Genomic DNA, 144,179 nt, shown 5'->3' with positions numbered 1-144,179 from the left:
AACCACTTCTCCCAGCGCCTCTTGGCACAGTTGGGCACGGTGAAGAACAGGAGCAGGCACAGCGGCCACATGGACAGCCACTTCAGCTTGTTACACACCCCCGCTGGAGGGATAGCAGTCATTAGAATGGTTTTGATAGCAGCACTAACAATTAACAAGAATTGTAAAAATGTGTTAAATAATGATCATTATCACTGCACCGTTCTTAATTAACAAAAGGATCAAAAGACATAAATTAGCAAGCAATCAGCAATGATAAAGGTAAAAGTTGCACTGTTGGCTCCATTAAAGTAAAAAACTAAACAACAAAATGGACCCAGAAATAGACTGTAATATTGATCAGTGATTCAAATATAGATCAAAACTGGGAAATCATCACACAAAAACATTCAAGTCAAATATCACAGTCAAACATGCGATGCTATTTTTGTCCGAATCAAATACCTGGAACTCTGAAAGGCACCAGAGGGCCGTCGTTGTCATCCTCCCCCTCTCCTTCCTCGTCGTTCTCGTTGTTCTCGTTATCCTCGTTCTCGTTCTCCGTCTCGTTCCCGGACTCCATCCCCTGAAGCCTGCACCTCCCGTTCAGCCCTCTCTCTCGGCCCCGCCCATCCCGTTTTCTAAGCCCCGCCTCTCCTGCACCCTGGCCGCAGAGTCGGAGTCGCCGTTGGTGATGCGGTTGACTCGAGTCTCAGTGGTGTTGATCAGTCTTTGTCTCTGGAAACAATTATAGAGCATTAAGCAATCTGTATCACTTCCACTAACACATTGCAACATTATTGCATTTCTGTTGATAAAGGTTGTGTGTGTAGTAGCTTGGTGGGAGTTCAAATCAATTCAAATTTAGTTAGTGTGTGTTTGAGATGTTGACCAGGGTGTGTTTGTATGTGTGTGTGTGCATGCATGCATATACATACAAAATGTTGGGGAATAATATCAATACATGTAATTAAACTAGTAGCTCAACTAGATTTTGTGGTAGCTTGGTGGGAGTTCAAATCAATTCAAATTTAGTTAGTAAGTTTAGTAGTTTTTTTTTTTTTTTCTCATTTTGCAGCCTGGTTAAGTACTCACACATCAGATGTGAGTAAGGCCATTTTATTTAGTTGAGTTTACATACAGCAGAAAGTTAATTTGCCCTCCACTTTTTGCTGTGAAGAACCCAAATTGGGTTGTTTGGTTTGGATTTAGCTCCAGACTGCACACACTGGCAGACAGGTGCTGGAGTGAAAATATAGGAGTGATGGACTTTACATCCAAGAGAAAATTAACTTTCCTTTCACTTCTTCCTGTGACAAACCCAGATAGGGATATTTAGTTTGCATTTAGGCAAAGATTTTAGTTTCTGGCAGGCAGCTGTTGGGAGTGTGAACACAGTGAACATTCCTTGCATTTTAATCAAACAAAATACAATTATTGTTAACATCTCAACACATCCTAATGACATTGCAGATGTAGATATGATCATTTTTACAAAGTTGTTTTAACTACTTTTTCTTTTCTTTTTTTTCTAACTACTAATTTCTTTGCTGCAGCTCAACATCTTCCAATGTGAAGTAACTGGTGGCTTGTAAAACTAGACTTTCAGCATAGCTTCCCCAACATTGTACTGTGTGTATGCGTGTCTTTACCTCGTTGATGAGCATGCGTGAGGCCATGGTGAGGCGGGTTCTGGGGGAGAAGTGGCTGGTGATCATGATCCTCATGCCAGCCTCGGAGAAAGACAGCTGGTGGGGGTAGGCAGACAGCAGCTCATCCACCATCAGCACAGACGGCTTACAGTGGAAGTTAGCTGGGGAGAAATATCAGCCGATGTTTACCTGACTGGAGCCCCGACTGTTTACAGCGACCCTGCACATTTTCCATTTAAACCTTTTAAGCCTTTAATTTCCTGAATGGATTTGACGATTTTGGTCAGTGTGCAATACAACCTATACTGATAGTGGCCGCATGGGCAATAGCTGGTCAAATAGCTGAAGATGATAGAACTAAAAGACAATCCCTCATAAACACAAATATTATGATGCATGAAATTACAGTGGGTATACAACTATGTAACATAACATCTGTAGTCTTACGAGTATCAGGACTTACAGTATTTGTCAAGATTTTCTAGACATTTCTGTACAATTCACAAACTTTTCAAGGCTGGAAATGATCAAATGAATTTTCTGTACTTTTCTAGATTTTCCAGACCTCCATGGGAAGCCTGGGCTAAATGTTGAACATTTAATAATAGTCTACTATCTATTGTGTGTCTTGCACTGCCAAGCTGCAGTGCATGTGAGGTCCGCTTTTTTACTATGTGTAAGTGCAGTGTAATAATACAGTATGTAAGTAATATGTGAGTTGTTGATATGCCTCTGCACCAATGCCACCAAACCACAATCCCACACATTTATTGCACTTGGCAAATAAATTAATTTTGTTTCTGTATCTGAAAAGTCTAATAACCCTCAAGTAGCACACTCTGTTGATCACAGAGAGGACATTATGCTGCCACACAGCAGCACAGGATGATGGTAAGAGACATCATCCTGTAATTGGAACGTCACAAGTTTGATCCCCAAGAAGCTGATGTTTCCATCCCATTTCAAAGAGTCCTCTAATCTACCCTGCTAATGAACTAAAGACTATCCAATCCAATCCAATCCAACTGTGTACATGTACGTCTGTTACATAGAGATATGCGAAGAAACAATTTCCTAAACAGACAAAATATGCATTAAAATTCACACAAAAAACACATCCACCATGATGACAACCACAGCTTCTGTTACCTTTCTTGAGCAGGACAGCAGTAGCATCACATGACACATTATCCTCCAGGTCAGTGCTTCCTGTCAGCCCATTGGCCAGATTCACCGAACTCTTCTTCCGACGGTCAAAGTAGCGCTGTGCCCGACCGTTAAACCTGGAAACAACAGATGAACAAAACAAGTCTATTAAAGGAAACAGCACAGCGTTTTCGTTTTTTTTTTTCTACAAAGTGCAATCAGCCGGTTAGCTGAAGGTGTTGGAATTGCTGAGGCTGGCACTCACTTCATGATGAGGATGTAGACTGCATACATGAGAATCAGGACAAGAGACTCCCACCTGGACACAAAACAAGGTCAGTGAAAAATTGTGCAACGCTTGATATGTATTTTATACATCAGATATGCATGGAGGCTGCTGCAGAAATATCATTACGCACCATGACACCTTCTCATCGTAGATGAACTGTTGAGACAAGACAAAGAGAGGACAAAAAGGGACATTAGTTGGAGGTCAATAATTCAGAGAGTTCAATCAATTCTGCAATGTAACATCTTCTCCACTAGGGGGCATGACCGGTCCAGAGCTCAGAAAGCCAGAAAAGGGTCAAACCCTGACCTTTAGATTCATTACCATCTAATCCGAAGACAGGAAGTCACTGGAAAAACACCCAGTCTGGTTTTTTTTTGCAATCGCTTATAAGGTTTGTTTTGTGGCATGCTGAACGCTTAATATGTAAAATCCTAGATTATCCTATGACGTACAGTCATATCATACTAATGTGAGTGTGGGTGTGTGTTGTTTTGTGTGTTTGATGTAAAAGAACACTATGGCTGTTAGGCTAATTGGAATCAGTGATGTTGTCGACATCTGTGTCATATTAAAAAGAGGGGCCAGCTGACTCTCTCTCTCTCTCTCTCCCTCCCCCACTGTCTCTCGCTCCCGTGTAAATACAGTCATGATGATACTCCACACATACTGCATACATGTGTGTTCATAACCACACACACACAAGCACACACTCTCTCTCTCTCTCTGTCTCACACACGCACACACACACACACACACACATACACGCACGCACACACACTATTTGAAAACCTTAATGACACAATAATGACTGTCAAATAGAAGCAGCAGGAGCATTTTCATTTTCACAACAATTTGCAACAAGGAGCATTACCATGACTGCTAAAAATCCACTTTTTTATTTGTAAGCCAAATATGCAGCAACATGCCTGTGAATTTTACACATTCTAGGCATCTAGGCAATGCTACCCAGGCAGCGACTGCAACTAGGGAATGTATATGAAAGCACACCGCTGCATTTCCTAATTGGCTCAATGTGTTCTACAGTAAGAGCCATTGGTATTGCATGTTCCTGCAATCATATTTCACTTCTGTGTGTGCATGTGTGTGTGTTACGCACTACACTTGTGCTCATGTGTATCGTGCATTTGCGTGTGTGTGTGTGTGTGTGTGTGTGTGTGTGTGTATAAAGCCTTACCACGATGAGGGCCGTGATAGAAAACGTGTAATAAATGGAATCTCGGAGAAGCGTCCAATGAGAAAGTCTCACCGCCTGCACGCAGAGAGACAAACAGAAAGACGAGTACAAAATAAGTACACAGCATCAATTCACACATTCTCATAGTAACACTTAGCCTTGCTTGAGGTCATGCAGAAAACGAGGAACAAAAACGCCTCTGACTTCATTACCATACTGATGTAAACGTAGGAGCTCTTAAGTTGACCTCACGGGTCACAGTGACTGAAAAACACTACCATCCTACGTGGGAAAAGGTGCCGGTGTGTTTATCGACTTTACGTAATCAGATACAATGCAGGAGCCCACAACGCCATGACTAACGCTGTATAACGCTCAGCATCTCAGCCTTCCCACACAGCGAGCATACTGTATACACAAGTGGTGGGTCAGAAGTCACATCTTGAATGTGCCACTCCCAGCTGCAGAATCAATTGCTGCTGTGAGGGAGAGGGCAAAGTTAAACACTAACAAAGCTGGAAAATGTTTTAGAATTTGCCCACAATGAGGACAGTGTAAGCTCCGGTGGTGCCTGTTATACTAGCATTACATTGTACAATAGTGCTTTGTAGGAGAAACAGGCTATGGATAGCACCAGCCAAAGGTGATAAACAGTAGTGGGGTGGAAAGGCTGAACTTGAGAGTATAATCTTAATACCCCCTCCAAGCCCCGTTCTACCTCCTGTCTTTCTCCCTCACTATCTCACTATCATTACGTAATGCACAATCTGTGATTGCATCACTGTTTGGAGTCCAGTGCATATATTTTTCGGGGCAGAGAGCTTATCCTTGTGTTCTGCTCATTTCCATGCGAGGCCCTGTCCGGTCCCTGGCATGTCAGATAGCATCAGAGAGAGGCAGCAGTATATTATGTTAGCTCTGAGTCTCATGCAGCACACAGCACTAAGGATGCAGAGGGGGAAAAAAATAAATCTACTCTATTGTGTGCGCACTGATGTGATGCTGCACGTGTGGCTGGTTTCGTAAATTGATGACAGAGGAGAAAATAAAATAAACCATCATACTGACTCTTTAACAGGAAATATCAAAACAGAAACTTTCCAGTGTGCGACGGTGCAGAAATGTGCTACAAAACAAATACCTGCCTGAAAAGAATAAAATGTTTTACAGCATCATCACTGTGCAGCTTTATTGTGTTTCAGAACTGAGGATTGTGGCAATGTGAGAAAGAGTTTTAACCCTGTTATGTGCCGTATTACTCGTTATGTGAATAATCAAATAAAAGATAAGACAAGGTGAACATTATTGAAGCCCCAGGGAAAACTGATTCGTTACTGTGGCAACGAATAGACGTATAGAGGTGTAGGTTGGAGAGTAAAGAGTAAAGATTTAAAGGCTATAAATACAATAAAATTAAAGACAGAGTGTCTCTATTACGCTAATAAAATGTTCCCCATAATGGTTAGAAACAAATTTTCATCAAAATGTCTGTAGTTTACAGATGTACAAATGTCACCAAGAGCATATGTTCAGAATCTGTAACTGTGCATCACTAACAATACAGACATTTAAAGATTTACAGAGGGCTACTAGTCACAGAAAAAAAATAAAAATAAAATATATATATATATATATATATATAAATTTTAAATTATGCTCCTAAGACGCAGTATTTTTGGTGCATGAGTAATATACACGGACACAGTTCATGCATAAACATAATTTGCGAACTGCATATTTATATATAAGCACATGCATGTATGCATGAGTACATTTATGTCCTACCACCCTGTATTTATGTGGTTGAATATTTAAAGGTGACATTTGGTCGTCCGTTGCACCCTGTGGAAATGCCACCAGGTCATCGGCGGACTCGGCTGCGGCGGTGTAATGCCGCTATGACATCATACCTGGCCGGCGAAGAAGCCGCACACACCGATGATGCAGAGGATGTTGAAGACAGCTGAGCCCACAATGGTCCCTACACCCACGTCACCTTTCGTGATGAACACCCCTGGGGGAAGAATGAGCACACGCACACACACACACACACACACACACGTGCATTAAGACACATTATGACACAGCGCTCTCTGCTTTCCTATCAGCCATAAACGAGCGGTTGTAGTTGATATCCAGTGACAGCGCGGTGCAGCATTTACACTGCTGACAAACAGATGTCACGCAACTGTCACAACATATGTAAACAAGTCGGCCACGCTGGTCATGGATTACACACACGCACACATGCAAATGCAGATTCCGGCTCAAGTATGGAAATGCGTCTCTTTGCATGGAAATTATAATGTTCCATCTGACTTGTTGACTTGCGTGTTGTATTATGCAGTGTGTGATTTCAGTGTTGCTGATCTTGGAGTTCATAAAACAGTGTTATGTAACTGGGCTAAAAAGGTGGAATGAGAAGGTTAGTTTTGCTATAGAAAACAGAAGAACTTTGATGCTCAATGTCTTCAAAAAACTCCGGACTCCAAGATCACAATCTTCACCATGATGGATACAGTAGTGTAGCGTGACGGTCTGGCCTTTGAAGTGAATGCGCTTCATATTATAGGTACTCCTTTATGTTTAGTTCAGATAGATATACTACACTGAACATAGACCCATGATGAAAGCAAAGACAAAAGACAAAAAAAAAGTAGAAGAAGAAGAAAGAAAATATGCCCTTTGCTCCTCACCAGCTATTCTCCAGTGCTCCATTATGTAAGATGATTTTAATGCGATTCAATTCAAAGCCTATGTTTGTTTACTGCCAGTCTCTTGGGATAAAAGCATTAAAGCATCGACTAAAAGGCATGCATGATTCCTCCGCAACGCAGCTATTGTGCCATGTATTGCGGCTTGTATAGAGGAGGGGAAGAGAGGGAGGGGGGGAGAGAGGGAGGGAGGGATGGATGGACGAGGTGAGTGGGAAGGGAAGCGTGCGTTACCTATGACGGAAGTGAAGAGTTCAGGAGCAGAGCTGCCGGCGGCCATGAAGGTCGCACCCGCTACATCCTCACTGAGGTGGAGGCGCTGGGAGAGAGGGAAGGACAGAAAGAGACAGAGAGAGAGAGCGAGAGAGACAGAGAGAGAGAGATAGAGAGCATTTATCAGTCAGAACTATCCATGTCTATGTTAACTAACCACAAGGACAAAAACAGTCTCTCAACAGTGTCATATTTTGATGATTGTTCCAGCTTTAGCATGCACCTCCCTGTTTTTAGACTAGTATAAAAGAGTACTTTTAGACAAGTATAAAATAGAGATGTTTTAATTGAGGGATCACCAAACATAAGCTACTATTAAGAAGAGAAGAAGAGTGCTCCAGGGATAGACATAATAGCATAATAGCATAATATCTAAGTAGTGGTCGGAATTGGGTTTTCAATGGAACCATGAAATATTTAAAATGTCCCACCGAGCCATACCAGATTAATAAAGACATTTTATTTGAAAGTGAAGAGTGTCTGATTGCTGTTTCATTTGGAAAGCATACAGTTTAACACTTCACATACTGTACATACCTCACATATCTTCTCCAGGGAGGGGACAAAGTAGTCGTCACAGATGAGGGCAAGGGCACAGAACATGTATATGGTCTGTGAAGGGTGAGAGTGAGAAATATTATCAGTGAAGTATGATCATGTTGTCTTAACTTCCATTCATTTATACATGAGGTAGCTTCAGCCAAGCAATCTGATTTATTGAAGACATGTTCCAACTGTGCAGTGAACTCATTAGTCATCTTTCTTGTTTTCTCCTGGTTTCAATTCTTATGTATGTATACTACTTTGCAGAAAATGCAGCTACGCCTTGTAACTACTGCATCAGCATCATACCCAGAATTGCAGTAAACACCCTCTTGGCTGCTACAGCTACATTAAATTACATTAAATTTCTGTATCAACTGCCAAGAAAAATGAAGCAGTAAGTCCGGTAATTGAAGACATGGCTAGCAATTCAGAGATCTGATCCCAGGCAAATAAGGAGCACTCCAACCATGGATCAAAGATTGAACAAATTCAGTATATCATTGCTAATGGACCAGACACTTTCCATTTTTAGATCAGGAAGTGAGTTTTCACTTCCCTTGAAAACATGCCGGCATAAAAGTTTAGGAATGAAGGTTATTTCTATGGCTGTTGCTGGATTCCTATTAACTTTCTGAATGGATGGAATTGAGAAGGAACACGACCTCCGACCTCGAATGACACTACGGGACAAAGCTAAGTGATGTTATCCGACACGTGACGAATAATATGCTGAGTGCCAGCCAACATGTGGAGAAAATCCTTCCAAATCCTCTCCTCAATGGTCTTAACATGGCAGGATTGATAATAACTCTGAAATAATCTACTGTATGAAGTGCTTTCAATACTGTACATTACACTTGTGTGCCTGGTGCATCCGCCGCATGCAACCTTTTCGCTGGCATCACATCGTACATCCAACAGGGAACAGAACATAGAGAGAAACTGGTACAGGGTGCGAGAGGACAGACAGACACATGCATATTATCGAGAGAAAATGTCAGATAGCGTCAACAAAAGAGAGACAGACAACGAGTGTGAGAACAAAGGACTGAACAATGAATACTCTCACACTGGCAATAACGAAGTCTGACAAAGACCCGCTTTGGGTTGAAAGAGTCGGAGTGTGGGTATTCCTTTTTCTCTGCTCAGTATTGACTTACATTTTCCCGTGCACCAGAGGAAGATCTATTTGGAATGTGCACAAGTGATTTCCTGTATCTAAAATTGTGAACGAGAATGAGCGACTAAGTGAGAATGAGTCGAACTTCCAAACATCAGAGACGAGAGCTAAAGGTTGAGCTCACACACACACACACACTGGGTGTTTTATGTATGAAGAAGAAGCGTGCCATAAGCCCCAGGCCATCAGTCACTGAGGTGCAGATTTGTTAATTTACAGAAAGCAGGGGGTCAAAGGTCATATGTAATCCCGATAAGAGGTTTTAAGCTTGATGTGGATTTGGGGTTGAGATGGAGGATAGGGAAAACAACGAAACGACTTCATCACTTCATCTCAAGTCTAACTGTGTGAGTGTGTTTGTGAACAAGTGTGTAAATTATATATGTTATATGTGGTATGTATGGTAGTATATTGTTCTGTTAAACTCTGAATTGGGCCTCTATATGAATGCTCACCTTGGATTATGGCACAAGGGATAGTAAGATCATATCCTATTGATACATGTGTTTACGTCAGACATCAAAGTCTTCTGGAAATCTTGGGTTGAGAAACAGGTTTTGGGAGCAAAGGTTTTCTGAGAAGTGATGGCGCTAGCAGTAATGAGTTCTGCGGAGTCGGAGGGGGGTCAGGGATACAGCCGTCAAGAGAACTAAAATATCGGGATATTAAAAAGCAGCAATTAAGCTGCAAAACCCTCTGTTGTGGATGAATCCAACACCAGCAACACACACGATCAGTGGCGATTTTCTATTTACAGTGGGATCAATCCACAGTGGCTTCACTTGCAGCTGTGTCACGGAATAAAAGCAATAAAAAATAGACAGCGGGATCTAATCCAATGTTTAAATCAACATCCCAGAACATATGCTACTACAAATGCTGCATCACTCTGATAACATAAGCCACAGGGCAACACAACATCTATTTTGTCATTTCTTTTTCAGTTTTTATGTATTTGGGTTCGTAATGTGTTTTTACTTTTAGTCTTTTAACCCTTCAATTAGCAGGTAAATTAAGGCCTAGGGGGAGTGGCTTACATTTCTCAGTGCAACCTAAATCTTGAAGTTGGGGGTTTACTGCCTTGCTAAAAGGCACTTGGACCTGGACTTGGACTGCTAAATTAAGTAATGTAATGTAATGGATAAAATATATTGAGCATGAGTAGAGAACATCTCTTGTTCAGCTTCCTTATTCTCGTGTTAATTCCCTTCATGAGATTTTCCGAGCCATTTTTGAGAAATTTTCTCAAATATATAATAGTGGACAATCTTCAGAATCAGAATCAGAATCAGAAATACTTTATTGATACTTTATTGATCCCGAGGGGAAATTCTCCTCAATATTAGCTTGTTTGCATCTAAGTTCTGTTTGTAAATCAAGGTTGCGTATTTTCCAAAAATAGAAAAGCAGAAAAGCATTAGAAATATACTGTATACTCTGCAGGTATCAGCCCTCCATGGCACCATGATTGCCTTTGCTAAAAATACCTGGCATGCAGTTCTCTCCACAATGGAGGGCACAATAAAAACAGTTATGAAATGGCATAGACTTCACTATAGTGCATTATATTAAAGGTTAGAAATAGCAGGGAAGTGGCTGGTGATGATATATATTTTAGCAGTTTTTTTAATACCCCAGGATCCCAGAAAAGGTTACTTTCACTTGCCCTTCTGCAGCGGGAAAAGGCAGACTCAGAGGGTGGGAGCACTGTAAGTAGTGACATTGCCTATAGAGTCAGAAAAGTACATGTGACTGGCAAAACGGTCCATTCGGTAGTTCTTGGTGTTCTGTTTATGCACAGCAAAGTTCCCCAGAGACGCCGCACTGCTGGCATGGGCTTCCATTACAGTCAGCCCTCCAGAGACGCAGCACTAGTACAAAACAACATGGGTCCTCCTGTACCGGAACATTCTGCCGACTCTGAGGCCATGCCGGAGCGATGGGACCTCCACTTATGATCCACATATTGACCCCTGCTGGGCCACGCCAGAGGACCCAGTGTAGGTGGCCATGTACATGCCTGATCCATGAGATACTGACAGAAAGGCAAATGGAGGAAGGGTCTCATGGTGACTTACGAGAAGCCCACAGGTTGCTGATGTTTTGGGAGTGGGAGGTCTGTGGGACAGAGGAAAGAAAGCGAAGGCTATATGGTGCTTCTATATGGCTCTTGTCCTCCAATTTTGGTGATTTTCATTGTTTAAAGACCCCATGAAACGGCATCTTTATTTTCTGGATTTGATGCATTTCCTGTTGAAACAGGATGTTGGGGTAGGACATAATGCAGCGAGGGATCATTCAAAAGTCTAAACCAATGGAATATGAGAGAAAGGCAACTGTTTTTCTGAGTTCCTGAAAAGTTGACATCTTGGAGATACAAGGTTTTCACCCGACAGAGACAATATGGATTCTACACTACTGTGGTTACATGGTGCTGCAACACACTTCATCATAACGTAGTAATAACATCTTATGAGATTTAAATGAAACACCGATTTTCAACACTGATTTCTCCAAATTTAGGCTTTGTTTCACTTTCATCAGTCTATGCTTTCATCATCTTTATCCTGCCAACCTGTCCTCAAAGTCCACCTTTCCTTCAAAAGCACATGCATACCCACATGCACACACTTACACTCCTATTCCATCTCTCTCTCCTTTCATTCTCTCCCACCTGTCTCGATACGCTTCCCTCCACAATATACTACTTTGTCATTCTTCTTTTTCCCATCCTCCTCTCTCTTTCTCTATCCCCTTTATCTCTCCCTCCCTTCTTACTTGTTCATCTCTTTCGATTCACCTCTGTTGCTCTCTTCTGTCCTCTCTCTCTCTCTCTCTCCCTGTATCTGCAGCACCACACAGAAATGTGGTTGTAATTGTGGGGGTGTATTTCCAGCGGGCCATAAATAAAGTGATAACAGTGCTGACATGGGAAGGGAGGGGCGAAGAGAAGAGGAGGAAAGAGGAGGAAAGAGGAGGAGAGGAGAGCAGAGCAGAGGAGAGGTCAGGACAAGACAGGAGAGGAGAGGAGAGGAGAGGAGAGGAGAGGAGAGGTAGGACAGGAGAGGACAGGACAGAAGAGGAGAGGAGAGGAGAGGAGAGGAGAGGAGAGGAGAGGAGAGGAGCGGAGGAAAGAGGAGGAGAGGTCAGGACAGGACAGGACAGGACAGGACAAGACAGGACAGGATAGGACAGAAGAGGAGAGGAGAGGAGAGGAGAGGAGAGGAGAGGAGACTGGACAGGAGAGGACAGGAGAAGAGAGGAGAGGAGAGGAGAGGAGAGGAGAGGAGAGGAGAGGAGAGGAGAGGAGAGGAGAGGAGAGGAGAGGAGAGGAGACTGGCTTGGCTGGGCTGGGCTTGGCATCGAGCTGCAGACCCGGACAGTTTGGACTCTGGCACCATTTGTTTGGCCTTACACTGAATGCTAGCCTGCCAGCAACTATCCCACTACTGAAAACAAAACGAAACATGATAGCAACTGAGAGGGATTGTGTCATTTCCTCCATTTGGTCACAATGTAGTTTTGTGGGAATGTTTGAATTTTGATGCGGAGCTGTTGTGAGTTTAAAATGTGACGTAAGTGATGTGATGTTCCACAAAAAACTGTAAAAGAACACCGGGTGACACAGTTTCTCTCTTTCTCACTCTCAAACGCACACATGCACACACACATGAATACACACTCACACAGGTCAAGGTAAACTTACACACAGGACGTGTAGGGCCACCGCTCCCTCTGTCCTCTCTTTGTGTGTGAACAGGTCTGTTGGGAACTCATGCAGAGCTGGAAGAGAGAGAAACATCGGGTTATATAGGTGCACGTGTGTGTGCGTGTGTGTGCGTGTGTGTGTGTGTGTGTGTGTGTGCATACGTGTGTGTCAGTGTCTGTACTCATGTGTGTTTGTGTGTGCATGCATGTGTTTGTCAGCAGAGAGAGTGTCACACAGCGGACACATTTTCAATGCCCAGCAGAGAGGTCAACTCTGAGCACGAAAAAACTTTGAACTCATGTGAACTGACAAAGAGCCCCAGAGTACCCAAGTGTGTGTTTGTGTGTGTGTGTGTGTGTATCTGTGTGTGTCTGTGCACGAGTGTGACAGCCCAACTGTGCCCTGCCAAGGACTCTGTATGAGTGTGTACGCTTCCTCGGAGAGCGACAAGAGAATAGAGAAATGGAAAAAGTGAGCGCTAGGAGAGGACAAAGCGAGGGCAAAGAGGAGAGAGAGCATTGTAAAAATAGAGCGAGGGATATTTAGGGTACGGCAAGAGGGATGGAGAGCGAGGGAGAGAGGGAAGGGGGTGGGAGTTTAACCGCAATTTGCAAACTCCACTTTTCTGCATGAGAATGCGAGTGCAATTGAGCACGGGAGCGAGAGAGAGAGAGAGAGAGAGAGAGAGAGCCAGGGAGAGAGAGAGCAGTTGTAAGTGAGTGAGAGAAGGAGAGGGAGAGAGGAAGACAGATTGAGAGAAAACTGGAAAATTGGCAGGTGAAAAGAGTGTGAAAGAAAACAGAAAAAAGGTGAAAAAGAGAGAGTTTGGCTACCCCTCTGCATGGCTCACTGACTTATTCCCCCCCCCATCCTGTTCGCCAACACCAGTGACAGGCCCTTGGCTGTGGGAGAGTGTTGAGGAAGCCTTGTTTCTCACCCCTCGAGCAGCAAGTCACCCCCATCATCCTCTCCTCCTACACCAATCAACAGCCTATTCACGGGCCGCTGCTAACATCTGTTACATATTTCGCCACCTTTCCCCCTGGAAAGGCCAGCCAGGCAGCAGTGAGACAGCCAGGCTAATGCTAATGATTGCTAGCATCTGGTGCACCAAATGTCAGAATCGGAATGAGAAATATTTTATTCACCAAATAAGATAAATATGCAGGAATTTGTCTTGGTGATCTTGGTGAAGAAACAACTGATGACTTGCAGAGTTTCACAGTACATATGGACAAAGATAGTGCAAGACTGCCAGAAACAGATTCAGTATAAAGGAACGCTGAAAGACTATTGAGCTTTGTTGAGTGTAACTCGTTCTACTACTCAGATTACTATTTTGTGGTAATTAGCAATTTCACGTGTTCGTTTGTATGTTGGTAGAGAGATAGCATCAGCGATAGAAATAGTAATAGCAAGAGAACAAGACAAGAGAAGTTTTTCCAGTCAAGAAAAAGTTTTTCCAGTCAAGAAAAAGCAAGTGTCCCATGCCCCTTACTCAAAATGCAACATTTCTTGTGGCTGCATTGCATTATGGTCTATCAAGGCTACTGTCACTGACGAAATTGGTGTCTATTCTATGATACGTTGGTGCAAAATGGTGAACCCAGAGAGAAGCTCTCGCTCTTGGATTCTGAAGGACTGACACCAAAACCTGACGTTTACAGTCCATGTTTTAAATCGCTGAAAAATCTTCTGACATCAAACTCCATTGTAACTGTGCTGGAAATATCTCAGCGTGACGTCACATCATCTACGTTTGGCCAATTATACACCAGAATAAGAAAAATACACCACCACACAACAGAATGGGCCCCGAAATGCACCATGCATCACCAAGAGCTGTTTTTTTGTTAAAGTGTTTTAAAGTGGATTTATCCTTTAATGTAAACACCAGCTCTTATGGTTCACACAATGTACTAAAGTAAAAAATATTATTGAATACTTTAGAATATAAATTACAGTACAAACTTTTAAAACAACTACACAGCATTACTGTTCAAATCTCCTCAAATCCCCTCAGTAGTCTGAGAAGTTGTAACTAGTTATTTCCACTTCTGGCTGGAGGCGATGCCTAAGTTCAAAGTGTTCTCCTCACCTGTTCACATCATGCTGCAAGCAGGTTAGAGAGAAAATGAGAACATAAAGAATAGTTCACAACTTTCCCACTGCCCCCCCCCCCCCCTTCTCTCACTCTGGTGACCTATTTGCATCTATCTCCACGTGTGTGAGTGGATGCAGTCCCCCCCTCCTGCACTATGTTCCAGTGCTATAACGTCTCAAGTCTTAACACAACGCAGAGCAGCCTGTAAAAAGCCACAGAGGGAACAAAGCAGCAGAGCGGACGGCCATCTCACAGCTACAGCTGGATGTGTTTAATATTTACTGTTACAAGCCGGCGCTAGCTAGCAACAACCAAACCCAGCCAAAATGCCGGTCTAGTGTGTGAAGAGAAAGAACAAGCAGCTCCCATGACAGGAAATAGGACTATACATGGATGACAAAAAGAAGGTATTCAGCAGGCTAAGCCGCACACTATGTACTCCCATCGTTGTGGTTTCGATTCTGGCCCACGACCTTTTTTGCACGTCAGACCTCCTCTCTCTTGTCCTTCCTGCCACTCGCCACTTTAAAGTGTCTGAAGCAGAAAAAGCCAGAAAAATGACTAGGAACAACAGAGAAAAAGGTGGAGACAGTGAGGCACAGTGAGGGTGAAAGACAGAGAAGGACAAAAAAAAGAGAGAAAGAAATGAAAAATGTAACAAAATCAGCAGAATGCCCAAGACGACCGTCTCCTGAAGTCTTCAAAGAGCCTGCAGATAAAAACCCCCACTGCTAATTATTGTTCTAAGAAGCATGAAGTCTAATTCATATCATTTCCCCATGAGAGCCAAGTAAGTACAGCCAAGGAGATGCATATCAACACACAATACACCCACTGAACCTCCACACACGCACAAGGTGTTTAATACACATCAACATTCACAGGTTCCACTTCAGCAAATAGCTCTTTCTAAATCTGAATCAGAAACACTTCATGTAATCAGCGAGTACAAAATACGTACAGGAATTTGCCTTGGTGACACTAGTGGGAAGGTATGTTGACAACTCAGATTGGAGGAGACTTATGCCAATGGAATGAGGACAATAGTATCAATAAATGCAATAAATGCAAATAGGTGGAAAAAGGTGGGAGACAAAGCAGAAACTGCCAATATATAAAAAAAAACAAGTCTCTTGCTTTTTTGCCTATTTACAATGACCTATTTACAATGATGGAAAGACTAGTTTTTATATGTGTTTTCAGAATCTGCTCTGTACGCGTTTGTTTATGTGCTAGAAGTGTGATTTTCAGACCTGTTCCTCAATACAATGGCAGTGAATGGACAGAGAAAAAAAACGCAATTCTCCAATCTTCTCCAACAGATAACAGAGGAAGCTACACAACCCAAGGTACGAGCAAAGTTCAACATCACTTTAAAGAGCACAGACACAGATGTGATAAGGACAGGCGATTACCCATATCACTCTACACATACACATTCAATATTCTCGTGCTGTGTGCATCCAGCCAGCATGGCACACAAGACTGCTGCAGCTGTAGAGGGAAGTGCAGCGGTATCATAAAGTTTTAATAAACACAATAGCTGAGATCAAACTGAACCGGAAACAGCGAAGTGTGCCCGAAGCGTCGAACCAACGGGAGAAGTGGGCAGCGGGAAAGGGGCCAGATTACAGTGAATGGTGCTCTACATGAGCAGGTGAGGGAAAGGGTTCAACAGCTGAGCCCTGTCAAGTGGGCATGGTGATGGAGATGAGAGGCAGAGCGCTGGCAGAGCACACAGCGCTCACTGTGCCCAGACTGATGCCCGCTGTGCCGGGGGGGGAGACACAGGCAGCAGATGCGCTCGGCGGCCGCAGCCTTCTCTAGTTTACGCCAAGGCGAACGCACAGGCTCGCTCCAAACACCTGCCTCGCTGCCACAATCTACACTCCGCATAGCTCCATATGCTGCCATATATACCCGAGGGCTGGGGTCTAATTGACTTTCACTTCGCTCAATTCAAAATGCAGGACTGAATTGAAACTGCAGTTCACAAAATATTGACTATCACTGAGCCTGCATTCTCGATAATTTCGTTATAGATTGGGTGTGTGTATGTTTTTATGAGATTTCCAGTAAAAAAAAAAAAAAACTTAATTGACTGAATTATAAGTGGACCGACCCCCACGCTGCCACACACACATACATACACATACACACACCCACACACACAATACACACTCGCTCCTCCCCTCTAGCATTTCTTTTAACCTTCATTCAACCAGGGACAGTTGATTGAGTACACATGCTCTTGTCCTCGCTTTATCTTTACACAATTACACACAGCGACACTGGGGAGCTGCCCATTACATTCACAGTCTTCCACTGCTGGCCACCGACCGGCTACGCTGCAGTGGTTAGAGGTTAAGCAGCTCAGGTTAGGTTATTGAGGAAGAGTAGAGCCTTTCTCATTCAGTTTCCTGCCCAGATTTCCCTACAAACTGATGATGTATGACTAACTAATGAGCTGTGCTTGATAACTGTTAAAGATGACCCAACCAGTATCCGTGACCATGAACCACCCTCTCCCAAAGCCAGTGACCAAACTTTGCCGACATGTACTGCACAATGTTTCTCTGAATCCTTATATCCGAGTGAGCTTCATGTTAAAACGCTTGGCATCGCTAACAGTTTCAAGCCACTAAATCTACCCTAATCCCTAGAAAAATCATCCCAGATACAGTCACAGTCATCTTTTCCATCTTTTCTTCTTCTAAGAAGTTGTACATAATTCTCCCAGTGCAGAAATGTGACATTTCAGTGGTGACATTCATTGGTATTTCCACTGGCATTACAGAAGTGGACCTATCACTTTCAAGATGAGATTAAATCAAGTATTCTTTTTTATTTTAAGTTATTCAAAATGTATTCAATTCTATTATACGTTTTTGTCCAAATGTGATGCAGGGAGCCACAACCTTAGCACAGCATCCTGACTGTTCCCCAACAACAAACCCATTTGCCAACGCAGGGACACGGACACCAACTTTATACTGTATAATCTTTTTCTCCAAATTGTCCATCAAAAAGCACAAAAGGCCACCACCAAGATGCCCATTCATTTCACCTCCATCACAGTTCACTTCTTATTATGCCACTGCTGCATTTGAGGAGTGACTCACCCTCGCCCTATTCAGTACATGACAACCAGGCAAGGGAGGGCGGGTTTCATGCTCTAACAAAAGAGGCCAACTTTACACACACACACACACACACACACACACACACACACACACACAATCATCTTTACAGAGCTGCCAAATGGTACACTGCATCAATTGAAACCTGTCAAGGTCAAATAACTGTATGTACGTATGCTACTGATAACAGTAAATATAACACTTACCGATACTTACCTTGAGATATTGCAGATGATTACGTATACAGTGTAAATGCAGTAAGAGTTGTTGCTTCTTATTCAGTTAGTGAACTATTTGACAATGGAGTTGATTGATTGATTAGGTGGTTTATACTTTTTAGACAAAGCCAGTTAAAGCCAGTTTGGGGGTGGGATAATGTGGCAATTTTACAGATTTAGGGATAAAATCCAATGACTGCTAGTCAAATTAGAATTCCTTTAGTCCGGGTATACGATGATTTCATGAAGCGATGAGCAGATAACTCCAAAAACACATTCATTCATACATGCACACACACACATCCACACACCAATACCCTCCCACCTACACACAAACACCCACATACACATTTACATTGTGCAGACACCAACCTATAGGCTCAGACCAACACGCACACACACAAATACCCCCCCCACACACACACACACACACACCTACACACACCCGCCCACTTTGTTCAGTTTCATCAATACCTCCGCTCCTTGCCTGGGCGCATGTAAGCGTGCCCGAGTGTATCCGCCTTAGCCGGAGAGGGAGCCAGCCACGTAGTCAAGGAAGCTCGGCCCACTCCATAGCAACGGAGTGTGTGTCTCCTTGAGGCTGAGTGGGTTTAAGTGGCAGAAGGGAGAGGTGGGCACAAATAATAGACTGCTAGCCCTAACCTGAAGAGAGTCACTCCACTGCTGCTCCGCGGTACACTCGCCATTAGCGCTGACGTCTGATGTACAGAGCCATTTCACTACATGCAGAGCGCAGGCCCCGATGCCGTGCATTATGTATGATGTTTGCGGATTGAAAAATAAGGCATGTGCCTCGGTATATGATGGGAATTGCTTTGGTGTGTTGGGGATAATGGGCAGAGGGGAGGAGGGAGGGAGAGATGGAAGGAAGAATGGGAGGGTGGGAGGTGGTGGAAGGGCGGGGTGAGTGAATATTTATAGTGTAAAAGACGTTACCTGAACTTGAAAGCTTTGTCGATATTGTTTCTTCGACAGTCATGCTGATAAAGCATAATGCAGGGAAAGTGAATTGAGTACTGGGTACAGATGAGAGAGAAAGAATGAGAGAGGGAGAGAGAGAGAAAGAATGAGAGAGAGGGAGAGAGAGAGAAAGAGAGAGAAAGAGAGAGAAAGAGAGAGAGAGAGAGAGAGAGAGAGAGAGAGGCTGACTCAAATTGATGTAGTTGGTGTGGTAATTAGTACAGTTGTAAGTGAGGTCACTGGGATGAACCCTTAACAGCTGCTGATGATGCTCTGGTCCTAACCACCCCTGCTGGCTGTAGCGCGCACACACACACACACACACACACACACACACACACACACACTGGACACACAGATGGAGGGAGACACAAAATCACATGCAAACAGACATACACACGCGCTCACACACACACAAGGCCAGTCAGTCTCCTCTTGTTGCCCTTTCTGCAATCATCCCAGCCTCCCTGTTCCTCCTCACTATGCCCAATCAGAGGCAGTCAATGTATCAATCAGCAATCAGGCTTCAGCTTGCTGGGGGACACACTCTGCCTGACTCTGCTTCATTCTCCCTTTGGAGCTGCCTGCCTGCCTGCCTGCCTGCATCATGCCATGCCAGTCTAATTTACCAGGCAATTTGGAAAGAGTAACTGTGCGCCACCGAGGGGCTTTGAATTGAGATGTAGCATGACTTCTGTTTGGCTTGTTTCTCCCAGTGCCTGAGCACTGCGGCACCTCAGCTTTTCCTTTACGCTCGGTTGACGTGTTCGAATGTACAAGCGTATCACGCTACTGCCGTGTTGTAGCATTTTTGCCGAATCTCTCTCTCTCTCTCTCTCTCTGTTTCTCTACCTTCCTCCTCCTCAGAGTCTTGTTCATTCTCCCTGGATGTTTACACACTCTGCTTCCTTTTCTGTGAACAAAACTGACAGTATCGTGCGCTGTCTAGACTGTCTTTGAACTAAGACTATATTTCACTGCTTCATTCAATTCTCCTCCCTCTCAAACAAGTGTAGTGTGTCCTTTGATTTCTACGTCTCGCCATGGAGTAGAATGGCATTTTCTGGTGGGTCGGAAGTTACAAGAGGTGGTAAGGTCAGGAGATAGTTGAGGTTATAGTTCATCATGTCATCACATCTAGTAACGTACTATGAAATGCGTGTGGGCACGTGTGTGCATTTATATGAGAGAGAGAGAAAGAGAGAAAGGGACAGAGAGAGAAAGAGAAAGGGACAGAGAGAGAGAAAGAGAGAAATAATGCATTTGCTTGTGTAAAGTCTGGGCTTGACCTGGAACTCTCCCTCACATGTCTATATGTCCCACTGGATCACCATTCTCTATATCTTTACCTCCTTCTCTCTCTCGCACTCCCTCCATCTTTCACATTTATTTATAACCACCACGGAGCTGGGGATGAAAAGGTAGGGAGTAAGGAGAGCAATGCCTTCAGTCTTTGGGGATTTCCATCCATCCTGCAATCTCTGCTATTTAAATATAAAATATAGAGCGTCCTCTCCATCATACCCCCACTTCTTCTCCCCCTCCTTCCCCATCAGCAACCCCCCCCCCCTCCCCCCTCCGCCCCTCCAAGCCCCTTCTGCCGCGTTGATCTCTCGCTATGCAGAGCTGGCTGCTGCATATTTCATTTGTTCATCACAAATAATCACAAATAGTATCTGGACGCGCACATCAAGCCCCGGCTAACGAGAGCGAACACCTTGTCACCAGCAGGGCCGCGGCGCTGGCCCACTCGCTCACTAAAATGAAGCTGTCAAAACAAGTGAACAGCAAAGAAACCATCAGAAACCTGGAGTGGGCTATCGCTCTCTCACGGGTCATGCGGATAACCGGCTACATGGTTGTTAATGGTTTCATTAAGTGGCGAAATGTGTTGATGAGCTAATATATTCACAGTGAATTATTCAAAGTGCCGTAAGTGGGTTGCCATGTCGGCAGAAACTGCTAATGCGAGCTGCCTATGTTAATTTTCGCTTTGTGGTTAATCACGCAGGTAATTTCAAAGTGACAAACGCCTAATTGTGCATATAATATACCTTCAGGAGCGTGAACTGTGAGGTTTAACTTTACTGTACTTTGTTAGTAGCTGAGCGACAAGAACAACAAAACTGTCCGGTTCCGAGTCAGCTCCAAAATTTTGGCTCCTACACACCCCCTGTCTTACTGGTGATGATGTCACCTCAGAGTCAGAGCCTGGGAGCCTTACGTAACACGGGGCAAGGCTCCACTCCACTGTGCTCCGTATGCTCCAAAGGGGGTTGGGGAGAGGGCAGTTGTGTGTGTGTGTGTGTGTGTGTATGTGTGTAACAGAGAGAGAGAGAGAGAGAGAGGGAATGCGAGTGTGTGTGTGTGCATGCGTGCAAGATTCTGCCCTCCTCCCCTCTCGCTGATGATATAATACTTTTAGGCCGTTGTCATGGAAACGAACAGGCACCGCTGGCTGGATTTGGCATTGGGGGGTAAGATGACGAGGGGAGGGGGCTGTCTGACTGCATTTGGATATTTGGATAGCAGGCTCCTGTTTGGATAGGAGGCTCTCTAACTCTTTCTGTATGCGTGTGCGTGTGTGTGTGTGTGCGTGTGTGTCTGTGTGTGTCTGTGTGTGTGTGTGTGCGCAGATGCTGTTGCTGTTCTGATGACTAAGCATGTTATATTACAGTTTGGTACAGACCAGCCCAGACCTCTGGAGTAATGGGTAGAAAGATCACGAGACATGCAGTGTGTGTGTGTGTGTGTGTGTGTGTGTGTGTATGTGTGTATGTGAGAGAGAGAGAGAGAGAGAGAGAGAGAGAAAGAGAGAGAGAGAGAGCAGTGAAAACACACTACGAACTTTGTGACATTTGAAACCATTTGGGGAAAATGCTCTGTGCTGTTCTAGTGACTCCAGTGAGTGAGTTCCTTTACAAAGCCAGTCTGGCAAAAATCAATCAAATACAGTTAGACTTATTGCTTCACAGTTTAACTTATTAAATCATTCATCACACAAGGCTGAAAAACAACTCCAGAGAAATAAGCGTGGGACAAGCTGACATCAAAACGTTCTTGTTTTCCCAAATAAAAGCACATAATCTCAAGTCCTGAGGGGATGCCAAGTTGTCTGTAACATATAAATCATTCTCTGCCACCAGACTGACATACAAATGGTCTGAATCCCATAATAGGTTGATGGGGGTTAAGACGGGGGCGGCCATATTCATGCAGTAAAATCCCATAGTGGAGCTCCATTAGTGGATCTATGTGTGCCACGGCAGTGATGGACAACAGTTAAATACGCCGTTAATGAATTCCCTACTAACTCGTTCTACTCAGGGGCGCGAAGTACTATGGATTTGCAATACTTCTCCCTCTGTTCTCTTCCGTCAAGCTACCATCAACTGGAAGCTATCCAGCCAATTATGAATGCATGTGATTCTGCCTCTCAGACTGGCTAATTATGCACAGTGGGAAATGTTTTTTTTTTTTTCTTTTGTGTGTAGTTGTTGTGTGCTTTCCCCCCCCCCTGCTTTTTCCCTCCCCGCAAAACAACAAAGTACACAGAAAATATCTCCTGAATGACAAGATAGCCACTTCTCTAATAGGTTGTGATTGTAATTACTTGGCAGTGAAATTCTGTTGGTGGTGAGCATGAGTGTAAAAAAAACCCACAGTGGTGAATGTGTTTGAAGATTGTTTTGAAAGGTGGACTGAGTGAAGATATTTGCACTTAAAAGGATTAGGATTTGGACAGACGGTCTTCAAGGGAGTGATCAGAACGGAGGATGAACTCTATTCATCTCTACTGTTCTTTTGAAGGTTCAGAATCTATCTGGACACATTTAATTAGCATCTAAACGCAAATCTCTAGATAATGGGAAAAAAGATATGCCACAGCTGGCATATGCGCTTATTTTGTATCTGGTCAAAGGGAATAAGTTCACTGAAGCGCAGCGCAGTTGCCCTGGAAAATTCCTATTTTCCTCCCGATTTAGAAAACAGGAATAATATCGGTCTTTCTAAAGCTATGAGATGAACAGCCGCTCAGCTGTGGGGCAAACAAACTCCTGCTGTGAACATCCATCACATTTTGTACCTCTAAAATCCATACAACTCAGAACTCTGAAACACAGAGACCTTGGATCCGTTTGCATGCTCTGAGAGATTGAAAAGTCCCCAGAGCGCAGTGTACTGGAGGGTGTTTGGGATCAACCGTTTATCACTCCCACATGGCACTGCGTCTTAAATCTTTACGTCTTTTATTGTCAAGGAGGAAAAAAGAAAAACAAGGTAGAAGGGGGAAAAAAGAGCCAGAGGCACCACTAGCTGGTTAAAAATGACAAACATCACCGTGCCTAAAAATAGCTGCTGAACTTCAGCCCCTGTACCATATGGTTGGAAGCAAAGCATTCTGGGGGACTGACTCGACCGGGGTTGGGAAGTGGAGCAAAGAGAGCGATGAGAGCTTTCGTGTCTGAGCAAGGACTCAAAGTGTAACAACAATAGTGAGGTGCGCAGTGCCTCTCTCACACATACAGTGACGGGGTTTCACCTCAGCGATGATGTCAATGCAAGCAGTCACGGCCGCCCCTTGGAAGTGCGGCCATCAGCTGGGGTTGTCGACGCTTTAACGGAGCGGGGACAACAAAAAACAAACAGTAAGGACAATAACAAAAACAACCAGAGGGGTGGTTGGCGTTCTGCATCAAAAAAAGGTGATTAAACTTGCATTTCCCCCCCTCGGGGTTCTGTGCAAGCTCATCCACGTGTGCATCTCGTGCAGTTTCCGAGCGCACGTGGAGGGCTGGGGGGCCTCTTCTGCACATGCTCAGTGGGCGACGATGATGCGGGGTGACACATCGCATGTCGTGAGTGTGGTTACCGTGCTGAGTAATGTGACATTTACGGACTCCCGCTTTTTTTTCTCTCGCAGTTCGTAGCACGCACACACGCCGATGCCCGAACAAACACTCATGCACATGCACACAGACGCGCACACACGCACGCATACACACATGTATCATGAGTCTGGCTCCCTTCAAAGCGGGAAATCTGCTTGGTTCGAGTACGATACCTCACTCTCACTTGTTCATGACGCTGTATTTATACTATTAATGGTGATCTTGTCTGCTTTGTAATCCATGCTTTTCAGTGGGGAGTGCATTAAAAACACTAACTAGACCACTGGTGTCCAACAGCGCCAATCACTTTAATGAGGGAAAATTTCATCAGGTCCAATGCTAGCACTGTTCCACTGTTATGTCAGATGAAAGCTGGCATTAGGATTGAATCATTATTTATGCATGCGCTATGTAGCTGCTATGGAGCTTTTCCCATGAAGCTTTTCCCATGGATATAAGCCAGGATATAAACCAAAATTCATGTTACTGTGAGTTCCCCAGGAGGTGGTGGCCAAGAGGTTACAGAAGATGGATTGGGACTGAATGGTGGACTGGCTGAGAAAAATCTGTGCAGGAATAATGAATGGGAAATGCTTTGCCCTCCTTCGAAAACTGCTGCTGAGGTGCCTTTGAGCAAGGCACCTCAGCAGCAAGGGAAATTTCACCCTCGGATATACTGATACTGTTATATATGATCATTTACTTTTTTGTTTTCCCTCAACCTGCCTCATCTACTTCTACTTCAGTCATTGATTTCCTACGTTTTCCAGAATGACTTTTGACAACCTCCGAGAGAATGTGTCTGAACTTGTTGCATTGCAGCTGTGGGTTTTACGTGTAGATGGAGAGAGCCATAGTGATTGCATAGTAAGAGAGCAAGCTTTTCCGGCTGAATAAATTGAGAGTTGCTCCCCTTATACACAACATGTATTGTGGCTGCATTGCATTCTGGTCTATTTAGAGAAACTGGTCTCTCTGCCTCTTCTATGCTGTATTTCTCCCTGTATGTTTGTTGAATGTGCAAAATGGAGAGTCTAGAAAGAAGCCCTTACTCTTTGATTCTGAGAGTGATAACAAAACCGAACATTTACTGTTGATGGTTTAGATAGTTGAAAATTTTTCTGTGATTAAACTCCATTGTAGCTGCACTGGAAATATGTCGACATGCCGTCATGTCATCTGTGTTTGGCCAGTTATCCACGGGAATGCAAAGAAAAATACACAACCAAACAACAAAATAGACCCATAAATACAAGGTAGTACATCACCAATTGCGGTTTTTAACAATGTTAAAGTATTTTAAGGTGGATTTTAACTGCTCCACTTGAACTGCTCAGTGGCCAGCAGTAGCAGACTGTGGTAGTACTGGACAGCTCACAGGTTTGAATGTGTCACACTGTGTGAGTATGAAGCAGAGTATTGGTGAAAAATAATATGCATGTTCAGTCAACTTTCCCTGGATTAATAAAGGTTAAAAAAAAGGTAACACTTTACAATAAGGGTACATTAATTAAGGGTTAGTTAATGCTTAATAATGCTTAATAAGCATTAATTGACCCTAAATTAACAGTTAACTAATGTGTCTGGTAATCATTTACTAATGGTGTTCATGTTAACTAAGGTATTAATTTATACATTATTTAATAGTCATCTTTATAAACTATTAAATAATGTATAAATGAATACCTTAGTTAACATGAACACCATTAGTAAATTATTACCAGACACATTAGTTAACTGTTAATTAAGGGTTAGTTAATGCTTATTAAGCATTAACTAACCCTTATTAAGTATTAACTAACCCTTAATTAATGTACCCTTATTGTAAAGTGTCACCAAAAAAAAAGTCAAAATCAACCGTTGTCTTAATGGGTGGGGGGTGTCTGTTTGGAAAAAAAGACAGTTGATGTCTAATTAGTATAACCTTTTAAACAAAATAATGGCCAAAAATTCTGAATAAGGTATTTCTAGCTAGTGTGATCTTTAAAAATCTTTCCCCAGTGTGAAAATGCTCCCTCAAAGAAAGATGACTCACTAAATGCCGAGCACAATCTCTCCACCCGATAAAAGTGGATGAGGTCACAACGATACTGACGTCTGTTCGATAGCAGGCGGTGACAGCAGAAACCCTTCGCCTTCTGGTCAATAACAAGTTAGAAGAGGTTTCCGAAGTGACGTGCCCCATCCAGTGGCATATTGCCATTGTCACATCCAATAGCATATTAGCAAGGTCAATCAATGTGACAAGTCTCTTGGGAGCAGAAGAAGCTAACCTTGCAAAATTTGTTTGGGCAAAGGTGTGAGGGAAGACACTAATAAGACACATACAAGCCTTCCTCTGGCCTTCTCCCATCACATGACATTAAGAAAAGGAAAGAGACATTTGGAGAAAATACTGTGCCTTCAGCCTGTTACAGCCTGAATTCAAAATGGATTAAATAAGGATTTTTGTCACTAATCTACACACAATAACCCATATTGCAATTTACAAATTGTTACAAATGAATTAAACATGAAAAGCTGAAATGTTTTGAGTCAGTAAGTATTCAACCCCTGTCCAGTGACAGTAAAGGTGCATCCAAATTTCTTGGAATGTCCTTGAGATGTTTCTACAACTTGATTGTTTTTCACCTGTGGCCAATTCATTTGCCTGGGCATAATTTAGAAGGAAACATACAGTATAGTATGTCTACATAAGGTCCCACAGATGAACAAGGAACTGTCTGTACAATTCAGACAGAATTTTGAAAAGACATAAATCTGGAGAAGGGTATAAAATAGTTAATAAAGTGTTCCGCTGGTCCGGTCTAAACCCAATTTACATCTTTGCCCACCCCCAAATGTGTTTCACTGAAATCTAGCATCAGTGATTTTTTTTTAAGCTATAATATACAGTATATGATATTCAAATGCTAAGTTAAATCCAAAATTAAATATATTGCTAAAACAAAATCAAATATGAGTCATATAGCCTATTTGTGATTGACGTAATTTTAGACCTGTCACAAATCAGAATCGCATCACTTTCTAGTTTTGAATTAAGCTTTTGGATAGAGTACCAAGGAGCATGCTTCACCCGTGCAACACCCACCTCATTCAATTTTGAAAAGGACCTGCCTAAGAAATGCAGGGATGAGTGGAAGAACCATTTGCTGAGGAGATTCCATTCCTTGGGGAAACACCGTCTCCAGCTCTATTAGGATCAACAAGGAGCGGCACGGAGGGTGACTCGACTATTTTCATGTTCATGTTCGTCTGCTGCTCAGCTCTGTAGTTCATGGTGTTGTAGCTCTATATTTGTGCCGTCTTGCAGCAATGTGCATGCAGTGGTGCTGCACATGTTGCTTGTGTTTGTTATTTGTGCATCCGCCGTAGGCCCCAATGTAAATCAAATGCCCTCTCTATTGGTTTGCTCTGGCGCCGGAGGTTGGTCAGGGAGGTGACCACCAACCCAAGGACCGCTATGACAGAACTACGGAGCTCCTTGGCCATGTTGGGAGATCTTTCTGGAAGGACAACAGTCGGTACAGTGCTTCACAGATCTGGGCTGCATGGTAGAGAGGCCAGAGGGAAACCACTGCTGAGAGAAAGACACACAACAGCAGCCTGGGTTTTGTAAAAAGGCAATGAAAGACCATGAGGTACAGATTCTTTGGTCTGATGAAACCAAAATTGAAGTCTTCAGCTGTGATGCAAAGCACTAGGTCTAGTGGAAACCATCAAACACAATCCCTACCGTAAAGCATGGTGGCAGCATCATGTTGCGCGGTGCTTTTCAGTGGCAGGGACTGGGAATCTTGTAAGGATAGAGGGAATAACGAATGAAGCCAAATACAGGCAAATTCTAGAGGAGAACCTGCTTCAAGTTACCAAAAACCTTCGATTGGTCTGGCAATTTATATTCCAACAGAACAAAGACACTCAGCATACAATCAAATCAACACTGGAATGGCTTAAGAACAAGAAGGTGAAAGTCCTTGAGAGGCCCCAAGTCTCGCAAATCTGTGAGACTTTCAGTTAGCTGTTCACAGCTGCTCCCCATCCAACTTGACCAAGCTTGAACAAAGGAAGAATGGCAGAAAATCCCAAAATCCAGATGTGCCAACCTGATACACACAAATCCAGGAAGACCCAAAGCTGTAATCGCTGCCTAAGTTGCTTCTACAAAGTATTGATTCCTATTTAAATGACATAATTCTATATTTAATTTTCAATAAATTTGAAAAAAATAAAATAATAATAAGGTATGTTTTCACAAAATCTCAGTTGAATCCATTTTGAATTCAGGCTGTAACACCACAAAATATGTAAAAAATCAAGGGGGTCACTGCTGTCACCGCTCGGCTGTCAAAACTACTGGACCATGAGACAGTCTTTAACTATGTATAGTAACTATAACTATATGAAACATATAAGTACCAGTACAGTTAACACGTCATTTTGATTATTGAACTGTCTTTTACTGGCTTCTATATTTGGACTGTGCAGTTTGATCAGTGTTGACAGATTCTGTGTTGAACTGTGCATGTATAAATTTCACTATAAGCGCCTGGTGAACTGGAAGTAGATGCCTCTTTTGCAGCAACCTGTGCGTAAACTTCTGTTACTTTTACAGAGAGCTTTCAGTGTGGCTACTTGGAACGTTTTTCCACCTCAATTTTGTGTGTGATTTAAATTGACCATAGAAGTGTTTTTGGAGTTATACCAAGTTCACTGGTTTCTTGAGAACTACTGTTATAGGTACCGTTCCTCCTGCCAGGCTATCATCATGAAATGATGTTACAGCACATGTCCAAAAAATAAACGTGATTGGTTACGTTCAGTTTGTCATGATTTCTTTTCCCTATGGCTTTGCTTTCTGCTGGTGCAGCTTGTTAATAATCACAATATGCAAAGAATAAGTGGGTATATGCCTAAACTGTTCATTAGAAATCTATGTGGGGAAATATTCCGGAAGAAACAGCCACTTTAACACTCTGAGCACTCAGTAGTGAAAACCGTGAGTGCAGTTTAGTAATCCATGCTCTCAAAATAATTTTTCATATGCTGCGTCAAGCCAGCCAGTGATAGATTTCTATAATATATATATACAAACAGTATATATACTGTATATCTACTCAAGCATGTTTACTATCTCAGAAAAGAGCATTTTAACCTGAAGCAATGGCACAATAGTTTATAAGGGATGTGTTCCCTCAATTGTTTCCCCCTGAAACCCATTGGTCTACCACTTGGGAACTGTGGATCTGTCAGTCATCATCAAAGCCTCCCAGCCGCTGAGCTCCTTCGTGTGAATCCTCAGATAATGGCATGATGCAATCTGACAGAGTGAAATATTCTCATCCATAAAGCAACATCAAGCACCGTATCGCGCATTCCCTGCATCCTAACCTTTAATGCAGCACAGCACACTGCACTAAATACCTATGTGTTGGGTAGGCTGGCTTACTCATACAAAGGCAGTAATTGCCTTCAACAGAGTGCTGCTCTTCACAGAATGCATCATATCTGCCATCCTTACCACATGGTATCAAATTCTCCTTTAGGTGTTCAACCAAGGCTCCACCCATTGAAGTAATGAGTTTAAAAAACGTGAAGAAGACATGCTCTTACCATGAAATAAACCGACAGCGTGAATCCAGATAAAAGCTATAATCCCTTATTCATTTCTGCTATCAAACCCACTTCAGGGGGGTTTAATAGGGGAGGGTAGGGGAGAGATTTTGAATGTACAGTATTTTATTCAATCTTTATTTAACCAACTAGTCCCTTAATATTCCCTTGATTAAGAATCTCTCCTTTTCGAGTGAGATCTGGCAAACAAGAAGAAGAAGAGGCTGTACATAAAAGTTGCAGATAAACAATAGAGAACAATGTATATAGGCAATAATACAATCCAAATCACATAAAAGGTAAATGCAAAGTTGAAATTAGCCACAGATGGAGAGAAAGGAGAAGAAACAGGTCAACGAATGAGACAATTGAGGTATGGATGATATAAAAGGGGCTGCAACTCAGAAGGTGTTGCTTATAAACTCAGCATATGCCGTTCTGAAAAACACTCCATGTAGCGTGGGAGTCTTTACGTCGCCTCAACCTCTCGGGAGAGCAGCGGTAGAGGAAGATGTTCATGGCACTCAGCCGCGACATCGCTCACAGTCATACCAGCAGGATGAATCTTTAAAGGTGTGTGGAGCCACTTCTGCTGCTGGCAAACAACCTGGGCTCTATAATTCAGCAGGGGAACTGGGAGGCATTTCCTCCATATGGGAGATAGGGATAAGGGAGGACATATGGAGGGAGAGAGAGAGCGAGAGAGAGAGAGAGAGAGAGAGAGAGTGAATGAGCAAGGAAATAAGGGAAAACTAGAAAGAGATACCTAAAGAAATACAGCAACCAAAGAAAAAAAAAAAGATGGAAAAACAGCTAAGCAACAGGAGAGGGAGATAGACCAAAAGACAAATAAGAGTAGGGAGAAGCAGGCAGACAGTGAGCAGGAGGCAGAGAATCCGTGGGGCTGATATAGAGGGGAAACTTAGACTAGCTGAGCTAATTGCCGTGATGGATCGGTCTTATTCCCGCGAGGACGGGGCTCCTGCTCGTGCAATAACACAACAAGATGACTTCGGCAATCTGCACGCTAGGCAGTTATGAAAGAACTTTGCCACCATCTGCAACTGTTAATACTGTTGTTGTCATTGTGTTGGGAAGGCGGCGGCCCACTCAGAGCTAATATTGTAATATCACAGAATTGATTTCTCAGAGGAAATCATTCCGGGGGCGCCCCAGGTCAATTTTGCATTTGATTAGCGGAGGGCTATGGCCGAGGTATTAAGGGAGTGATCATTTATTCTGATTTGATTAATTCATCAGCTGTACCATGGCGACAGACCAGGCGTAATCTCCACTTGCTAACTTGCCTCCTCCACGTGGAGACAAGGTGCCAGGAATCCGCCCACATGAACTGGGACAAGCACACGCGCACAGACAAACACAAATACACACACACACACACACACACACACACACACACACACACACACACACACACAAGCAATCCTGCACACACACATGCACATACGCACACACTCCTACTTGCAGCAGAAACCTGGGCCAGCGGTCTCCCATTAATCAATACTATTCTTAACGAGGCTACCCTCCTAATGGTTTCACTTGCATACACACGCGCACACACATCCTTCACAGGGAAGCCCTGATTAAGTCATACCACCCTCCTTTCCTAAAATGGAGTGTTGCGTCGGAGCCGAGCCGAGCCGAGCAGAGAGGAGAGGAGAGGCTCTTTAATAACGGAGGAGGACAGCCTCTGGGGAGAGACCCCTGGAGGACGCAGTCACGTGTGCGGGGGTCCCCGGCCCGCTATCTGTCTAATCACACAGCCAGCCGCTACTGTACACAACGCTCCCCTGCAGGTTGCCTCATGCGTCTGTGCTCGCCAAATGTGTTTCAGAGAGAGGGGGGAAGAAGAGGATGCACTGGGACTGTGGGTGCATGTGTGAATATTTGTCGGAAAGGGAGAGAGGAGAGAGAAACAGTGTGTGGGTGCTGGGGTGTTGTATGCATGGATGTGTGTATTTCATCAGCAATACTGTATATCAAAACTACAGTATGACTAATCTCCCCGTTGCTCAAAAGTAATGGATTTTTCCTGTTTTTCCTCCACAGTTGTTGTGGGACACAGCGGCCATCGGCCCACCATGTGGCCTTGGACACTAGATTTGGACAACAAAGCCATCGTAATGAACAACGCTTGTTTTCCATTATGAAAGGAAGGTCAAGAGCAGGACTGAGAGGGCCCTTTTTGTATAAGATTGCAATGAACTACACACATCCAACCCCACCAACTACACACACACACACACACACACAGACAAGGTAACACACATAATTCGGCACTTGTACTCCCACACACACACACACATGTGCACTCACCACCTCTGTCTCTCCTCTTTCCCTGGCCAGTGAACACTTTCTTTGACATTTTCAGCCATTTGTAAGCCTCAGGCGGGCAGAGGCCAAGGAAATAATGACTGGAAGTGACAAAGTTAACCCAAGAGCCACTGACTGTCACGACTCTCAACCATTACTATTAGCTGCTGCCGGTGCCTTCTCTCCTTTCCCCTTCACTGGAAAATGACAGAACGATGGAGGAGGGGGGTGGGGGACTAGTGTCTGAAATCAACACAAGCAGCGGGGTCCTCACAATTAAAATCAGGGAGGGAGATGTAATGACGGGTATGATGGTTTATTTCATGTGTGGCTGGGAGGAGAAATTAGCTAAATGAGGGCCTTCTCTCTCTCTCTCTCTCTCTCTCTCTCTCTCTCTCTCTCTCGCTCTCTCTCTCTCTCTGTCTCTCTCTCTCATCTTTCTGGCGGTTGATCAGCAGGCCTCTAGTTTCAGGGAACAATCAGTGAGTGCCTCTGCAGCGCTGCATCCTCCCCGAACACAGAGCTCACATTGGGATGCTTCCTCATCAGCCAGCCTTGTGCTCACTGTACGGCTGTCAAGCTTTGGAGGCTGGCTTGCACACACACACACACACACACTTTGCTATGCACGAATGCATGCGCCTGCTCATATACAGTTGCACCACCTCTCCTCAAGCCACTACTCGATCACGTAGACACGCAGCAACACATGCAAATGCACCTGCTCTCACTCTATAGCACAGTCACACGCACTGCTTTGACATCCTCTCCGTCACACATCCACCACCTTGTTAAAGTACACAGCTTCTCTCCTCTCAAAGGTCAGATCAAGCATGATTCACTAACTCCCCACAAGGGCAGCTGTGTGCGTCTCATACCGGGGACAAGAAACAGAAATTACCAGAACAGGCCAAGGCTTTCCTAAAATAGAGGTTATTTAGCAAAAACCTAGCAATCCTCCAGAGGCTTCTGGGGGCCGAAGCCACCGGGGGTACGTGCTTTAAATTTAGCCGCTGCAGTGGAAGGAGAGGAGAGGAAAGAGCAGCTATAATAGGCAAGAGAGGAGAATAAGTTGAACTTTGACCTCGCCTCCCTTTATAGATGACAGCAGCGACCTTGGGAGGGTGAGCAAGGAGATTGATGACGGCCATTTTGCTTAATGAGCTCACGAGAGAACCAGCCCTCCCTCCATCAGGAGGCCAATCATCTCCTGCTCAAGGTAAAACGACAAATGTCAATGTGATCTGCAGCAGACAAGCTCCCCCTCTATTCTACCTTCCCTTCACCCCCCCACCCTCCCCTCTCTCCTCCGCCCCTCCCAGTCCCCTACACATCAATTATAACAGGATTGAACATCAAATTTCCTTCCATCTACCTCTAAAAATAGCAACAGTGCAGCGGAACATCAAAGATAGGCCAGACAAGGCCGGTGATGAGAGTCAATGCACGCGTAAGGATTGGTCCAATGAGAATCCGGCTGCGTTACACTGCTGGGCATGGCTTTATATGAATGGGAATGGATTTAAAATTTTAGGATCACTTAAATGTCACCTGTTCCAATCCCTTTGGCTGGTTTAGAGCCTCCTTGAGTGATTTTAAACGTCAGATTTACATATTATACAAATCCTGCACAAGAAGCCACACAAAGTAAGTCCTGTGCGTACAAAATGCCTTCAGCATCCTCACACAATATCCTTGAGCGCCTCAAACAGAAGTCCCTCGTTGATGATAAGATAAAAGGTCGCCATGGAAACAGGGATTTTTCAGAGATGTGGCCACCATGGGGAAAAAATGAGGGAAAAAATAGAGAGAAGGGAGAGATGGAGGAAGAGCTAGAGAAGAGGGAGAAAGACAGGTAGAGGGAGGGAGGAAGCGAGGGAGAAACCTGCAGGATCCTAAAAATGTGATGGAGACCAAGTGTGAAAATCGCTGAGGCAGCCAGAATGCCACCGCCTGCTGTAGCCTGTGCTCGTGGGAAACCATGTGACCCCCGCAATCTGGGTTACCCCACATTAGGAAGGGAAAACAGGGGGACCAGGAAGGGTAGAAAGACAGAGGATGTGGGGTGATCATTTGTTTCCCACTTTCTTCACTTCTTTTTTTCCCCCCATCTCTCTCTTTCTGGAAGGAGGGAGGGATGGGGAGAACACTTGGGTCCTCTTTGTCCTCTTTCTTTCATCTTGTCTCTGTCTTACCTGGAGTAGTGCAATTCTTGGGTCCCTCATCCTCCTCCTCCACCTCCTCCAGACTGCTGTTGTCCATCTCCTGCAGTAGCCTCCTCCCTCCCCATCTCTCCTGGTCCAGGGTGCTGTGGCTGGAGACGTCATAACCTAGAAGACGAGGGGGGACATTTTTAAAATAGCACTGAGAAAGTTCTGAACGTGTGAATGGGGCACTTTAATACACTTTTTATTGACTAATTAATACAGCTTAATCATATAGAAGCTCTCAAGTCTGGACCTGTGTTTTCCTGTCTTTAATTGCAGTGTGCAAAATCACTTTTTAACTACATGAGAGGAGTCATGAAGGCCAATCGACCATATCCAGGCCAACATAACAGGGTATTTATCATATCAATCTCTTTGGAGGAATTTGTCAAGGAATGACAAAGATGAGCACTGATGTTTAGCACATTTGCCACAAAGTCATAGCTATAACTTTGCATTTACCTTTTATGTGATTTTGACTGTATTACTGCTTATATTCATTGTTCTACATTGTATATCTAATCCTGTTCTTGCCTTCTTGGCCAGATCTCACTCACAAAAAGGCGATATTCTTAATCAAAAGATGAAGGGACGAGTGGGTTAAATAAAATACTGTAAATTCAAAAACTCTCTCCTATAACTTATATTATACGTTGTATTTTTGCTATAAGTTATACCTTTACCATGGCTGCGTCTGTATATTCTTTGTATAAGTTACAAATTGGCATCTCTGGAATGTTGCCGGTAGCAAGGTGTGTGCCAAACGATTTGTTTTCATTCCGAGGGCCAAGGCTGGCTTCTTATGTCACACTAAAATGTAATCCTTTCTGCAACAGTAGGGTAGAGGTCGGCCGGAGGAGTACACCATGTCAGTTTGATGTCAGCTACTGTATAAGTACCCCCCCATCATACACTGATGAGAAGGATTTTCCAGAGAATTCCTCTTGTGGGGGTGGAGCAACAGTGCGACGGCAGTGCCGCCCTCAAAGTGGGGCTTCTGCTGTGGCTACATCTGCACATTTTTCAAGAAAGCAGCAACACCAATGGATTCATTTGATACTTCAGAGAGCTCAGCAGGAGTACTCTTACCCTTTCCACTCTGCCAACCACAAGTCTGGCCTAAGAGAGGGCTTCAAACAGAATTAAAAGGCCCACTAGTCCTCAGGGCATGGCTGAACTTCTCACCTGGCCTCACCTTCACTACACCACACACAGCAGCTACAGCGGCAGCGGGCTTCGCGTGCCAGCGCTGTACTTTTCCCTCCCCACCTCCCTCCCTCCCTCCCTCTCTCTCTCTCTCTCTCTCTCTCTTTCGCTATCTTGCACACACAGAAAGAACAGGAGTATGGGAATGATTAATGTGCCACTGTGAGGAGGCGTTGAGTGCTCCGCTTCCAGCTCCGCAACATCTAGCTCAATTTAACAGAACTTCATTAAGCGCATCATAAATAATCAACTTTAATTGATATTCCGGCAAGCTGATTAAGAGTTAACAAGAACACAATGGGGACAAGGGAAATGCATTAAGCGCCCCGGTGTCGTTTCTTGTTCGTCTCTCATTTTGAGCGCGTGCAGAGTGCAGCACTGTTGCATTTCCTTGTAACCAGGATACGCAGTGGGGAGGAAAGAAGAAAAAAAAAATACGAGTCTCACTGATGATGCACAAATCATGAGTTTATGAATATTCATGCAGACCTTCTGTCCATGGAAAGTGATAAATATGACATCTCACTTTAGCTGACGCTGACTCAGTAATCAAATAGAGTGTTGAGGGGGACATAGGGAAAGATAGATAGATAGATAGATAGATAGATAGATAGATAAAGCGCAAGAGAGAGATAGAGAGAGAGAGCAAGAGAGAGAACATGAAGACACAGTCATACAAGTGGAACAGATATTTACTGTTAAGTACTAGTTATTTATTATCAATATTTTATTCAGTTGCATTTAGATGCTTTGGCAATGCTGTTCATTTAGCATCCAAGCCAGTAAAGCATATTGACTTAAATTAGGCGAGAGAGAGAGAGAGAGAGAGAGAGAGAGAGAGAGAGAGAGAGAGAGAGAGAGAGAGAGACATTGTGTAACCGTTTGCAGTAACCTGGAGAGGTGCAGGCCTATACCCTGGGGCTCTTTGCCCTGATTTCACTGCTCTGCAGCTAAAACACCTGAGCATACAGGAGCCTCTGCATCCCTCTGCCAAGAATAGGTTCCCATAGTTAAAGCTCAGATGAATTCCCATTATAGCCTACTGTGTACCTGCAGCACTTAGTATGACGCCTTGATGCACTGAAGCCTATATGATGCTTTTACATGTCTGCTTGGAGCAAACAGATAACACCGAAGGCCTTCTCTCATGCAAATTAACACCCTCTTTATCTGCTAAACACACAACTTGATAAACTTCTGACACAATAAGATAGCCTACTGCTGTGGTTTTGATAAGACGCTTACACATATTTCATACATTTACAACAATTACAACAAATTACCCTTCAATTACATGACCAGAAGCACTAACTCTGAACTTCATGCTCAGGAATTACCAGAACTCATGATAGCTAGGCCCATATGAAAAAAGGCCTATAGTAATCCTATAATGAATTTTAGCAGAACGCTATAGAAATCTCACAGCAACTTTAAATCCCTATAGGGCATACAATTGGGGGTAAAAAAAAAAAAATATCATTAAGTCCGTTAATGTCATTAGAAATTCACTGCAAACACACAGTAACTCCCTATAACAATATTATATACTATATTATAAGAATAAAATATACTTTACAGTACGATAAGGTCATTATACACACACTACAAGTGCTTTGATGAACATTATAAGAATATTATAGTGATTTTTCTCTAAGAGGGCAGCTGTACTAGTCTATTTGGCAACAAAAGGGAGCAAATAAAACCTGTTAACATGATAAATCTCCCATGGCAAAGGAAACATGTTAAAACAGCGAACAGCTACTGCTGGGGAATGCTGCTGACCTTCTTCGGCATCCCATTGCTCCCAGTAGGAGGCTTACAAATGGCTAAATCCTCACCTGAATTTTCCGCTAAGTAGGAAAACCCCTTGACGACCAGAAGTAAGCCGCCGAACAAGCATATCTGGATTAAAACCAACTCCTTTCGCCTTTTCCGTCTCGCTTTGATCTTCTTCTGGTTCGGCATCACTTGCATCGGCCGATTCCGGAGTCGGATACCCGGTAGAGACATCCCCTCTACCGCTGCCACATCCATGCGGACCCCGAAGTCAAAATGAGCAACCTCCTTTATTTCCCAGGGAATTTACTTATTTCCCGGGAACGGATAAAAAGTAAGGGGACGGGTTAGAGGGGGCGGGGGGTGTATGTTGTAAAAAAAAAAAAAAAAAAAAGTTACAAATCGGTACCGCCGGGATGTTGCGAGTGGCTAGGTGTCTGGCCCAAACCCCTTTTCGTTTCAAGTGCCAGGATCGGCTTCTTATGTCATGTTAAAATGTATTTTTTTGGAAGTAGTAAGGTAGAGGACGGCTGCACGAGCGCTCCATGGATGCGTCAGTCCGGTGTCAGCGATTGTAGATGTTGTCCGGGGAGAGAGAGAGAGAGAGAGAGAGAGACAGAGAGAGAGAGAGAGAGAGCGAGAGCGCATATACACGCACGTACAGTGGCGCGCGCATGCACGATAGAGGTGGAGCAGATGTTTACTGTGTGTATTTTTATTACTACTAAACTGTAGGTGTTTGGCAATACTGTTCATTAAACATTTATGTCAATTAAGTGTGTTGAAATGAATTGTATTGCACTGACAGAGGGAAGGGAGGGAGAAGAGAGAGAGAGAGAGAGAGAGAGAGAGAGAGAGAGAGAGAGAGAGAGAGAGAGAGATCAAAATTGCAAGCTGTTTGTTGGGTTGATGTGTAAAAGATGTATGCCTTTCACTGCCCTCTTCTGGGAAAAGGCTTTTGGTGATAGACAGCAGCCAGTATTTGCAGCTGGTGATATAGTGCTGAATAATAAAAAGTTGTATGCCTGTTTGTAAAAATAAATTGGCTTGACTGTAACCTACCCAGTCTGTTTTTGGGAGATTGAAGACCACTCACCCATGCAAACATGAAGTATATAAATTCAGTGAGCACTAGTCATCTAAAGCTATGACTTCTAGGCTGCCACTACTATTACTACTACTACTACTACTACTACTACTACTACTACTACTGCTAATAAAAGCTATCATTCTAATATGCCATATTCTATATGTGAGTCACATTTGACTGTCATTCCTCTCAAATATAGGTTTCTTTGTTGTCGTTTCTTTGTTTCTCTTCAGAAATTTGCTCTGAAATAAGAGTTGGCACGTTTATGTTGGTTGTCTTTCCCCCAAATTACTCATTATGCCCAGGACAGATTAGATTAGTTTTATTTTCTTTGATCACACAGTAGAAGTTATAGCCTACGGTTTGATTTCACCAGTGTAGGCCCCTGCCTGCTTGTGCATGTTGCCTACTAACACTCACTGCATAGCTGTGTCAGCAAAACAAAGACCACAAATTCCATTGTATAATGTCTACCATCTCTGATGTTTTATGTGCAGTGATTCAAGTGAAACAGAACTTTATGATAATGGATAATACTTTATCCTGGCGAAGTGGGTTTCTTGATTGTCAGGCCTGAGGTTTCATATAAATAGCACTGGAAACTTTCCAGCAAGAATGGAAAAAGTGGTCAGAGCTCTAGGCAACATGGTTTCATTGTGCTTTTTTAACCCTTTGAGGCATGGACCCAAGAGAGTTAAAAAAAAAAAAGAAGGATGAGAAAGGAAATAGGGAAAACATGAGAGATGAGTGTGAGGAGCTGATTGCCATATTTTGAGAGTTAGAATAATCCCATTTAACATTTTTATGTAGCCACAGAAAACTTTTTTCCCCAAATAAAACACAGACACATCACCACTATAGACAGCCCATATGGCAAGCAAAGTCCGGTGACGATCCAGACGTGACTGGAGGCCTAAAAGCTGCCATGAAAACTGGCCTGACTAACTTGCAGAGGAAGCTTGGACTGGGCATAGAGTTACTAAACAAGATGAATTCCCAACCTCTCTGAGGCGCACAAAAGAAAAGAAAAGGCAAGGGGAAGGGGGGGAAGAGGAAGGAGGGGGGGCAACAAATTAAATCCAGTTAAATTGTTTTTCCATAGCCAGTGGGCTTGGCAAGGGACTCGCACACATACACACACACACACACACACACACACAAGATGTAAGATAAGTTGTAGAGAAGACAAACCAGAAACAGCGTGGCTTCAGATGTAACAGAATGCCTGGAATTTAACCCACTTTCCCATATCCAATTGACACCGCGCCCACTCCCACTCCCCCGGCCTGCAGCTCAGGATATCCAGCTCAGGAACAGATAGGGGATGCTCTCTCTCTTTCTTTCTCTCTCTCTCTCTCTTTCACTCACACACACCCAGCCATGTTGCTTTGAAACAGACAGGTGATTCCACAGACAGACGAAACTCGAACATCACCGCCTCAGTCGTTCTAAGTTTCCCCTTTTCACCCCCTATTAGAGCTGCGATCAATTTCAAATGTCTGCAACCTTCTCAGATGCTTGGTGCATCAATAATCCAGTGTCCCGCACACTACTTTTCTCTGAGACAACTTCAGTGTAAAGCCTTTCCTGGCAATGGGATCACAAGGCAGGCATTGCGGAGGAGGGCTGCTGCTGTTCTAGCCCATTTTGGAGCGGTGCTAGGCTAGCTAGCTAGCAGACGTATTTGGGTCATGTCTTCCCTCTCCGAGATCTCCCGAGTCCGGGCTACAGCAGCACCACTCTTTCTCCCCTCCTGCTGCACTCAACCACAACATGGAGAAACCTCTGCTCAGCACCATTGAAGAGAGAGAGAGAGAGAGAAAGAGAGAGAGGGAGCGAGAGAGTGTATATACGGTATGGTTGTCCAGGAATAGCTTGCTGAACTAAAAAAGAGCTAAAGAGCTAAAGCAAGTACAGTATAGATGGCCCAGGTCATGTTGCTGAAAGGAGAAATAAGGACAGAGGCACATCCCTGCTTTCCCTAAACATAAAACAAGCAGAATAAAACAGTAAAAACACATAAACACACAACATGGATCACTTTTTTTTTCTCCTGACATTTTTATAAAATGACAACAAAAATTTACATTCAGATCTGTCAATTGACAGTATGACAGTATCATCATTGAAAACATGAATAAATAATGTTTGGCCAGAGGGACAGGGTCTGCCCAAACACACCAACGTCCCCCTGTGTTGAAGCGCCACTGCCCCCTCTCTACCACAGTTGCCACAGAGGTAAAGAACAGACGACTGAGCCCAAGTCATTCCTAGTCACTAAGCCCAAACGACTCCATCCTAGACATAAAATAAACTACAGCAGAAGCTAGCAGTATGGCACTATCCCTCCCTGCAGTCAAAACATTTGTTTCCTCTGAGTGGGTCTGGTGGGACGATAAAACAAGGACCAATTCACAAGAGAAGGTATCCTACAGACCCTTTTAGAATTTAAAACATACAGCCTATTGATACAGGTACCCTACAATGAGCTTTTCAATTAGAGCACCCAAATAGACACAATTACTCATGCCAATCACGGGGTGCCAATGGTGTAATCAATATGGCAATGCTGACATTTTATCGCTGTTCTGATGTTCCTGTGCCTGTGCTATAGGTCAGGGACTTGGAGCTGAGTTATGCTTCAGGGTCAGTGCCATGTCTCTAGGCAGAGATTAAGTGGGAGCAGGGGGCTGAGAGGGAGACTGGCAGGGAGAATTGGAAAGAGAGAGAGAGAGAGAGAGAGAGAGAGAGAGAGAGAGAGAGAGAGAGAGACAGACAGCGAGAGAGAGTGTGAAGGAGATAGAAACAAAGAAAGACAGAGAAAAAGAGAGAGAGAGAGAGAGCAGAATGCTACAGTTTAGTGCTGCTGATATTGAGGGAAAAAAAGGAGTGTCCCGTTCCATATCACCAATGTTCCCTTCCCATGCATCCTTGTTCAGTCTCCCTTCATAGATCTGAGGTGACGGGGCTTTGCTGCATAGCTAGACATCCTCGTTTCTACCTCGTTTACGCCTAGCAAATCTTATCTGATCCTCGAGGAGAGTGGCCAAGGGCAGCGGCAAGGGGACAACGTTCTGTGACGGAGCGAGAGAATATTGGTCTATCGGTCTCCAAACAGGAAGGAGGACAGTCCACAATCAGGTGTGCAAGTCGCTGAGGATTAAGGTCATCCTGAGGAAACTGGGCTCCCCGTCACGTCCCCCGAAATGACGTCTGTACAAGAGAAAACAGAAAAGATTCGTCTCAGTATCTTCATAATTAGCTCATTTGTATCAGCCTACCGCTAAGCAAGTATTGCGCTAAATAAAGCCTAAATGGTTCAAAGAATGGCTGCGCTTACCCAGAGCTATTTTGGGTGAATAGATAAGGATTGAGTGAAAAGAAAAGTGATCATGGGGGCGATCAGAATCAGAAACAGTTATACTGGCCAAGTTAAATTTGCACATAAAAGGAATTTGACTTGGTGTATTGCTCCCGTAGGTCACATTAATCATATATCTTCACAAAATTATAGAAGAAATAGGATGTAAAATTTCTAAGTAGAAATTAGGGAATACGTCTCTAATAGTGATAGGTCTCTAAAAGGGGATTTGATAACAATTAGAAGGTTTGAATTGCAGATGTGGGGGAAGCAAGCAACCGCAGCAGCTTTAAAGGACATTTCTTATCGTCAACAAATCCTAACAAAATCAACAATGCGTTTGCTCTACTCCTATTACTTTCCTACTTCCCACGTACCTTTTTAGCCTTCAAAACGGAAGTCACTGGCTCCGATTGTAAGCTAAAAACCTTTAAATACAGCTCACAAAGACACAGTTTCAATTTTAAAAATTGCTGTTACCATAAAAAGTCAGGCTGTTGTAGTTATTACCAAATCAAATTCAAATGGGAACAAATTTTTCATTGCGATGGGGACTATTTTCGGTGCTATGGAACTACTTTCCTGAGATGGAAAACGTGTTTACAGCCGGCTTATTAAGTTGTTTGAGGAAAAAGTCGGCTGGCCCGGTGCATCGCAATGATAAAATATATGAAAAAAATCAAATATGATAAAGTATGATGGTTTTTTTTTTTAATACAATGGAGTTCTATGGCTACTGAGACATGGCTTTATTGGGCATCGGCTACATGGACGAGACTTGTTAGTAAAAAAAATTCATTGCTGATTTTGATATTTTGATAGGATTTGTTGATGGTAAGAAATAATTAAAAACACCAGCCTTTTCCTTTAAGAGCAGCAGAAATATTCTTGTAAGCTGTTTCTGTCAAAAATAGAACATTGCACACAGGAAGGAAGGAAGAGCACGGAAGATAGCGGAGGACTGTCACAAATTACTCTACTCATTCGGAGGAATGTGCACACGGCTCATGTTTAAGTCATGCAAAGCAAACCTCAGGAACACCAATTCCCTCCTTAAAATATGCAGCGACAGAGCCAAGCAAGCGAGCCCTTGTCTGACATCTCTCTTACATCCAAATTTCCCCTCTCCCACCTCTTCCTCTCCACTACACACACACATGTCGTGGAAATCTGTCAAAAGCACTGGACTCATACACAAAGTAAAGACACAAGCCACTTACTGATTTTGAAGATTAATGAGATTATTATTGAGTCAATAATAAGGAGACATAAGATCACACCCAAAGCTTACATCAGTATGTCTCAACTAAAAAACAAAATACTTGATCTTATATAGTTTTCTAAGAGACAAAGAAATGATCTGTGGTTGGTCAATGCATATTTTCTTAAATACTTTCAACCAATTGGCACAAAGCCATGAGAGAGGGCATCCCCTGATCATGCGTCTACCACATGTGTTTATCAGACATGCAGTCATGTCACAGGACACCTTCAAAACAGAGCCTCAACATCTGGTTTCACTTAAATGTCTCTACCAGGGTCTCTTTGTCCATAATATAGGTGAAAGGTAAATCAGAACATAATGAATAAATGATAAAACTAGATTGTTGACTTAGTTTACCTTGACATTCCCCCCTTTTTATCATTTATCAACATGACCCCAACACATCAACCTTCACATATGCACGAGCCAGAGACATGAGCAAAACATCCATGATGAACAACCAAAGATACATCAAATCATCCCAAAACAACCAAAAGATTCTCTCATTGTTACACATAGAGGTCATCAACCCCTGTGCTTTGTATATCCGGATCCAGGTAGAATTTCAGCTGTTGAAAGTTGTTTTTATCATCAAAGTCTTAACATTTATCATCATATTGTATTGCTACGGCAGTTAGTGAGATAGTGTTGAACTTATGAATCATAGCTTTAGCACAACTCAGAAAACACATAACTATCAAAAATAACAAGAGTATGGTTCCTATAACAGGCAAAATTGGCTCCAGTATACCTGAACCAAAAATATTTGTCAACCAGCTATGAAAAGGATCAACAGAACTGGGCTGGAAACTAGACCGAAAACGGTTCAAAACAAAAATAACATCCGTCAAATTATCTGTAAAATACAGGAGCCACCAGTCGAATTGAATGTTGCACATAGACCTCCAGTCTTAGCTAATAAAAATCCAAGACTTGCTGGTGTCTTAACAAAATCAATCTATGGGACTTCAAAGTCTCCTTAATGAATGAAAAACCTTTCACAGTTGCATTTGCAAAACCATACATAGTATAAGACAGGTTATCTAGCTGTAAAGCTAAACGAGATACTCTTATCTATGGATAGAAAAAATGTACCACCTTCTCATACCAGGGGATATCACGGTCAAAAGTTGTTGTAGCTACAAGATCTATAATAAGAGGTCTAAGCTTCCTAACACGAATGTCATTCAAGCCACTTGTTTCAGTTGAAGAAATATTTTGCCACTGATTTGTTGTTCAAATTAAATGTACTGGTACTGTTAGATGAGCATAACAACATCCTAACTAATACCTGGGTAAATAATAGTAATTTGATTCATTTTATTTCTTACATTAATTCCTCCCTTTTGTCACAGAGTGACAACTAAGATGAAAATAAAAATGAAAGCTAGATACATCCTACCCTATGTATACTTCACTTAAACAGTGAGGAAAACATTACTTCTGAGAATGACAAGCAAGCTTCAAATTAAATTAGGGTAAAAAACAACAACACAATAAAGCATGTTATCTTCAACCCATGAGCTTTACACTCAGTAGAAGGCCACCACACTGGAGAGGTTACTAGCACATCCGATGCAGAGTGGTTTCGTCTCGTTCTTCAAAAGCTGCTTCGTCGTTGTCACTATCAACCTAGAAGACAGATGCATTTTGCAAAGTGGAAGAAACGGGAAAAAAGTAGCAGCTTTAGCTACAGCATCAGCAACAACAGTTACCAATGAAACTGGATCAGCACCACCTGTGTGAGCCTGTCATTTACAAACAGCATGAAAATGATGACACAAATTGAAAGCATATTGATAGTCTATGTAGAGGATGAGGTCTTTACCAGCACCTAGAATAAAAGCACGAGTTAAAGCAAAGAGTTCTGCTGCTTGCGCAGAAAAATGTCCTGGAAGCTTAGCACTCCCAACAACATCATATGCAGTGCAAACAGCATAAGCAACACAAGGAACACCATCTACAAAGAAAACACAGTCAGGGTTAGTCAGCGATATATCAAACAAGGCATCACAAGGTTTGGCAGCAATATCAACAACCTGTAAGCAGCAGTGGGGTTCACCATCTTCCACTGTAGGGAGAAGTGTGGAAGGGTTAAAACAATACAGCACTTCAGAATAACATGAGACATAGGCCCTCATTTACGACATGAACGTACGACAGAAAACTGGGAGTACGGTCATTTCCACGCAAAACTCAGCATTTATCAATTTGGACGTAAGCAGAGGCTGCGATCAAATCTCACGTCAAGTCTCAACTCGTGTAGCAAGTTTTCGAGTCAACGTGGACTTGCAGTGCAGCATAGTAAATCTGGCTGAGTCGGAAAATTGTTATTAGACCATATAGTATTCTGACTGGCATCTAAGCATATGCAGCCACATATCCATCACTTAAAATATGTAACCTATGGCAAAATATTCTATTTTGTAAATGCCTACATCGAATATGTATCATATCCCTAACATGAATAAGTATTTTCAAATTGTTAACGGGGTTAACAGTTTTCTGGTGTAAGATTAATTTCTCTTTCATTTTGAGATAGCCTACTTGTTTGAGGTCTGACCATTTTTTCTTCACCTAAATGTAAAGAATTGCGATACAAGCTTTATATTAGGCTATTATTATATATGGTATACATATCACGGATGTATAAATTAAATATTCAAACGTCAGCTGAAGTTCAATTGTCCACGGCAACGCAGTTGATCGCAGCAGTAATTTCTTTCCATACTGCATTTTTCCGACTTCCTTTGATAACTTTTCAGGCTGCCAAATAGAACTAATTGATTCAATCGGACTTTGCGACGTTAGAGTTTCTATATGGAGGTCGGAGAAGTTTCTCTTCTTGGACGTATTACACATCTCCATCTCGTAAACTCTAGGGACGAGGCCCCTAAACCAAGAATATTTAAGGGCGTGATATTTAAATGAAGATTGTTTTCAGTCGCGACATTTATCAATGCCCGATCATTCTTACGCTGTAATTGGCAAGTTACGAACGTTTCATGAATCACACGTGAACCCTGTCGTAAGATAATTTCTGCGCGCCAATCTGCGCTGGTTTCTACGCTAGATTGATAAATGAGGGCCCAGTAAGTAGAACATTCTACCAATGCAGCATCTTTGTAGGAGTTAGGTAAGCAGTCTTAGCCTGAAGAATGAAAAAAAAATGGACAGCATGTGAAACATGAACGATTAAAAAACACATAACAACATTGTCAGCAGTTATAAAGACAGCTTCAGTAGCTGCAGCAACAGACCTAAAGCATAGGACCGTTGCTCTCTCAGTCGTAGACAGGTGTTTAGAGAAATAGCCAACAGGGCGCTGTTTGTCACCATGAGACATGAGAGTCAAAACAGCTGATATAAACCCATCTCGTTCAGAGACGAACAGATTGAAGGGTTTATTATAGTCAGGGAGTCCTAAATAGGAAGAACTAGAAAGAGCCTATTTCAAGTCAGTAAATACTTTGTCAGTCTCAATAGTCCAAGTCAGGGGGTCAGTCATGGCCAAATGTTTACCACTGTGCGTGATGTCATACAGTGGTAGAGATATCTCTTAGTCACGTATCCATGGGCGGCAGTAGCCTACAAGACCCAAAAACGACATCATTTGCTTGCAGGTTTTGGCACCTCCAAAATTGCTATTCCGCGTTCGGGATCGAGTTTACGACCGTCAGATGTGACAATATGTCCTAGATAGCGTACGGACTATAAAACCAGCTGGATTTTATCTTTTGAGACCTTGTATCCATTCTCTGCTAAGTAACAGAGAAGGGAGACAATGTCTATTTTGCAGGCCTGCTCAGAAGGGGAACACAACAAAAGATCATCCACATAATGTACTACCACAAGGGGACTCCCAACCTGAGAGGTTCTCAGCTACAGCCAGAACAAACAAAGTAGGGCTGCTTGAGAAACCCTGAGGCATACAAGTCCACATGTAGCGCTTACCATTTAAGGTGAAGGCAAACCAGAACTGGGAGTCAGGATGCACAGAAATGCTGAAAAAAGCATTTGCCAGGTCAATCACAGTAAACCAACAAGAATCAGATGAGACCTAAGACATTAGAGTTACCACATTTGGTACTGTGGACGCTGGATGTTACACAATGTCATTTACAGCTCTCTAATCTTGAACAGGTCTTCAACCACCGTTTGGCTTTCTAATAGGCAGAAGAGGGGTATTGCAAGGAGAATGTGGGCATTCCACGATGGCACCTTGTTTTTTTTTTTTCAGTGACTCAATAACAGGAGCAATTCCCCCTACAGCCTCTAGGCTGAGGGAATATTGTCTCTTACATGGTCTGAAAAAAGATTTTGGTTCTACCACTATAGGTGTTGCTGTTTTCATACAGCCAAAATCAAATTTGCTAGTAGCCCATAGCAGTTGCTAAAGGCATGTGAAAAGAATAGAGAGTGGTGTCTTACTCTTGGTGAAAAAAACAAAACAAAACATCCTCATCTACATACTCTGTGAGATCCCAAAAATAACCATTATGTATTGTCATAATAAAAAATACCTAGTGTTTTAGAGGAGAAAATAATACCATCCGGACTGCAGTACATATTTATTCCCAAAGCACACATAAGATCACGTCCCAACAAATTATCTGGACAAAAATCTGTCAACAAAAAAGGATGATTTCCTTTGTAATCACCTTAAGTGACAGAAAGTGGTTCAAAAATCGGTTTTAACACCAGGACTCCTGATGAGCCAATTGTTCTTTAAAAAAAATGTTTTGTTGATTGGGTGCATTTGGGAGCAACTTGGACTGCACAACGGAAACATCTACACCAGAATCAACCAAAAAGAACACCACTTCATTTCCTACTCTCAAACTTAATTTAGCTACTTTCTGTCTCTATGGGTAGTGTTTTAATATATTGACCATAAGTTATAAGTTCAGTGTCTTTCTGTTCATCTGAGCTATACTGTTCACCTCTCTGACCTGTTCCCTCTGTCTCCTATGGGTTATCTATCTGGAATCCTGGAGCATTCACAGACAGTCCTAAGAGTTGCATGTGGCCAGGATCCATCAGGTGCATTCTCACGTTTTCGTAGGCCAGACCTGTGATTTGATGAACAGTCATGAGCCATATGGCCATACCCTTTACAGTTGCAGCACTCCAGGCATTGCTGGTTAGGAGGCTGTGTGGATGGTTATCTTCCATAGCCTCTACCTTCACGTCCTCGTCCTCGGCGTACTTCACTGCCTCGATTTCCAGTCTGTTGATGAAACATTAACTATGCAGATTGGAGTTTCTTACTGTGTTTCTACTCAATGTCACTCTGGTTCCTTTCAGTGTAGAGGACATAAGCCCAGACTTCACTTAGGGGTTTTGTTTCCCAGACGATGCACGTAGCCACAGTTTGGCTCTTCAGAGACCTTGTATCAACGCATTCTTCAGCAGGTTGTCGTAGGCATCATTATCCTGGTCAACACCAGAATGGGCAGCAAACACAGATTCCATTCTAGCACGATAATCAATGGCAGACTCACCATCATTCTACTTGGTCCTGTAGATTTCAGGCCAACTGGTACGCAGCAAAGTAGAGCTTATCCATCTAGTCTCTGTATTCCTGGTAATCTGGATCATAGTTTGTGTGCCGGCTGGCTTGATGTTCGGCCGTCTTAACAGAAAACACCTACGGTATACTGCTTCTACCTCTGCCAATGTAGGGTGACACATTGTCAACAACTGTTTCATTGCAACCTCCCACTTCTCACCTCCAGTTTTGTGGGGGTCTGGCAATTCTTTGGCAACTTCCTTCAGTTCATCAGGTTGTCATGGCCTGTAGACCAATACATGCGGCTGCCAGAAGCCTTGACTTCCATCTACAGGTTCTGGTTACTAATTCAGAAACATCATCATAGGTATCTGGGTCACCGTGTCTGTTTCCTGCTTAGCTGACATGCTGCGAATCTGTGGGCAGTGAAAAACAAAAGGGAAGGAGGTGGAGTCTGCATAGAAAGGAGGTGGTGAAAGCCCTGATGAGTCTTCCTCCTTCTTGAGATCAGACCCACCCATTCTCTGTAGAAATGGATAGAATCCAATGGTTGATGGAGGTGGAACCTGAGATGTAGGAGGGACTGAGGCTACTGCCTGCAGGGCCACATCATCATCGTCATCAGTCACATCACACCCATTTCCTGAGGATGGAGCTGTATAGGATAGAGCATACGCGGAAACAGGTCCCTATCTCTGTCCCTATTTTTCTTTTCTTCCTTTTGAAAACATCACAATAGCTTTGCTGCTTTAACCTCTACTTCTTGCTCCCACTTTTGGAACAATTCACTTTCTTTTTCCATTTTTCTTCTCCTGCTCTTCTCTTTCCTCTAACCATCTTACATCTAACTAAACAGTTTACACTCAAAATACCTTTTATTGGGAAAATACCTTCAGTTACGTAGTGCCAAAGTGGAACATCCTCAACCACACTTTTACCCCATTTATCTGCCATTACTTTTACAGGACCCGCAAGTGGGTCAGAAATTTGGTCTAATTTTCATAATGTGTTTACCATCTCGCTCTCAGTTGTGGTTGCCCTTTTATTTATTTATTTTTTACCACACTTGATGAGTGGACTATACAATAATATCTCCTATAACAAATTACTATATCAAAGTCTTTTACACTTCATATCACAATAAGTGTATAAATGACGTCCCTTCTATACACTCTATTATAATCATATATTATTATTATACACACTATAGATTCTGGTACCTTAACAACTACTTCACTCACTCCATTACTCCTCTCACAACCACATATCAGAAGGCACTATAGTTTTAGTCACTCCTCTCATTCGGGAAATGGGAGGTATAGCTCCGCCCACCAAAGTACACTCACTGTTCAAGTCCAGCAAGGTCAGTCCCACTCAAGACATGAAAAGAAACACATCACAAGCAGAACAGTCCCACAGACTATCTTAAAGGAGTAACCACTCTTTTCGCAACTGCATTCACACAAAGCCAATGGAATGTACCATGATATCAGCCAGGTAGTTTGTACGACACTTTCGTTCAGAGCAACGTACCCTTTGTGTGGATAAATACCCACAGGACACTGATATCACAGTGGCATCCCCATTCACTCACAGAATATCACAAACAATTTTTCTTTTTTTTTTTTCTTTTTTCTTGTTACAAGTTTTCTTTTCTTCTCTTAAGGCCTTTCTCTTAGGACCCCCCTGTCCTTTTCTAATAGGTCTGTTCGCTCTTCAAACTCAGTACACACACACACACACACAGAAAAAAAAAAGGCCTTGATTTGAGTGAGTCTCTCTCACCCAGCGCTTTTATCGGTCACACCGAACGGATCCGGAGGCAAGAAACCATTTCTCCCTCATTGTGCACTTTATCGGTCTCACCGAACGGATCCGGAGGCAAGAAACCATTTCTCCCTCATTTGTGCACTTTAAGGCGAGAGCCAACCAAAGTTCCTCTCCCTTTTTCAGGCAAATTCTCCCTAGGAGAAAATTCCTCCCAGTAGAATTCCCTGTTCTAAGCTTAGAATTAACAATCAAAAATCTTCAAACCCAATCAGTGCGTGTATATAAACAATATTTATACAAATTTAGAATACGAAAAGTGACCAGTTACAATTTCCACAAAAATTAGCATGCCAATCAAGACTCTAAAATCCTCCAAGAATCAAAACCACTTACTGTGTCCCGAATCTATGGAAGAGAGGGATTGCAGGCATCTCTGAAAACAACCCAGTATAATTGGGGTCGAGGTTTCCTCAGTCTGTCTAACAAACCGCCTAGCTAAGGGCAATCCGTCCTCCCACAGACACAGCCAACAGGTTTCAGGATCTCGGTGGAACCTCCAAAATGTCGTGGAAATCTGTCAAAAGCACTGGACTCATACACAAAGTAAAGACACAAGCCACTTACTGATTTTGAAGATTAATGAGATTATTATTGAGTCAATAATAAGGAGACATAAGATCACACCCAAAGCTTACATCAGTATGTCTCAACTAAAAAACAAAATACTTGATCTTATATAGTTTTCTAAGAGACAAAGAAATGATCTGTGGTTGGTCAATGCATATTTTCTTAAATACTTTCAACCAATTGGCACAAAGCCATGAGAGAGGGCATCCCCTGATCATGCGTCTACCACATGTGTTTATCAGACATGCAGTCATGTCACAGGACACCTTCAAAACAGAGCCTCAACATCTGGTTTCACTTAAATGTCTCTACCAGGGTCTCTTTGTCCATAATATAGGTGAAAGGTAAATCAGAACATAATGAATAAATGATAAAACTAGATTGTTGACTTAGTTTACCTTGACACACACACACACACTTCCAGAAGTGCTGCCTGTGCACTCCCCTGCTGCACCCACCAAAAATGAAAAACCAAATAACTCTCTCAACTTATCATACATTCTCTTTTTTTTTTTGCCTCTTCTACTCTCTCTCACTTGCCCCATGTCCCTTTTACCGCGGCTCTCTGTCAGACAAAGTGGCTTTACGTAACGAGGCGCTGAAGCCTGGCTGATGTCTTGGGGCATATAATTACCCAGCATGCACTTGGGGATTACAGTACAGGGCCCCCCGCTGTAGGACAGTCTGGGATAGGACTGCGGAGTGATGAGGACCCACAAGGGACACGGTGGGTGTGTGTGTGTGTGTGTGTTGATGGAGTGTTATAGAAGAAAGAGAGATGACTGTACCGCTGCCCTCATGGTCAGGTCAGACATGACTTGCTATGCGTGTCTATCTGTATGGAACCGTATGCGTAAACACGTCTGTGTGTGTGTGTCCGGTTGTGCGAAAATAAGAGTATCAAGTATGGCCTCTGCTCAAGTTCAATGTATCCGTTTACGTGTGTGTGTGTGTGTGTGTGTGCAGGAGAGTTCACACAGGGAGAAGTGGCGTGCCACAGGAGCCGGCAGCAGCCTCAGCAGGGAGAGCAGAAGGGACACAGAGGGAGCTGACTCACTGCCTCCCTGTCTCTATTCTCCCATAACTGTTTTTGCACTAGTAAACAAACGCTCAAGGCAAATAAGAGCAACCCTCACAACCCCCCCCACACACACACACACACCCCCCAAATCCCCGCAATACGAATAACTGAATAAGAAACAAAACGAGCCCATCTCTCACGAGCGTTGTCGAGTTTCACAGCAATGTCAACAATAACAGAAAGAGCAGGCGCAGACAGAAAATGGGAAAGTAAAGAAAACAGAGATGCCGAGGTGGATGTGAATGATAGTAGGTGAGTAATAGGGGGTGCAGACTGCTTCTTTCCTTTCACTGCAGATCTACTATTGTACGCGCAACCATACACAAACATATCGAATAGGATTGTTAAGTTCAGCAGAAGTGTATTTGTTCTAGTGTTTTTGTGTCTAGTATTTTTTTCATAGTCTTTTCGGTCATTTTTTTTGGGGGGGGGGGGGGTGAGTGTGTTTGTTGACAGTGAAAAGAAAAGAAAAAAACCTGCTGTGCAATTTACTGCAAAGATGCACAGCTGCATACTGACTGAGCATTCTCTGTCTCTTCAGGCGTTCAGGTGTGTCAGGCTATCTGCAAATTTCAGAAAGCCAAATATAACACTTTCTAAGTCCTTTTTAAATGCTACCCGGAATTGGATTTAACACCAATTTAGCAACTAAAATATAGAAACAAAAAAATTAAATAAATAAATTCCAATTGAATGTAGTTAATCAAAGTTCTGAAACTATAAATCAGCATTAGAAGCAAAAGGACACCACGAAATTAGAGGTTATGATACGTGATGTCCAAATGTGTTCATTAAAGCAGATGTGATGAAAACAAAACATGTTTGGCATATGGTTGCATCAAAATGAAACAAAATTGAAACTAAATTGAAGATAAAACTGCATAACATGGTGATTAACACCTCCAATTACTCTGTTTAAGACCTTTTAAGGCCTTCAATTTAGATTTAAGAAGTTTCTGACTTTTTAAGAACCCGCAGATACCCTGGTGTGTATGTGACTGCATGCGGTTGTGTGTGTGTGTGTGTGTGTGTGAGTGTGTGAGTGTGTGTCTCTCCCTCGGCTCCCTCACCCTGCTGCCTTAGGGCTCCCTCTCGGAAGACACGTCACCCTCGGCCCCGCTGCTGGCGTTGGGGTCCTGCCTGGAACGCATGGCGCCCTTATCCCTGCCCGACTCCGACGGGCCCTTGGAGCGCGTCTTCTCTTTCCTCTGCTGCTGCTTCTCCTGCTTGGACAGCTGAGGGACGACACACAACAGACAGGAAGCTTCATTTATAAAAATGTTCTTTGACTTCATCTCACAGTTAATCATTTCACCTCCTCACATGTATAATTATGTTAAAGGACATGCTAAAGACATTTATCTATTGCATTCATGCCATGAATAATGACAGATAAGATTTTGCTGTAATATATCACACAAAAATGTAATCAAAACAATAACAACTAAGTAATAACATAATTATTAACTTTTTTGGGTGTACCCACTTTCCCTCAGTCTGCCTCGTCTACTTCTGCTGCAATTAGTGATTTCCTCCAGACAACATGCCTGAACTTGTTGCATCCACCTGTGAGTTTTATGTGGTGTCTCTGTTTCTTCTACGATGGATTTCTCCCTGTATGACTGATGAACGCTGGTGTAAAATGGTGACTCTAGAAAGAAGCCCTCGCTCTTTGATTTTGAGCAGCTGACAACAAAACCTGACATTTACCTTTGATGTTTTAGATTGTTGAAAGATCTGCAATCAATCTCCATTGTAGCTGCGCTATAAATGACTCAGAAATACAACGTACATTGCCATTAGCTGTTTTTTATTAACAGAGTTCAAATGTTTTGGATTTTCCCTTTAACATAACATTTGAATTAGAGGAGAACGGTTAAGTGAAAGGACTGAAGGGAATATCCTGGATTAAAGTAGTTCTGTACAGTAGGCCAACTATCTCATCCTAAAAATAGCAGCAGAATTGCCCTCTACAGATGTTCATCATTAGTGTTTGCTTGGTAAAATATACAAATTAACAACAAACATCAGATTTCTTTTCGAAGAGGCCTGCTAGTCTATGATTAGTCTAATTTCAAGGAATCCCTCAATGTACAAATTCGTATATTGAGGGACTCCTTGAAATATTTCTAGAAAAATGTATACAAATAGAAATACATAACATGTATATATTGGAGTTATTTTACACATTTTAACTTTTAACTAACCCTGTGACCATTTATCAACTTTTTACATAAGGCACTGGTGGTAAAGTGTCTTTTTATACATATCAGATGTTTTTCTCCCACAATATAAACACCCTTTGATGAAAATATCTTCATATCTTATGTTCAACATTTTTTTTTTAACCTTTTTTACCAAGACGTGTAGCCAAATACTTTGTTAAAATATTTAGCTTGAAGAATAGGCCTAGATATTAAATATTCATGACAGTGTGACATTCATACGTTTTCAGTTTGCAAGTCTTCGCTTTCTGGTGAAGATACCTGAATCTGTAAAATATATTCCCTTTGGCTGAAGTGTAGCTGAAACTACAGTATATTGATCTGGGGGGTTGCTGGTTGCTCAGTGGACTGAGGCGAACACCATGAATGTGTAACATCGTGACTTGCAGAACACGACCTTTCAAGTATGTTCACCTCGTAGTATTCATCCAAAGGTCTAACATGAATAAGAAATTAGCATAATGAACTGAAATGGAGGACGTCATCAGAGCACAAAACTCCAAATCTGACGGTCTTTGTGAATACACGGCCAGATCTATTCTCTCCTCATCTTGAGCTATTCTGGGCTGTCATATGATCACTTCAATGAGGCTATTGTTGTGACTGCATGCACTGCAGAGTCTCACACACTCCAAAATAGCCACTCTCAGCGCCATTCAGTGCAGCCAGTTACTTCTTCAATCAAACCCGTGGGTAAAACAACCTCTCTTTCTTTCTCATTGTATTTTTCACGGTCCATAAAACACCACAACACTAAAGATGAAGTAAGTATGCTATCCCTCATCTGAAAAAGGCCTGTAAACACAGCTGCTAAAACTTTCATGTCAGTCGGGGAAATATTTATGAACTAAATGTCATGCTAAAAATCCACAGCATTGCATAAGACGTTGCATTATTCAAAGAGCACGAGCCAAATACATACAATTTTTCAGTGTTATCCCCATGTGAACCCATTAATATGCTGTAGTGTCTAACCAGGCTTACTATCTTTGTTTATGATATAACATCTGGTAAATAGCGAGCGGAGAAGCATACCTTCAAGGATACTGTAGACATACGGATACAGTACATGTTTCTTCCTTTCCCATAAAGCTATCATCATGTTGTGATTACAATTGAACTGTAATGTTAGGCTCCATTAAAAACGAAATGATACAAACTGACAACCCAATAAAAACCTGACTTACCAAATCAGACAATACATTATTCTTGTATATGTTGGGTTTCAGCCCAGAGCCCAAAATATCAATGTACAACCATACAGGCAGGTGAACAAATTAAAAAACAACCTGTTTCTCTCGTGTCACTACGATCAGGACCCCTCCCCTATCGACCCCAATTGTTTTAATGTTCCAAAGAGAACATCCGAACAGGATGGTTTTCATTGCTCTGTATAACACCATTGTTTGTTGGCCGCTTGACCCTGTGGTGGACTAAATCCCTGATTCATGGAAAGAAAGGAACAGTGTCTGTTGGCCATTGCTTGATTTTCCCCCATGCCGGGCTTAGCCTATTGGCTGGCCTGTTATCCCTCATGTTCAGCCTTGGCTTTGGCTCCTCGGCCCCCACAGCAAAACATCCCAAACAGACAAGATTAAAATTCTGAGGACTGCTTAACATCCCCCCTTTGGGCCAGCCAGCCAGCCAAGCCCACCAAGGGGAGAGCGGCCAAAGCCGGCCCATAGCTGTAGCATTAGCATGTTGGCCGGGTTCCACGGAAGTGACCAGAATCAATTCAGGAAGACAGCGGGATGAATAAATGAACTTCTTTCAAGCGGTTGGAATAAGAGGCTTCTGGATGAGAGAGGTGTCTCCCGTGACTGAGGGGGTAGGAAATATGCATCTAGCCTCTGAATGGTTTAATATCTACTTAGCTTCTGGCTTATACAACTATGTTCAATACTACTGGAATTGAGCAGTAAGACTATTTAGTCAATAGCCAGCTACGGCTTGTGGTTTATTCAATGAGAAAGCTGTTGCCTTAAAAGACCTGAGAACTTGCAAACTCGCCTAGAAGTCACAGCTGTCTCACAGCATGTACTGCAAATGATAGTAACCTTTTGTGAACCCACAGCACAACTTCGGCATACAGAAATCCATTTAAAGGAGACATCCTCGCTTGACCCTGGTTTTCTGTAATACCGAGCATATTGTCAAGGCAACAGAGAGCGGCCAGGATAAGCGTGCTGGGAGGGGGTCTGGTCGACTCCCACAGGGACAGGTAGGGGGTGAGCGTGGTGTGGCTGCAGCAAGCTCCCCAAAGCCTCTGCATGGTGGTTTGTGCTGCCAATCACCCAAAGCCCACACATTACACCCTGTCACCCACACAACACAGACACACACAGATATACACTTGACTAAGCCAAATTGGGGGGCTTTCAGCTTGGCCAGGGGTGACAGAGTGAGAACACAGTAAATCAGGCCAGCTCCGCATTAGAGGTGACAATAGCAGAAGTGGAGTTTGGCAAGGACGTGATTATTGCTATCTGGATATCTTTAAGGTTTTGTAAACTGACACAACCACAAAAGCAATACCTTATTGCAAGCAACTGCCCATTGAGCTATATCATAGTATTTATCCAGTATTAGTTTGTTTTCAATACCCGTCCTTAGAGCAGATTTATACATGCACCGGGGGAGGGGGGGTGCCCTTGCTCAGGGGCACTTCAACAGTATTGAGCAGTGTTGGTACAGCTGGAGATATAAAAAAAATAATAAATTAACATAGGAACAAGCCTTGAGTTGACAACGCCACAACACTATCAAGCCAACCGCATCGCCTCCCAACTTATCAGTCATCTCAAATCAAATGTGGCTCAGTCAGCTTGGCCAGGGGATGTCAGGGGTACGCGTTCATCTACTGTATCATTCACACCTAAATGAACGCTAACCAGATGAGGTCACTCATGGAGGAGGATAGATCACCATTTTAAAAGTTTTGTTTTGGGACTTTGTGCGTTTCATACCCTCCTATAGGCAATTAAAGGCTGTGCCCACATAACATGCATGGGGAGCAACGATGACGAGACCAAACTACATGTACCCCAATGACAAGAGCTTATATCACCACCTAGTGGTTGGAAATGAGGATTATTAAGACTTCTCTAGAACAAGATTAGAATGACGCTTCATACATTTAACAAAGGGAAGAGAGTTTCAGCTAAATCCAGTAAAGGATTACAAATGAGTTGCCTGGTATCTATTCCCTTGCAGTTTCAAAGTCCAATGCTGGAGTAAATGAGAAGACATTTGAAGTATCCATTTTACAGATGTGTAGCCTATTACCCACAGTGACAATGTACCTGTTTGGGGTCTGTGGGACCAGCAGGTGACCTCAGTTCAATGGTGACCGGACCGTCATTTTGAATGTGGACCTGCATGCAGGCCCCAAACTTCCCGTCTAGAAATACAAGACAAAACAGAAAGAAGATAGAAAGATCAAAAGACAGAAGATAGATAGATAAAAGACAAAGACATTTTATAAGTCACAAGAAATTAACACTGGGAAACAATGTGCTATGTGGTGAATGTCAAAATCATGTGCCATATATTAGCTTAATGCAACAACTAGCGTACGGTTTACTCAATCTAAGTAGGCCAGTACCGCCTAAATGACAGCACACTCAAGATTCGCCATGTTCATAGACAGTAAACACAAATCTGGAGTTTGTTAGGCATTGGTAGTTGATGTTTCATGGGGATTTAGGATGACGTGGTGCCTTGAGACATTGGGGACAAAAGGAGGATGGTGGTGGTGGTGGAAGTTTCAACTTAAATGTTCTCCTTTCTTCCAGCGGGTCCGCTAGATTAATGACACCATCTGCACAATGAAGCTGTGGGCCGCGGTGGAAAAGTGCTGCATCATCATGTTTCCTCTCTGGAGGGGGGGACTAATTAGGAAGCCTTATGCCTCCCTCGCTGGGACAAGGTGTTCTCCGCACCTGCTCCCCGGTGGGCTGACCCAATTCACTGCCACTGCCACCGCCACGGCACTGACAAACCACACCTCCCACCCCTTCACAATCCACACAGTCCCTGGGAGCGGACCACTGTAACCCCGCACCGAGATGGGAGGACAGGCAATTAAATAGCAGGGGGAGAGGGCACAGATGCAAACTTATAAGGGGTGGCGATAACTGTGACCCTCTAGATTTTTGTTTTTAATTGGAAACCAGTAGCCATGAGTAACCTTCCGCTTTAACCATCTTGTCCTGCAACCTCACCATGACCTCCTGGGACTCTATTCAAACTGGCCTCTGCTGATGACCCCACGCAATGACCCTTGAACTTTTGATTATCTATGTACTCTGATTTTTTTTAAATCAATCATCTTAAAATAAACAATGGCCGTCCACTAGTCAATATCTGACCTACGTCTGACACTAGAAAATGTGTAGCAATAAGGGAAACTTCTTTTACAGTTTCACTTCGGCAATGTCTGAAAAAAAAAACACATGGATTGAATGTTAAAGTTCTTTTATGATTAGAGATGGGACAATATGTTTACCACATGACACGATACGTGATACGGGGTTCACTATTCGATACAACCACCATGTGATGTCATAAATAAAAGTCTAATGACAACAAAGTCTGGCTGTGCAGAGTCACATTTATTTCTAAGCCACAAATCTTTCTAGCAATGTCAGTGGCTTGCTAGAATGTAAACAGCAATTTAGACATGTCATTACAAAGTGCAAATAGTATAATTTCAATGGAGAGCTTGTGAAATTGTGATGGGCAAGCTGTCTCATTTGTGATTACTACAGCAGAACAAAATGCAGCCTAGTTAATGTCACATTTTTCGTGGGCCAGAAATAATCATGATATTGGCTACATTTTTTCTCTAGTAATCACAAATGACATGTCTTGTCCATCACAATTTCATAAATTCTCCATCTAAATTATATTATTTGCACTTTGTAATGACATTTTTAGATTGTTTACATTCTAGTAACCGAATGCAGTTGCTAGGCAGATTTGTGACTCAAAACTACACATAATTCGGCACACGTCCCAGATAAGAATACTGTCCCATCCCTAAAAGACACAGACAGCTGTGTCATCATCTCTTCACCCACCCTTAATGAGCTCCGGCTTGTAGGCACTCCTCATGTTCTCCAGCATGTTGTTGTAGAAGGGCTGGGCCAGCTCTGCAGGCATGGCTGCGTGGAAGTCTGGCTTGTTGCCCTTCAGTATGCACTGCAGGGTGAACTGGCTGACACACAGCACTTCAAACTCCCGGTCCATGACACTCTTGGTCCACGCCCGGCCATTCTCGTCTTCAAACAGCCGCAGGTTCAGGATCTTACGAACCCTGAAAACACAAAAGTGAAAAGTGGTGAGCATGCAGTGGTGGAAGAAGGACTGAGATCTTTTACTTAAGTAAAAGTAGCAATACAACAATGTAAAGATACTCCATTACAAGTAAAAGTCCTGCATTCAAAATCTTACTTAAGTAAAAGTACATAAGTATTGGCAGCAAAATGTCCTTAGAGTATCAAAGTAAACATACTCATAATGCAAACTGTCCCCATTTAGAGAGTTATATTTTTCATAAATTATTGGAATATTAATACTGATTTATTGATATACATGTACATGTAAGCAGCATTTTAAAGTTGTCAACGTGAAGCTAATCTTAACAATTTAGCTATACTTTTGGGTAGTCTAATCTATAACAATGCTATTTTATAGTTATTTTATAAAGATGATCAAATGTTTTAAATATAAAATATTGATCTGAAAAGTAACTAGTAACTATAGCTGTGAAATAAATGTAATGGAGTATAAGTACAAAGTAGCATAAAATGGAAATACTCAAGTAAAGTACAAGTACCTCAAAATTGTACTTAAGTATAGTACAAGTAAATGTACTTAGTTACCTTCCACCACTGTGAGCATGACAGTCAGTCTGGTCAATCTGCTCTATATTGGCAGTGAATTGTATTTTATGTATTGTAAGAAGCATTATACACAAACCAACTTTCTGACACAAAAAATATGTGAACCAAGGTCCCTCCCGCACACACACACTCACATGTAGTCAACATCCTTCTGGGTGTCCTCCACTGATATTCCCAGCAGTACACACAGTCCTCGTCCTATTGAACTGACCTGCTCCTCTCCCACTGCAGGAAAACAGGGAAAGGTTGACCAGTGAGTGAACCGCTGTCATTTGGGTAACACACAGCCCAGAGTGACAGGTGACAGATTGAATGACATCATTCAGGGAAGAGCAACCGAGCCAGCAGTTAAGCCTGTCATTCAGCTGTCATTCCCGTTGACATCCAAAGACACGCTCATGTTTGTGTAGTGAAATATCCTTTATCGGTTTTCCTCTGAGCTTGAACGCCCAGCTAAACGTGAGCTACGTCGAACACAAGTTTGTCTGTCTGGCGTGCCATTCATTTTCCTGAGCATGCTAATGCTAACCGAGCTAGCTAGCTACCATGTGTGGTCAGTGACATCAATAAAGTAAAGCTAGCATCTACTTTAGTGACACTATCAAAGGCGTCTATGCGTGGCAGCCTTGCTCAATTCAAAATAACCGCTTACCTGTCACACTCGCACTGGCGACCCTCTGAATGATAGCTTTCATTGTTTTGGTTGTGTTGCTGAGCACGCTCTCACTTCTTCCGGATTAGCCAAAACGGTGACGTGGCGTTGTCGCCCCCTCGTGGCCTCAAATGGCAGTACGCATCCTCTGCTGCTTTCTTTTTTTTTTTTTTTTTTTTTTTTTTTTAACTTTTTATTAATTTATTAACAAACAGCATGGTAAACAAATAACAAAAAAACAACAACCCATAAACAGATAAAGCCAGGGGATCAGAACACTGACAGGAATCATAAATCAGTTCACAAAAATGTTATACAGGGTACATACATCTATGGTTTTAATAGCTTTCCTATTTTTAGAATATAGGATTGTTGTATTGTATTGTTTGATTTCATTTTCAAAAATTAAAAAAGATGGTTTATGATTGGAAAACTTAGATTTATGAATATGTGATTTTGCAAGTAATAGAATCAAATTGATGATATAGTATGCATCCTCTGCTGCTTCCACACAGACCATTGGCTACTGATGATGCAGCATCACTTGTCTGAATGGGGAGAGTGAATGACAAATCCTCTCCCCTCCCTCAATAACTACTCATTTTTATCACATTGGGGAAGTTTTTCATCTACAAGACTAAATATTTAAACAAAAAAATAATTTTCAGCATCTTTCTTTCTGATGTGGAAGCTTATTGTGCTGCTTTTAAGGACTCAAAAAACAAAAGGGCGCAGTTTGGTACTGTCTTACAATGTTGACAACCTTTTGTATAAATGATTATATTGTTTTGACTTCTGCAATAAAAAGTTGGAAAAATAAAATCCACTTTCCCTGGATAAATAAAGGTTAAAAAATATATAAAACAGCCTGAATACAGAACATATCCCCACTGCAGCGCAATGAAAATTTGAAGCAAGGATATTACTTAAGATACAGCAAGGAAGGGTATTTCTATAGGATGGGTATTGCTTATGACAATTTCTCTGCTACCACAACTCAGTGGTCCCCAACAGCACAGGCTATAATACTGAACTATTCTACACTAACAACACTTGGCAAAAAAAGACTGCAGAACCTTCTCCTTCTTTAGCTTTCATAATAACACCAAGCATATAATCCAGATATTATGTGAAACTACTGGTAATGCAACTGTATTTTACATGCTATGTTCATAGGGTTCAAGGGAATCAATTGATTTTGAGCATACAGTATGTTTAACCGCAAGTTTATTTACAAATCAAGAGTGGCTGTGGCAACTTTGTATGGTAGACAATGCTTTGGATGAGATTGATAGGAATAGTGCAGAATATTGTTTACAATTTAGTGGCACAACCTGGCCTGTGGCATGCTACAAACATCCATTCATACATGACAGCTCCATCAGAGAGACACAGGAGACACTGCATTGGACTCTTTATCAAATCATGACAATGCTGTGACACAAATGGATAAATTCATAGTGCGTCATAAAGATCAAATGTCCATACAGTTTGCACAAGAGATAAAGCAACCTCGACATATAATGTTGTCTTTATAAAAACATCTAATTGCTCTTGACAGGTTCATAGTGTCCATATTCATTAATGATGCAGCTACTTCTTCTCGTCTCCCGTCCCAGGTCCTCCGCTGAAGGATTTGAAGAAATTCTGGATCCTTGTACTGAAAGGAACAAAGTCTTCCTTGTATATAATGATAGTTTTCGTGTGGGCAGTCGTGTAGACCACTTCATTTGGATTTTGTTTCTCCTCTTCCTCCTGCTCTTCTTTTTTCACTAAGTTGAAGGGGGACAGTAAAGAGTGATTTAGTTATCAATTATGACAAATATCCAATATCAGGTTTACTTCTAGATAAATAAATAGGAGGGTCTAAATGAATGTGAACAGAAGAGGTGAGATCATGAAAGTACTCATTGTACAGCAGGCTGTTTTATCATTTATTCCCTAATCACTATTCTATAGTCACTAATCACTATTCTGACAACCATTAATTACTATTCTAATTTTACTAATTGCTATAAATGCTAGTGATAATGTAATAGGTACTGGTGAACAATAATTCTTACCAATAGTTTAAAGTGACTAGTAAAAGCCAAATTAGTCACTTGTAACCATTAAGTCAGAGCTAGCATTACCTATTATAGCAACTAGTAAAATTACAATAGCGACTATAACTGGCACACTGGTGACTAGTGAAAAAATAAATAGGCTACTAGTAGCTTATTTTTATTGATAAGAGCTTTTTAGGGAATAAATGATGAAAACAGCCAAACTGCGCATTAGAGAGACAGGGTGAACACTCACCTGTCTTTTCATCATAATAACCCATATGTCTGTAATAAGCATATGAGCCTATCATAGTCCACACGCCGATCGCATACACGATCGATATCCTTGTATTCCATTTCGTTATATCTTTAAATGTCATGGTTGCACGTTTTAGCAGTTCTTCTTGTCTGCATGAATCCTGATGCAAAGGTGTTTAGCTGCGTCTGTTTAGCTCGAACACAAGGGCGCCGCCATGACAGAGTGACCCGGAAGTACAACTGATATGTATCACTTCCGGGGAGTGATTTGAAAACTTTTTAATTTTCGATGATTGTTCAATTATTGTATTTTATACGTTGTTATATTTGTTATGTTATGCTGTTTGTGGCTAATCTGAAATACTGCGGGCACATGTTGCTTCATGTTCTTCTAACATACATGTGCAAATCTCTGTGAATTATGGTTTTCTGGAGCTTGTGTGCAATTTGCTAAAATTTTGTACTGTATTTCACCACCACTTCAGCTGAAAGGCAGCTGCGTTACGTCCATGTGACTCACAGCACGAGGCATAGAGTCAAAGAGTTGATTAATTGCTGTTGCAACACTTAACCATCAGTGTCATTATTAGCCAATTCAGTCCATTCACTTTACAGTAGGTTACATTCACATAAGGGCTGATTTTAATTAAAAAAACACAGATATGGGCACGTTCTAAGACATCTGTATGACCACAGGGAGTATGACAAACCACTATAACTTGTAAAGGAAGATTTATAGCACTGCTAAAGGCAATCCCAGTCTCTTCCATTTTACATTTTTTTACAGGCACGTTTACAGAATCTACTGGGAACATGGCAGGCTGTTTGGCTGCACAAGAGGGTGAACCGAAGCCAAATCTGAATCATTTAAAAAGGATGTGTGGTTGTTTGTGTGTTTGTGTATTTTTCACTAGGATGCTAGTTTGGCACTGCATTATCACCATGATGTAGTACACATTCCATCAGTCTAAATTTGACTTTTTCTTCCTCTGATTCTATGGTCAAAGAAATCAAGAGTGTTAAATAGTGGCCAATTGAGTGTTTTATTTTATTTCCCCTTTTGGCAATGTATCACAGAGATGTTCATGTTTACAGACAAGTTATTAAAATGCCTGGGGCAAAGTATTTTGTCTTGAAACTCGTTGTTTGGAAAATACGTGATGCTGGCACCATATTAACAGATTTGGCAAGGACCAGGGACTGGCATCTGCTTCACGCCTCTGTGTGTTCTTAACAACTGTTTTGATTCCAGAGGTTGAGGAATGTTTTTTTTTACAGATACTCTGTGTTGTGTATTGTCAAACCCAACATATCAATACATTTCCTCTAGAGTTTGATTCTAATGTTCAGCAGCAGAGGTTTGACCAAGTCAGCTTTGCTCGAGTCCCAAGTCAGTCTCAAGTCTTTAGGCGCAAGTCTCAAGTCAAGTCCCAAGTCTAAATGTAGATTACCAAGTCCAAGTCAAGTCCATGTCATTAATGTCAAGTCTCAAGTCTAAATGTAGAAAAGCAAGTCAAGTCAGAACAAATCAAGAGTCCAGTATCAATATACCGTAATATCTTAAAGAAAACTAAATATCTAGGACTTTTCAATGCAATATGGTTTTAATAGGATAAAAACTTGGTAAGAGCATCATGAGTTTGATTTCTATAATCAGTTTCAGCTTCAATAAATTCAATCATTCCATACACATTCAGAAAACAGATTTTAAATTCAGTCGTCTGGTGGAACAAATCTCATCACTTTCAATCTGAGTCATTTACACAAACACAAGATCATTTGTCAAGACTTTAGAAACCTTTTCAAGTGGTCAAAGTATAAGTCAAAGTCAAGTCCCAAGTCACCAGAACCCAAGTCAAGTCAAGTCTCAAGTCTTCTCTTCATGCATCAAGTCTCAATCAAGTCATGTGACTCGAGTCTCCACCTCTGCTACACACACATGCACAAACTCCTCGTGTCTCCAGCTGTCTGACTGTATCTGTCTCTTTTCAGTCTCAGGTCATCTTCCTGCCATGCGGTCATGTCTGCTGCTGTACCACAACTAGAATCAACTCTTTTCAACAACCACTCCCATTATTTATGCATGATCATACAGCTGCTGTGATCTCATCTAGTCGTCACATATCAAACAGCTTTTAGCAGGTCCTTTTCAGAGCTGAGCCACTTTCCTCTATTAACCAAACAGTATTTTGGTGATTTATAAGGAAAATAAATATGTTAATAGAATTATTTTTAATGGTTTTGGTTGTCACTGGCGTCCAGAAGACATTCGAGGTGAACCATGCTGTTGTGTTTTGTTGATTTTCTTTTTTTAAATAATATGATTTTTAATTGTATTACACATATTATGACCCAAAGGGATAATAAGATAAGATTGACTGTTCTATGCCTTAGTACACTGGCTTATTGATGTGTGCCTTCTTCTGGAAATCTCCCTACGTTTTAAAAACCCTGTATTGTGTATTGTGTTGTCTGCCAAATAAGGCTTATCAAACATGTAAACTCACTGATTGCCATCGCTTTCTGCTATCTAGCAGGACTGTTTTTCATCGCATCACTAATTTATCTCATGTTGGTCGTCTTCAACCCATCTCAACCCGTCTCTTGCCCTGAATGTCAAAGGCTTCTTTTCTTTTTATAAAGGTACCTGCTGTAATCATTTATCTAGCGTAAGTTTGTGGGAATGATATATCAGTCAATATCAAGGCTGGAACATCTTTTGATACCACACTCATTTAAATGCTACATGCTGTGCATATCTATGGACTAACCACATATTCAACTAACAACAATGCTGTTCTACTGTATCTCCTTCATTCAAGTGCTCCTACTTCAATATTTTACTTGGCATGTTTCGGTAAAAAATTGAATATATACTGTTATGAAACTATGAAGTGTAAAAGATTCCAGTTCTATATAAATCTGAAAACATTTCACCTGAAGTGACAACGTGATGTCAGAATAGGTGTTGTATCATTTTTCTGTTTTCATGTCGTCACTGTAAATGTTGCGTTCTGTTTGACAGTGAGCTACTAAAAGTATGGAAATGAATGGTTTCCAAAAGTTTGTGAATTGTGCAAAGATTCTGGAAAAGCATGGAGATAATATTGTTGTTCAGTCCCAATACAAATATGCCAACACATTTTGTGTAGTTAAAGACTTCAGCTATAGAGTGAGTTGCCTGTTTGATAGTTATTGCAAGTCATCTTGAAACCAACCCAAAACTGTGGAACAAATGTGGACTTTTGAAAGGGGAAATGTGTAGGAACCTTAGAGAAGACACAATGATGTCATCTTGAAGCACAGATCACCTTTGAACCAGCTACTGCCATATAATGAAGAAGGCAATGAAGAGTGCAGGAGTGCCAAATTTAGCCAAGAGAAAGCTCTCTGTGATAGAAAAAGATTCTGATTTTTGTCCCGACTTTGTCCGTCCTGCAGCAGTGAGTTCAATAGTGAGGTGATTTATTGCAGTTTGCTCAGAAAAGATGATTTTATCAACCATTAAATACATGCCCCAACCACTCTTTAAATCCCTGTTTTCTAACATTTACATATTCCATATATTGTGTGTGTGTATTTGTTATGTGCTCCATTTTGTTTTTCAACCGAAATAAAACCTTTGCTAAACTAGCAAGGTTTCTGTAGAAAATATGCTTCAACTTATGACATTTCACCATGCAATTCAGTAGCAATGTAATAATTATCATCTGCTAAAAACAGTTGTTCATGCACCATTTGGTTGTTTTCAAAGTGAGTGATTTGGGAAACTCAACCCCAGGCTCAGCCCCAGGCCAAGGCCCAGAATGATGCATCCCTGAAGGATTGGCCTACATTGGCTGAACCCTAACCCTAACCCAGGCCCGGACTCAGGCCCAGGCCCAGACTCAGGATCAGACCAAGGCCCAAACTCAGGCCGAGGCCCAGGCTCAGGCCCAGATTCAGGCCAAGGACCAGGCCCAGACTCAGGCCAAGGCCCAGAACGATGCACCCCCGGCCTTTGAGGTATAAAGGAAGACTCAGCCCAGGATAAGACTCAGACCCAGGCTAAGACTCACCCCCAGGTCAAGGCTCAGCCCCAGGCCAAGGCCCAGACTCAGGCCCAGACACAGGCCAAGGCCCAGAACGATGCACCCCCGGCCTTTGAGGTATAAAGGAAGCTCTTCACCTGGAAATTGAGGAGTTAAAACAAATGCTCCACCGAGAGAATTGCATTAACATCCAGGCTGCACAGAAAGATGAGGCAGCCATCCTTGGCCTGCAGCTTCAACTTGTGGAGTTGAACAACAACGAGAAGGTGCTGGAGAAGCACCTGGCCTCCCAGCTGGCTGAAAAGAACAGGATCACAGACACCCTGAAGCATGCTGAGCAGCAGCTGGAGAGCCACCTCTTCCAGTGGCAGGAGGAGCGGACCTGTCTTCTCAGGGATAAAAACAAGAGCCAGCAGGCCCTGGAGAAGAAGGAGCTGGAGTTGACCAAGACAAAGACCAGCATGGAGGACAAGATTGCTGATCTGGAGCATGAGATCTGTGTGGATACAGGGAAAAAGTCCAAGAAAAGCAGCTGGCTAAAAAGAGTCTTTGGTGCCCTGACCCCTACCCGGAAGGAGAGGAAGAAGAAAAACATGGAGTCCACTTCCAACAAGGACTCCAACAAATTCCTCCAGTTCTTCAAGCGAAGAGCCTGAGCACACTGACACCTGTGCTCACCTGTGCTCACCCCTGACACCCCCCACTCACCATCAAATTCCCACAAACCCCTTTCCCTACCTATTTTCCCCTCAATATAACTAGATCTAAAATTATGTGCTGGCTGTATAGTTTTATTTCTGTAGAGATTTGTAAGTTCCACTGCAGTCAACAGTGTATGCATAACCAAACTATCAATTGTTTGTGTGGTTTTGATATTTAACTGCTGTTAAAAAAATTAAGCAAGTATAGAAAAGGACAATATGGAGAAATATTGCAGTGTGGGATGTGATTCATCAATCCTAATTGTAATCAAATGGTAGCATGTTTGAAACTGTGTCTGCCTTTACAGTCATCTATTTACACCACTACAGAAGGAAGTGGAGATCAACCTGTATCTGCTCTAAAGTACACACACACACACACACACTCACATACACACATGGGGGATGATGCGTCCTTGTAACGCACCAGAAGACATACAGCAATTTTGTCAACTACTGAGACTAGACCCAAACGCCCTGTTCACCCACAGACAACACTGCAGGTGTGTGTGTGTGTGTGTATCAGCAGTATCAGAAACCTACTGTATATCGACATATTCATATAGATTGTTTGCTCGCAGTCAAACATGTGCAGCTTTGGTTTGGAATTTGCAGATAGCACTTTTTATCTTCGAACCCCTGGAGCCCGCTGGTACAGTTGTAACTCATCCTGAAGCACTAAATGTTAGCTCAAGATCCATACCTGCCGCCACTGAAACATACCTGTCTAATAGCTTTTTCGCCGTTGGGTGTGGGGTTTTAAATACCACTCACTCATTTCTCCCCGGACTATGGATTTTTTTAAGAAGCCTGAGGATGGAAAACAGGGCTGAAGACTTGTGAATTCTTCATGCCAATGTTTCCTGAAATGACAGCTTAACTAATTTAGCCTGGACACTAAACAGAATTATCCCCAAGACCAAAACAAATCCTCTACCTGGCTAGGTTTCAGTCTTGAAAAAATAGGGAGAACTGTTCCACTCTTAGGGTCAGTCCTTAATAGCAGGTGCCTAAAGTCCCAAAAATAGAAACTGATGAGATAAGATATATACCTTTCATGGTATTTATTTAAATATGTTCGGTGGTGCAAAAAAGTGTATAAGTGTCTTTTAAGTTATCAGAGGGTTTATATAGGGCTGTAACTTATTCAGAACGCCGCTGCCAGGGTCCTGACGAAAACTAAGAAATACGACCACATTACACCAGTTCTAAAATCCTTACACTGGCTACCAGTCACTCAGAGAATTGATTTCAAAATCTTGCTGCTTGTCTACAAATCACTCTGTGGCTCTGGGCCCAAATACATCTCTGACATGCTTGTGCCATATGAACCTTCTAGGACCCTTAGGACATCTGGGGCCGGCCTACTGGCTGTCCCAAGAGTTAGAACAAAACACGGTGAAGCAGCGTTTTGTTATCATGCAACACAGACCTGGAATAACCTCCCAGATGATATTAGACAGGCCCCGACTCTGACCGCTTTTAAGTCAAAGCTAAAAACTTTCTTATTTTACATTGCCTACTCTACCCTGTAATGGCTAAAAACGTATCTTTTCAGCTCAGCTTTTAAATAACCTTAATTTTAACTCTTTCTGTTCAGGATCCCAACAGAGCTGACACGGGCAAGTACGAATTTTCATTCGTCTTGTCCAGGTAATGCTTACTTGCTCATGAGTGAACACTATATGTGGGGGGGACAGAGCTTTACCCTGTATGATTCTCATCCATCTCTGGATGGTGAGGTTTTTGACCAAGAGGAGAATCTGTGATTCTCGTCTGCCTTAGGCAGTGAGATCTGACGTAAATATCAGATCAAGAGTAGAATCAGGAAGGACAGGGGAGAAGAAAATTACAGAAAAACATATGGGTTCACTCACAATGTGCATCTAAAAGTGGGAGTATTTGTTGTATTTGTTGTGTTCTTTCATCTTTCTATCTCATTTGATTTGAACTGCACTAGTTTACTTTTTAAGTCTTTTATCTTTTGTATCTCTTGTCTGTATTTTTGCACTTTTTACCTTTACTGTATTTTTATCACCCTGTAAAGCACTTTGAATTGCCCCAGTGTATGAAATGTGCTATACAAATAAAGCTGCCTTGCCTTGCCTTGCCTTGAATTTGTGGACAACACAGGTAAGAGGACACATAAAATACATTGAAAAAAAAAATCCTACTGTATTCTGATTTGATAGCTCATAAATCAACACATATGTTGACGATGTCAATCTGGAAGCTTCTGTGTCACTAAAGAATTTATACCACACGAGTTTCAGCTAAGATGGCTTCAGACTTGTTCAGGCAACAATTACAACTCTACTGAGACATCTCACCTCCATCATAAGATCAGAAGAGCATGCTTCTGCTTAATTTGTTTTTTGAAGTAGTAGTTCTGGTTTTATATTAAGCTGCAGCTATGTGTTTCTGCCATCTTTTTAAAAAAAAAATCTTGTTGTAATTTCATAACAATTTTTAGCAACAAGATAACAAGAAAAATAACGATTTTATCTCTGTTGTATGATTGTGGCTCACAATTCCAAACCCACCATCAAAACTATGTATGCTGACATGATTATTACTGTTTTATTGGCCCTAAAAGTGAATTTCAGTATAATCAACATTGTCAAAAATACACCAATCAGTAACAGGTTCAAGTCCTGCAAATTGTTGTAGATAAATGACCTTTAGGTGTTTTCCAGCCTCATACCGATAAAATCCACCTTCAACTTCAAGAGAAGACAGAGTTGCTGTTAGACCGTTTTGGTTTGAGCCTATATACATAAAGAAAATTTACTTGTGCTTCAACCAGCTTTTATAACTGTTTTTATTGAATTGATTTGTTTCGTTGTTTTGAGGTGAGTTTGTTTTTATCTCACCTGCGCAATCTATTCTGTCTTTCTCTGCTCCTTCTTTCACTTAAAATTGACCTATGTGCAAATAAATAAACTCTAAAGGAAATTGCTAACTTGTTATATCATTATTTTTTTTTCAGTCCAGCCACCGAAAGGGTGCACCTGTGATGCTCTAAATGGAGAATGCATTTCTCAGCTCCACTGAGAATTAATATAAATCCCTCAGAGTGCAGTCATGGTTCAGGTGGCGGTGCGGTGCCAAGCTCAGCAAGAGTCAGGCCTCGCTGCCTCTCTGAGGCACGAAGCATGTAAACAAACTCTCCTCATCCCCAAAACACACCAAACTATCACTGTCTTCTCATACAAGGAATGCATGTTATTTGTTAAGAAGCCATCTTTTTTGTTATGTAATGTTGTTTATGTAATGTATTACACTATAGTACCTTTTCCTTTAAGGTTCATTTGTGTGTGAACTCTATCAAGTTGTCATGTCAAACAGCCTACTCACGCCCGTTGCCAAACCACTAAAACCAAAAGGATATTTGGATACACAGTGTGGAATTTGTTGCTGGTTCATGATTCTCACAATTGACAGCGCTGCACAAGAGTTTCCAAAAATAGGTTGAAATAGGTGAGGCATTTCCTGTGTATTGCATACAACACTGAATTACAAAAAATAAAATATTATGTGTCTGTCATCTGTCTTTGCTTCAAAGCAAATATTTTTTCCTCATTCCATGTCACAAATATTTAGTATTTTATGGCCCTTGAGGTTCAAGTTCAAATTCCTTCGAGTTTCATCATGACCCAAAGAGCATGTACCCCTATTTTAGGCATCAGGCCTCAAGCAAGCATGTAACCATAGAAACAAACAAAAGTAATTACCAATATATACAGAAATCTTCTTTTTAGGGCTACACATTCTTCAGACTTGCTGTTGTACTTTTTCATCCATTGTGCCCCAGGCTATTTTTCCTGTACTATCCAAACGGTGTGCCTGTCACGGGCTAAAGTAACAGCCCCCTCCACTTTGTTGGAACTTGTCGGCCGAAGCTATGAGTCAGAAAAAGCTAATACATAAACTGTCCGGGCACATGCAAGTCACTCCAACCGTACAGCATTTCCCCCTCGGTATCTGGACCCAACACACTGCAGCCCACCGCTGGGGAGAGGAGGATATACTGAGAAAGTCTGGGCATCAGGGGGGATTATTTTCACTCACATGAACTAAAAGGTAGGCAAAACTCACTACAGTTCTTTACTGAGGAAAGAAACCTTTTCTAACCTTTTCTAAAAATGTGATACGTATAAGGCAGATTAGGTACATTTATTACTTAGGAATCAAATAGGTTTGATTTCAGATGGCTGCTGGTTCACCTGCACATTTTCTGAAGTTCAAACACTTATCTCCTTCTTAATAACAGTAATAAAAATAATAATACTATTATTAGTGACAATTATTGCACTGTCCCAAATTCAGTGAAAGCAGTACATCCTGCATTTGTAAGCTGTTGAAGGTTCAAAAGCTTAATTGTTGGTCTGTAAAGAGTGTAAGTGCCAAACTTGGAGGTTTTGTTTATACAAAATGACAACTGCCAGTCTACAGACTGAGTGTTACTCCTCCCATCGCCTCTGAGGGCAAAACAACTGGATTACAGTAATTATGACATTAGAGCTGCACAACTTTGTTAAGTTAAGAAAACCAGTCACTGTATTCATGTCTCACTAACCTTATAGCAGCATTCTCAAAACTACTGGTTGCCCATATTATTGGATTGAAGGATTGAAGCTTATACATCTGTTTCACATACTGTCATTTTATTCAGATGAGTGTGTCAGCCAAAGTGTCTAAATGTAAATATAAAAATGTGGTCTATGCCTAGTGTTTTCATTGAATGTTTTTCTATTCACATCTGTATATATATATATATATATATATATATATATATATTTATAAAAATGGTAATACAGTTTAGAAAAAAAAGAAAGAACATTTATAGAATGAAGTGATATTTTAAAAAAAAATAGCACAAAAAAGTGACAAAATATCTCCAGATTCCATTTCCATGTCTTCAATTTTGCCCATGTGTGACAGTGTGTAAACAAATGCAGGATGTTGGAGTGTCATTTTGAAGCAGGTGCCGTTTTAGAAAAACATTTTAGAAGACAGAAATTGAGTAGTGGGTGGTGAGTAGTGCTGTCTCAGTGGTTCAACAGTATTCATTTCCATGTTCACTCAGAAACATTCCCACAAGGACGACGTTTCAGCACGGGAAGAGAGTAACACTCGCAGTAGATGAAAGAAAACAACAATTTGCGCCTAGAGATGGAGTAGTGGGAACAACAACCACCTCTGAAATTGCGTGTACTTCAGTGGGCCTGTGATTGAATCCCAGCAGAATCCTCTCTCCTCTGTTCTGTGTCATTTTCAACCTTACTACTGTCTTAATAAAGAAAAAGAAATGGCAGTTGATGTGGTCGGTTCACCTTCCTTAAAAAAGAAAAACAAACTAATAAGGTGTGAAAGGTGAAAGGTGAAAGGTTCGGAGAAATCAGTTAAAAGCCATATATCCATTTTGAAAAACCATTACCTAGTTATTTCTAAAATGAGGATCCACTCAGTTAGTTACAGACATTCAGAAAGTATCATCTTTTTTGTTTTATTACTGCTATTGATCATTTTATAAGGGTTTCACTTTTTCAAATGGTTGAAATCATTGTCGAACAAAATCCTTCATTTAAAAATAGTTCCTCAAAAAGTAGATTCAAGACTCTATAAACCCATCGCCTTAATCTCTGAGCATAAAACTGCTTGTTGAAGTGATTTATTTCAGGTTATATGTCTTCCTCAGAGAGAGTATGAGCACGCCACTGCCTTCCAGTAGCAGTTGTGTTGAACGCCATCTGTTCGACTGGCGGGTACAGATTTTGTGTCTTTTCCTGCAGCCATGACTGAGACCCTGGATGTTTTTCAGAGTTTCTGTAGTGATACGCCTCACAGGACCACTTTGCAAAGAGAAGTTTCATTCATCAAGTGTACAAAGAGCTGTGCCTTTGCTACACAGCTTCAGGTGAACCTTTTAAATCAATAAGACGTTGGACCAGAGAGCCCTTCCCCTCAGGTGGCGTGGTTACAAAGGAAAGAAATATTGCCACACAGTGTGAAAGAATATGGCGTGTTCAAAGGGGCCATGTGTGCAAATACTGCCTCGAGGGGTAATAACACTCCAGCTCAATGTGATGGAATTCTACTTTTTCACAGGGTTTTAATCTCTCATATTCCACACAGTATAGTAGGCTATCCTCATGAATCCTTTGCAAGAGGAACATCGAGTTAAAAACAGTGCTCGCTCTGTCTTGTAACAGCTAGCATGGGATGGACAATCTAACTGCAACCAAGACTGTCGGCTCTGGTGGAGGAGCAGGGGGGACCGGCAAAGGTAAGGGATCTGGGTCTGTAACTGTTCTGAAATGCAAAACAGGCAACAATGTATTCATGCATGCAGTGAGCTATGAGTTTTCATGAATGTATTTTCTCTCCGGGATACTGGAGAGGCACTGGTGGCTGTAACAAGCTGTGAAAATGTCATGCTGTCAATGGCTAGAGTATATGAAGTATGTAATGAAGAACACAACATGGTGGAAACAGTATAATAACAACAGAATGCATAAAATGACAATTATGGGAGATCAAAAAATTACACCTTGAAATTAGAAATTAGACCTTCATGTAGACAGTAAAAGGATAAGAGTATGGTAGTGTGTGTGAGGGTGTGTGTGGGAAAAAGTGACGTCAAAATTAACTACATTTTCCTCAACCTGTACTTGTTTTTATCTAATCCTCCAACTTTCTTTTAGTTCTTTTATAAATTCATTTCTCTTTACAGTGGTGACAGAAACAGTGACAACAACAACTAGACTGACATCACTCCCGCCAAGTGAGTTATTCTGCCATCATCATCCTTTTTCTCTGCAGTCTACTTTCACACCTAGAGATACTGTAAATAAGCATCTAAATGTCTGTGCAATAGTGATTTAGATAATCTTGAAGGATTGCAGGCAACTTCTCCATATAGATGCTGTATGTTGGAGTTGGTAGAGAATTGCAGGGACATGCTGTTGCTATATTTTGCCACTAGAGGGAGCTGGTGGCTCAGTAAGCAGCCAAATGACAGCTTCCCTCAACTGTTTTGGTGGGGAAGAAATTCATTACCCTAGGCAGCACCGGCAGCTGTGACAGAAACTCTGTTATTGTAAAGTGAATGCCATAATTCAGTCTCATAGGAGAGTGGAGGGTAGAGATATTAAGCGTGTTCAGGCACAGTGCCAGGCAAGCACAGACTTATTTGAGGAATGTTATTTGATCACAAAAAAATCACTTGACAGACGAATATTTACTTTGCTAGTGCTGTCTTGCAGCTGAAACGCAAAAAGCATTCAAAGGCATCCTTAGCCCTTAGTTGACAAGATCAGCTTTTCAGAGATGAAAAGCACAAGGATGAAAAGGATTTGTAAGAAAATTTTCATTGATGAGATTGGAATGATGGTATTTTTTTAGATTATTCATATCACTGTAATTAATCATAATAATGTCATAAAGTGCTGACTGTTCCTCCTTTCCTTTCCTTTCCTTTCCTTTCCTTTCCTTTCCTTTCTTTCCTCTCCTCTCCTTTCCTCTCCTCTCTCTCCGGCAGGTGGGTTCTATGGCGGAGCTGAAGGAGGGTCAGGTGGCAGAGCTGCATCAGGAGGATCTGGGAGCACAAGCAGCTCCGTTCTGATCACCTCCAGCGGTGGATCTGGACCCAGTAAGGGCACAGGAGGCGTCACCGTCACCACTGTAGGACCTTCCTCGATTTCAGCCTCAGGTGGAGGAAGCTTGGCGGCCTCAGGAGGCTCGGAGGCAGGGTTTGGGGCTAGTTCTTCCTCCATGTTGGCAAGTGGTGGAGGAGGGGGAGGAGGTGGAGGAGGAGGAGGAGGTGGAGGTGGTTTAGGAGCTGTGACCGTTTCCACAGTAACCAAGTCCAGCTACAGTTCAGGAGGATCAGGGGCGGCAAAGAGGGGATCGTCCTCCACATCTGCATACTCACCTGTTCCAATGGAGAGGAAGAGCATGACCACCATGACAGCAGCTCGCTCAGGGGTCTTTGACGGTCAGTCAGGGTTCAGAGGTCAATCCCTTTGTGCCTTTTTACCAAAATTTCTTGTTTTGTTTTCCACCCTTTTGGTTCTTTTGAAAGATTGAGAATCTAAGAATGCATTTTCGTGTTGAAGTCGTAGCTTTTGTGTGGATTTGGACAAGAGATAAGAAAGTGAGGACTAACACTTTCCCTTGTCGCCATGTTTCAGAAAGTTCAAGTGGGAACTCTTCTCCAGAATACATTAGGAAGGAGTATGGTAACTATTAATTGAATCTGATATTATACACTGGAATGTATACATTCTGTATTGTCAATAAATAAATCATGACTTCATTTGATTGTTTTTCTTTTAGCTGCTGCAAGTGCACATGCAAGTTCTGCCATCAGAGGGAGAACTGAGAGCAGAGGTACATGGACAGATCTGATAACAAAACACTTAAGGGCATAGTCCATGAACTATAATTATCAAAACAATTTTGACCCTTATTTCTTAGATTGTAATTATTGGTTATAATAGGCATGATAGTTAATGAGTTTTCTCCTCTGTCTCAGAGAGTGAGATCCGAACCAGACTTCAAAGTGCTTCTCCATCAGCAAGTTGTGAGTAGGACTCTACATGGCCATACATATATATCCAACAAAGCAAATTCTCACAGACTTCACCTTTAACTTTCTTTGCTTTAATATCCTTTAACCCCTTGCACCCTGACTTTCCCTTAAATTTCGACTTAAGTAGCTTTAAAGACAGATTTTTTTTTTCATACTGTACGACACATATATATTCTGTATCTGCTTGTTCCAACACTTAATTGGAGCTATAGCACGTTTATATTGAGTGAAATATTCAAACCCTAGATGCCATTTTTTAAGGCTGCACCATTACATCAAATGAAAAAAAAAAAACGATATTCCTTGTGCATCATGTTTCCCTGTAATTCAGCATGACATCTTTGGGATCTTTGGAAACCTTGGGATCTATAGAATTTAAAATAAAGCTCTGTGGATTTGAACAAATCTTGTCCACTTAAGATGCATTTGTAATGATGGTCCCACGGTGGAAGAGGATCATTTTATTTGCAATGCACTAGTTTATCTATTTGTGTTTTTATCCACTGTTGGTCTGTTATAAAATGCAAGTGTGAATGTAGTAGAAACAAACTGACATGAACGGGAAGTGGAGACAGGAAGGTCGGCCGCGGTGTATCAGCTGACAGTGTGATATCTGATGTATAGGGACGGAGCTGGGTGATGTGAAGCGTCTGCTGAGAGGCAGCCGCTCCAGCAGCATCAGCCCCCCTCGCTCCCCCACCAGCACCCTGCCCATCCCCAAGAAAGCCAGCGTGGAGACCAGGACCCTGTCTGACAGCTCCCCCACAGGTAGCAGCACCCAGCAGCCTTTACTCCAGTATATACTCCAGTAAAAGTAAAAGTCCTGCAATCGAAGTATTAGCAGTAAAATGTACTTAAGGATCAAAAGTAAAAGTACTCATTCTGAAGAACGGCCCCTTTCATAGTGTCAAATTATTGATGCATTAGCCTGTAAGAAGTATTTTAATGTTGTACGTGGTTCAGGTGGCACTCGGTCTAACTACGCCATATACTGTAACACTACTAAGTAAAAAGTACAATATTTCCCTCTGAAAGTGGGAGTGGAGTAAAAGTATAAAGTCTCACAAAATGGAAATACCTCAAACTTGTACTTGAGTAAATGTATTTAGTTACTTTTCACCTCTGGTTACTGGGTTTAATTGCCAGACCAACTGAGAAAATCTGTATGTGAAAAGTGAACGAGTAGTGCTCTCCTTTCCCTCAACACCTACCGTTAAGATGCCCTTGAGCAAGGCAGTCAACCCCTATTTGCCAACAGTGACCAACAGTAGTAGCAGCTTTAGATTTTGTACCCAATGTCTTTGCAAGATTGAATCTTAGTTCTCGGTTTTCTGGCTTCGAGAGAGAGAGTTGTTCATGTTCACAAATATTGATTGGACTGTCCTGGACCATGGAAGTGACACTGAAATTTAAATAAGTGGCTGTTTTCCTTTATATTATGTTGTGCATTTCCATTTCTTTGTGTCTATCATTACTATGTCATCCCTTTTAGGCCAGTATGACAGTATTTGGTCTGGAGGAATGGGCAGTAGCTACGGTTACAGTGCCAACCCCAACAACCTGTCCACTACCTCCACCCTTTACCATTCAGGTCAGTCATATGACAACATACTGCGCAGTTTCATCAATAAAACTACTTTTGTAGCCAGAGGGAATGAGACAGTAGTAAATATACAGCTCTCTGACCGATTTCTGCTGTTGCAGGGCCATAACCAGCTTGGCAAAAGGTTTGCATCTATTTTCTCCAAAGTGGACTTTTTTATTGTGATCACAGGATGAATTATCTTAGACCTTAGGCTTACTAAAGCCTATCAAAACAATACCTTGTATAGTTAAAGGCATAGGAATCAGTTTCTCACCTGGTTTTCCAAGACTTAATGAATTGAATTGCAGTCCTGCAAATCTGCATACACACTGGCCTTGCACTTAGAATTCATTTGGGTAAAGTTGCAATATGAAACAATAGATAATAACAGGAGCAATATATGCCTATTATTGCTTTTCATATAAATGCATGGTCAAATTCAGTAATTATTGTTTACAGCCACAGCTTCAGTCTGACCTTTAGTTGTATGGAGTGGTTCAAATGATCCAGTCATCATATTATTGGTGTGTTGCATCCTTGAGTGTAGCACTTAACCCTAAATAATATAGGGGTTGTGGTTGACCAATTGTACTTTTGTTTTGATTTGTATTGTTTTGTACCTGTTGTGGGTTGGGATTAGTTGAGATTAACCCAGATTTATGATGTGATTCAGTTTTTTCTGATGTTTTTTGCCAACTGTGATCGATGGACAAATATTCTATTCCATTCTATTCTATTCTATTCTATTCTATTCTATTCTATTCTATTCTATTCTACTCTACTTCTACTGCAGGTACAGGACTTCAGAACAACCTGACATTTAGCTCTCCCTCTGTAAACAGTGGGCTATCTGCCAGCAGCTCTGGTGAGCCTCTTCCCATTATGTCTCGCCCAGTGTGATTTCAGATCCTGACAATGAATAACTATGGCCATCCTTCTTCTCTCTCCCAGTTCCAGTGTATGGAGTTCAGAATAACCTGGCCAGCTCCCCAACCGCTGTCCTCTCTCCCAGTGGAGTCAATGCACAAACAGGTGTGGAGTTAAGGCAGCGATACACAGAGCAACTATAGGACTCCAAAACTGTTCAAGGATTTTGCTCACTGTTAATCACATGATAATATGTTGCTGTCAGGAAACATTTGAATACTAATTTGATTATGTGTCTCACTTTGCCTACTGCTGGGAGCATTTTTCATCAGCATCTATTCAGCAAAATATCTAGCGCATCACCAACAGGCTACACACAAGAATTTGTTATGCCTATGGTGTACGCAATGAAAATGGGAGAATGAATACTTTTGGTTTTTGTATCCAAATGCATTTTTCTTAGTAGTGTAGGTCGTTCTGAACTAGAAAATCACAATCTCTCAAAAGTATCTGATGTATCACGAACCTAACAGTTTTCACAGAAACCAACTCTCATAATGGGAGGTGGAAATGTTGAGCATGGAGAAATCATGTTGTTCTAACATGCTTTATAGTACTATGCCATTTCTTATGAATCATTAATTATCATGTGGTTTTTGTCTTCCTTTGTCTTTTTGCAGTTTATGGTGTACAGAAAAATGTCTACGGCACTGGAGTAACCACAACCACAGGTGAGGCATGAGAAAAATACCTTGTATGGACACATTTGATTCTAGGTGTGGATAAACACACCTGGATTTGGTTCAATAACCTTAGTGAAATAGAGTTTACCCACCATTTTAGGATCATATAAACCTTTATAATATAAAATCAACTTATACGGTATAGTAAATAGAATTTCCTGGTGTGGAGTCACATTACAGTATAGCCATTCAAGAAAATAAAGCATAAATCACTATTGTCTTTTTTTGTATGTCTTCGTCTCTAACTGGAGATTATAGTTTACCCAGCTTTTGCTTTACTTTACTGTTTACTTTCACAGTGACACCCAGCAGTGCCACTAGTGATGAAGCCTTCACCAAAGAGTACAGGTTCATGATGCTAGAGAAGGAGAACGCTCCAGTCAAGAAGGAGACAGAGAGGCTGGTCATGACCAAAGACACCGGCAAGCAGTTCATCTCTGCTGCGCCCGCTAGTGCTGGTACTACTACAAGTACTACTAGTATTACTACTGCTACGTCTTCTTCAACTACTACTATTACTACTACTGCTGCTGCTACTAGTACTATTGCAGCTACTACTACGACTAATGCTCCTGCTGCTGCTACTACTACTACTACTATTTCTAACACTAATACTACTATTCCTTCTACTACCACTACTACTACTACTTCTGCTACTTCTAACACTACTATTCTTACTACTACAGCTAACGCTCCTGCTGCTGCTACTACTACTGCTATCTCTACTACTACTCCTACTATTCCTTCCACTGCTACTGCTACTACTATTGTTGCTACTACTGATACTACTACTCCCTATATCTACTCCTAATACAACTACTTCTACTTTTACTAGTGTTGCTACTACTGGTACTACTACTACTATTGCTACTGCTATTACAACAACAACAATGATAACAACAACAACAACACCACCAACAACTTTGATATGATCAGTTTCAAAAAGTGAACTTTTGATCTGGATGGGAATTTTTGGTTAGAATACATTCAATGCAATATATCAGAACATTAACCATTTCCTACAGGTGATAAGTGATAGCTTATTTGTTCTGTCTCTAGCTTCCTTCTCCGGAGACTCACTGAAGAGAGAGAAACAGAAGATGTCAGCCAGCACAGTGGAGGAAGGAACAGACGCTAAATGTACATATATACAGAACAAATCTTTTGGATTTTAAGATTTATCACTTTTTTGTTTGCTTTTTATTCATCACATCTCATGTTTAACATGTAAACATAAATAAACAGCTGTTTTCTTTTTCAAAGCTGCAACCGTGAAATTTGCCACAAAAGACAAAGCCACCTATGCAGGTATGTTGCCTCGGAGACACCTCATTTTCAGGAAAGTCAGGAAAGATTGGGGTAAGAGAGTGGGATGGTATATTACAATATTAAGACAAGTGGAATGTTATCTTAAATCTAGTAAATACCTATAAGAACTATTTTGATGAATATGAACTTTTCTTAACTTTTTATTCTTGCATTAAAGAAGTACATAGCATTAAAGACGATTTTTTTCCTTGTGAATCTGGCCCCTGTTCTGTATCCAGCCCAGTCGTCCTAAAGACAATACTAATGGGAGTGGATTAAAAAAAAAAAACCTATATTTCACCTCCTTCATCTCTCAGAGATCCGTAAAGACGAGTGTGGCTTTGGCCTCTGCTCCTGCTGCAGCTGGTGGAAGTGGCTGCTGGGCCTCCTGCTGGGCCTGCTGCTGCTCCTGGGCCTCCTGTTCGGACTGATCGCCCTGGGTAAGACAGCAGGAAGCCCTGTGTCTTCCCTATCAATATTTTAATTACCTTTATGAAGATTAATGAAGGTTTTCTGAGCGTGTCCACACTGGGTAAGACAGCAGGACGTTGTATTAATCAACAGGTTCAAATGTTGTTTACCTAAATGTATCGTGGTCAGTTGTTTCTCTTTAACAAGGGAGACCTGGCCAATACAGTCTCACCTCAATATTACAGTTAGCCAGTAAAGAGATTATCATACATTATCTCTTACATTTATTACTAGAGATGCACCGATATATTGGCAGGCTATCAGTAGCAATATCAGTATTGGTCCGATATCATGTTTTACTGTCGATAATTGGCCGATTGTGGAATTTACATTTCTTTCATGGAGTCTGTTACTTGTTACAACTGTCAAATTAGCAACAGAATAAATGGTGTTTTGTTTAAAAAAACACATAATTATCTTAAGATAGGCATGTCTGAAAAGCTTAACCCGTTTTCATTCTTACAAAAATGCATATTGGTATCTGCCGAAATAGGTGAGAAAATATCGGATATCAGTATCGGCCTCAACAAACCATATCGGTGCATCCCTATATTACAAAATGATTGATTCATACAGTAATCTGTTCATTTTTGACTCTCCCTCTCCGTCAGTATCTCTGCCTCTACCTGTTTTTTGTTTTTTTTTAATCAATGTCCTCTTTTCCCCTTTTGGTCCTTAAACCATCTATTTCCCACTCTTCTCTCACCCTCTGACCCTGATCTTCCCTCTCACCTCCCAGCTGAAGAAGTCAGGCGTCTGAAGAGTCGTGTCGAGGCTCTGGAAGCTGCCAGTGGCGGCGCGTCAGCCAGCTCCAGCCGTTACTCCGCCTCCTCCACCGTCAACATCATTGACCCGCTAGAGTCGGCGTACATCGACAAAAGCTCTGCCGGCTCCACCCTGAGCCGCTCTGATAATGGGATCAGCGTGGGGGCTTCTGGGCCGGGGGCAGGAGCTGGTGGTGCGGCAGGACAGGACGGCCCAGCCCTGCAGAGAGCGGTTCAGCAGCTGGTCCGGGCCGAGCTCCGGTCTGATGCCATGAGAGGTGCTGAACTATAACGCACTGATCAGTTATCTTCACTTCAAATCATTTGATCAATCCACCCATCAGCCAATCAAACAAACAATAAGTACATCAATCAGCTAAAGACTTAATGTCAACCTGAATGTGATTGATACCAACAATTTTTTTTTTTTCTGTTTTTAGAAACACTTGCATACTCAATGAAAGGGGCAAGAGGAGAGCCAGGACCCAAAGGTATGGAAGCATAAAACATGAGATAAGGTGGAAATGTTTATTTTTTTTATATATGTACTGTATATATTTTGTTAATATCAATCATCAGACTAGCTGTTTCATTACAGGTGATTCAGGATCACCAGGATCAAAAGGTGAGGAATCGGTGTAGTTCCAGTTATGTCTCCTTGCTAATGCATCGTGATAACTTTAAAACTCAGACTTCAGTTGCAAAAGAGCCTCACACTGGAATCGAACATTAAACCCCTTTGTGTTTGTAGGTGATAACGGCTTCCCAGGCCTACCAGGTAAGACTGAGAGTGATAGGTCCTTTCTGCGTTGTATTCTAAATTCACAAAATTATGACACATGAGAAAAGAGTCGGCCAACTCTCCTTTCTCCATTTTTTTTTACTTTGTTTCTGTAGGTCCTCCTGGGCAGATGGGTCACCCAGGATTAGAAGGACCAAGGGGGCCGAAGGGAAGTGCAGGTAATGTTTAGTTTAGTTTAGTTTAGTTTAGTTTAGTTTTCTGATAGTGGAAAATAAAAAAAAACATGAAACATGCCGACATTGTCAGGAAAGACACAATAAAGTCACACATGTATTTCCATTGTAGTTCTTTATGCAAATAGAACATTTGCTTACATTGATACATTTTAGGTTCAGCCTATACATTCATTACAACATGACACACTTGCTGGATTACATCACTGTTACTTGAGGAAGAGTCAAGACCTCGGAAAACAGGATGTTGTTGTTTTTCTCACTGAATCTCTCCGCCTTTCTGAACAGGTGAAACAGGTGCTGAGGGCCCATCAGGCCAGAGGGGCCGGGAGGGACCAATGGGCCCCCGGGGAGAGGTTGGACCACCTGGGTTTGGAGAGAAAGGAGACAAAGGTGGAAAATCTAGCTGTTTACATGTTTACATCACATTTCAGATCATAGATAAATAGCCTTTGAAAATGTAACTTGGTGTTTCCAGGAAGTCCTGGTGCTGCTGGTATTGCTGGGCCTATGGGGCCTAAAGGTAAGGTCAAAGGTCATACTGGAATTTAGGACAGATCGGATCAAAATTAAAGTCATGGGAATATGCTTAGGAATAATGCTGATCATCAATATGAGGTGTATGTTTTCCTTGTTGGGTTTAGGTGTGATGGGAGAGCAGGGAGCCTTGGGGATCCCCGGTAAACACTCTATTACGCATGAATGTCATATTTTGTCTGTTATGTGGTACTTATTTCCAATGTGTTGATCTATCTGTCTGTAATTTGTGTGCAGGCGCCCCTGGTCCACAAGGTTTCCAAGGTGAAGCAGGGGCTCCTGGATCAAAAGGTACGGGGACTTTGCCTTTGAATTTGACAGTTTAGAACTACATGTAGAATACAGAGTATCTTCTAAAATTAGCATTTTAACTATTTGAATCAACTCAATTCAGCTGAACTTTAATGCTTTATAGGAATGCCTGTCAGAGACTATCAAAACATTTGCCAAAGTGGTTAGAACATATGACACTGTGTAACATATCAAAACAATATAGAGAAATTATTAGGCTACTGATTTTTTTTATAACAAGCAGTAATTGAGCTTTCACAACTCTGTCGGTGTCACTCTACTTTCTATTGTTCTTCATCCAGGTGACCGAGGAGCACCAGGACCACAAGGAGTCAAAGGAGACCAGGGAGAGCAGGGACCACGTGGAGCAGCAGGTATGTACTAGTATAGTTTTATCATTCATGCACAGCATAACACAACCAACACCAGATATTACGGTTAAAAGTGGCAAACAACGCATGCTTGCTGTTCCTGGTTGAAAGTTTATTTACCTCTTGTGAAGGCTCTATTGAAATGACACAGGATCAAAACACAATTTGTTCAAAAGCATTGTTTGTTGTCATTTCATACTGTGCTGTGAGAGAAGTGGGACAACATGCTAGCAGTGTATGCCACTCATAGATTCTCATCTAAACCATGCATTTTTAAAGCGGCAGACCAAATATAGATATCTATTCTGTGTTTTTGTTAGCCTGTCATGCTGTTAGTCATGCTAAATTTACATGATGCCTCCACTGTCAACAGAATGCAAAACGGTTAGAATGAATACATTTGTAATGCTAAGTGACACAAACAGAGGCTTGTAGTATTCACTAGTGAGTTAGCTGTTCCCTACAGGTGCCTGGCTGGCATGAATGTCTCACATAAATATTATTTTAGGGGGGTATTTTTATATGGGAACCAGGCTAATGACTGACACCTTTCTGCAATGGGTAGGAATCAAAGAAACTGTGAGATAACTAGGTGTAACTTCAAGGCCTAACCTTAAAAGGTTGTTAAAACAATTAAATGGAGCCTTTCAGTCTGTACTTTATTCTATTAAAACGTGTAGTCTTGTTTTATTAAAAGTAATAACTTTGCTCTACTGTAAATGACACTAAAAAGGTCTAAAACATTTGTATATTTAACTTACAAACACCCTGTAAGGTTCTTATAGAGAAGTAAACAGTGGGTTTTAAATTTGGTCATTGCTCTCCTCTTTGTCAAAGGTGAAGCAGGACAAACTGGACCCCAAGGCCCAGCTGGACCGAAGGGACCTAAAGGACCTGTGGGTGAGGAGATATCTTCAAATAAGTAGTATAAGAAGATAAATTACTCCACCGATCAGGATTGGAGAAGAGTATTAAAAAGAAGATAGCCTCACATCATCTGTAATAAACTGAGTTTGTTCTATAGGTGCTGCTGGGGCTGATGACGAAAAGAACATGCTTACATTTTCTGCAGCTCTTCCAATTATTTTACAAGAACATGGCCACATTTTTTAACTGAGAACTAGTATGAAGTAAAGACCGTTAATAAATGAGAGGTTGCAGGTTTGATCCCCGCAGCAGCAACAACCTGCCCTACTGAAGTGCTGTAGAGCAAGACAGGTTTGAATTCACATGGCCACAAAAATTCAAAGGCAGACAGTTCAGATCTCAGCTTCCCATACTTTGTCCATCAAACAGTCTCCTTAAGTCTCACTTGATGGCATTAAATATGTCTTTTCTAGATTCTACCTTTAGAGAAAGTTGTACAGTCCACAATAGTAGGAATAAAAGGTGTGAATTCTAGAGGATGGATTTCCCATTAATAAAGTCAGTGATATTAAAACATCAAATTAAATGTAAAGAGCCATAGAGAGACAGGCATATATAAAAATTGGGTAATTAGCTGCCACAGTTATGCAGAGGAACTTTCACTGAGAAGGAGCAGATAGGAGTTTGATGTCCTCCTCTAGACTCTACCTTGTTGTTTAGGTAAAGATCGCGTGATAAACTTGCATCTCTGTGTGTATTCCAGGTGACCAGGGTTCGATGGGTTTGCCAGGTCTGAGAGGACCTGCAGGATCTCCTGGAGAGCCAGGTCTCCCAGGTACCAGAACACTGTCACAAAGGATTTACATGATCAGACATCAGCATTAATCCATGAATATATTATTTTTTAAAAGCTTTATTCCTACTGTATGTGGCTAAATCTCACCAGGACATCTCATTTTTCTCTAGGCATCACTGGGCTTCAAGGCCCCCCAGGTATGACCATTGCAGTAAAATACCATATACAGAATATTCATTATAATTTTTTTGTTCAACTTCAACTTTGTACTTTTTAATATTTTATGTGACCCACTGCCACAGGTATTCCAGGAACTCCAGGGCAGCCTGGTGCTAAAGGTAATGTATTATTCTCTTGAAATGCAGTTAGGTTAGCATTTAGGTATTAAATATAGTTTTTATTAGGGTTTGACTGATAAGGGTTTTTGAATGTCAATATCGATACCGATATTTTTGGATTGAAGCTGCTGCCAATATTTAGTGGAAATATTTTGTTTGTAATTTGACCATTTCCATGCAAAATATACCCCCAAAATCCCCCCTAATTACAAGGATTCAATGTTTCTCTAAAGCCTCTAAAACAACATTTAGATCATGTGACACTAAAACTCCATATTAAAACTTTTGGGTGGGTTAGCAGCTCTTTAAGGGTGAGGCAGGTTTCATTGCAGGTTTTATAGGCTGCCACTCCTGAAGCTGGTTGAGTAAAATCATAATCTCACTTTCATCATATCAGCTTTGGGAAACATTGATTGGCTGATATCTGATTTACAGTATATTGACAAGCCAATATTGAACCTATATATCAGCAAACTGATAAGACTAGACTTTATGTTTCATCACATAATCTAACATGACGTCGTCTTTCAGGTGAAGCAGGAGCACCTGGTAAAGTCATCAGTGCAGGTAAGAACAGTACATGGTTGTACATGGATATACTGTATATACTGTGCATTGGATTCATGCATTCAGCCCAGGGAACACACTCCATTAAACTATAACTGATGTTTGTCTCTCTTGTCTTGTGTCCAGTTGGTTCCGGTGTTATGGCCATCCCCGGACCCCCGGGACCTGCTGGACCTCCGGGTGCTCCCGGACCCCCCGGCCTGTCTGGTCCCATCGGCCCCGCCGGTGTCCCAGGACCACCTGGTACATCCATATTCTTTAATCACTGAGAAAGAAAATTGATCTGTGTTAAGCACCTGAGATGGGACAAAAATTATGGCTTGAATACAGAAACTTCACTAGGAAGAACGCACACCCAGCAAGGTGCAGATATGAGGTTTTTGTAAAACTCCACTATGAAGAAAATTTAAGTGGCACACTCTTCTAAAGCACAAAACTAAAAGAAAAGAGAATTGGATTTTCTTCATAGTGGCTTGAATATAGAATCAGAATGACATTGACCGCCAAGTACGATAAATATAGTGTTTCTTGGTGGCAATAGATTGATTTGAGGATTGCTGTTGAATGTTGAATAGATATACGTATTGTTTTTTTCTTTGATTGTACATTGACATTGTAATTTAGGCTCCAAGGGAGAACAAGGAGAGACAGGAGAAAAGGGAGCGAGGGGAGAGCCTGGCATCAGCGTGAAGAGTGTGGAAGCTGTCAGTGCCAGTCGAGCTGGGAGTGAGTAGCTCTCTGTTTTCTTCACATCGTGTCATGACATCACCACAACAAGCAACTGACACATCCTGTAATGTTGTCAATCTAGGAGTTGAAGTTCATTCTACTATTTCAGTTGTTGTGGGATCACAGCATCAGCCAAAAGCCTAAAATGTAAATGGGAAAATGTCACAACAGTACAAGTCTCATAGAACATGTTCTCATTTTTACGTAGAATTCATCCTATTTGTTTTCTTTTTAATTGAATATTTCTTTTATTTCTCTTCATTCCTAACAGGACTTTCCTCAGCGGTTGGTCTGCCTGGCCCACCAGGACCCCCGGGGCCTCCTGGAGCACCTGGCCCTCAAGGTCCGCCTGGTATGTTGGTTGTCATTGTCACATAAAGCTTTTTAGAACTGGTTCAAGACTCCAGTGGCACTACAAAGCTACTGAGCACATCTCTGTCCAGTAGTTATAGGAGCTTTGGTCCATCTACTTAACTGTTATTCAAATGCTGTTCTCACACTTGTTTAGGTGACACAAAAGAAGGTCCTCCGGGACGCAGAGGTCCTCCTGGAGAGCCAGGTAAACAAGTGTCTTTACATAGTTCTCCAATAGATAGATAGATAGATAACATACATCTGTAAAGCAACCATACAGAATGATATAAGCATCTTCAAAGTAACAGCTGATCTCACTCACTTTAAATTAATGTCTGACTGAGTTTCTGGCCTCACAGGTGTCGGGGTACCTGGACCTCCAGGTGAGAAGGGAGAACCTGGCAGCTTTGTGCCCACGTCAGGTTGGTGACAGAAAGCTCACTTCAAATACATCAGCAAACTGCATGTCTAAAGACAACTGCAAGCACATCACAATCAGTCTTCAGAGTCTTGAATGTGTTTGTGTGTGTAATGCATTTTTATTTTTCATCTTAGAAACCTTCTTTGCTGGACCACCAGGACCTGCAGGACGCCCAGGACCAAAGGGCTCACCAGGTAGGTTCAGCTAATTTGCTGTTTGTTTACAGTCTGGTTTCTTTAACTGTGCATCCTGGTCCAAAATGGGTCACAAGCCTATGTCTGATGGGTTCCTGCATAACAAGCCTGGGTTTGAGGAGAAATGACTCTTTTCGATTCTAGTTTTAACAACTTTACTACAATCTTATCATTCATTCTCCCTAGGTGAGCAAGGACCACGAGGATACCAAGGTGAGAAAATGAACAAAGTACATATTACCTACTGTAACTACATGGCAACTTTGCATGCATCATGGTGTTCAACAACTGCAGGCTTTTAAACCAACGATAATCAATGGCTTAAAGTAAAGATGACTGTTTCAGGTGAACCAGGTCAGCCAGGTCTACCAGGAAGTCCAGGGGATCCAGGTGTTGGTATGTTAGAAACTTGCTGATGTATTTCCTTAAATCTATACTGGATCTACTGTACTGGGCAAAAAGTCCCATTGTTTGTCTGCCTGGTTTCCTTCAAACTTACCTACTGTGGTTTTAATTATTCATAAGAAATAATTTTATATTTATCAAAGGGAAAATGAATGGCAACATAACTAAGATGATACGATAGTTTCACTTTCCCTCTCTATTATCAGATGATGAATCAATGTTGTGGTTTTCACTTCAGGTTTCCCAGGTCAGTCTGGCCCTAGAGGACCCCCCGGAGCTCAGGGAGCAGAAGGCAACAGTGGGCCCCAGGGTGCCCCAGGCCCAGAGGGCCCAGAGGGGCCGCAGGGACCTAAAGGTAAATTATGATCTGTCAAATGTTTTCGGTGACCTCTTACAGCTGTTTTGTTCATCTGTTACTCATGCCAGGAGACTGATCCATAGTGAATGCTCCTAGACTTGGGAATAGCCAATGTTCCTGTTTCTTCACCCTTACATTAATCTCCTTTATTAAGGTTCATATTCAAGAATACAATCTGCAGAAATTGTTTCTCAAACCAATCATGTGTTCCTTGTAGGTGATGCAGGAGTCCCTGGCTCTCCAGGAATCCCAGGAGTCTCCATTGGTAAAACCAGCTAATCTATATCTTAACTTAGATCATGCAGGTAATTAAAATGACTGTCATGTCCTTTGGAAACTTTGGTCAAATAGTATTTGCAAATACTTTTTATGATTTGTTTTGGCCTACTTAGGAGTCCGATGGGTGGGATTTGCCACAAAGTAAAATATCAGAAAGTTTAGACAATCACAGGAAAATATTTGAAAGCAGGTTAAATCCTTTATAACCCATGTCTGTCTAATCAAAGAATGTGTGTTCTAACACCAGGTTCTTCATCCAGACCTGGACCTCCAGGCCCACCTGGCCTACCTGGAGCACCTGGCCCCCCTGGGAGAGACGGGTCTGGATCTGGATCTACTGATGTGGGCCAGTACATTTCAGAGTACCTCCAGAGTAAGTTAGGATCCTCTACAGTATTTATTCACTTTATGCAATACTAAGATGTGAGGAATCAAAGCGCTTAGTCAACTGAGCTGTCACTCAAATTGTGATTGAGACAACATTGTCTTGAAATGCAGGTGGCAGCATCAGGCAGTACTTGGTTGGGCCTCCCGGTCCTCCAGGACCCGCAGGGCCCCCTGGTGAGCAGTCGGTGAACGATGTGGCCGAGCGAGTCATCTCCTACATCCAGAGTAAGTCCAATTAAACAACAGTGTTACATGCAACATTCTAGATCAACAGCAATGCTTATCTCCTTACTATGATCTACAAGTGCATCTGAAAAACTAACTGTCCTTATTTGACTTCTATCAGTACCTAAAAGATGCACCTGTTGTCTCTCCAGGTAGAGGCTACAGTGCTGGGACCGCTGGCTCTCCTGGTCCACCTGGTCCTCCTGGCTCCATCTCTGTCAATGACATCATCAGCCTTTTGCAGCGTAAGTCGGATTGCAAATAGTTAAAATCAAGTTAAAATCAAGTTAAAATCAAATCAATTTGCCATGCCCATACTGAAGAGTTGAATTTAAAAAATTAATCTATTGAATGTGTAAGGCACAACATGAGAATGAAGCCTCATCATCCCCACTTGGTGAAAGACTTGCACATTTGAATGGTGGCTAATGTTTTTCATTTGTTGATATATACCAACAAATCTTGTCATGGTAGTGAATGAATTGTGTTGGGAACATCACCTTGCTGGGTAGCAAGGTAATTAGCAATTTAATTTACAATCATGTAAATTAAAAGGTCAGTTTGGTAGAATCCTGGGGTTTGTTTTTCGATACTCAGCCCTCGTGGGCATAGTAAGGGTTAGGGTTAAGCATGACAAGGTTGTTAATTATTTGTGCCAAGGAGAAGAAGTGCGGAGATTCGTTGCTGGTCCTCCAGGCCCACCAGGACCCCCTGGAGCATCAGGCCATGAAGGCTACAGATTTAACACACAGGGAGTGGCTGAACAGGTCCTCAGTCTCATGAACGGTGAGTGACACTGATGGCCGGCAGCTCACCTACCAATAAGGTTGTCTGTTAGAGAGCAAGGTTGTGATTGGCTCTGGGCCCTGTCTGTCACCAGAGAGGGGGATGATAGGCGTCTCTGGACCTCCTGGACCTCCTGGACCTCCAGGTCTTCCTGGAAACTTCAATGGCGACCTGTCATCAAGTAAGAGCACAGGGTTGTTGTCTCTGGTCACACAGTTAGGTCTTCTGTACAGTCAGGTGTTTGAGCTCACAGTGAATTTTTATTGTCATTTATGTTTATCAATCTATTTCAAAGGCATCAAATCTTGTAATGATCCTAAGTTGAAAGAACATTTTTATTGTCCAACTGTTAGTAGCTCAGTATCAAGGAGCTGTGGGTCCTCAGGGGCCTCCTGGTCCCCCTGGTACCCGTGGTCCTCAAGGACCACCTGGACCACCAGGACTGGGCAGCTACAGTGGCTCAGGATACAGACTTGAAGACATTCGAGATTACCTGCAAAGTGAGTATGACAGGAAACATCACAGCTGCATTTGCATCATCAATTCATGGGGACGGACACAAAGGAGCAAAGTCTGTGACCTTTTTGTTTGATCTATCTATATATCTATCTATCTATCTATCCTAGATGTTGGTTTCAGAGGCCCTCCTGGACCCCCCGGTCCCCCTGGACCTGAGGGCCCCCCTGGACCGACCCGGGGACTGCTCTCCTATGCTGAGCACAGCAACAGAGACATGCTCAAAGCACAGCTACAAGAATACATCAAGAGTGAGTTTAACACACACACCCACCCACACACACACACACACACAGACACTGCTCCAGTTATTCCTGCACCAGTTAACAGATGACTCACTAAATGGCCCATTAAGCACTAGGCAAACCTCATTAGCCTTTTGTCAAGGTGGGCGTAATGAGGCGGGCCAGTGCTCACTCTCTCTTTCAAAGTGCTCATATCCTGGGCAACAAGCTCCTTTCTACCTCCTGCAGATTTTGAAGTTGAAGGAGCTTTGGGGCGTGTTTTAGGGGACGGGCGAGATTTAATCACGATGATCACACGCTTAGTTTTGCGGAAAAATATTCAAAACACATGGCGCTGTCTCTGCATTTTCTGCTGAGTTATGTTTTAGCATGGGTAGGATAAAATGAGGTGTGTGCCATGACATCCTTAGAGAAGGAGCGATGGCTTGCAATTATGTAAATACTGGATACAACCTGAGGCTTTTGTTATAGGCTTAAAGGCCTTGACATGCAATAGGCTTAATTGTCTGTATCATTTCAGGAGCATTGATGAAGTCACTTGGACATAAAATATCTTCATTACACTTCATGAAACTGTCTGCATAATAATCAGATATGAACTGCACTTTTCAAGTCACTGCTCTTTCTTAAACTGTGTCATGTGTCATTGTCTGCAGGTGACAGTTTGAGGGGGGCCATGTTTGGACTTCCTGGTCCCCCAGGCCCTCCTGGACCCCCAGGACACAAGGGAGAGCAAGGCGAGCCTGGCATCAGCCACTCTTACGACTACAGATCCAGTCAGAGCAGGACATCGCTGGAAACTGGAGACTACTCCACTGTGGCTGTCAAAGTAACCGACTACATCAAATGTAGGTGATCTAGGTGTTAAGAGCCAAACATCACAAATCACAAAATACACAGATAGGAGTCACAGTTCTTACACTCAATGTGAGTGCTATTCTACTCATATTTGCCCTACTCAACTTGACTTGAATCTATTAATTACTGTGATGATTGTGAGGTCTAGCAATCAGAAAGAAAGAGCTTAATTAACTTGTTGCATCTTTGCATTATTCTCTGATATCCAGCCCACGGTCTGATGCGTGAGTTTGCGAGGGACTCTGACCGTGTCGTCCAGGGACCCCCAGGACCACCCGGTCCTCCAGGTCCCTCTGGGTACAGCCGATGGTTTGGTTCCCGTGAAAACGCCGTTGATGTGGTGGAATACATCAAATGTAAGTGGATAAAGGCTTGTTTTCTGATGAACAATGGTATCAAAAATCACAACAAATTACATCTTGTTAGTTAGCCTACTTTAATGAGATTGATGAAATGAAGGATGTGATCTTGTTATATGTAGCTGTTATATACTATTGCCTTATTTACTGCACCTGTTAGTATGTACTATGTGTTATGTACTGTATATTGTTTTTGCTTGGTGTTACTCATTTGCTGTCAGTAAGACGACTGACCCACAGGGAAATTCTACTTTATCTGCCCTACTGTACTCTACTGTCCTGTACTCTACTCTAATACTTGAAGTGCTTTTATAATTGAAGGACTGCCAATACGTTAGAAAACCCCATGTTACCTGGCTGTACCTTTGACCACATTAACCATGATCATGTCATTTTCAGCCCATGGTCTGCTGCGTGACATTGTGAGGGAACACTATGATCGTGCCGTCCAAGGACCCCCAGGACCACCCGGTCCTCAAGGTCCAGCCGGATACAGCCGATGGGTTGGTTCCCCAAGAAATGCCACCGATTTGGTGGAATACATCAGATGTAAGTGATTTAGGTTAATGCATTGCTTACCGTCACCAAACCTATGAAAATAACAAAATCAGCAATGATTTTGTTTTGCCAACAAGTCTCGTCCATGTAGCCGGTGCCCAATGCAGCCATGTCCCAGCAGCCATAGAACTCCATTGTATTAAAAAAAACTATTAAAAACATGTCAAAGAGCCATGCCGTTGCCCTGGGCAGCATATTTCATCATCGCGATGCACCGGGCCGGCTGACTTTTTCCACAAACAACTTAATAAGCGGACTGTAAACACTTTGCAATCTCAGGAAAGTAGTTCCGTAGCACCGAAAATAGTCCCCGGCGTAATGGAGAATTTGTTCCCATTTGAATTTGATTTGACTACAACAGCCTGACTTTTCGTGGTAACAGTTAGCAATTTTTAAAATTGAAACTATGTCTTTGTGAGCTGTATTTCAAGGTTTTTAGCTTACAACTGGAGGCAATGACTTCCGGGTTGAAGGCTAAAAACGGTACGTGGGAAGTCAGAAAGTAACAGGAGTAGAGCAAACAAATTGTTGATTTTGTTATTTTCATAGGATTTGTTGACGGTAAGCAATCCTTTAAAAAACACCAGCCTTATCCTTTAATGCTCCTTTTCAAACTCTCACTGGTTTTGATGATTCACGCAAGTTGTAGCCTAATAGATAGCGAGGCAAGCTGGTGACCAGAAGGTCCGCAGACATAAGACATCAACAGTCGTTAGCGTTAAGCTGCTCTTGCTCAAAGCACTTAACCCAGCTGCTCTAGTGGAGCCACTGAGCCACTCAACAGTGTCCAACATGGCTTACTGAGCCGCTCAGCCTTTCAGCTTACAGGTGTGAATGGGTGCAACTCTTCCTCCCCAGCTGCTACTCACCCAGGTCAATGCTGTCAATAACACTGTGTTCATATTCAACTTGCCTGGCTAAAGAAAGGCAGTCTGACAATTAATAAGAAAGCCCCATATTAGGTGGCTGTATGTCATCATGTTGTCCTCTGGTGGTTGTGTTCAAAGCTCAGTGAGAAAAGGCTTGACTTCTCCTCATCCTCAGCCTCATCTATCCAAAAATGAATTGAATTTGTTTTTGTCAGTGCTTTCACTTCCCCTTCCCGTTTTTCTCTCATTTTCAGCCCATGCTCTGCTGCGTGACACTGTGAGGGAACAGTATGAGCATGTCGTCCGAGGACCCCCAGGAGCACCCGGTCCTCAAGGTCCCCCCGGATACACCCGATGGGTTGGTTCCCCAAGAAATGCCACAGATTTGGTGGAATACATCAGATGTAAGTGAATTAGGTTTGTCACCTGATGGACAATGATGTCAGTTTAGAGCCACAGCTCCACATGCTTCCCTCATCAACTATGGATAAAGTGCCCTTGAGCAAAGCACTTAACCCCCAACTGTGGTCAGTCCTTAAAGTGGTTGTGCTGGGCGCCTCCCAGGTGTGAATGTGTGTAACTCTCCCTCCCCAAGCCACTGCTATAAATAAGAATGTGTTCTTAATCAACTTAAATGGCTTAAGTACGGACAGTCTGACAATTGTTAAGAAAGGTGTTGAATTAAACATAGCAAAGATTCAATTTCCATATAAAAACTATCTTCCTTGATTGATTGTAGTTACTTAATGGCAGCTGAAGACAAAATTGATTTTACATTGTCGCTGTATATTGCAATGAACTTTACTTTATGTTATAGCTTCATTGACTTTTTGATAAAGTTCATTGCTCATGAGAAATAATTTTGTTTTCATCAATGGGAAATCAAAAAAAGCCAACTTTCAGTCCAAAGATATGCAGGTCAGGTGGATTTGAAACCCTAAATTGCCTATAGGTGGGTCTATGAATGTGAGTGTGAGTGATTGCCTGTCTATCTGTGATGGACTGGTGACATGTCCAGGATGTTTACCTGCCTTGTGCCCAATGCATGCTGGGATAGGCTACTGAACAGGATATACGTGGGTAAAGACAGTGAATGAAAGCAGCTAACAGAGGCTCTAGCTGTCACTTACCCTCCTCTTTTTCTCTCATTTGCAGCCCATGGTCTGCTGCGTGACACTGTGAGGGACCAAGGACCCCCAGGACCACCCGGTCCTCCAGGTCCCCCCGGATACAGCAGATGGTTTGGTTCCCATGGGAACGCAACAGATTTGGTGGAATACATCAGATGTAAGTGATTTCAGTTTGTTAACCAGCAATGATATCAGGTGCGGCCCTTATTGTGACTGTCACAGATCATCACAAACCTTTGTTCTGTCATCCTCATCACAGTACTGTATGTCTGTAGTCCCTTGTTATTGTATGTTAATAGTTTAAATGTGTTTGTTTGATCTGCCATGACTTCCCTGTGCAAGACATGACATGTTTGACATGTTTGGATGTACTATTTTTGTCTGTGTTTTCCCTGTTTGTACTGTCTTTTGTGTTGCTGGTGATGGTTTCTGTGATAAAGTAATTTCCTTTTGGTATTAATTAATAAAGTACTACTACTACTACTACTACTACTACTATAAATCACAAAATACACAATGCAGAGCCACAGCTCCACATAATTCCCTCACCAACTACAGATAAGTTGCCCTTGAGTAAAACACTTAACCCCTAACTGCTCCAGTGGAGCCACTCAACTGGTCAACTGTACAAGACAGTGGTTGTGCTCACACCTCCACCTGTGTAATCCTCCCTCCCTTATACTGCAGTGAACTGCAGGTTGTAATTTACAGCCATATCTGTTAAAAATTGACTCTTCGGGTAAAATTAATTTCTCATGAGTAATGGTTTCATTTTTGCAGTGGGAAAATGAAACAAAGTTTTATCAGGAGTGAACACACCCAGCAGAGGGACTAGTTGTCACTTTTTCCTCTTCTTTCCATTATTCTCCAGACCAATGTTTAAATTTGTTTTATATATATATCTAATTTTCCAGCCCATGGTCTGCTACGAGACACTGCACAGGATCACAATGAGCGTGTCATCCAAGGACCCCCAGGACCACCCGGTCCTCCAGGTCCCCCTGGATACAGCCGATGGTTTGGTTCCCATGGAAACGCCACAGATTTGGTGGAATATATAAAAAGTAAACAGCCATTTAACAACCAGAATGTTACATTTACCATTAGTCAAATAATATAAAAGAGGTGGGTGAAGTAACCCCCTAATAGATATGAAGAGGATGTTTTCAGTTGGATAACACTGATGTTTCCTCCACAGCCCACGCAGCCATCGTTGGAGCGCCTGGGAGACCAGGACAGAAAGGAGACATGGGATTCCCCGGTCAAAAAGGAGACAGAGGTGCATCTTAAAAACACAAAGGGGAATTTTGAATTTTGAGAATTTTGAGCTGCCATACTTGTCATACAATAGTAGGAGAGAGCAGTTTTATATAACAATTCAAATAAGTGAGTGGGTCTTGCATGCAGGAGACAATTTCAAAATAATGTCTTTTCCTTACCTTTCATTGTTGAAAGAAAGCATGTTTTTTCGCGTGATAAAGACTATTATATTTCAATGTGCTTTTTGTGTTTCTCACTAAAATTATACTGATTCACTCTAAAAATGCTTGAAAACTACAAAAAACAGAGTTCCCATTTTAGGAATCCAGTATTTTGAAGGATTTCACATCTCTGGGTATCTTTTCATACCATAAATTCTATACTTCTATATCTCTTGATTGCAAAAATTACTTTAGACACTTTTAGTTTTCAATATGCCGCCCAATTTTTAAAGCAATCTACTCTAACTTTGTCTGGTACAGGTGAGCGAGGCCTTCCTGGGCCTGAGGGACGAAGAGGACAAAAGGGTGAAAGAGGTCAGTTATCTTAGTCAGTGCTGACTGCCTATCAGAGCTGGTTCAAATAGTATTTGCAAATAATTCTGAATGTTTGATTTAATGTGCTAGTACAAGATGGGTGGGGTTTATAGTAAACTAAAATAGTTAACCTCTGCAAACTTTTGTTCTGTGTGGCAAACTCCATCCACCTGGCATTCCAAGTAGGTTAAAAAACAAACACCAAGAATTATTTGCAAATTTGATCCAGGCCTGCCACATATACCCATGTTGGCTAACTTCACTTTATTGATGTTTGATGTTTGATGGTTTGTTGTTTTCCACCAGGAGAATACACACTGGTGACTCAGAGGAGGAGGAGGAGGGACGTTGGCGTTTGAGAGGCTTGTTTTTGAATACATGGACTTTTAAAGGAATGCAGGTGGAGAAAAATGCTATTTGGAGGTGAAATCCTGTTTTATATGGAGTTTCAAATAGCTTTCTCTGACATATTATATGCAAGGATGATAAGCGTACTGAAGCACACAATGGTTGTTTTTAACCAATTTATGAGATTTTTTAATCGATATGATGTAATTGTGTTTTTATATTCATGAACAATAGTTACTGTGCTGATTTATATTTGTGAAATCAGGGATCATGTATAGTATCGAATAAGTTTGTTTGATATACTGTATTGATGATGAACTTTCTTCTAAGTTCACCTCTTAGCAGGCTAATGGGTATTTTTCAATGAGGTAATTTCTTTCATTTTGCTGGGTTTATTGAAGTGTTGATTTTTTACCAGCTTTCTATGCTAGTGAGTCTGATTTTGTAATCAGACCATGCTTTATAATCTTATAAATTTTTTTTAATGAATCTTATTATTAACAATTGTAATCTTATTATTCTGAAGTAATGAATTGTTACAACTTTGTATAAAATTAAGATTTGGTCATAATTAATGGTCAGGATGTAGAAATCGTTGAGTCATACAAGTACCTGGGCACTATAATTGATAATAAGCTGAGCTTTGATTGTAACACCAATATATATATAAAAAAGCCAGCAGCGCCTTTTTTGTCTGAGGAAGCTGGCGAAGTTCGGTGTCGATAGGTCCCTGATGACTTTGTTTTACAGATCCTTTATTGAGTCAAGTTTTTATTTTTTCTTTTATCTGTTGGTATGCTTCTCTCAATCTTAAACAGAAAAATGCATTAACTAAGGTGATCAAGGTCTGTAGCAGTATCACAGGTACTCAACAGAAAGGTCTGTCTGATTTATATAACAAACAGTTGTTAAAGAAAGCAGAATCCATCTTGTCTGACAGCACCCAACCCCTGCGCCTAGAGTTTCAGACCTTGCTTTCGGGTTTCCTGCTTCAAATACCCACTAGCCAAATCCAACAGATACAAACACTCTTTCATACCTTCAGTCATTTCACTGCTAAACTCCAATAGTAAAAGGTAATATCAGCTCGACAACCCAGCGACACTTGGTAGATATTGCTTTAATTTTAGTAGTACTAAAACATACATACCTAGAGTATTTATGTACTCTATGTTTTTACTTCTGTTTTTACTTCTCTTTTTGATATTGTATGATATTGTGTGTGTATTGTGATATTGAGTGTTATTATTGTTTTTACTGCTGCACAACCAATTGCCCCTCTGGGGACAAATAAAGTTCTACTTGACTAGTTTTCCATCACTGCCACATAACTGTGTTATTAAATGGAATCAAGAAAGACTAAACATCACAACAGTGTAGAGGAAACTGTTTATTTACAGCACAATGAAAATCTACATTACACAGGCTCTAAAAACTATAAATCTATCTTTAAAAAATGCATAATGATTTTGATATGGAAGTTCTTCAATTTCTTCAGTCAACATTCAGAATTTAATCAATTTACATTTTGGAAATCCAACTGACCAACAGGACAAGTAATGACAGAATTGATTTTGTAATTATACCTTTGATCATTTGAAATGCAAATCTGCAGCAAACCTGAAATGAGTGAATAAGCTACAACAGATACTGCAGTACGGTTGATAGGTTTTCATATAAATAGCTACTGAGAGAGTATCTTCATTTGGTAAAAGGTGCACAGCACTCCTTCATTACGTTTTGTTTGTACACAACAGCTCAATTATTAAATAGCTTTGACTGATTGTTACTTTTAATAGCCAATCATAAAGCAATGAGATGATAAAATGAACCAATCAGAGGTCAAGATGGCCTAAACCAGTCAGGTCCATTTTTTTTTAATAAGGTTGTGTTTACAACTGCATCAAATATTACACTACCTTTTAAGAATAGATAATACATAGACCTACATACACAACATCTGCTAAGAGTTTGAATTCTGTTTTGCTTCCTTTGAACACAGATGAAGTAAAATCTGTTGAATGAAGTAATGCTGAAACATGTTAAAGTAATATTTTTCATACAGTAATAGAAGAAAATATGACCTTGGCGGCTGGCATGGAACCTAGAGTTTGACCATAAAACTTAAAAAGATGGTCATAACAGGTACACAGTATATCCATACAGTTTTTCTGAAGTATTAAGGCTATAAGCTAGCATGACAATAAAATAGTATTATCATTTCAATAAAAAGAAACACAAAGCCATGCAGGTCAACCCATGATATACCTGGTAGCAAAATACCTTATGAAGAGGAATAGAAAACCGAAGCAAATACAAAGACACACCACAATGCTGCTGTTGCAGAAAAAAACATGTAACTGCAGTTTAGATGCTTTTCTTTTACCCTTTTACTTAAATTTAAAGTTTAGAGTTTCATGACCCTTGGGCCGTTGAAATCTCTTGAAAACAAATTGTATATTTTCAAAAATGCATGGGACAGCAATGAGAAAATGTGCATTCTTTCTTCATCCCTGAATAACATACTCCTGGAGATACATGATTTTTGCTCACCAACAGCGCTAAACTGGTGCGACCTAAAAAACACAGACCAACTAACGGTCCACACAGGTTTATATAGACTGATAAAAACGCCGGGACACAGTCTGGCATTTTCTGACACCACAGTGATATCCTTCTTGTCCGTTTAACAGTGATACTTTGTCTCTGAATGTAAACACCATTCCCACGCCTCCTCCACTGTATGCAAAAAAAGACAAAAACGGCCTCCACCATTTTACTGCTTGTTGCAAAAAAAGAGAACAGAGTCTTAAGAGTTGTGCTCAAGATAGAAAGGCATGCTGAAGAAAACCCTGAAGAAAGGAATAATTTCTGCTGGAAAAAGTCACTAAAACTTGCATTGATGCATAAGACTGGGTATTTTATCCCCTAATGTATCATAAACTAAAATGATAACATGGGGAGATATGTATGATTTCATAAAAAATATACTGTATCATCATGCCTACATCAGGATTTATAGTAAAAATGTGCTCTTTCTCCTTTATCAGAAGTACATTCTATTTCATAATCAATCATAAATGATAAGGTTACCATTCTCAAGATTTGCCATTACATTGTGATTCAGTGGTATAAAAAAAATGCTATCCTGTCTTTAGTGCAAATTTCTAAATAGGGAGAAAAATCGAGCAGCAAATAATTATCATAAATTGTTTAAGATGCAAAAGCCAGTAACATCAAATTCTACAGGCACTGGATTCTTCATAAAAATAATTCAATCACAAAAAAAAGGTTGGAAAGAGTTCTACTTCACTTTAGTGGTTTTGAGGAGACGCCCATGGTGCCAAAATGCTGAATTTGAAAACAAAATCAGTCTCCTTCATAACTTCATCATCATTATCGACATCATTTCAAAACTGGAGTGTTACAGTAAAACCACTCATGTATGATAATGGGAAAAATTGATAAAATGAGCAGAAAACTCATCAAAAAAGGGAACTGGGAACCTTGTCCTCGGTGTGAAGCTCCAGAGGACGAGTCCATCCTCTGTCAGAGATGCAGACTGGGGTGAAAACACTGAAGTCCAAAGAGAGAAACCCCCCTTACACCCTCTGATCGTCGCCAGAGGCCGGGGGCAAGGCAGCACAGGCTCAGTCTTAAGTCTCTTCATGAGTGTGTGTGTGGTTACATCCATGTAGACTGACTGTGTGTGTGTGTGTGTGTGTGTGTGTGTCTTTGAGTGTATGCGACTTCATCACCGTGAGCAACTATGGTAACACTCAAGCGTATGTGTTTGTGTTGACATGTATGTATGCCTGTACGTGTGTGTTTGTGAGTGTGTGTGTCTTTGTGTGTGTGCAGGTTTCTCCTAGAAACCTGTGGAGTGGACGCTGGGGATTGGGTAGAACTTGGAGATGCGGCTCTGGGTGGAGGGGTTAAGGCACTCCGACTCTCCGCTCATCTTAAAGAACACTTCCTGCTCCTGCAGCTTCCTGGCAAACTCTTCCTCCAGGGCCTGGAAGACATATTGGAAAAGACGTTTGTTTCAAACGCTCATTTGCTCAATGCTTTGTGAGCCTGAATAAACCCACTTAAGACAATGCTTTGAACTGTTTGTGCCACCCAAACACAATCCAGTCACCAATGAGGCTCTTAAATAATGATTACCAATACAGTTTTACATATAATACAGGTAGCTGCGCTCTATGGTAATTATCAGCTCAGTTGGAATGCTTCTGTCACCAATCAGATTGCTTGGCTGAAACTACATAGGCTATAGAACAAATGATACTTGAAAATTGGAAAAAGCTACCAAAGTTCTACCAAAACTTGGGTCTACAGGAGTACTGTACATGGCAGATCGATATTATCAGAGGTGTACTGGGTACCTTCTTCCTGGGTCGCAGTTTCTCCCTCCACTCCTTCAGCTCCAGGCTATGCTCCTCATCCAGCTCCTTCAGCTTCTGGGTCTCATGCTCGATCAGCAGGTGGCACTTCTCATTCTGAAAGACACACGAGGAGGTGTCATGGCGGAGGGATTTACAGCTGTATGTGGTGTGTGTATGTGTACTCTATGTACAATGTCCAAAATCAATTTTTTGGCTTAACTGTCAAGGGCTGATAGACTAAAAGGAAATAATCTGGCGAGAGTAATTTTTACCGGACAAAATAATTCATATAGATTTTTCATAGAAATATGTAATTTTTCAATGAAATATGTCAAAGTTTGCAGAAGTTTAGACACCACTACTTTGTGCTGAGCCAGCATTATAAGCAGCCTGTTAGAAGCCTGTATATAACTGAGGCATTCAAATGTTTTCATCTCAAAATGTTACCAGCCAGTGATTTATCAGCCAAATAAAAAAATGTACTGCCATCCAGCACTTGCCAGCTGTTAATTTCGGGCCCTGTGTATATACAGTATGTGTGGCTTTTGCTATGAAACACAAAAAAATGTTGATATCTATGTGTACATGTTCCTACACATGTGAAAGAGTGTTGTCTTCTTAATTACACATGCCTGGTTATTATGTTGTAATAGGCAGGTCAGGTTGTGTAGTGGAGAAAATGCTTTTTGTATCCTTAATTGTCCTTAAACCATGCTAAACCTTTGTAAAGGTTGAATTTAATGAAGCATTTAAAATGTCTGTGCCTGTAACTGCTGCAGCTCCCGGACGTTGGCGTCACACTGCAGCTGCAGGTCTCTCATCTGGTTCTCATGTTTCTGGTGCTGGTGGAGCCGCTCATTCTTCTGCCTCTTCTCCTCCTGGGCTGCAAACTGAAAAAAAAAACAACAACACAGAGATATAGTGAGGCTTCTCAGGTTATTATTCCAACTGTTTTAAGAAATTTGGGCTGAATGTATATCGGATGTGTCCAACCAACTAACAGTGTGGTTATGATATGACAGTAAGATATGGTTTCCTCCTCACCTGCTTGATCTTCTCCCTCTCCTGCTCGGGGGTAATGGCAGCTCCGGTGATGCGAAGGCTCTTCTTGAACATGGCCATGCGGGTCTTGGCCTCGCTGCGCTGAATCTTCGGCAGCCTGGCCCTCTCCTGCGTCTGCTTGTTCTTCATCTCCTCGATCAGACGCTGGTTGTAGCGTTGCATCTGCTCCATCTCCTGCACAGGACAGACACAGGGAGAGATACATGGAGTTAGCTTGTGGTACATCTTTTTTTAACTTTTATTTTCCCAGTGAAGGAATATTGACAGCTGCTTCAAGGGCACATTAGCTATTTAGGCAGGGGAGAGACTTTAACTCCCTGCCAGTCAGGGGAACCTTTAATCTATCACTCCCCCTCTTTTTATTCAATGGCATTTGACTAAGATTTTGGCTTCCAAATAGGAGCATCAATTTCGAATAACCAATATATAAGCAGATTTCTTGAAGCCAGTTTTTCTAACAGGACCTTTATCAGAAAGAAAACAAAAACAAACCAAAAAATGGAAAGAAAACAATAAAAACAGCAATATTGTGTGTCCAAATAAACTGAAATCCTGAAAAAAATGAAAAATGATGTCTGTAACTAACAGTATTTTGTTTTGCTTAACTCTGAGATCAAAATGATCAAAGAAAAATTTAGTTAACAGTGCTACAAAAGCTAATATATATATGTAGTGATCCTTCCAGGCCAAGTTGCCCATGTCATCTGTACCTTCTCATGTCTCTTCAGCAGCTGATGTCTTTGCATGAAGTACTGGTCCTTGAGCTGCTGTTTGAACAACTGGTGCTTCTCCTGCAGATGGCGCTCTTCCAGCTCCCACATGGCTGCCTCCCTCGCTGCACGCAGGCAAACAAGCAAACAAAAGACAAAGCTCAATCATCACACAGAAGCGCCATTCATAGGCTTATTGGAGGGGAATATCTCTTCAAAAATAAACCTCTTTATTAGATAGTATGCAGTGGAGAGAGACGGGAAAGATGGGATAGAAGAGGGTGACATGCGACAACAGTCATGGGTTGAATTCAGCCACCAGTTTAACTCATTAGAGGCGAACGGCTGAATGCTTGAAATACTTCTGTCAACTAACATCAACTCTACTAATGACTAGGTTTCAGCATTTCAGCTTTGAACACACTAATAATTTCCATTCCTGTAAAAGCGCTTTATGAGACTCTCGGGCACAGTTATACCTTCCCGTGACTTGGTTCAGTGAGCACTTCTGAGAAGTGTTGTTTGTGCAGCTCCTGGCATATTAAGCGTGGGATGAGGTCCCAGGCAGTACTAGCGGCCTGCCGTTCACTGCAGTTGAGTCAGTTGGGGCTGCGGTCGGCATTAGCAGGAATTAGATTGTGGTCTGACAGAGCCCCAGGCTGCCTTCATTAGGAACTTGTTTACAGTTGATTTGTGTTGCTACAGATGTCATGTTTATGTTCCATGCTCTCTCATGAGTCACAAGGCGATCGGCCAAATAATAAGCCTTTGACACCAGACATGGGTCAAATAGTATTTGCAAATAATTCTTAGTATTTGCATGAACCCACTTGGAGTATGAAATGGGTGGGGTTCACCCATTTCAAGACAATGCCAGTAAAGTGAAAGTCAATTTAATATAATTCCTTGATTGACACTTTACTGGATACTATTTGAATTATTGTGATGCAGTAAACCCCAGCCATTTGGTACTCTGAGAGGTTTAAAACAAATACAATACAAAGAACAATTTGCACATACTATTTGAATCAGATCGGTTTGCCAGAGAGAGGTGTAACGCAATCTCACAGAGACTTATCAATTCTGTAGCTGCTAGCATTTTTACTCTAGGCAAGGCAAGGCAAGGCAAGGCAAGTTTATTTATATAGCATAGGTAGCATGAATTTATCTGCTTTCCTTGTAATATATTTTCTGGCCCTTGTTTTATGGCTTTTTGCAAACCACTTTGTAAGCTCTGCTTTTAGATAAGTGCTATATAGCTATTTGGGACATCAGGATGATGTAGTGAGAAACCCTGCTGAAGTGTCCTTGAGCAAGACACTGATTCCCTACCAGCTCTAGGGACACTCCTCTGTATCTGACCCTGTGCTGTGACCTTAATGTGGAGAGTGCAAATTAAAAGAGAACTTCCCTACAGAGATCAATAAAATATCAAATTAATAACCAAGGCTTGAGCTGGTAAACTACACAAGGGCAACTGGCAATAAATAAACTTACACCAACCTGTCAGATGAAGCCAGCCGACAGTAAATTAAGTCTATTAATATTATTATTACCTCGGAGAAGCTGCTGCTTGTGGTTGAGGCAGTCTCTCTCGATGGTGGCCAGCTCAAGTTTGTGCTGCTGGATGATCTTCTTCAGAGCGCTGTCCAGATCCTGCTGCTGCTTCTGAAGAAACTCCTGTTCCTAGGGGAGGGAAGACAGAAATGATAATTAACAAGAAGAAAAAATATTTATATCTTAAGTGTTCAGACTACACAGGTCCAGGTGTGTTCTGGGGTCCTGAATATCTACCACACACACTCCAACACACACTGGCCAGCATGAAAGAGCCAACAGCTGGCCGACTGAGAGGGTTTACATATGATTCACAGACACCACTACAAACAGAACTCCATGTGTCAGTTAAATTAATCTGAGAAAGGCACTATCAGAGAATCACTGAACTTCCATTCCCTAATAGTCCCGACCCATCTTAGCCTTTTTAAACAGGCAACACAGCTATTTCTAGACTGAACAAACAGGAAGCATCACCTCCTGCAACAGGTACCATCGTCAAGACAGTAAGCAGGATAGACCTTATGAGGCCATTCGTGTGTGTGTGTGTGTGTGTGTGTGTGTGTGTGTGTGTGTGTGTGTGTGTGTTTGCTAGCCTACAGGCTTTCTGCCAAATTTACCACAGGCTAAGCACGGCTTGAACTGATAAACCAGACAGAATCCAACCTACTTGGCTCACCTGACACAGTAGAGCAAAATATTTGACATGCTAATACAGAAGTCAATGATAAAACAAAAAAGCCATTAATGGACAGTATTACTGGATAAAAACAATTGAGGTATACAACAATCCATTTTTTCGCCATTAAAGACATCTAACATACATCTTTGTGTGAAAAGGGCAGAAAATCATGTCACTTTAATTTGTGGCTCTTGGCGTTTAAGCACATGAGAGATTCTCGTGTGCTCGAGAATCGTATCTCGAGAGATACCCTATTTTAGCTTGGCACTGGCCCATTGGCTCGCACTGATGCGTAGATAACACTGCATGTTGTCTCAAGGGTAATGACGCATACATACATGAAGAGACAGAAGAAAGAGGCCAGGTTCCAAATCTAAGGAGGCATCAAAGGACACACCGGGGTTTCACTTACATCCTGTATGGGGGCGTTGCAGACCGTGCAGGAGGACAACTGAAAGGACTGAATCATAACGTGGGCCACTCCCTGCGGATCACAGTACATTACCCTCCCACACATCGCACGCCTGCTAAACACTGCAACCTATATGCGCACACTGTGACGCATTGATGGGCACTGCAAACTCAGGTAGGTGGAAGAGAACTGCAGCAATAAAACAGAGCAGTCCATAGGTTTGGAAAAAGTGATGAAAAATATTAAAATCATTGAAATTTTATCGTAACAGCAAAAGAAGCAACTGTTAAGCAGTGCCCTGTTTTTTTTGTAAACATCACACAAAAACATTTTGGTGGCTAATGTGATGCATGCCAAAAATGCCAAAAAGAACAAAAAACAAAAGCAACCACAGAACTAGTTTTCAATCCAATCCACAAAGCAGTTGAGATGTAGAAATGGTCTGAGACAAAGTTGAAAATCCACCGCAAACTTAGCTGAACTGCCCTCATTACCTCCTCCGGCGGGGCTTGGATAATATCCTCTTTGATACGTTTCATGATAGCATTTGTCACATGCTTGGGTGACAGTCCTTCCTGTTTGCCCTGTTACCATGGTAGCCGTAAGCAATGGATGGAAAAGAAAATGAGACAAAAGCCGTGGATAGATCTGTTATTGCATTAGTGCTACATGAGCACATAAATGAGAAGTGGCAGGGGAGCCTGATTTAGCCCTCGCACAGCTAAAAAGTGGTTATGTAAACACCTACAAGACAGATTGGAGAGATGCGTTTGTGTGTGTGTGTGTGTGTGTGAGAATCTAAGTATCAAAACAACCTGCTATAAATAGGAACTTTTCAAGGCCATGGAGCTATGCCATCCTCTTAAGGGGCTACATGTGGGCTAGGGAATTGAAAAGGAACTAAAGGTAGCAGGGTGCCCCGGTGGTTAGAACATAGAGGTCCAAATGCTTACCTCCTTCTTGCGGTTCTTCAGCATGTTCTGGTACTTGGACAGCTCCTTGTCCTGCTCGGCCTTGATGCGTTTGGCCTCGTCCCTGAGCCGGTTGGTGTGCTCCTGCTCCAGCCTCTCGATGGTCTGCTTCTGCTGCCGCTCCAGGTTCTCCACCTCCTGGTCGTACTGACGCTTCTTACTCTGGGAGGGAGAGAGATGACATTTTGGGTCACATCACAGGTGAAATAATATCTTTCAAATGGGTCATTGTGCAGGGGGCCATTTTGTTCTGCCTACGCTGATGTTTTGAATTCAAATGTGACAAAGGAGTGAACAGCAACCTTAAAAAGGTCTGCGCTGGTATAGCTTAGCGCCACACTTAACCATGCTTTAAAAGTGTAAAATCATTCCTAAACCTAACCTATGCAAGTTTTCAAAAGGTACAGAAGGCAGGTAACTGAATTCCAAAGAGGCCAAACAGGCAGTGTTTGAGTTGAGTTGCAGATGCATTGGTCACAAAAATTACAAAATTATTTGATGTAATGCAAGGGGAACAGTCTGGAAAATCATGACAACATATGCCAAACATGGATAAACTGCACCGGAAAAGACGAACAGAGGTTGCAAGTTGAAGCTCACAGACAGGATAGAATGAAAATCAGCAGCACATTTGCTAAACGCCATAAAACTACTGCCTCAATAATGACCACAGAACTGAATCAACTCCTCTGTGACAAATTGACAATCTCAACAAAAATTGTACGCTCTGAGCTTCACAAAGCTGGGAATCATGGCAGGGCTGCCATTCAGAAACTGCTTGCATCCATGGACAACCCACAAAGACTCATAACCTGTAAGACGCACAAAGTCTGGACCCCTAAGCAATGGAAGAAAGTAAGTCTGATGAGTCATTTTCACCCTTTTCCTACATCTGGATGGGTTTACCTTTGGAGAAAGTCAAAAAATGAGGCCTTTATACAAAGCCAGGTGTACCCTATGGTGCAAAACTGTTCCCTCATGGTGTTCCCGTATTCCAAGATAATAATGGCCCCATACACAATGCTAAACAAGTTCAACAGTGGTTTCATGAACACCAGGAAGTCAAAAGCCTTCCGCGGCCTTCAAAAAAACATACTTATGGGCAATTGTGGATTTCCACCTCCTTTATCCTTCAAACAACTAGAGGCTCTTGGTCTTGAAAAATGGTCCAATATCTGACTACACACAGCTCAGGACTTGTATAACAGCAGTTCAATGAGGACTGAAGCTGTGTTAAAGGGGAAGGGTGGCTGTATTTTCTATTCATTTCATTTCTATTCATAATTCATATTCATATAAAGGTGTATCAGTTATTTTGTATATTATCCACCTTCCGGTCCAGCGGCTACCACTTTGAGACATTGCATTTGTTTGCTTTTTAGGAGGCCAATGTAACATCACTGCTGTCTTTGGCTAACAGACTGGCTCTTGAAATGAATTTGACTGACATTTGACTGACAGCCAGATTTACATTGCCCTGGCCAGAAATAAGCCAGGAGTGCATGATGATGTAAGAACGGCCGGGTGAGATAGCTGAGAGGTTGATAGCATGGAGGAAGAGACATGCCAGCACTTAAGTGGGGGAGGTCGAGAGAAACGGGGCACAAACTGGGTAATTTTGCAATGCAATTTGTCTGTTGCACTTAAACCCTAAACTCACAGATCTCAAAGCAAGTTAGCTGTCAGAGCCTTGCAAGTTTCGAGATGAGGGGCTCACCGTGGTCTCCTGCTCGAAGCGCCGGTAGATCTGTTCTTTTTGCTGCTGCAGCTTGTTACTGAGCTGCTGCTGGGCTCTCTGCTCCTCCTTCTGCAGGAGACGCAGCTCCCTCAGCTCCTGGCGCCTGGGGAGGAGGAGGAAGAGAGTGGGGATGGGAGGATAGAGACAGGAAAGAACAGGAAGGCAAAGAGATATATAGAAAAAGAAGAATATGTTAATTATGTGTCTTTTTTAATGGAAAGCAGCTCACAGTGGGGAACAGGCATGATCTCTATTGGGGGTCTGTATAGAGTTTTGAAATGGTAATGTAGAGCACTGAGGAAATTAAGTATATCATCATTAATAAAACAGATTCAGCATCCACAGTGCTGAAGTCAACACAGTCAGGTCCTAAACTTAGCTTACTGGAAAACTCATTTTCCTGCATAATATTTGCATAAAACTGACTACCAGGGTGCATGCAAATGAAGGCAGGCAAATACCTCAGGAATCTCATCTCCTCGTTCTTGGTGTCATTGTCAGTGATGATCTTTGATGTAGTCACGCTGACTTCCACTCCGTCCACAATGAATTTTCGGGTCTTTTTCAACGTCTTCTTCTGACGCTTGGTGTCCTGGGAAAAAAGACAGGAGGATTTACAAATCTATCTATGGCTTTGCAAGTCTGTAATGCTTTCTGATTAAAACATGTGACTTTTGGACAATTTCATAAAAATATTCCTGCATTAGAGTGCGTGTACTGTGAACTGTTACCTGTATGGAAACTGATCCTGGCTCTTTTGTTTTGGAAAGGAAGCTTGAGATAGACAGGTTCAGGTCTACGCTGCTATTATCTGCAGCAGAAACACTCCCTGAGTCTGAATCTCTCTCTTTGTCGTCCTTAGCCTTGTCTGGAATAGTCTTCTCGTCCTCAGCAGTTGTTTTATCCTTTTCTTTCTGCTTCTCTCCATCTTCCTCTTTTGGGACAAGCTTGTTTTCCCCTGGTAGCGTCAAAGTCACCTTCAGATGTTTGTAAGGGTCTTCTTCCTCCTCCTTCTCAGCTGCTGGGCTGGATTCTTCCACGACAGCCATATTTTCTTCCTGAGGAGCTTCAGTGACCTCTGAACTCTCGGTGGTGGCCTCTGGATTGGCTGGGACCTCAGCTGTGTCAACTTCCTTCTCGTCCTCAACGGCTATCTCCAGCTGTTCCATTTCCTTAGCAGGTGGTTCTGGTTCGCACTCTGGTTCTGGTTCGGTAACATCTACTGCTGCTTCTGGAAGCTTCTCTTCCACTGGTTTCTGTTCTATCTCTCCATCCTCAGCTGGAGTGCTTGGGGTCTCCTCTGTCTGCTCCACTGCTGCAGGGGCAGTGGGATCCTCTACAAAGCTAGTGTCCACATGGTTGGCCACAGGCAGCTCGATGGCTGTAGGGGTGGGTGTGGGTGTGGGTGTGGGTGTGGGCATGGGCGGCACTGGCTCAACCTTCTCAGGGACTGATTCCAAGATGGAGGGAGACAGAGGGACCTTCTCATCCTCGGAGCTGGCTACGCTGACATCAGATGGGGCACGTTTATGTCCCTGGAGGAGAGAAATTGAAAAGACAGTTGGAAGAAGTTAGGAATGCTGGTTTCTCCCAAAGCCAGAAACCAAATGCAGGTGCACTGACTGTAATCAGACGATCACATTTCAACTGCGCGATCAAAAAAAACGGTCTACTAATCTGTGGCCATGGTTTAGGACTCCGTGTGCACTGATTACTAATTCGAGGGCATGGTTTACTAATCCATGTGCACGGTTTACTATTTCGTGCGCATAGAGCCGTGCACGGTTTACCAATCCCAGAATGAGTGCCCGTATGGATTTCCACATCAATTATGTTTTTTTTACCAGGTGACCCCTGGGGAGCTCTGTAGAGAACAGCCAAAGCAATGCCACATTTTTATGCTTTATGCTTTTATCATTTGGAAAGCCAGTATATTCTGCTTAAGGGCAAAGAAAACACCTAATCACTAGCATTTTCACATTTCACAACAATGGAAATCCCCTTTGCAAACAGACTGCAGTAGATCTCTGCTCACCAGTTGTGCCTCTGTCTCGTCCTCCTCCTCTTCCTCCTTGTGCTCTTCGATCTCCTCGGTGACCTCAGCCTTGGCCTCAGCTATCAGCTCCCTCAGTGGCTTGCTGTCTATCACACTGGACACAAATGAATGCTGTACACAAAAAAAAAAAAAATTACAACATTATTAGAAATCAGGATTCAATAATTTATTGTCAAAACAGTCTGTGCATGGAATCTGGTTTGGTGAGCTCAACATTAATAATGCCACAGTAAAGCTGCAACACCATAGTTAGCAGCAAAGAGTTAATACCCGGCACCCCACTGGGAACTAATCCAGTGGATATTGAGATGTAATTTGCTTTACAGCACTTGTTAGACACACAACAAAGTACATCTAACAAACACATGTTAAAAACAGCACTGCCTTAATATTGCATATTGTCTTTCCTGTGTCTCCCTTACTCTATCTCCCTCTCTGCTGCTTGTGAATAAAGAAAAAATCCTGAAGCTGAGTGGACTGCCCACTCTCAAAAATGGTATACATTCTATGTAAATCTAAATCCAGATAATAAAATTTTACCATTCATCTCTTGTCTATTCAAAACAATGCATTCTCCCCTCCCTGGACAACCTTACCTTCTTCTGCTTAGAAATCTGCTGCACATATTCTATTGCTGGCCTGAGAATATGCAGCTTCTTCGATATCAAAACCTTCATTGGTGGTAGACCGTTGTTCTGTATTTTCAAGCCCATTGAGTCTTTCTCTGAGCAGTACAATCCGTTTGCTGCGGCACCGTTTAAACACTTGTGTGCGTGAATACGTCCTTACTGCTTCCTGTCTGCCTGTAAGTAACTGGCTCCGACTTGGCAGAGCACCTTAAACCCTTTGGAAAAAGAAAAGCCTGCTCTGCTGACGTCGGCTCAAGCACAAGGGGATGAGTGTCAGCCTTTCCAGCACACACGGTACTGTACCTGACACAGATGCACCTAGCAGATAAACAGATGTCGTCTCAGACTCAGAGGCAATATGCTGCCTCTTGCTTAGAACGGCAGGTGGTGCGTGGGAATGGGTTGGGGAGAGCTGAGTAGGGATGAGGGTATGGGTGCTTTGGGTGAAACAGGGGTAGGGGATGTGAGGGACAGGGTTGTGTGAGTGTTAAAGAGGTACAGAGTGAGGAAAGAGTAATTTTGGAGCTACCTGAAGAAGCTGTGCTGTGCTCCATCTGTTGTCCACATTCTTATCCAGACACCTCTTTAGGAAATCACTGAATTCTGGGGACCTGAAAGGCATAAGTGGAAAGAGGCTCATGTACAGGAAATAATAAATCTTCATATCCTTTTGGAAACAGACTTGAATGTCAGCAGTTTGGAATGTGATAAAAGTCTTGTATAACAAAGAAAATAAACTTTATTGGAGACATTTCCTTGCTCTAACACCCGGAGGATCTCTGTGTGGCTCTGGCGTCATGTGAGAAGTGACTGACATAGTGCCAAATATCTTTCGCACACACTAGAAGTACAGAGCACTGAGGCAAGGCAGTTCAGATTAACCCAGGTGTTTTCAGATTAACAAAGTTCTTGTCAGGCAGAGCAAACAACAGATGGGATTTGGGAATACCCTTCCTGCCACATATTCACTCCTCCCTGACTGGACGATAGAGCTCCACGCTGTGACACCAAGACTCACCAGCGGGACGGCTGCATAAGGGTGGGAGGTTCCGACTTGGCTATTTTCAGCAGGACTCTCATCGGGTTCATCTCATGATTGGGCGGCTCGATCTGCGCCAGCTCAATTAAGGTGACCCCAAGGGACCAGATGTCGGCTTTGTAGTCGTATGGACGGTCCTTGGACGTCTCGCACATCACCACCTCCGGAGCCATCCTGGAAGGGAAGACATACCAATAAGGATAGGAAGCTATTGAGAGGGGATTTGCAGTCCATATTGTGGGCAAAAGGCCTAACTGATGGCGAGTAATAGTCCACTTTCTTAAATTTTTTTTCATAATCGCATCCCTGAGGTCTTTTAGTTACTATGATACATTGTTTTGCTTTATATTCCACTCACCAGTAAGGCGTTCCAATGAAGGAGTCTCTCCTCTGTAGCGTTTTGGTGTTTTTGGCAGACACACCAAAGTCAGCTGGAAGACATGTGATTCAAGGCAGACCAGAAATTATCTAGAGGAACACCACTGTCATCATTTCCTTTCCACAAGCAGCCACATAAATCCAAAATGAATAACCCTACTCTTAAGCAGCAGAATTGCTAATAACAGTGCTTGTAATGAACACAACCTAACATAACCCAACAAACCATACGCTCTTATAAACGCCCTTCTTGCATTTGGTGACATCATGCTGTGTTTTTGTCATGTGTGAGTAATTGCTCATCATGAGTGTCCTGGCAGGCAGCTCCACAGACACCTCTGTGTGTTATGTCACTGGACAAAATGCCTGTTGTGTATTATCACGCTGAGCCTGTTCCATCCACCAGCAGTGACTCATCCCTCTCTGAGTAAGCTACATTACTGCATCTGCTGTGGCTGCATGTGTTGATGTGCACACTGTGTGCCAGCAGGACCAAACAATTACTGCTGTGCATGCAGTTACCAGGTCTATCATGGCCGGGGTGAAAGAGTTGGGCCTATAGAACGTGCAGTATATATCACAGTGAAATTCAGTTTCAGTTGTTTGTTAAAAAAGGGAACGTGCAATGCATCTCTCTTGCGTATTTTCCCCATAATTAAGGGTTAAAGTATAGCGGATGACAAGCATAAATGGATGGCATCACAATATATTCCTGTACCATAGCCAGGAATCAAATCACAGACCACACATGGAAACTACATGGAGACTATGGCCAGTGGCACATTGTCTCGACTACATTGCTGGGCGGTGAAATCATTTATGATTTTTCCCTTTGAACGGTCTCAAAAAATTGCACCACTGCACCATTAAAAAGTCTAAAGTCTAAAGACCCTAGTTCACAACTTCCTCCTTGCCCCCGTCTTACACATGTAGGCTTTCTCCACTTAAACCTACAACAATCCACTCTTTTTACCCCCGTGCTTATGCCCAAATAGGTTGAAAATATGCCTTTTTAAATTTTGCCTAGATTCAAAGAAACATTTTTGGAATTTGGTGCACTCAATCAACATATTTCTGTAATAAGGAACCTTTTTCTTCATATACAGTATCTCTCTGAGTCACATATACATGCATGCTTTTCACAGAGGGGTCAGGCCACAGGGGGAGGCCAGGAGCAGGTTCTTGAGCAGGTACGGATTCAGCATCTTAATCGAGGACATATTGATTGTTGCAGGCATCAAACCTGTGACTTCTTGGTAATGGGACCGTCTCCCTAGCTTTCCCCCATGGATATTTAACCTGTAGTGTAAACAGCTGGATCTAACTTTGCCTCGCTGGCCCTTACCCAGCTTGACGTCCCCATCCAGGGTGAAGAGGATGTTGCCGGCCTTCAGGTCTCTGTGGATGATCTTGTTGTCGTGGAGGTAGAGGAGGGCCTGCAGGGTCTGCTTACACACCACCCTGATCTGAGGCTCCGTGAGGGGTCTCTCCAGCTCTGTGGAGGGGGGGGGTTGGGGTTCGCACAAACACATGCTTAGCATTCCTGACTCTGGTATACACTAATGTAACCTATTCATAGATGGTAATAAGGGCTGAGCTAGATTTGGTATTACTGATGACGAATGTGATGTGTGGGTGGTCTACAAAGGCCTTATGATGTCTTTAAGTTGGCCTTTCATTCAGTTTGCTGTTTGTTTTTAGTGCTGCTTTCTGCAGTTTCCTTTTCGACTTTGCAAATTGTATGCAAAGTAGAAATGCTGACTCACCTAGCATGACAGCATCCACGGCCCCTCCTGCACAGAACTCAATGAGGATCTGTCGACGAGGGGAAAAAGGAACTATCATGTTAAATGTGTTTTTAAAAGCTCACAACACAGGTATTAAATTAGGTAAAAAAAAAAAAAGCATCTCATCAAAGAACAGTCTTTATGAAGTGTTTTTTCACTGTTTTGAGATTAACAATGAACTATGCAACAAAATGCACAGTACATACAAATGCAGTGTCAGTTCATTCATGACCTAATACTGCTCTGCTTAAACCCAGCTCCCTCTCCTTCCGCTGTGTGGGTCTTGCTATCCAATCCACTGTACATGCATTATACACATACAGCACTTAAAGGGCCTCAGCATCATGTACCCAAACCTCTCGGTTAGCTGTCTAAGGCAATTTGAGAATGAATCTCCACCCAGGCTGACTGAATGAAACATACTGAGCCCTTAAAGGCATTTAGGAGCTTTCAATATGCCTGCTGACGTAAGAGGATTGGCCCAGTTGGGGCCATGTTGTGGAAAGGGTTTCACACTACTACTAGCTAGCTAACTATCTATATTGCCAGACCTTAGCCCTCATTCTCTAAATAGGATTAGAGTTTCTATGGACACAGCACCTCAGGCACGGGTGAGTAGGGTTACGGCAGTATGTAAGGTAAAGCATCTGGAGCACTGTGCCTTCATTGGACCTAAGACACAAGCTTAGCCTTGTAGCATGACAGTAACTCACTTTGTCACAATTGGGGTTTCAGGAAGAGGCTAGTGCTGGATGTGGTCACTCATCACACCTCAGGAAGAGGAAACAAAGCCTACTTTCTGAAATGTTGTAACCACTGAGAAATGATTGGTGGTTGTTGGTTACATTTAAGACCTAGCTTAGGTTACAGGATCAGCCTGCATTTAAGGTGACAGCTGACACCATCTTCTAAGAACTAATCCTAAAAAAGACTGACACTCACTTTTGGCCAAGGTTCAATCCCATTTCACGATTCAATGGAGCTTTTCAAGATTGTTCCACTTACAACAACAAAGTCATTCCAAGACATACAATGCCTCAAGTCTTGGGACAGTCTTGCCTATTCAACACACAGAACTTTCTAGTGTTGTTTCTCTGTAGGCGTGCTGTTGTTTTAGTGCCTCTGCTGTTGTACAATGGCCCCCACAGTGGTGTTTAACTGTGGCAGCAGGCAGAGAGGAACCATGGGCCAGGGCTGTGGCTTCCTCTCCCACTCATTTATTCAACACACTCAAACTCACCCAGAAGCATGCACACACACTCATTCTCAAATGCATTCATGCGGTACAGAGAGGGAGGATGTGAGATTGTGTATGATCTCTTCCACAAGTTCAAAACCTAAAGAAAGGGCTAAACTGTCAGCAATATCACAAAAGAAGAAACGTGAAAATTGAAGGTGAGAACTGTCTTTGTGGAACTGAAATTCAACTGTCGCGTAATGTAAGAAAAGGGAAACAAAGTTCAAAAGGAGACACCAATTTGCCGCACAATTATTGCAGTCATATTTCAAAGTAGGCTAGTCTCCGCACACAATCACACCCAAACCCTGCTGTGATAATGTGAAGCAAAGTCTTTTATCTCCAGGAAGAGACGTCCTGGACTCTATCTCTCCTATTTGCACACACAGGTGCCATATAGGCCAAGATAAAAATCACCAGACAGCCTCCATTGGGCTGTGGCCATTGTTCAGTGGACAATGGAGAGGAAAAGGGCCCATTGAACTGCGCTGTAATTAAATACTCAGGTAATCATGACAGTTTATAACGACCTGATCGTGCTCTGTCTTTGTGGATGCGTGTGTATTGAATCACAGGCGTCAAAGCAACGTACTTCTCATCATGTTCCCTATCTTTGGGTCTAAAATCTCCTTTTTTTTCCTCTAGTGTCCTCCTCCTTTATCTTTGTTCACTTCTTGGGAGGGAAGGGAGGATGGATTAGATCTAGGCTATGAGATATCATGACCAATGATTAATATCGAAACAATCAGATTTGACCTCAATATATTTCTTGAATTTTTTTAAAGAAAACCCAGTGGAAGTGGAAAAGATGTCCTGTACCACACTGAATAATGTTTTCTTCGCTCACCGTGTTTAGATATCAAATACTGTGCTAACTAAGTCAATGTGTGTTCCCCCTTGCACACTGTTGGTTTATTCATGAACACTTTCTCCATGCAGTGCCAGTGTATGGGCCTGGGGTATTATCCTTATCTACTGACACAGGTTTGCCCCTGGGCCAAGGCAACAGGAATTATACCTCCAAAACTAATCAGTATTCACAGGAACACATCACCGGTGTGAAATATACCTGACAATCTTGGCACAGACAGACTTTGGCAAAGACAGACTTTCAGAGATAAAACGTTACCAAATATACATGTTTTTGATTAAAATAAGCAGGCTACAGTTGAAAACAAAGGCACTTCAAACAGGGCTCATATCAAAAGTGGATGGATTATGAACTGGTATGATGCTTAACGACTAGCCTAAAAGCTGCTTGTTTCTGCTGTTCATGTGAACTTTGGCCTAAAAATTTGATAAGAAAACTGCAGTAGGCCAGGAGCTTGCTCATAATACTGCAGAAGCCTTTGAGTTATAGTAAAGTGATCCAGCTTGGACAGAAAGGCATAGAGGAAACCGACAGGCCCTATAGAGCCTGTGTTGCCCATTCATATGACAACTGGAATGATAAACCTACAGTGTTGAGCCATTTCCTTACAATAAAGGCTCACAGTCACAAATGTTCTGTTACACAATGAAAAAGCATTTCTTCTGTGATTTTATACAGCAGCCGTGCTTAACTTCACATTTCGCTCCCGCTTTCATCCAAGTTATGGTTCCTGTGTGGGCTGCATTGTTAAAAACAAGACTAGTCCACTTTGTGTTCCAGATGGAAGCTTTGCTAAATTACACTGTTATTCTAATTTCACATTTTCTCTTGCTGGGGTCATAATTTTCTTGTTGTGGTGCCACAGCACTGCTAAATGAATACAGAGGAAACGGTGATGACACCCGCACGCCTGATAGTTCCTTCCTCTACTCACCCACAGTTTACTCTCGTAGTAGAAAGCGTCAAGCAGCTTGACAATGTTATGGTGGCTGCATGAGGCCAGGATGTCAATCTCCACCATGTAGTCCTCCAGCTCCTCCTCAGTCTTTGTGTCGATTACTTTGGCTGCAGCCAGGATGCCCGTCTGTTTGTTCTGGGCCTGTAGGATAGCACACACACACACACACACACAGAAGGAAGGAGATGTGATTGGGCTTTTATGGTTAAATTCACACCCTGACAGTCGGAAAATGACAGTGTGTGGTTGCAAGTGACTCTGGTATTGGTCTCAGAACAGCATATTGAATGTTTTGGTCTCCGAGACAAGACCAAAACATTCAACATACTGTTCTGAGCTAGTAAATCTTGGACAATTTTGTGTTAGGTTTAATATTACTGCTCAAGACCAACACACATAATCTCAGAGACTCCAGTAAGACCAGTCTTTGTTTGTCTTGGACTTGAGGTTGTCCTGACTACTGACCTGCAACAAACACCTCAAACAAACCATCAATAAGATCTAAACACAACAAATTAACACTCTTTGGTTACTGTATGTCTGGGGAAACCAGCAGAACACGAGACATGTCTTGTTGAATTAGAAATTTCTCCTGTTTGTTTTGGCTTCTCTGAGGGCAGGATGTGCTCAATGGACTCGCCGCTGCGCTATGGGATGCAGCCACTTCCTGGCGACCTGGGTGTGTTCCGGGGTCAGCCGTGTCAGCCATTAAAAAAAAAAAATACACCCCCACAATCTAATCCTCAGTACTAATGCAGACAGCTTCATCAATGGGGAGTGTGGAGAATATCCAGGAGTGACTCATCAAGGCAGCGGTGCATTACAATTGGTGCATGGCCCAAAGCCCAGACATATAAACATAACACTGCAATTTACTATTCATAGATATGCTGCAATTTCCCTCTGAAGCGCCCCAGCCAGTAGGGCAAACATTAACTCCTTCCAGGGAATAATGATAACAAAGGATCTTGACTGTTTCTATATGGAATAGTAGGTCTAGTTCAAGTGTGAGCCCTGCTGGTAGACTGGAAAGCTGAATGCTGGGAGATTGGCAACTTGTGACTAAATCATTGTGCAAGAAAATTAGGCTTAACGATAACACTGCGCTGAAATATTCAAGTGCAACTATTACAAAGTGTCCAAAAATAGAATTTGGCTACAGAAAACAAATGAAACATGTTAATTGGGTGCATTAGCCACAGCCTTCCTGGTAATAGACTTGGTAGAGCTCTCGTGAGTGATAAAATTCACTGTCACTCATGCAAATGAAGCTTCTGGCTCTGGTTATGCATTAGGGTCACACAAAACAATGACACTATTAAAATAATTAAGAAGGGGATTCATCTGACCCTGGGTCAGTTTGATGCAAGTGTAAAGGCTAAATGGTTTGGCTGGCTGGTGAAGGCCAGATAGGAAATTATCATCGACCAGCAGAATACAGGTAAATGTTGGTTGTGCCTGGTGGACTTTAACACTTTGGAAGGTACAGTCAACATTTTAGGGATCGTCTCTATTTATTTGTCTGGGGAATTACTGAAGTTGACCAGTAAATTATCAGCTCTGCCAGCCAATTTGACCAGTGGGTGAGGAAGTTAGTTTCCACCCAGGAGTAAGGACAGACAGATGATATTCTATTACTGCACTAGGGGGGGATTTTTTATTATCTTAGTAGCCTATGGCATGCAAATGAAACTCAAAAGGAGAGAGGTCAGACAGCCTACATGTTGCTGGGATGTTGGTAACTGTGAAGTAGGACCTCAGCAGTCAAATGTGACACCTCTGTCAGAGGGTTTGGGCCTGGGTGTGGGTTTGGGTTTGGTGGGTGGGTCAAACCAGTGCAAGACCAATGTGACACGGCTGGCACGTTGTATCAGGCTGCAAAAACGGGGATTTCTGGGAATGGAGAGGCTACAAGACTAGACCTCTGCAGGGACAACACACAACAATGAAACAAAACGAAGACAGAAGAGTCACTGTTGACAAAGGAATTTACTACAAAGAGCAGCTCTGAAGGGTTGTCCTACCTTGTACACTTTTCCAAAGGCTCCATCTCCCAATTCACCAATAATCGCCCATATTTCCTCTGGATTTTCATCTCTGTGGACGTGTTCATACTGTTTCTTCTTCTTCTCAGCTCCCAATTTAAATATTTTACGGAAATTAAAAAATGACATATTGATTCCTGGGTCATTCAATTGGAAAGCTGACAAAGGAATGGATCTCTGGAAAGCCAGAGGATAGCACTATTGCATTATAATGAAGGGTTTACTTTGAGTCTTTGGAGTAACATATGTCCCGTGACATAGTTATAAATAATTTATCCGTTTGATCAGGAATGTTTCATAATAGTTCAGATCAAAGCCTAGCCTAGCCTATGACAATGATCTGGCCAGTCCAAAGAATAGTCCTGTTGAATATCATCTATCATTATTAATCCTTGACATTATAATTAAAGATCTGAAGTGTGTTTTAGCGCCTAAAATCCACCCAGACAAGAGTTTCTTTTAATGCAAAGTAGTAGGGGAAGCTCGTCGTTGTTCCAACTCTTAACGACCCGCTGGCCCGACAACCCTGTGGGGCTCTTTCCTCAAACAGAAAAAAGACAGAAAAGATCAATAAGTAGTCCTTCCAAAGAGTTGTATTCCACAGGATAAAGCATTAGTTTCCTCGACGCTGAAGACAGGTACAATTCGTCCGTAAAATAACATTCGCTAAAACGGTTAAAAAAAAAAACAGTCCTCTTTCCCTTGGTGAGGGACGGGTTCAGTAATCTAGCGGATTTGGTGTCTATGCGCGTTCACGAGTGCGCGCAGCTGCAGTTCTTTTCTGTTCATGTTCCTCGTGTTTGACAGTTGGCGGGGCAATTTCAGTACTTTGCTGCCCCCCTCCGTACCGGAGACCAAACATTGACTGATGTTGGGAGCGTTTAGACATACACGTAGATATCGCAGCATATTTTCGTAGAGTAAGCTGATTAGCTATCCTATATATAACTTGTCCGTTATGGTGTTTTTGTGTCCATTGGGCACTAGTGGCAGTGTAGTCATGTTTCTTTGTTTTGCTGAAACTACATATCCCATAAGTCCATGCAAAACGCGAACGCGCTCGTAAAGACAACAAAGTGAAATACAAATACATTTTTTAAACAAAATATATGCATTTTATTATGATTCCACAAATGTAACCTTTATAACTTAATGTAAATACATATTGCCGTTATATATAAATAAACATTTAGCTTGAGTTATCAAAGCGTCACGTGACCAGAAGTTTGGCGTTGTTTTCAAAACACATTCAACGGGGCTAGCTAACATGCATGGTATTGTCTTGCTGAAGACTATGCTTGCCCAACGAATTGAACGCGAAAAGGAGGCACATAATCCGCATCTGGTTCCATAATGAAATGCAGGCTACATTTACGATGGATCCAACGGAAGAGCCCCCTTCCCTGCTGTGGGGACTGGACCCAGTCTTCACTGCCTTCGCCAGGCTGTATGTCAAAGACATCCTGCAGATGAGAGAGTCCATTCAGGTGCCAGGTAACCTAACGCTGTGTAGAAACATCATGTATGTCTTTCACCGCACTTTCAAAAAGTCCACATTTCAAACCAAATAGTATTTGTCTAAAGTTTTGTCCATTTGAAATAGACAAATTCGTATAGTCTTTGAAATTCATTATAATATTGCTATAGGAACTTATACATGTGTGTTCTGTACTCATTACTGAGTTTGTAACATTCATCGTACGTTATGGTAGTTATTTCTTATCTCCTATGGTATCATTGTAATATTCCTATAGTGTACCTTAGTAAATATAGTGTATAGTTATGATGTGATATCTGTATAGGATCATTCTAAAATGTATTTATGACACTGCATGGATAGCTTGCCACAACTTTGAATGATCAGCTTTAACTTGGGCCATGAAGGTCCTTCTGCAAGTAATCTTTAAAATCCAGAATTGACCACTGTTTTATTTTACTTTTTAATGCAAAAGACTGACACTTCTCAGGATCATGTACATGTGTGTGTGTGGTAAACAGCTTGTTTCATGGGCTGATGTTTCTGCTCTTTGAGGATTTTTCGGACCCATTTTTCGGACCCACTTTAGCACAGTTCTGGCCATAACAATTTTCTTCTTCATGAGTTTAAGTGTGCTTGTTTTGGGCACTTTTGGGAGGCACAGAGCACGGCTGTTTTTCCCACTATCCCCTGCAGTCTTATGGAGTCTAAGTGGTCTGGTTCAGGGTGCTTGGACCCTCCACAGGATTGTTGAAGGCCATCTGTGCATTACACAGATGGCCTTCAACATCAAGGATTTGTCCTCATGGTCAAGGTTGTTTAGTGTTTTTGGAAAATAGAGCTTAGTTCTCTGGCTTTAGGGTCAACCTTTTGGAGTTGACATTGGTGGGATCCTTAAATGAAACTGACCTCCACAAATAATAATCTTAATCATAAACTTTATTTGTATAGCACCTTTCAAAAAAGAGTTACAAAATGCTTTACATTAACAAAATAAAACAAGAACATAAAAGAACAAAATGCATGTATAAAATACAACACACACACACTGCTGTGCAAATATCAAAGGTCAGATAGTCACTTTCACATAGAATAAGGATCTCAACTAAGTAAAAGCAAGCCTATAAAAGTGTGTCTTAAGAAGAGATTTAAAAGAAGATAGTGATCTGGCTAGTCTGATATCCTCACGCAAGTCGTTCCAAAGCCAAGCAGCCCAAGAGAGAAGCTCCTGTTGCCTTTGGTCATGAATCTAGACTGTGGGACAGCCAAAATGTCCCTGACCGAGGACCTTAGGCTCTGGCTCAGAGGTGTCCTCTTGTTCAGTCTGTAGGGCAAAATGTGGTGTAGGGTTGTCTAATTCCTTCCAAAAAAAATAATGGCAGTGCTTTTTCATAAGATAGGCCTATAGTGGAGTGTTTTGGGGAGAAAAAAAAAAAAGTGATTTATTTCTGTGCTTGTATTTTCAGGTCTACATTCTTCTATCTTTCAATTATACAGTGACTATTAGGATAGTGAGATTATTAAAGAAGTGCACACACTCTTGATATCTTACTTTTAGGCGCCTCCCTATGAGAACTGAGATACCTCAGACCCTTTTTGATTTGCAGTGATTTCGGCTATATATCCATGCAGTCTATATTGTACCAGAATAAATGATACCACCACTGAATTCTGATATACACTGAAATAGGCTACATTATTTCATTGACACCTAAATATGAGATAAGAGGAGTTTGTTAGTGTTTATGGATTGCAGATTTATAGAATTCATTGAATGTTGAAAATGAGTGCTTGATTTAATAAAGCCTAATGTTTATCTGTCAAGTGTTTTTTTTTCTTACCCTGAAATGTGGAAACTGCACAGAAAAAAGCCCTGTAGATATTTTTTCTTCTCATCTGATATGGATGAAAATGTCTTTTAAATTAAAGCTGGCTGTGTATTTCAGCCTTAATGTCAAGGGAAATTAACACAGATTTGGAAAAAAAAAGGAGCAAAAAGAGAAGGAAAAAGAAAAAGGGCAGAATCGGCTCCCTGTGAGGCTTGTTTTGGTGGCCTGGGCGCTCGCCTGTATGTGTTGTGCTCCGCTGTAGCCGACAGGCTCCGTTTGGCCTCACTCAAACCTAAACACCCTGGGAAATTCTGTCATTAATCAGTGCAAGATAAATCAGCTTACATGGAGAACATGGTGTTGCCATGGTTACAATGGAAAGTGATTGATTATCCCTCTTCAAAACTCCACAGTAAAGATAAAAAGCCTGAAAATAGGCAATAAATAGCATGTAATTGCAGTGCCACATTGGTCTTGCTTATAAAAACTCTTATAAACCATAGCCACATAGAGCTAGCTATGGACTGTGGAAATGTTTTATACGGTAATTAATTCATTTGGGAATGAATTAGCTGAATCCTTTAGTTAGTAATTCGCTCCTTCATGATCTACCAGATAATTGTTGGTAACAAATAATTTTACTGCCAGTCATTGTTTAGATTTCAGGCACATATCAAGTGCTATGATTCAACTCAGGCTAAACCTTTTGGTGGTTAATGTGTTATTCAGTCATAAATATTGAAAGAATAATTAGCCTAATGTTTGGACTCGATGATTAGTAGGGAAAGGGGGGCAGAGGCGGGCCGAAGCCCCACTAGAGCGCTGATGCCTGATGATGATAATGATGAAGACTGAAGCTTAGAGATAACCTAGCCTTAATGTGCGTATACTTATTGATGTGTTACTTTACACCCTCCCTCTGGCTCACAGGTATTTACTTCTACAACTCACATCCGATCTACAAAGTTGATGTGCTTGGAACAGTGGTTTACAAGAGGGAGAGAGAAGACTTCTTCTGCTATGGAGGTAATGTGGCTGAGTACCTTTCTGCAACAAATACATTACTTGCATGTTTCTGTTTTGGAGACACCAGAAATCACCTGAGACGTGTGATTTTATGTTAAATTGTTCAAATCTCTTTCTGTTTTCTTCTCTTTCTATGACTAAAAACATCAGTCATGTTTTCTGATCTGTTTTGAGAGTGAATGAACAGATTTTTTTTTTTTTACAGGTGATGGTTACAACCGACAGCACATGTGACAGTGTAGTTAGTAGTAGCCTTCTCATTAAGGTAGTATGATATTTAATAAAGCAGTGATGTTAGGTGCTTTCTCTTGTTAACTGGGAATGCTTTCTTTGGCAGTGTCAGCAGAACAGTGACATCACTCCAAGTCATGGATAAAGCGTTAAGAGTCTCCATCTCTGACAAATGCCTCTAGTCTTTGTTTACATTTCACAAAGTGACACATACACTTTTCTGTTGTGTAAAGTCCTAATAATCACATGGTCTGCTCTGTGTTTTAGGGTTTGATTTCCCAATCTTCTCACAAGCAAAATCTGAGCCTTTGTCACTGATGTCGAGTATCTTTCCTTCTCTTCACAGTGGATGATGGTACTGGTGTTATAAACTGCCTGTGCTGGAAAAATGACCTGTGGAGAGACCAGGGAGATCCGGGTAAATGTGAGTGATTAATAGATGTAGATGTAGGTGTGGATGTGTATGATTCGGGCACTAGCAAGCTCTATATATAGGTGGGTTGTTTAAACCACATTATTATGGCATTATTGGCTGGATCTTCTTATGTATATCTACATGTACACCATGAACTAACCGCTAAAAATCTGTTTTCCGGGAGGGAAAAGAAATGGTATTTTGATGTGAAAATACGAAAAAATAAAATAAGTGTAAATTCTTCAGCATTTATGGTTAAATAGGTGTAAAAAAAAAAAAGGGGTGAAAAAGTAATTTTTCATTTCATTAGTGACTGTGACTTTAATCACTTCTTAAAACCCACTTTTACAGGCAGCCTTTTTATGTATTTCATCATCATTGTATTTGCCTCTTTTATTCCCTTGTAAGCTTGTTTTCAATTCATGTCTCACATTTTTATTGTTTATCCTTTTGGCTAATATTGATTGTTTTCATTTTTCGGTAAAGCACTTTTCTAACTCTATTTTGAAAGGTGTTTTACAAATTACTTTTACTATAATTGGATTATTATCGCCACAAACCATTAGTAATAACCCCTGATTTGTCACGTCCAGCAGGAGCAAAGTCCAGTGATGAGGCTCCAGGAGGCTTCAACCCAGTCGCTGAGCTGCAGAAGCTGCGTCAGGCCCAGCAGACCCGCCGCCGCCTGGAGATAGGAGAGCTGCTGCGAGTCCGAGGACCAGTGAAAACCTCCAGGCAGCAGAGAGAGATCATGGCTTCGACTTACTGTGAGTGGAGAAGAACTGTCATCTGGCAGGAAAGTACTGCTTCTGTCTACAGGTCATAGTGACAGGAATCCCAAAAGTCACCATCCACTTTCACTGTTTTAGCAGCCAAATAGATGTTTTTTTAGAATAGAATTTACCAAGATTTACCAGCAAAATTTACCAACATTTGACTGGTGGCTAATGTTAATCTCCCACCTTGGTTGTTAGGAGCCTGGCCTACACACACACACACACACACACACACACACACAAGAAACACAAATTCTCAAACACACAGAAAAATTATCACCATACCTGGTCCCGATTCTCCCTACACACATGTACTGTACACACACACACACACAGCCCCCCTACCCATCCATACACACACACACAGCAAGGACATTCCTTATCCTTGCACAGCAGTCTCCTCTTATGATACCCTACATACACACACACACACACACACACACACCACATTCTTTATATCAGAGTACATGCCACCTCTATCCCCTGTCCATTAATCAGGTGTGTATCTCCGCCCATGTGTGTTCCTAGATAAAGTGAACGACCCGGTGATGGCGGTGCAGATAGCCTGGATGATGGAGGTTCCTCAGCTCTACAGACAGTGCTATGACAAACCACTCCAGCTGCAACCTAACGCCACAGGGTACAACCGCCCATCCCTCAGCACACCGTCACAGCAGATTACAACGCTGCGGAAGCCCTCAGCGAGACAGCATGTGACACAGTCCAGTGTTTCATGCAGCATTTTTTTTTCTTGGTGGGGTGGAAAGGCCCCTGAAACAACATTTAGAAGTCGTGACACTTAAATTGTTCATTGAAACGAACATTAATAGGATTTTGTTGGCAGCTTCTCTAGTGTTGGTGGCCCTCCCTGCCCATTCAGTGCTAGTAGAAACACGGACACAGGCTATGATTTGGCCCAGGCAGGTCATATGTACACGCCTGGTTTTAGAAATCTAGGCCAAAAATTTTGCATACTTGCATACATCAGAATTGCTTTAATTGCCAAGTACAGTAGTAGATCTTCAACAAAGTGTCACTTGCCTATTTGCTGCATCTCTACAGACTATGTGACACCAACCCTGACTCTGTTTTTAAAGCTAAACCAAACCCTAACCTGATCTTTTTTCTAACATTAACTGCAACCCTAAGATTAACCCTAACCCAGACATTTAATATCTATAGACTGCTTTTCACACAATTATGAATATGACTTGAAACTCAGTAGACTTTTTAGTCACTTGATAGGAAGTTGAGTATCAACATTGGACTATCCAAATAAAGTGTGACCAAATATTAAAAAGTATACAGAAATATATTGAGGTATATTTAGAACTTTTATTTTAACATAGAATAACAATGAGGGTATGCTTTCATTTTCAAGATAGTGTGTACAAGGAGAAAGCAAGCCAAACAAACATTGAAATTATAACATGTGTAATTTATGAAATCAGAAAAAACAAACACAGTAACACACAGTTTTTTTCCATTTCTGATAGTAATCAGTTGTCAAACTTTTGCCCAACACAGCATTCCTTATTCTATCATTTATGTAATTTTTATTTATTTATTTATTTATTTTTTCAGTGACTCTGCCATCAGCTGCCTCACCCAGGCGACACACATCATGAAGGATTTCTTCAAGCAGAAGACAGTGACCAGGTTCAGACCCTACGATGTTCAGGACCTTCTGCAGCCGCTGGTCTCCAGCCAGACTAAAACTGCATCAACAGACCAGGTACACCAGAATAATATGGTGGCATTTTCTTTTTTACGATCTATGGTAGAGCCATGAAACACCTTCCGCTTTAGAGAAAATCAAATGACAGTGGCAAACTTTATTTAAGTGTCCTTCTAAAATGAAATGTAGGAAAAACCCTACTGTCAGGATATGATTTCTAGTATAAAAGTAAAGTATACTCTGTAGTACTGTTGAAGTTATTGGCTAGATTCAAGGAAAAATCAGCTGTTGGTGATGTGCCTTGCATTTCTGGCCCCATTTTGTTGTTTGCCGGTGTATTTTTTTTATCTTGCAGATCCGTTCAAACGTAGACGACATGATGTCACACTGAGATATTTCCAGTGCAGCTACAATGGAGTTTGATAGCAGGAACATTTTCAGCTATCTAAAACGTCAATCATAAACGTCAAGTTTTGGTGTCAGTCCCTCAAAATCAAATAGCAAGGGCTTCTTTCTAGACATTTTGCACCGACGTTCAACAATCATACAGGAAGAATTCCATCATAGAAGAGGCAGAGATACCAGTTTCTCCACTGACAGTTTCTCCACTGACAGTAGCTTCAATAGACCAGAATACAATGCAGCCACAAGACATGTTGCACTTTGAGTCAGGGCCTCGCCTTTTAAAGTCTTGGCTTATAAAATAGACTGATTCTGAGGATTTAATTGTAACAGTTTTCTTAGGTATTTAGACACAGGAATACAGACGAAGGCACCGGCGTGATAAATGAACAGTCTTTATTCCCTTTTTGGGAGTAACTTAATGAAAGTAAATCAAGTACCAGAAGTGGGTGTGCTAGGTCAGTTAGACCAACTAACAAAGCCCGCTAGGGAAGCTCCTGCTGTCTGCCCAGTCACGGCTTTGCTCCTCACTCTCTTCTCCCTACTGACAAACTAAGGAAGAGACATCGAAAAGGTTTAATGGGGTTCAGATGCCGCTCGATGTTTCCCTCTGCCTCCTGACCAACGCTCGACCCCACCCTCCTCTTGTTTATTCCACATATTGACTAATGTGTTTCGGAAAGCCTTCATCTCTAATGCAAGCGTCATTGAAGCTGTAACCTCACTTCAGCGGTTTTGCACTGTGTCCCCTCCCTCCCTTAAAATAAATTGCTATTCAGGAGCCGGTGGCGGGTCCGTCTGCAGGCCGGCAGCTACGCCAGCTTCTCAAGGAGGCTCTGCAGATTTTACAGGACGAGGGTGTCGTTTTCCGCAAGGTCAAGTCCCAGGATGAAGTCTATCACGTAAGAACCGACAGAGATGGATCCCTCCCTTTTCAGTGGGTTATTATTGTGAGCGAGGATTCAGTACGGCTATGTGTCTGTCTGACGTTGTGGTTCCTCGTTACTGCAGGTGACTGAACAAGACAAAGATCTACTCATGGCCGTCAAAAACGTTATCAGGGAAGACTCAAGGAGAGAGAAGTGTAAGATCACTTGATTTCTGCTCTGAATAAAGTATCAAATCATCGATCTAGTTTTAGCTATGGCTGAATCATGTACTCCTTTGTTGCTCAATGCAATAACAATAATAATACATATTCTTAAATTGAAATTATTCTTAAATTGAAAGAAACAAGATTGAACAGCTCTCTTAACCTGCTTGTCAAAGCTCAAATTAGCATTAAAAATGTCACCTAAGTTTCTTGCTATTCACTTCTATGATGAGGGGCTTCTTTTTTGCTGGGGCCACACATACTGATAATGTATGCAATGGATTCTACTGCTAGCAAAGCTGTACTCACTGTACTGTACTGTAAGGTGCTTTGCAAAAATCTTTACAATATAACTTATGTGTTAAATTATTTTAAGTCAGTAAAACTCCAGAAAGCTTCTCCAAAAAGCCTTCATTTCTAATTATTTCTAATTTAAACTATTAGAGAGTATAATGACAGGTTTCACTACATCATTTGACACATCATGTGGCCAATAGCGCAATATGATTTTGAGCAGATATGTGATTCTAATAACTATTATTGTGAGCCTCCCTCCCTCTTTCACATGATAACTTGCTTTCCATTACGACATGCCAGTCTATTGACAGCTGTTTCCTCTGGTGCCTCCAGATGCGGAGAAGGGTTGCCACATCCTGCACATCCTGTCTGCCGTGAGACAGCGCTACAGTCCCAACGTGAGCAAAGCGGCTCTGGAGCTGGTCCTCAGATCGCTGGAGTGCAACAGTGACATCATCAGCACCTGCGAGAACCATTACACCATGTTATAACACGAGCACTGTGGGTCAGGAACCCAGTATTACTGTATATAGTATGTCAAGTATGGTTTATTTCTCTGTGTGTGAATAAATCATGACGTTTGTATTCACATGGGCATCAATTGAGCATGAGGTGAGTCCAACTTTGATCTTGTAGTTCTTATCAATATAGTGGTGTTCTAAGATCAATTAAAATTCACCAGAAATTTACTTGGAATCCATGTCTAAGAAACACTTAAGGGGAGTGTCTATGAAAGATAGTTTGGTGACCTATCAACAGTGATCTAACAGTTTATTACATTGACCAAATAATAATATCTTGTCAGTCATCATCAGTTATTGCTCCACAGAAATCCAGTGAATATAAGCAGGTTTTGAAGTTTTTGTCGCAAATGATATGATGCTGTACCATAGGATTTAGTGGATTGTAATAATAATAGTCGTAGCACATTTCAAAACAAAGTTACATTGTTCACAACCAAGAAAGTAAAACAGTAAAAAAAAAATCACAGCCACAGGTCAAACAAGGCAACAAGGATAAAATAAAAACCAAAGATTAAAAGTAAGTTTTGAGAAGTGATTTAAAAGATGATACTGACTGATTGATGCTCTGATTGACGTTTTTATTTTTGGATACAAGAATATGTTTCATGTCTCGTAGCAGGGAAGTTCTGTCTTTCTCTTTTTTTTTAAGAAATTGGGAAGGCGTCTTCATAGACTTGCATATGTTGCTATGTGCACAGGGGGGCAGTGTTTGGTCGTTAATTGACCCTGCCATGTAGAGCAGGCTGCCGCTGATTGGTCGCCTGTGAAACATCTGTATCCATAGGTACGGTTCATCCATGTCTCCATCCAGCGAGAGAGGAAGAGAGAGAGAGCTGCTCATACCTCAGCACCTGGAGTATTAACAAACGGATAATAAGCTTTATTATCACACTGCTCTCCATAATGTGGAGGAGGCTATATAACAGATTAATAAACGTTTGTGTCCAAATATAATTTGTACCAGTCATTATACATTCTGACATTGGAGGAATAAAGAAAAGTTACAATACGGGCCCCCAATGAAGACGAATAAAGTCAATGAATATAGCCTATACTTTGTTAATCGGTCGGTTTAGAGAGACAGTTTGATATTTGGTCATAAAACAACACATGTCTTTAATGTGGCTTGTTTAGCAGGGCTTACACCAACTAGTTTGTCCCCCCCTCAGTGTTTTATTCCAAGTAAGAGGACGTGCGTCAAGCCCATCCCACTCCATTCCCTAAATTCACTGCGCCTGGTTCATCGCAGGAGGCGTTTGGCGGCGGATTTGCCGGCTCCCTTGCCTTCAGCCAGGCTCTGTGCCCCACAGGTATGCTGACACCCCCCCTCCTAGGCATCGTGGCCGACACAAAGGAAGTCGCTCCACTTTTTTTTTTTCTTCTTCCAATTTGAGGTGACCGCCTTCATCATCAGCACGCCGTCCGCAGCTGGCCAGCCGTATTCTGGAGGCAACGTGAGGATCGCGGGTTGACTGGATATTTGGCAGTGTGTATTTCACCGAGAGCAATCAGCACAGGTTTAAATGGACTATTGATAAGTTTCAAATCAGATCGCTGGTCATTGCGTCAACGGGGAGAAGTCCGATCTGCCGATTTGGCTGCAAAACGACCCGATCTCTCACCGGACCGATAAAATGCTAAATGACACAACATCCAATGAGTGTTATCATTTTCTTTTCGTGATACCAGGTAGCCTGTGTTGAGCTGCGGTAGACCGCTGCCTGTCGCTTTTATGCATAGCCTTTGCAGGATCAAGATGCAGTTTCGGACAGTGCTGGACGTGAAAGTCGTGGACGTGGAGAAGAGGCGCAATCCGTCTAAACATTACGTGAGTTGCCTGGCTCGTCTTCATCCATGTCACCTACACACCTTGTCCCATCCCGATCTTGTCAGCGACGGCTCTCTGGCCTGTTCACAGACACAGCGTGCCATCCAAACGCTGCATTTGTCTGCTGGATGTAGCCTAGCCGCCGCTCCGCTGTATCACCAGGGTTTATTTGAAGCCCGCAGCCAAACCGAGCTCAGTGTTACCGGGAGGGACGAGACTATTGTTCAGCAAGGTAGCAGCCTGTTCCAAGCATTGCTATTATTAAGGGCCCACGGTGTTTCAAAAGACAAGACTTGGGGTAGCTGTCATAACAGTGAGTCCAGTCAGACAGGATAACCACCCAGGTCCCATCATGGGCTCCAGAGCAACTAATGCAGTTTATTCTCCCAGGGGATCTTCCACATGTCAAGACAGAGGCGACCTGTATGTCTGTAGATCAATATTCCAACACCTGACATCCTATTATCAGACAGTGAAGACAGCACTGATCATGTTTGAATTGAATATTTGTGTGTGTCTGTGTGGCCATGGAGGTATGGATGGAAGACATTACATTTTCATGCAGTTTTGGCTAGGAAAAAAAGACTTGCATAGGCTGCTTGTGGTTTGCAAATACTTTTGGAATTTAAGATCAGATAAGATAGTACTTTATTGAGCCCCTTGGGGAAATGCAGGAATTTCATTTCATCTCATGATCATGTAGCAACAAACGTAATAATTTAATACACTGCTAACTAACATCAAACCTAGAGGAGTGTTCTTTACATTGTAACACAGACTTCCACTGCCAAACACACTTCTAGCTTCACAGTGTTGCTTAATTGAACATTTAATTTATTTGTTTACTACAGCTATATCCTAAACCTCTTGGACATTTCAGGGGCTAGAAATTCCTTCCTATGCCTACATACAGCAACTAAAAGTAGCCTAAATGGTGGGTTACTGTATCCACAATATTCTAGCCTACTCAACTATTGAATTTGTCACACCAGCACTCACTGTTCAGCCTTAGAGACATTTGTGAAATGCACAAGACATCATCTCTAACACAATCCATGTTGGGGAAAAAAAATCATCATCAAATCACCTTAGTTGGATCATTCAATGTATTTAAAATCGAGAGGATCCAGTGTGTAAAATGATATAATTTTGTCAACCAAGGGCTTAAATTACCTATTAACATTTAAAAGGTGTCACTCTTGATTTTAATGCTGTGCTGTCAATCCTGTTCAAAGAGTGTAGGTCACTTTTTTTTCCTCAAACTGTGGATATCTCACTCTGGAACAAAGCTCATATGACAAACATGCTTCAGTGAAATTTATCTTGCTGAACTTTGCCTTCAGTGGCCGTGTTAATCAATACCTCATTTGTTGTAAGTGAGGGTCTGTGTTGGGTGCTGCACCGCATGGCCCCTGCTGGGATCCCACTCCAAGCTCATAAACAGGTCCTAATAAATGACCAGCATGAAAAGAACGTGATCTTGCTTATATGCAATTACAGTCCCACAGACCCTTGGGTCTAATGATATGTGAACATAATTAGCACACATATTCGCCTTTGCAAAGAGGAATACACAAGGCTCCTGCCATGCGTGCCCCTAATTAGACATACAAGGCACACATGTATTTTACAGTGCAAAAGATATCACATTTTGACATGATCTCAGCTGACACTGTTTTATGTCTGTTACTTGGACATGACTTTGTGTTTATGAAAGGAGGGAATGCTAAGAAAACTGTTGTTTATACAGTTATTTGGCAGATTTTCGTATCCTGAACAACATGCAATGAATAAACATCACTTTGTGGATGAGTTTATCTAAAGCACTTTACTGTATGAGTGCATATATTTTTAACATGGGTGTCCCCAGTGGAATTGAACCTTAAACTCTGACATTGTTAATGCACTGCTAAACCCCTTGAGCTACAGGAAAAATACCAGCTGAAAATTTCACCCAACTATAATACGAAAAAAAGTTATTCCACAAAATGATCACCATGTGCCAAAGTTGCCAAATCACACAGAGGGATGACATCACATCTACTGAAATTTCTAATAGGGATATAAAGGGAGAGACTGTTCATCCCCTTTTAAAATAACTACATTTTTGATACAACGTTCGCCCCAGGTCTGAAGTAACATAATTCCCAGCTTATGACACGTGCATGATACTGTATATATATGGATTTTATATTTATGTGGTTGTTCCTTGCTTCAGAAGTGCTCAAGGTTACACTGGAGGTAGATAGATAACTTCCCAGCTTTCTGTATATGACCAAGAGCTTCATTCAAGATAAAATAGTGACACTTACCCTTTCAGGATGATTAAAACACACACAGTGAAAACACATTATTGTATTTTATATAGTACAGCAGTAGGATAGCAGGCAACCTAAGCCCTTGTTTGACAAAATAATACTTACAACTATATAATAACATTGAATTCTCTACTTTCTAGAGACATGGAATGATGATTTTATACATAAATATATATTATTCTTTCAAAATTTTTTATTTGGAATTGAAATCTTAATGTACAGTTAATGCCTTGCATGGAGTAGTTTTGCGCAGCAGAGGCTTTCCAAACCATACCAACTATACTATAGGTAGTTATGTATGAGCCAGACTTCTATATATACAGTTTATGTCTAGCATGGTATAGTAGAGTGTAATAAGAGCTTTCTAGACCATAGCTGAGCTGAGCTGAGCTGTGCTGTGCTGTGTTTTGGGACTGGTCTGTCTCACCGGGCCAGTCTGTGGCCTAGTTTCCCTGGCTACCCCATCTCATGAGACAAGGCTAGCCACTGTGAGAAGAAAAGAGAAAGAGAGAGAGGAAGGCAGACAGAGGGAGAAAGAGAGAGAGAGGGAGGGAGAGGGAAGGGAAAAGAGAGAAAGAGACAATCTGTGACGCCCATTGAATCTCATTTGTACTGTTTGTGAAACCAGCTGGAAATGCTTATCCTGTGAGAGGGGGAACGAGACCCAAGGCTTTGTCAAAGGGAAGTGCTTGTTGGGCCGTAGGGAAAGCTGGACTGCTGAGTCGCGAACACGCATCGCACATGCACACACACTTTCCCTCTCGCTCAAACACTGCTTCCTTCTTGTGAATGGTTTTAGTGTGTGTGTGTGAGTTTGCGGGGGGGGGGGGGGGGTGTAAAAGAGAAAGCAAGGTTGAATACGGCCATGTTTACTTTAAGCTTCTGTTGCCCGACAAGTCCCAGTCCCATAACATTTCATTTTCTAGAGACCCCTGTGCCTTGCTACAGCCCAGACTGGAAGCCGGTGTTGTTATTTAGCACCATAAAACAACTCTTCAGAGAGCTTTTCCCCACTCAAATATTTATTGGCCTATCAAACTCAGAGTGATATCTCAGTGAACAGGGTCCCTGTTTTCAGATGCTCACCCCTAACTGGGAGACGCATGTTGAGGGGGGGAGGTTTATGAGGCCGGCTTTTTGGATTGGCCATTGTTTGGGAGAGTTTGACGGCTATCGGGAAGGACCACAATGCTCAAGGGTTCTGCTTGTGTGTGTGTGTGTGTGTGTGTGTGAGAGAGAGAGAGAGAGAGAGAGAGAGAGAGAGAGAGAGAGAAAGAGTAAGAGTGAGTCAGTTGCTGACGTCTGTGAGTAAAGTCAATGTGCTTGCTGCTCAATTCGCAGAGCCCTAACTCTGTCACTGATTCTGACAAGAGGCTGTGATTCTGTGTGTGTGTGTGTGCGCACGCTTTGACATGAGCCTGAGACTGAACAGCGGATGTTGTCCTCGCACTGTTATTATCTCCTCACACGCACGCTGGGGGTTGTTTTCATGTGTTCAATACCAGATGTTGTTTGTGATGGTGGAACTTTTTATTTGTCGTCATGCAGCAGAAGTCTTGAACACGTGACAGCAGTTCTGTCTCGACAGCAAGATGTCTCCTGCGCTGCTCTGTCTGCTTCCAGGATAAAAACACATCTCGGGGTGCTCGAACATGGCCTGCAGCCCCCTGGTGTTCTTGTCAACAGCTTGCTGTCTGGGCTTGTGATTACATCACCCAGGAATGGCGATGCGCCACGGAGAGATAGATAGAATGTGTGGGCATCATGTGCTGCCTCAACTATACTTTGGATTTTCATGGGAAAATGACCTGAATTAGTTTTTCCCAACCTCACTGTATGTATAGTCTTTCTATGTTAGGTATCTGTGCAGTTTCATTGCAGCCAAGCCTGATGTTTGTGTGTGTGTGTGTGTGTGTGTGTGTGAGATTGAGAGACAAGAGCAAGGCAAGAGACACGGGAAGAAAAGAAAAAAGGCAAGAGGCAAGAGTGAATCGAAAGACAGAAATAAAGATAGCTTGCTTGTAGCTCTATTGTAAGACTGATAGTCAGGGAATTACGCTGAAAGCTTATCAGAATGAGAATTGATTTATTAGCATGACAAGTATATTTTTGTTGCCAAAACACTCATTGATATTAATAACATGTATTATAAACCAGAAAATACAGTAACCACAAGTTCATACATGCAGGAGATATTTATAGATATCCTCTAACCGAACAAAATGAATCAAAAGCAGTGTCACACACAACAACAAATCCTTTCAGGGATCACAGGAGCTTTTTTTTTTTAGAAGGATTCTGCTGGACTTGTCAGTATCATTTTTGTTAGGCAATAATCTTGTTACCCAGCACATCTGTGTAAGCAGGCTATACTTATTATTGACCCGACAGAAACTATTTTGTCAGTCTCTAACAGAAAAGCACTTTAGAATTGTTCTTTCCCACTCGACCAAGTTGAAATGGCGGGGGGTGGGGGGTGGGTGGGGGGGGGGGGGGGGGTAAAGGTGCACAGGATGTGCCCCATGGTTCGGCACTTTTCCTCAGCACCCCTTGACCAGCGCTTCCTGTGCCCACCACAAAGGCGCAAGATGTGGAAGACGTGATTGATTCATGCCAAAGTGGAAGTGGCTGCAGTGAAGGAAAGACGAGGCGTGGGCCTGGTGTGTGGTTAATAAAGGGCACTATTTTGGCAGCGGTTACACAAACAGTCTTCAAGGGGTTTTTCCATAGACCCACTGCCAAAGCTTTTGAATGCAACTGGCATAATTTTTTTTTTCACCCCAGTGACATTTTGGTTGGCTAGCTCAGAAGCAGCTTAGAAGAATTTATTGTCATTTGTTGACTTCTTTGGCTAGATTGATAGAATAATTAGCCGTATTAGACAAGCGAACATATTTAGCCAAGTTGCGGTTACTGTGGAAAGACTTCACTCCCAGACCCATGCAAAGACAATTTCCAACCTGACTTTTTCAGATCCTTTTTGCATTTCCATATAAAAAAGCACGGGTCTGAAACTAAGATGTGTTTCATATGTTACTTTAAATATAGAGCTTTAGGCGGGGTTCAGTGCATTTAGTGGCTAGGCCCACATTCTCTGCCCCACCAAGCTTTCTGCTCCTTTGCTTTCCTCACTCCAAAACTGTGATACTGGGATCCAGCTTTCCTCCGATACTGTAAGTTATTCTATCTATTCATCAACTATGTATATTTGGCTGAGCTCATTGCACATACATGGATCAGAATTAGTATTCATGTATATTATTAGTGAAATTATTCCTTTAGGACAGGCAGTAGAAATGAGCTGTGAACTTGACATGCATATTCACAGCCATCTTAGCCAAACATGATGAAATAATCAGAACTCCAATTTGTTCTGTCACAAGAATTTATGTTTCCCCCTCTGCTTCTGTGCATGAATAAAACTTTTGTTTTCAAGTCCCGCATCTTCCCAGGGAATAACAGATGTACAAGGTCTTTCTCGCTATCTGGGACATTGAAATCCCCAAAGCCTTGTTTGAACTGTTTTTGTTTTTTTTCTCATCTGTGTGTCCCATGTTTTTGAACAAATTTTTAGACTCCTTTTGAGAAGAAAGTTGACATGTCACAGGTGGAGGATTGACTTGTGACTGCTGAGGAATTAAAACCCTGCATCTAAATTAAAAGTCAACTAATCTGTAACTGAGAAAAACCTTTTGGTTTTCCCACTGATGCCAATACACTGAAATTATAGAATGGCTTTAGAATGGATTATGTAGGCATTTTTCATAAAAACAAAACAAATGGAGTTTAATTGCTTTCATCCAATAGCAGCTATGTACTTGTGTTGTCGATTATAAAACGGAATAATATTGTAGTAAACTATTGTAGCTACCATAAAACAATAGTTTATACATTTCATCACTATTACCCATGTTTTCTCCTAATTGTATGGCTCTTTACTTGCATTATACTGTCATCTACAGTGAATTATGAATCATGAATTATTATCCTCCCATGCCCATTTTAGCTTTTAAAGCCTTTCCAAATGTAGGCGTGGGTCTTAACAGCTGAGTTTTAGAATAAAGAGCTAATGCTAATGTACGTGTGAGGCAGTGAATTTTTTCATGTTGCCTCTTCACCCTGATTTCATCCTTCATTTTGGAATTGCAGCAATGTGTTATTGGCCCAGACATGTCTACTGTGCAAGAATGTCTTGCAGCAACCACATGATAACGTCTGACTTTTTATCTTGATTTTTATGTTGCAAAATCCCTCACATGACCAGAAAAAGATAAATTGGAGACTTGTCAAACGTTCATGTTCTGCTCGTGAATTTGCCTCCTGACGCTTGCGGAAGACAGCTCACCCTCAGCGCCGTCTTATTATATGGAATTATATAATTGGCAGACAGATTATTAGTTATTTCCGAAGTGACATTTGATGAGTCACCTTTTTGTTCCACGACTGCTTGATTCAGGACATTTTGGCTGTACTTCGCTCTCACGACTGGATGTACTTGAGCTCTGAGTCAGCCCATAACATGTCGGCCTATTTTAGATGTTGCATGCAGAAAAGACATGGAATGTGCAAAATGGGTTATTCTGGTTTTATTACGGTTAAATCAGGAAGCTATTGCGTTTATTCAGTTTAAGACGCAACAGCCCAGACTTTCATAATTTGTGTGTTGAGTGAACACGGTCTATTTCAGGGACTGGGAGGGCATTAGGTTTAAGCTTGATATTTTGGGCGTGGGCTGACTATGGATGGTTGTTGGTTGTGTTTTCCACTGTGGTTGCCATCACAGATCCATCTGCTTCTGGGCCTTGGATCTTTTCACTGCGTCCACATCTTCCAGCCCGGCTCCTATCGTGTGCCTCAGCCTGGCGAGGTTTTGCTCCACAGTCAAATTAAGTGGCCCAGAGGCATGATGGGAGGATGATACCCCGGCATACCGTTCAGGTCATAGGCTTTTATAGAACACACACACACACACAGTCAGTGGAGCTGGAGAGGCTTCCGCATGGATTAGTGTACGTGTTGTAGAGCATGCACACACACACACACACACACACACACAGTGGAGGTTGAGGAAGCCCCACATACTGTAGATATGTGTGTGAGTATGGTAGTGCACACACACACACACACACGCACACACACACAAGCCCTGACAAGTGCTGGGGCAGCCCCTTCAGCCACTCCGAGGCATATCATGTCAAGTTAGATAAGTCCATATCAGTGTGGACTGGAATGCACTAACAGCATGGAGATATTTTTGGTATTTGTGGATTAGTGCCATTGAAGTTAAGTTTATTCACCACATCAGGCTTTCGAGCTCGGCAGACACACTTGACAGACAGCCCACTGGGGACACCTTAGCCACCCGTTCACTTATTCTTCTATTTCTATCTCCTCATTTTTTTCCCTTCTCACTTTTCTTTCCCTGATGCTTTGGCAATGAGCAGTAAAAAGGAGGCTTTGCTGTGGCCACACAAACAAGTTTCAGACATTGTGATTTTATAACTCAGCTGTACCCTGGGGAGCACATTTTCATAGCAATAAACGCCAAAGCTAATCGTTGATGTGACACCCCGCCGTGCTCTGAACAAGTTTGTCAATGTAGCGTGACAGTCACAGCTTCTGGATGCTAGTAGCTGTGTTTCTTTGGGAGTGAACATACTGCAGTGGCTCCTTGCCAGCAGTAGCTGGGGTCCTTCCAGTAGCAACAAGGCCTCTAACCCTCGGCTTTGTTGTGGAACCTCTTTTGTTTCAGGCCGCTGCCCTTCTTACGTCAGCGTCAGGGTCTTTCGCTTGGCCTCATTCGTCTGTGTGGTACTCTGGAGGCTCTTGGCAGGTAGAGAGGGTTCAAGTGAGAGTCCAAGATCACTCAGAGAGACAGAGCCTGCTGGGGTGAGCAGGAGAAACGGCTCACCAGGGAAACACACTGCCTTTATTTGATCTGAATGCTATACATGAGGCAAAGTGAATCGTTTCTATGTTCACATCAGCTTGATACTAAGTGGATTTCTATTTGCACTGTGTCTTGGCCACTTAGCTGGAATGCCTTGGCTGGGTGACAGCATCTTGTTCTATTGTAAATCACTTGACAATGGGTGTTTTAGCTGTATGTTGAGCACATGCCAGATCTACACAGCTTTGAAGTGCCTGATGGGTATAAAATCTATAGAAAGCCCATTAATGCAAAGGAGTTTGTGTAAGCTAGTTATTGTGACATGGCTGAGAACAATGAAAAAGACAAAAATGGGTCACTCTTGCTGGCTTGTCCTCAATATCCTAAACAAAAGTCAAAGTTTAAAAACAGTTAAAGTATATGGGGAATATCAGTCAAGTATAATATTACCCCAAAAACTTCCAAAATAATCTCTTTTATCTCTCCTTTCAAAAGCTTGTCGCTGTATTTTATGTAACAAATTATCCGCCAGAGTACTTTCTCAACATCTCCCGCCCACTCTTAACTTCCCTGATGGAAATTTCCCAGCCTCTTAATATGTTTCCCATGTTATCTATGTTTCGTAGAGCAGAGATGATGGCAGCATCACTTACACACCCTCAGTGGATAAATGGACTCTGGGGTCTCAGTCTTATCAGGCCACTCAGGGCTGCAGTGCTTGAGGCCAGCAGGTCAATGTGTTGACAAAACAGGGATGAGGTCACCATCTTCACTGAAATATCAAGCACTGACAGATTTATGGGTGTGTGTGTCATTGAATTTTGATGTTGTGGGAATTGTGTCCTGGTATCCTTCATGCGTGTGTGTGTGTGTGCGCGTGTCGCTCACACTTGTGTATATTATATTGTATTGTATATTGTATTGAACTCGAACATGCAGTATCCTATAGTGTGTGTGCATGTGCTTGCAATGCCATATAAAAGTGTTTACAAGCGTGGGTGTGTGTACATGTGGGGTATGACAGGTGTGTGCCGTTCTAATTAGCTTCTATCGTGTTAACTTTGCGTTTCCTCTCTTGGCAGGTATATCTCATCAATGTCACCTACTCCGACAACACCTCCCACATCATCTACAGAAGATACAGCAAATTCTTTGACCTACAGGTAATCTTTCTGTCACTCATGTACTCCGCTGAGTACTCCACTGTATTCTTTGCGCGGCACGTGTTTGTATTGAAATCCCCCCTATTTTGAATGTGTCAACACTGTGAACTTCCAGCGTTTTTTTGTATAGATTAATGTGTAAGCCTCGTGACTGTTCACTACCGCCTTGTCTCTGCCCGTGTTCTCCACACCTCGTCGCCTCAATGAATCAATGTGTGTGTTGGTAATTGGTCGGGGAGCGGGGGAGACGTGGCTTGTGTCCCTTAGCCTCGTAGAGACGCAGCAATGCACCGCATCGTTCCCTGTGCTCTTCTCTATTTCTCTACCCCTCCTTCATTCTCTCTCTCTCTCTCTCTCTCTCTCTCTCTCTCTCTCGCTCTCTCTCTCTCTCTCACATCTCATCTCCGCCTTGCCCCCAAAACGTCAGGGAGCTGACAGGCCTTTTTTTTTATAGTACAAGCAAGAAATCCACATGGAAGTCAATTTAATGTAGCATGCTTTACAGTGGGTCGCTGTGGGATTCTTGGGTGCAGGCTGTTCTGATTGGTGGGCTGTTTAAATATGGTCTTATATATGGGAGGTGTCACTCTCTCTCTTTCTCTCTCTGCCTTGCGGACTTGACTCTGATACTTTACTCTCATATTTAAGGTGTCAGGGTTTCTCTTCAGGTCTTTATTTATTTTGGAAAGGAGCAGGACTTGCAGTGAAAACCCTGCACTGTGTCCTTCAGGCTGACTATTCCATGCTGAGAGAGAAAGAGAGTGTGTGTGTGTGTGTGTGTGTGCGTGCGTGTGTGTGTGCGTGTGTGCGTGTGTGTGTGTGTGTGTACAAAATACCCTATTTCAGTGAACTCTGTGCAGATTATGTCTCTGTGTCCATTTGCGAGTTGTTTCACTGTGTGTGTGTGTGTGTGTGCGTGCCCCCTGCACCCTCGGCCCAGTGCAAGCTGATACCATATGTATATTGCACCAGAGGTCTTCGGGTCACACTAGTAAATATGAAAGGGCCGTAGTGAGAGAGTTACGAGGGGCACATCTCAATAGCCTCAGTGTGCGAGTCCAGCAGGAAATGATGTTTCAATCAGTGGAGGAAAGGTCCTTTCTGAAAGGTCCCATTGATAACCAGTGGGGCATGCGAGACGGAAAATAGACTCCCCCCTGCAACTGATTACTCCGAATGTGGAATACAAGACAGGGGTACGATAATAAACACAGGACGGGGGGCAAAGTTTGCGTGAATGTACCTCCGTTCCACCTTGCTGGAAAAGTGGGAGACATAGGTGAGCGGACTGGATGCAGGTCTTCCTCCCTGATGTTCTGCACCTCACGTGTGGAAGCGCAGGCCTCAAATTGCCTGGGAGGAAACTAATGAACCTTAATGGTTCATGGATGGCTTGACACAAAATCACTCCCAGTCAGCAGCGGCAAGATTGATTTCTGTTAGCTTTGTTAGATGGCGGGGGGCAGAGGTCGCCCGACTTGGTCCACAGACTTGGGTTGTCGAAGAAAGCAACTCTCAGATGGGCAGACTTTGCAGAGTTTGGCCAGGCAGCTGTTAAATGAGTTCTGTGAAATCCATGCCATGCTAGATATTTAAATTTCTCAGGATCTACTAGGTGTCCTCTTTAAAGCGTATTGCAATATATCACCACCAGCACTTCACCACTCACTTCTTACTGTGCCTAGTTCCTTGATGTTTCCATGTGCACTGTGACACTCTCCCGAATAAAACGACCACTGGCAATACTCAAAGACCAGCTTTCTAATACCCAGTAAGTAATCCTCTATCTGTGCCGGTATATGTACTAGAAAGTTCCCCCTGCCTGCCTTTGATCTGGCGGGACTCCTTTGATGGTCCCGTTTGATCCCGTTGTTTTCAGAGAGACCTGGAGCCTCTCCTGTCCAAACATTTATCTGGTGCAGAGACCCCGCTGCTCTCAGCCACCCCGCTAACCTAGAGGAGAGGGACATGGACTGCTGCTCCGCTCTGAGGCTGCGGCTAGAAACTGTTGGAGGGCTCTTTAACCAAAGCTTTGGCAAAGAGGCTTGGGGATTCCAAGATTGTTTCCTAATATTAACCAGAACAAGCCGTGTTCCTGGAAACATATTGGCTCTGGGCCTGTGCTGGCATCATAATGAGAGTGTCCACAGATGTTGCTTTGAATGAATTTATTTAGTTTTTTTGTCCCCAAACCGAATGGACAATAAACCTTGCCATGCTTCGTAATAACATTTGAACTTTTATTGATCTCCCTCTCTTTCTCTGTCTCAAGGTTGAGCTTCTGCTTACATAAAGCTTTACCTACAGCTACAACAGACTTGCTTACTTACCTTGTGCAAACACCTCATGTAAAAGGATGGATTTGAATGGATGCAGTAATATATCCTTCAGTTACAACTCACTGCTTTAGCTAAGCCAGCGATCTTGAGAATGTATTAAGGTAAAAATAATAGGAGCTATATTAGTGCTACTGAGTGGCCCTCTGTGAAAGAGAAGTCATTTACAGCTAATAGAATGAATATATTAACGCAAAATGATACCAGGATTGCACTACAGGGAGCCGTTTTGTCCCGGCTATTTTATTCTATCAAGATTGGGTTAGAACCCATGCTGTCCACTTCTGTGAGCAGAAAGAGGAAGAGTGTTTGATGAAAAAAGCGGCGCCCTTCTCTCCTCTTTCCCTCACCGTCGTCCGTCCATCGGCTCTTGATCGGGGTGTTCTTTGGGGTGTGTAAGGGCTGCCCTGCTGGAACGGAGCGATTGATTTTTTTGTTATCGGCCCCTGTACGACTGTTTTACCTGAGGACTTGACGGAGCCCAAGCTACCGAGCCGTAGGAAGGAAACAGGGGAGATGAAAGTAGGTGGAAGAGAGGGGATGGTGTGAGTGCGAATCAAACAGAATGAGATGAGAGGTATCAGGCAGAAGGACTCACACACACACATACATACAGCACATACATACAGCACACCGCCACTTCAACACCTATATGCACCTAAATATACACTCACCGAGGGTTAGGAACATGTGGCAGCAGTGCAATGCATACGATCATGCAGATACAGGTCAGCAGCTTCAGTTAATGTTCACATCAAGCATCAGAATGAGGAAAAAATGGCAACCGTGGCGTGGTTGTTGGT

At 42.1% G+C, this 144,179-nt stretch overlaps 5 protein-coding genes across 6 annotated transcripts in view; 2 read left to right on the top strand and 3 right to left on the bottom strand.

Moving 5' to 3' along the window:
• The window catches only part of LOC139656516 (sodium/potassium/calcium exchanger 3-like), a 38,405-nt gene extending 4,147 nt beyond the window's left edge, over nucleotides 1-34,258 (bottom strand). The window contains 13 exon segments of the mRNA XM_071534120.1: nucleotides 1-103; nucleotides 445-600; nucleotides 603-717; nucleotides 1,632-1,792; nucleotides 2,781-2,914; nucleotides 3,043-3,096; nucleotides 3,197-3,222; nucleotides 4,265-4,339; nucleotides 6,175-6,278; nucleotides 7,213-7,297; nucleotides 7,789-7,863; nucleotides 12,684-12,760; nucleotides 34,164-34,258. The exon segment at nucleotides 1-103 is cut by the window's left edge and continues 64 nt beyond it. Of these exon segments, the coding sequence (XP_071390221.1) occupies nucleotides 1-103; nucleotides 445-600; nucleotides 603-717; nucleotides 1,632-1,792; nucleotides 2,781-2,914; nucleotides 3,043-3,096; nucleotides 3,197-3,222; nucleotides 4,265-4,339; nucleotides 6,175-6,278; nucleotides 7,213-7,297; nucleotides 7,789-7,863; nucleotides 12,684-12,760; nucleotides 34,164-34,230 (1,232 nt within the window). The 5' untranslated portion in view covers nucleotides 34,231-34,258.
• A 6,037-nt stretch (nucleotides 34,259-40,295) lies between these two features.
• Nucleotides 40,296-60,730, bottom strand: dtd1 (D-aminoacyl-tRNA deacylase 1). The gene is made up of 6 exons (XM_071534131.1): nucleotides 60,646-60,730; nucleotides 60,128-60,218; nucleotides 59,169-59,404; nucleotides 57,390-57,487; nucleotides 52,933-53,097; nucleotides 40,296-41,460 (listed from the first exon to the last, which is right to left on the bottom strand). Exons 1-5 carry the CDS (start codon nucleotides 60,686-60,688, stop codon nucleotides 52,942-52,944), a joined length of 624 nt encoding a protein of 207 aa, XP_071390232.1. The 5' UTR covers nucleotides 60,689-60,730; the 3' UTR covers nucleotides 40,296-41,460; nucleotides 52,933-52,941.
• Nucleotides 60,731-71,643: 10,913 nt separating this feature from the next.
• On the top strand, nucleotides 71,644-98,886 carry LOC139656514 (collagen alpha-1(XVII) chain-like). Its single transcript, XM_071534118.1, has 57 exons — nucleotides 71,644-71,763; nucleotides 73,896-73,969; nucleotides 74,417-74,467; nucleotides 75,224-75,679; nucleotides 75,876-75,923; nucleotides 76,021-76,074; nucleotides 76,220-76,267; nucleotides 76,901-77,044; nucleotides 77,769-77,867; nucleotides 78,655-78,726; nucleotides 78,813-78,893; nucleotides 79,409-79,459; nucleotides 79,771-79,923; nucleotides 80,531-80,611; nucleotides 80,735-80,779; nucleotides 81,097-81,219; nucleotides 81,990-82,292; nucleotides 82,455-82,505; nucleotides 82,613-82,639; nucleotides 82,766-82,792; nucleotides 82,912-82,974; nucleotides 83,278-83,382; nucleotides 83,468-83,512; nucleotides 83,634-83,669; nucleotides 83,764-83,817; nucleotides 84,120-84,191; nucleotides 85,026-85,088; nucleotides 85,819-85,890; nucleotides 86,022-86,048; nucleotides 86,154-86,189; nucleotides 86,721-86,756; nucleotides 86,883-86,999; nucleotides 87,381-87,482; nucleotides 87,757-87,837; nucleotides 87,994-88,044; nucleotides 88,199-88,261; nucleotides 88,395-88,454; nucleotides 88,659-88,667; nucleotides 88,800-88,850; nucleotides 89,098-89,214; nucleotides 89,435-89,482; nucleotides 89,744-89,869; nucleotides 89,995-90,112; nucleotides 90,265-90,353; nucleotides 90,769-90,894; nucleotides 90,989-91,075; nucleotides 91,248-91,394; nucleotides 91,521-91,661; nucleotides 92,312-92,503; nucleotides 92,723-92,869; nucleotides 93,272-93,421; nucleotides 94,554-94,703; nucleotides 95,455-95,586; nucleotides 96,344-96,493; nucleotides 96,628-96,708; nucleotides 97,172-97,225; nucleotides 97,532-98,886. The coding sequence occupies exons 2-57, from the start codon at nucleotides 73,906-73,908 to the stop codon at nucleotides 97,582-97,584; spliced, it is 5,229 nt and encodes a 1,742-aa protein (XP_071390219.1). The 5' UTR covers nucleotides 71,644-71,763; nucleotides 73,896-73,905; the 3' UTR covers nucleotides 97,585-98,886.
• Nucleotides 98,887-99,001: 115 nt separating this feature from the next.
• Nucleotides 99,002-120,813, bottom strand: LOC139656521 (STE20-like serine/threonine-protein kinase). 2 transcript variants are annotated; one of them, XM_071534129.1, is made up of 19 exons: nucleotides 120,073-120,813; nucleotides 118,025-118,189; nucleotides 114,962-115,010; nucleotides 114,541-114,690; nucleotides 113,176-113,248; nucleotides 112,797-112,991; nucleotides 112,308-112,389; nucleotides 111,129-111,260; nucleotides 110,137-110,628; nucleotides 109,825-110,106; nucleotides 109,555-109,685; nucleotides 109,073-109,196; nucleotides 107,338-107,517; nucleotides 105,290-105,419; nucleotides 103,734-103,858; nucleotides 103,006-103,197; nucleotides 102,726-102,851; nucleotides 101,962-102,075; nucleotides 99,002-101,588 (listed from the first exon to the last, which is right to left on the bottom strand). In XM_071534129.1, the coding sequence occupies exons 1-19, from the start codon at nucleotides 120,220-120,222 to the stop codon at nucleotides 101,442-101,444; spliced, it is 3,039 nt and encodes a 1,012-aa protein (XP_071390230.1). In that variant the 5' UTR covers nucleotides 120,223-120,813; the 3' UTR covers nucleotides 99,002-101,441. The 2 variants fall into 2 exon arrangements, with proteins under 2 accessions (XP_071390230.1, XP_071390229.1); XM_071534128.1 differs by having other exon boundaries at nucleotides 109,825-110,628.
• A 579-nt stretch (nucleotides 120,814-121,392) lies between these two features.
• stn1 (STN1 subunit of CST complex) lies at nucleotides 121,393-130,096 on the top strand. The gene is made up of 9 exons (XM_071534132.1): nucleotides 121,393-121,587; nucleotides 124,330-124,425; nucleotides 125,003-125,080; nucleotides 125,665-125,838; nucleotides 126,376-126,487; nucleotides 127,432-127,582; nucleotides 128,707-128,829; nucleotides 128,939-129,011; nucleotides 129,651-130,096. Exons 1-9 carry the CDS (start codon nucleotides 121,452-121,454, stop codon nucleotides 129,806-129,808), a joined length of 1,101 nt encoding a protein of 366 aa, XP_071390233.1. The 5' UTR covers nucleotides 121,393-121,451; the 3' UTR covers nucleotides 129,809-130,096.
• Nucleotides 130,097-144,179: the final 14,083 nt, after the last annotated feature.

Source organism: Centroberyx affinis, unplaced genomic scaffold (genome assembly GCF_046629955.1).
Source record: "Centroberyx affinis isolate AG114_WGS23_722 - 3 ecotype Tasmania unplaced genomic scaffold, CSIRO-AGI_Caff_v1 ptg002491l_1, whole genome shotgun sequence".
NCBI lineage: Eukaryota > Metazoa > Chordata > Actinopteri > Beryciformes > Berycidae > Centroberyx > Centroberyx affinis.
This window is presented reverse-complemented; position numbering and strand designations above follow the sequence as displayed.

What these genes read in the sequence shown, in the direction of transcription:
- dtd1 (XM_071534131.1), bottom strand. Translation starts at nt 60,688, where the DNA reads ATGAAAGCTATCATTCAGAGGGTCGCCAGTGCGAGTGTGACAG. An exon ending in CAAGCCGGAGCTCATTAAGG is followed by an intron (nt 57,488 to 59,168) that starts GTGGGTGAAGAG and finishes TTGTATTTCTAG; the next exon opens with ACGGGAAGTTTGGGGCCTGC. An exon ending in GTCCCACAGACCCCAAACAG is followed by an intron (nt 53,098 to 57,389) that starts GTACATTGTCAC and finishes GTCGTCCCTCAG; the next exon opens with CTGTCCAAGCAGGAGAAGCA.
- LOC139656514 (XM_071534118.1), top strand. Translation starts at nt 73,906, where the DNA reads ATGGACAATCTAACTGCAACCAAGACTGTCGGCTCTGGTGGAGGAGCA. An exon ending in AGACAAAGCCACCTATGCAG is followed by an intron (nt 80,780 to 81,096) that starts GTATGTTGCCTC and finishes TTCATCTCTCAG; the next exon opens with AGATCCGTAAAGACGAGTGT. An exon ending in CGGCTTCCCAGGCCTACCAG is followed by an intron (nt 82,793 to 82,911) that starts GTAAGACTGAGA and finishes TTGTTTCTGTAG; the next exon opens with GTCCTCCTGGGCAGATGGGT.
- LOC139656521 (XM_071534128.1), bottom strand. Translation starts at nt 120,222, where the DNA reads ATGTCATTTTTTAATTTCCGTAAAATATTTAAATTGGGAGCTGAGAAG. An exon ending in TTCATTGGAACGCCTTACTG is followed by an intron (nt 112,992 to 113,175) that starts GTGAGTGGAATA and finishes CTTCCCTTCCAG; the next exon opens with GATGGCTCCGGAGGTGGTGA. An exon ending in TGAAGAACCGCAAGAAGGAG is followed by an intron (nt 105,420 to 107,337) that starts GTAAGCATTTGG and finishes TCCCTCCCCTAG; the next exon opens with GAACAGGAGTTTCTTCAGAA.
- stn1 (XM_071534132.1), top strand. Translation starts at nt 121,452, where the DNA reads ATGCAGGCTACATTTACGATGGATCCAACGGAAGAGCCCCCTTCCCTG. An exon ending in CCAGGGAGATCCGGGTAAAT is followed by an intron (nt 125,081 to 125,664) that starts GTGAGTGATTAA and finishes TGTCACGTCCAG; the next exon opens with CAGGAGCAAAGTCCAGTGAT. An exon ending in AGACTCAAGGAGAGAGAAGT is followed by an intron (nt 129,012 to 129,650) that starts GTAAGATCACTT and finishes TGGTGCCTCCAG; the next exon opens with ATGCGGAGAAGGGTTGCCAC.